Source organism: Furipterus horrens, unplaced genomic scaffold (assembly GCF_987537825.1).
Source record: "Furipterus horrens unplaced genomic scaffold, mFurHor1.1.pri manual_scaffold_3, whole genome shotgun sequence".
NCBI lineage: Eukaryota > Metazoa > Chordata > Mammalia > Chiroptera > Furipteridae > Furipterus > Furipterus horrens.
In genome coordinates, this window is record NW_028327173.1 from 139,054,830 (window position 1) to 139,195,916 (window position 141,087).

Genomic DNA, 141,087 nt, shown 5'->3' on the forward strand with positions numbered 1-141,087 from the left:
GTTTGTAGTGTGAAGGAATTTGGATGCAGGGTCTGGGATCCAGTTACTCCTTTCCAGGAGTTGTTTACATCTGTGATAAGTTAGAAAGGTTTATTTTATTAAGTGTAGTGGTTAAATACCACTTTCCGAAGAATGCAGGCTCTTACCTAAGACTATGTAGGTGTGGTATGTGTTTGTGTGTACAATAGAGTGTGTTTTGGGAGATGTGAAGGGGAAAGATTATGAGGAATTGGAGGCAGGGGATGGAGCAGGTTTAGAGCCCACTCCTGCATTCACAAACAGTTCTCACCATATTTCATCAATTTCAGGTTCTTTGGGGCTTATCAAGTTCCCATTTATAGATGAAATTCTGGCTTGTTGTTGTTGTTGTTTAAGTATATTTTATTATTTATGTTGTTACAGTGGTCCCAATTATTTTTCCCTTTGTTCCCCTCTGGCCAAACCCCCCTGCCCTCCAGCAATCCCAGCCCCCTTAGTTCATGTCCATGGGTCGTGAATATAAGTTCTTTGGCTTCACCCTTTCCTATGTTATTCTTAACTTCCCCTGTGTATTTTGTACCAACCAATTATGCTTCTTAATCCCTGCACCATTTTCCCATTTCTCCCCCTCCCCCCTCCCAGCTGATAACTCTCCAAATGATCCCCATACCTATGATTCTGTTTCTATTCTGGTTTGCTTAGTAAGATTTTGTTTTTATTTTTTAGATTCAGTTGTTGATAGTTGTGAGTTTCTTGTCATTTTAGTGTTCATAGTTTTGATCTTATTAAGTCCCTGTGATATTTCATATAATAATGGCTTGGTGATGATCAACTCCTTTAGCTTTACCTTATCTGAGAAGCACTTTATCTGCCCTTCCATTCTAAGTGATAGCTTTGCTGAGTAGAGTAGTCTTGGTTGTAAGTCCTTGCTTTTCATCACATTAAATACTTCTTGCCAGTTCCTTCTTGCCTGCAAAGTATCTTTTGAAAAATAAGCCTATAGTCTTATAGACACCTCTCTGTAGGGAACTCTCTGCTTTTCTCTTGCTGCTTTTAAGATTCTCTCTTTACCTTTCACCTTTGGCATTTTAATGATGATGTGTCTTGGTGTGGTTTTCTTTGGGTCTAGCTTGTTTGGAACTCTGTGCTTCCTGGACTTGTATGTCTATTTCCTTTGCCAAATTTGGCAAGTTTTCCTTCATTATTTTTTCACATAAGCTTTCACATTCTTCCTCTTCCTCTTCTCCTTCTGGCACCCTCATAATTCAGATGTTGGCACGTTTAAAGTTGTCCCAGAGGTTCCTAAGCCTCTCATTGTTTTCAATTTTTGTTTCCTCATTCTGTACTGGTTGATTATTTTTTTCTTTCTTATGTTCCAAATCATTGATTTGAGCCACGGTTTCTGTCCCTTCATCAATGGTTTTGTGTGGATTTTTCTTCATTTCATTTAGCATAGCCTTCACTTCTTCCCTTATGCGTTTGCCATACTCGAGCATATCTGTCGAGCCTGTGAGCATCTTTATCAACAGTGTTTTGAACTCTACATATGTTAGGTTGGCTATCTCCTCATCTCTTAGTTCTCCAACTGGGACCTTGATCCATTCTCCCTTTTGGGTCATACTTCTCTGTCTCCTCATCTTGATAGACTCCTTTGTTTGTTTTCCTCTGTGCCTTAGGTAGAGCTGTCGCACCTGTTACATTGTAAGGGGCGGAGCCTTAAGTATTTGGTATTTGTCAGTACAGGGAGACCTGTTTGACCACAGTGTGGCACTGTATGTGGGGGAGGGGTCTGAGAGGGAATAATACTGCTTGCTCAGCACTCACCCCTTTTCCATGCACCTCTCCTGCTTCTGTATGGGACTGGCACTTCTCTAGCTGTTGCCCTGGCTGTCGTTCCCAGAGTGGGTGGCTCTGTGGATGTTCCAGGACCATGGGGGCCCTGTAAATAAGTGGACTCTGCTGACAGACCAGCAGTTTCTTCCTCCACCCCAACCCCCACTGGTTTGTGCAGTCAGAAGCAACGAGGCTTGATTTTCCCTGGCTCTGGGACCATGAGCTGCGTAGCCTGGTCTGGTGCTGGGAGCACTCCCCAGATGTCCTTCCCGACTTCTTAAAACATGTGACTGTGCTTTCCTCTGGGCTGCCACTACTGCTGCCGCTACCACACCGTGTCCTCTCCACCCCGGCTCCGCTCCCTTCTACCTGTCTGGATGAGTATTTCTTCCTTATATCTTTGCTTGTTGGACTTCCATGCAGCCCAGTTTTCTGGAACTTCTCATTGTCTCTAGTTTTGAGATAGTTGTATTTCTTCTTAGTTGTGGAGGGAGATGCAGCATGTGTGTCTAGGCCTTCATCTTGGTTGGAAGTGAAATTCTGGCTTATTGAAGTTAAATAACTTGCTGTAAACTACACAGTAGGTGGAGAAACCAGAATTTGAACCCAAACAGTCTTACTCCAGAGCCTTCACTCTCAACCACTAAGTTAGTGTTTCATCTTAGCTGTCCAAGTCCATAAAAGAAACACTTTGAACACTGCTTCCACCACCTAGTCATCATGTTTAAAAGTGTTAACTTTATTTTTGCAATAGCCCAGTCCTGAAAAAGTTTCTAAAAGTGATAGATATATCCCCATGGATCAGAGAATAGAAGCTATTTTTTCTTTAGACTTGTTCTGGAGTGTTATAGTTAAAATAATCCCCAAGACATTTTCAATACGGTTCTTAAAGGGAAGGAGTGTTGTCCTAACATGAGAGTAAGTGGGAGAACCACTTCTGTCTGTAATGTTTATTGTCTAACTGATGTACACAAAGAGATACAACTACCATTGTACATAGTGTTGGGACTCTAGGATGCTCCCTATTTGTCCATTTGGCTAGTAGCAGTAACTTGGGGTCTGCTTCAGTCCATGCCTCAAGGTAAGGGAGAATTAATGAAGGGCCAAAAAGGAATTTTAGGGACAGGAAGGGACAGACTTGAGAGAACATCTTGTTACCTGTGGCTTCCAAGGAAACTGGGGGTCACACCTTAGTTATCTTAGGATAAGAAATCTATGTGGTATGTATACTTGGCTTCTATTTTTTTTGGTGTTTAATTTCTCCTTGGTTTTATTTTATTGGTAATATTCCTTTAAAAATTTACAAGTTTTTTTCTCTGAACCAGCTGTCGCCAAAATCCACAGCACCAATGTCTTGCCTGTACTAGAAGATTAGTTTCCACACTAGTCCAAATGTTCCACTCTCACCTCCTGATAAGCCATCCCTTGCCAGAGTGATCTTCCAAAAACTTCAATCAGATCACATCAACCCTTTCCAATGGCTTCTCATTTGCATTACAACTCCTTTTCTGCCTATTTCTCCAGCCTCATTTCTTATCCTGAGTGGGAAACTACTTGTGACCCTCCAGCCATTTGCTTATTCCTAATTTGGGGCCTTTTGCTCACTTTTCCCTTCTGCCTAGAGGCCACTTGTCACAATTCTAGTGGCTGGCTCTCATCCTTCAGCCCTAACTAGAGTGTTGTGTTCTCCAATGTCTTTTCTGACCACCTGGTCTAGTGTTGCCATTGTACCTCCCAATAATGTTATTTTGTTTTTTCTGCACAGCATTTATCTCTATTTGATTATGTATTTATTTGCTTATTTCCTGTCACTCATAAGTAGTCAAACTTAATCATTACATATTTTTAAGTAAGCCCTATGAACTTGGGGACCTTGTCTATTTTTTCTCTGCTCTACCTAGATAGTGTCTGACTTGGTCCCAAGAGATATCACCCCTCCAGGTAAAGACTGTAAGAGAAGAGAAAGCCCCACAGACCAAGAATGATGGTGGGAACAAGTGAGAAGTAAAAGCTGGGAGGAAATGGGGAAGCTGAGGCTTGGGGTCTGCTGCTTGGCTTTCTTTCTTCAGTCTTCACAAGTGCTTTTTCATCTGTTGGTTGATATGTGCAAGTGGGAGATGTGCAGGACAGAATTAAAAGCAAATGTGAAGCTGCCTCTGGGTTGGATGTAGATTCACTGGGCTGGGAGACTCTGGACGAAGCATAGTTTGGAGAGGGAGTTCTGGAAAGGCTCCACATTCACTTACAGACTTTATTGATGGAACCCAATGAAAAGATAGTTTTATGTTCTGTTTTCTTCATGTAGCCCTGCCCATACATATTTTCATGTGTCAGTATAATTTTTATGTATTTGTCTTCAGTTAAAGCGATAACTTGATGCTTTCGTTAAAGCATCAAATAGTTTCCCTAACATGTTTGTCACTCTCAATTTTGAGGAATTGTATTATTTCTTTTTTTAAATTTTATTTTTCAATTACAGTTTAAATATTATTTTGTATTTGTTTCAGATGTACAGCATAGTGGTTAGACAATCATATACTTTACAAAATGGTCCCCCTGATATTTCAAGTACCAAACTGGCACCATACATAGTTATTACAATGTTATTGACTGTATTCCCTATTTATACTTTACATTCCTGGGATTATTTTGTGACTACCATTTTTTACTTCTTAATCCTTTCACCTTTTTCACCCTGCCCCCGACTCCCCTCCCCTCTGGCAACAATCAGTCTATTTTCTCTGTATCTATGAGCCTGTTTAGAATTTGTGCTATTTCTAAATTTTATCTCATACACAAAGAAAAATTTAAGCAGATTTGCATAAATTTACTCCTCCTCACTTTGAGTTACTTCCATTTAGCATAGTTTAGCAAGTGGAATTATTGGATCAAACGGTAGGAGCCATTTTATAGGTCTTGCTATTACCTAATGAGGCAATACAGGGTGGGGCAAAAGTAAGTTTACAATTGTGAGTACATGAAGCAGTTTATTCTCATTTTATTATTTATTAGTTATAGTATTATTTTCCATAAAACAACTGTAAACCTACTTTTGCCCAATCCTGTATTTGGAGACATAAGTTATGAAACTCCTAAAATGTTTAAAAGGCTGAATGTGAAGAGGAATTGGATTTGTTCTGAATGGGTCAAAATGATAGGGCATTCTGAACTGCTGCAGTGACAGAGATGCAGGTTAAGTTCTGTAGAGGGGAATTTTTAATATTTAGAGCTACCTGAAAATGACACAGGCTGTCTTCTAGGTAGTGGATTCCCCCTCTCTGAATATTCTTAAGCATAATGAGGGAGTTTTAAAGGAAATTATTTTACAAACTTTCCAGATTTGTGATCTGTGTATCCTCCCAGACCCATTCCTTTGCTCTGAAAACAAATTTTGTTAACCATTTATGAAGACCTAACATGTGCCAGGTATATCTAGTGGCAGCCCACACTCTCACTGGCAGGCTCCTAGCAGCCTCCAGGGGCAGACAGTCTGGGAATATGACAGCATGAAGCCAGTGAAGCCAATCCCCCGATCTTTAGAACTACGAAGCAGATGGGTACAGATTTATCCTCATTTCTTTGACATCCCCTTTCCTGAACTCACTGTCTACTTAGAGGTCTATGCCTGTGTGCCACGCATCCTTGTCACAGAGCTTTCAATATGCTGTGCTATGCCTGCAAATGCTCCCAGTCAAACCCAGCACCTAAGTGACTGAGTCTAAATAATTATGACATTATTTTGTTTTTTTTATTTCTGCCAAAACTTATTTGTACTTCAAATGAGGAGCATTGGTCCCCAAAGAATCTGTAATTGGTGGAATATAATTCCACTAACATAACTTGACCTCCTCAGTATGAACATATGTGTTTACAAACACACACACACACACACACACACACACACACACAAGCAGCCTGATTTTATTGAAGGAACCAGTTGCTTGACAATCTGTTGTTTTTAGTTGTTTCTTTTCTTTCTTTCTTTCTTTCTTTCTTTCTTTTTTTTTTTTTAAGGCTACCTTATTTGGTGAAATGTAGTCTCAAAACTCCAAGTTCGGCCAGGGAAGAAAAGTCCTTATTGAGGATGGAGATTCAACCATAGTCTCTGAGTTTTACTTTTTCTTGGAGTATATTTTGCTGAATTCCTCTGCCACCACTACACTGGCCTCAGAGAAGTACACTTTCCCTTTCTCAGTTCTTCCAGAATCCAGTGGGAGATTCTCCTTAAGTTGCCAGAATGACCCACCTGAAGGCAGGACACTGCAGAGGAAGGGGGGCACTGAGGAGAGATTCAGTTCTGGGTTTAATTCTGGTACTGCCATTGCCAGCTATATGCCTTGATCTGGCCTATTGCTTCATCAGTGGCCACCCTCCCTCCTAAAAGCTCAGTAAAAGCAATGAACATGAGAACACCAAGAAATAAAATCACAGTGGACTGGTTGTGCAATGGCAATGTGAGATTTTTAATATGTACCTTTTGTGTCCAGAAAAAAATATTCAGAGGGCTACGTTGGCTTTTTAATATTTATGTTCCATGTATTAAAAATGAAAATTAGAAGCCCAGTTCTTTTGTAAATTAAAAATTAAATTAATTTTTTTTTGTTGATTTGAAAGACAAAGAGAAAATCAAGCTGTTGTTCCACCTATCCATGCATTCACTGATTGATTCTTGTATGTGCCCTGACTGGGGATCACACCTGCAACCTCGGTGTATCAGGATGATGCTCCAAGAAACTGAGCTACCCAGCGAGGGCCTAAGCTTTTATATTTAACTTACAAACAAATACATTTTAATCTCTTTAAAAGGTGGTATTTGATGACTATTTAGTACCATTTGTAAGTGTAGTTAATAAGATTCCTTTAAACAAATTTAAAACATATTTTATAAATTTAACTTATTTCATGCCCTTAAAAAGTCATTTGGTCATCTGACCTAACCAACAAAACATTCCTGAATACCTAAGAAACTTGTACAAATCTAACAATTTATAAATATGGTGGTTCAATTCCATTTCTTAAAAAAAAATTTTTTTTAAAGAGTTTGTTTATTTACTTTTAGAGATAAAGGAAGGGAGGTAGAGAGAGAGAGGGAGAGAAACACCAAAGTGTGAGAGATAGATAATTCCATCAGTTGCCTCTCACAAACCCCCAACTTAGGTGCAACCCAGGCATGTGTCCTGACTGGGAATGGACCCGGCAACCTTTTGGTTTGCAGGCTGGTGCTCAATCCACTGAGTCTCACCAGCCAGGGCTGGTTTAATTATTAGGTTTTCTTAAATGTTCCAAAACTGCTTTTAAAGGAAAGTTCTATTTCAAATCACATGTCTAAACCAATTTCACATTTTGAATTAGAATGACAAGGCCAATTTGTAATTATAACAGACTAAATTAAACAATGCAAAAACCTAAAATAACAAATATGCACAAATTACTTAGTACAAACATGTTGATGCTATGTTTGATTCTCTTAAATATTCTATTCTGATTTAAATTTTTCTGGATATTAAAATGAACTTACCCACTAGGAAATAATTGTGTCATCCTAAATGGCTGCGAAGTCCCTTCCCAAGTGACTTTTTAGAAACAGGTCTTCATTGGCTCAGAGAGTGCAACCAGCAGAGATTTGTCCCAAGGCTTTCAGAAAGCTCTTCTCAAGCCCCCAAGTGCTCCACTGAGCTCTGTTTTATGGACACTGTCATTACTCTCAGAATGAGCCAATTTCACAGCCCAAGGTCCCTAGATTCAAATTACACTCCATCTAATTCTTCAACCTACACACGGAAGTCAGAAACTCCTACCCAGGTTGCTACACCACTTTTTTAGATATAATTAATCTATTTAAGGATTCATTCTATTCTGAATTCTTTCCACACTCTTTTCAGCCTCTGGAGCAACAACTCCTACAGATGACTGGATTTCTTCTGGTTGCCTAACTCTGGTCAAAGACCTGATATTATACCAGAAACATGTAACAGGAAGATTAACATGTAACAGAATGGGCTGTGGGTTAGGATAAATGAAACTCTGGGGAAGGTGGGAGAAAAATGGTATGGAACTCACTTGATTCATTATACTCTTCTATTGTTTGATATGTTTCAGGTGTATGTATTTTTACCTGCCTCCAAAGCTAGACAGTGAATTCTTTTTTAAAAAAGTATATTTTTTTGATTATGTTATTACAGTAGTCCCAATTTTTTTCTCCTTTGCTCCCCTCCACCCAGTGCCCCCTTTCCCTCCAGCAATCCCAGCCCCCTTAGTTCATGTCCATGGGTCATGCATATAAGTTCTTTGGCTTCACCCTTTCCTATATTATTCTTAACTTCCCTCTGTCTATTTTGTACCAACCAATTATGCTTTTTAATCCCTGCACCATTACCCCATTTCTTCCCCTTCCCCCTCCCAGCTGATAATCCTCCAAATGATCTCCATACCTATGATTCTGTTTCTATCCTGGTTTGCTTAGTTGGATTTTGTTTTTATTTTTAGATTCAGTTGTTGATAGTTGTGAGTTTCTTGTTATTTTAATGTTCATAGTTTTGATCTTCTTTTTCTTAAAGAAGTTCCTTTAACATTTCATATAATAATGTCGAGGTGATGATGAACTCCTTTAGATTTACCTTATCTGAGAAGCACTTTATCTGACCTTCCATTCTAAATGATAGCTTTGCTGAGTAGAGTAGTCTTGGTTGTAAGTCCTTGCTTTTCATCACATTGAATACTTCTTGCCAGTTCCTTCTTGCCTGCAAAATATCTTTCGCGAAATCAGCTGGTAGTCTTATAGGCACCCCTTTGTAGGGAACTGTCTGCTTTTCTCTTGCTGCTTTTAAGATTCTCTCTTTACCTTTCACCCTTGGCATTTTAATGATGATGTGTCTTGGTGTGGTTTTCTTTGGGTCTAGCTTGTTTGGAACTCTCTGTGCTTCCTGGACTTGTATGTCTATTTCCTTTGCCAAATTTGAGGAGTTATCCTTCATTATTTTTTCACATAAGCTTTTACTTTCTTGCTCTTCCTCTACTCCTTCTGGCACCCTCATAATTTGGATGTTGACATGTTTAAAGTTGTCCCAGAGGTTCCTAAGCCTCTTCTCATTTTTTTTTTTCAGTTCTTGTTTCCTTGTTCTATACTGGTTGACTGTTTTTTTCTTCCTTATGTTCCAAATCATTGATTTGAACCCTGGTTTCCTTCCCTTCACCATTGGTTTTGTGTGGATTTTTCTTTGTTTCATTTAGCATAGCTTTCACTTCTTCCCTTATTTGTTGCCATACTTAAGCATATCTGTCAAACCTGTGAGCATCTTTATCACCAGTGTTTTGAACTCTGCACCTGTTAGGTTGGCTATCTCCTCATCATTTAGTTCTCCCACTGGAAAGTTGATCCATTTCCTCTTTTGGGTCATACTTCTTTGTCTTCTCATCTTGACAGGCTCCTTTGTTTGTTTTCCTCTGTTCCTTAGGTAGAGCTATCGAACCTGTTACATTGTAAGGGTTGGAACCTTAGGTATTTGTCAGTACAGGGAGACCTGTTTGACCATAGTGTGGCACTGTATGTGGAGTAGGGGTCTGAGAGGGAACAATACTGCTTGCTCAGCACTCACCGCTTTTCCAGGCACTTCTCCCGCTTCCGTATAGAACTGGTGCCTCTCTAGCTGTTGCCCTGGCCATCGTTCCCAAGTGGGTGGGTCTGTGGACATTCTAGGACCATGGGGGCCCTGTAAGTAAGTGGACTCTACTGAAAGACTGGCAGTTTCTTCCTCCATCCCAACCCCTACTGGTTTGCACAGTCAGAAGCAATGAGGCTTTATTTTCCGTGGTACTGGAACCATGGGCTCTGTGGTCTGGTCTGAGGCTGGGACCACTCCCGGAAGGTGTCCCTTCCTACTTTTTAAAACGTTTGACTGCACTTTCCATGGGCCTGCCCCTGCTGCCACTGCTGCCACTGCTGCCATCGCCACACCACATCCTTTCTGCTCTGGCTCTGCCCCTCCTATCTGTCTGAATGAGTATTTTTTTCTTTATATTTTTGTTTGTTGGACTTCCATGCAGCTTGATTTTCTGGAACTTCTGGTTGTCTCTAGTTTTGAGGTAGTTGTATTCCTTCTTAGTTGTGGAGGGAGACACAGCTTGTTTTTCTAGGCCTCCTTCTTGGCCGGAAGTCTAGACAGTGAATTCCTGATTGCAGCAATTTAGGTGTATTTTCCTGGCTCCAAATCACAGCTCCCTCCAAATCCATACATGTATTGGGCACATATTAGGAACCCAATGATATGAGGAAAAAAGAAAACTTAAGAACTTTTGTGCTCTCTCTCTCCCTTTATAAAGATTTTATTTATTTTCAGAGAGGGGAAGGGAGGGAGAAAGAGAGAGAGAGAAACATCAGTGTGTGAGAGATACATCAATCAGTTGCCTCTTGCACACCCTCAGCTGGGTGTCTGGCCTGCAACCTGGGCATGTGCCCTGACCAAGAATTGAACCACTGACCTTTCAGTTTGCAGGCCACCACTCAATTCACTGAGTCACCCCAGCCAGTACTGTGCTTTCTTAAGGCAGTACTTAAATGGAGAATTACAGGAGAAGCAAACAAAAAAACAAACAAAATGAATTGACACATATGGTGTTAGATTTGGACCTTGAATGATGGGATATGATGTTTCCATTAACCAAGACTGAGAAGCTTCAGGAGCAGGGGCTAATTTGGAAGCCAGGCACATCTGAGCTCAGTTCTGAGTGTTTTTCTTAAGATGCCTGCAGGACACTGAGGAGACACCAGTGGGTGGATGAAGATATGTGCCTGGAACTTGGGAGATTGGGGCTGGAGATATGCTTTTGGGGGCAGGCAAGTGGTGGTTGAGGCCATGGAAGTGTACCAAGTCACTCAAGAGAGGGCGGTGTGAGCTAAGAATAGGACCCTGAGAGACACCATCATTTAAGGTGCAGACAGAGGAAGTGGAGCCTGCCCACGACACCCTTGTTTGTCTCTCACTTCCAGTCTCTTCCTTGGTCAGAAGCACAGAGGTGGGTAAGCTAGTGATACTGGTGAGCAGAGTGTGGTGCTCCTGGATGCTGTGGGGAGCTATATTTGGGGTGGATAGTCTAGATGTGGTGGGTAGCAGGAGCTCTCTCTGCCTTAGATCTCTTTCTAGATGGCAGGGAGAGGGGTTGGGAATCAGAATTTTTGGATCCTGTGCTTTCTCTGCCACATCACATTTCGTCAATCATCCTTTCCTTATTCTGAGTCCTAGTCCATGTAGGAAAATCTTTCTAAATATGGGAATGGAGGTTTGTGGAGGAGGCAGAGTCAGTAGAGGAAAGGAGAGGGGCTGCCTCACTATGTGCGTGCGTGTCTGCATGTTGTATACACACTTGCACATGTGTAACTACATATTTCCATGTATGTATGTGTGTATGTCTCATGTTGGTATTTATGTGTGCGTATTATATGTGTATGTTTTTCTCTGTGTGAGTATATATCAAGATAAGTATAGATATTAAGAGGAAGCATTGAGAAACTGCTAATTTTACAGTGATTTTATGTTAATTGAATCTAATAATATAAAATTTGACCTTGGATTTTCTATATCTGTATGTTTTATTTTATTTTATTTTATTTTATGGAATTATTGACAGATTGCCTATAAAACTTCTCCTTCACCACAGTTAGTTAGAGAAGCACTAATTAGCACCAGATCAAAATTCTTGGAAGGACTTAATTCTGAAATTCCCAAGGGAGAGAAATTCCCCTGAGAAGTCTGCGGTTCTTGCTCTGATCATATCAATGCGGCATGAGGTCAGGTCTTGAGGACAAACAAGGGGGTCAGGCCTCAGATCAGACTGACATCCCAGGGCTTAGTCTACTCTTCTTCTCCTTCCTTCCCTTCATGTGAGATGGGACCACCAGGCAGTTCTCAAGGGGGTGGACAGCAGTGTCCAGGCTGCTCCTTCAAGTCTGAGCCTGCACAGGGCACTGCCCTCTCTCCAATCTGCCAGACAAGTGAAGCTGATGTCTCACAGAGAAAAGAGGGGGTCCAAACCTCCATACTTTTCCCCAGACAGTAACACACCCTCAATAAGGGAGAGCAGTCTTTTATTGAAGCAAAATCAGACACATAATAGATGCAGAGTCTTGTGCCCTCCTTCCTTAGATAATCTCCCTGCTGGGCTCCTTCTGAACTGTTTAACCACAGCCCTTCTAAGTTTGTATTTGTCATTCTATATTATTCTTTTTTAAGATAGTCTCCAACATTATATATGCCATGGACCCTACAAAACCTGGGTCCACCCTGCTGACTGAGATCCTTAGGACTTAAAGGGCCACATGGTGTCACACACTCAGAAAGCAGTGTAAGCAACAGTGAAGGACTAAAGAGAACCACCTCCCTTCCCTCATAGTTTCAGGCACCCATAAAACTCTCTCCGGAATTAAGAGTATGTGCAGTTGGGTGTGTGGGAGAGAAGTGGTATTTTGCAAGGAGGCTGAGGATTAGTAAAGAACTCAAGGGAGGAAATGGCAGCAGCAGTGTCAGGAGTCAGCAGAGGTTGGGGTGAGGGAAACACCTGGTCTTAGATAACATTATTCAAAGGCATATCCTATTATCTGTGCCATCCTTCTGTTGTGGAGGGTCACAGCCACGATAAAGAATGCTCCTCTTTGTACCTGTAATCTTGGTACCTCCCCAAGAGGAGCTCACACATGGTCAGGGACACAGCTTCTGGCTCCAGTGGCAGCTTTCATGTCTATTCTTGCAGGCTGTGGTGGGGGTCTGGCAAGTGGCAGTCACACTGGAGAAGGATTCATGCAGGAAGGTGTTGAGGTCTTTGCAGTGTTTTGTGTGCTTATTGATGTTGCCCGTCGCCCTTTTCATCCCTGGGGGGCTGGACTGCACATGCTGAGCCTCAAACCACTGAGCTGAGGTCATGTGTTTGGGCTTGGCGCTGACTGGGACCTCAGCCACCCACAGCCTCCATAGCAGGAGCAGCAGCAGAGAGTAGAATCCTGCTCTGACTGGTGCCATCTCTCCTGAGTGGGACAACGGCAGAGAGAAAGAGTTAAGTGGGTGAGTAGGTCACCATGGATTATGGGGGTTCTGCTTGCCCTTCTAAGAATTTCATAGTCTCAGTCAACTGCTGCAGGGCTCCCGCAGCCTCAAATATTTAAGAACATCATTAGCCTTTTATTATTCAATTTCAGCAGATCATGTGCCTTTTTATGCTCTCAATAAATATTTACATTGTTTATCCATCAAAAGATTTTAATGAGGTGAGTATGATTACTTTTTTAGTGTATGTACAAACTGAGACTCAGAAAAGTTCATGAACTTGCCCATCATTACACAGCTAGAGTGTATCAAATATAGGATTTTAATCAATGCCTCTTGGCTCCCAAAGCCCCTATTCTTTCTCAGTGTTCTTGTTTGAAACTCTGAGAAATCAGATCACAAAAGGAAACTAATCTTGGGGGGAAAAAATAGGCCACGGGTCCCTGCCTCTACTCTCCCAGCCCAGCTCAGGCGTTCCTGAAAGAGTCAATATTAAGATTTTAGAGTCAGGTTAATTCCTGTCTGTCCTCAGTGAAGCTGGATAAACAGTCACTCCCAGCAAGGGAATCACTGCTCCAGCCAGCAAAGCAGCATGGAGAACTGGGCTCTTTCCATGGCTAACGTTTTGCCCTATTGGAGAAAGTTGTGGAATGGTAGAGGGTCAGAGCTGGAAGAGTCCTTAGAGATCATCCCAATCAACTCCGTATTTTACAGATGAAGGAGCAGGAGGTCCTGAAAGAGGATGTGCCCTTCCCAGGGCCACCAGATGAGTGGCAGAGCTGGGGCCAGGAGCTTCCTGACTTTCAATCCATCCCTTTGGTCTAGTGCCAGGCTGAAAGGGGAAGGACAGAATTTTTCCATGGAAGCAGAGCATAGGGAGTGTTTCTCTGTTTGTCGTTTTAAGTAGTGTGTGAACATTGCCTTCAATAATTCTCTTTTAATCCTTCTGATAACATTTAAGAGAAAGTCTCTCACTAAAGCAAAAAGTACATTCTTTGTTTCTCCCTGCTTTCCAATGGAGATAAGAGGCCTCAGGCCGTTTTCAACTGAAAGCAATTCTGAATAGAATTTTTAAACATCAAATGACATTTATTATATTTATTTTTGCTTCTTTTTATTAAATGGCATCCATATTCCTTGAACTATGGTGTTGCACAGTTTCATTTTCAAAGTATTATTTGAACTAAATGAGAGCATACATATTGAGTACAATTATGTTTGTATATTACTGGCAGTAAGTGGGTATTGCAACAATTGTCAAGGGAGGAAGCAAATAACTTAAGTTGGGGAATTTGATTTGGCTATAGCCTCTCAGGTCTGTGTTGATGTGTTAGGCCCAACCCAGCATCTCCATCTCTGGGATTTGTGCGACTTCACTGTCTTTGAGATAAAATGCTCCTCAAAGTGGCAAAAATCACTTAAACTTATAAGATCTACATTGCCAGATGGGAATCTTCTGAGAAGTTTGTCCCTCTGCCTCCACGGTGGAGCCTGGGTCACCAGCAGAGCTCATGCTTTCCATGGTGGGGATGACTTCATGCACTTCTCCCACAAAGTTAATAGTTGATTCTTGAACTCAGGAGACCATTATCCAGCAAGCAGCTGACTTGGGTCCCAGGGAGCAAAAATATATATTTATCCAGGGAGTCATTTCTCTTTTGCAGGCCCTCAACAGGGCCTCTCCCATTGGGATGGAAGAACTACCAAGTGATTATTCATTAACAGTGGAGACCCAAGCTTTGGAGTGAGAGTGTAGGAAGGGCAGCAGGAGCCAAGACTGGCAGAAACATTGGGTGTCCACCAAGATGATTGACCACAAACTTGACAAGGTCTGAATCCAAATAAGTTGTGAACATGCTTTTCCTCAAGTGAGTGCTGATACTGCAGCTGACCAGACCCACTCAAGGAGGCCTGGGGAAAGGGTTGCTTTGATTGTATATTTCATCCTAGTTATTCAACACAAGTCTTCCCAACTGCTACAGCCTCAGTGATGCTTTATACATGAAGGAATGCAGGATCAATGCCTAAGGTCTGGGAAGTTTTTCCAAGTCTATAGTATTTGAGGCAGGGGAAAAACTCTTGGATCCAATACTGGAAAAAGCAACGGAAAAACCAAATTTAACATATTTACTTACCAGCTATCACAGTAACATAAAGAAGATTTATTTATATATTGTGGAACGCTGCACAAATTTGCATAGCGTCCTTGCACAGGGGCTGTGCTAATCTTCTCTGTAGCATTCCAAGTTTAGTGTATGTGCTGCTGAAGTAGCACGATTTTATTTATTTGGAAATTTGGCACACATAAGAAGTTTATTACATTGTAGAACAATCTTAGGTTAGATTTTCTTATTTTACAGGAATTTTCAAGTACCACGATGGCAGAAGGAACAGTGTCAATCATAAATTCCTGTAGTCAAATCATTTCAGAAGACTTATTAAAGTAATTTCAGATACATTTCTGTAAGAATGATATTGAATGAGGAATATATATTTTATCTATTCAATGCGGTGTGATGAAATGTTAAAATGCCTAGTATGGTGTTATTAAACATGGCCCTAGACATAATATACACCATACTACTTAAGGGTCATGTCAACACAGAGCTCTACAACAGCAACAGAAGGAAAGCAATAGTACTAAGCACCATTTCTGAACATGTAATATGTGCTTGGCACTGTGTTAGTTAAGAGCTAACATTAAAAAAGTGCTTGTTGTATGCCAAGGCATTGTGCTTTATATATAATTTTATATGCAGAATAATATTGTGTTCTATGTTATTGTCCCCATTTTACAGAAGAGGAATAGGAGGCTTAGAGAGGTTAAAGTCACAGATTTAGTAAGTGGCAGGGCCAGGACTGAAAATGAGGTAGGTACTTCCAGCCAAGATGGAGGCCTAGACAGACAAGCTGCATCTCCCTTCACAACTAAGAAGGAATACAACTACCTCAAAACTAGAGACAACCAGAAGTTCCAGAAAATCAAGCTGCATGGAAGTCCAACAAACAAAGATATAAAGAAGAAATACTCATCCAGCTAGGTAGGAGGGGCAGAGCCAGGGCAGAAAGAATGCAGTGTGGTGGTGGCAGCAGCAGCGGCAGTGGCAGGCTGGCAAAAAGTGCAGTCACACATTTTAAAAAGTCAGGAGGGACACCTGGGGAGTGGTCCCAGCACCAGACCAGACCATGCAGCTCACAGTTCCAGCACTGGGGAAAATAAAGCCTTATTGCTTCTGACTGTGCAAACCAGGGGAGTTGGGGAGGAGGAAGAAATTGCTGCTCTCTCAGTAGAGTTTGCTTGTTTAAAGGACCTCCATGGTCCTAGAACATCCACAGAGCCACCCACTCTGGGAACAACGGTCAGTGCAACAGCTAGAGAGGCACCAGTCCCACATGGGGAAGCAGGAGAAGTGCATGGAAAAGGGGCGAGTGCTGAGCAAGCAGCATTGATCCCTCTCAGACCCCTCCCCCACATACAACACCACAATGTGGTGCAACGGGTCACTTGTACTGACAAACACCTAAGGCTCCGCCCCTTACAATGTAACAGGTGTGACAGCTCTATCTAAGACACAGAGGCAAATAAACACAGGAGCCTGTCCAGGGGAGGAGACAAAGAAGTATAGCCCAAAAGAGGGAATGGATCAAGGTTACAGTAGGAGAACTAAGCGATGAAGAGATAGCCAACCTAACAGATGTAGAGTTCAAAACACTGGTGATAAAGATGCTCACAGGTTTGACAGATATGCTTAAGTATGGCAACAAATAAGGGAAGAAGTGAAGGCTATGCTAAATGAAACAAAGAAAAACCCACATAAAACCAATGGTGAAGGGAAGGAAACCAGGGTTCAAATCAATGATTTGGAACATAAGGAAGAAAAAAACAGTCAACCAGTACAGAATGAGGAAACAAGAATTGAAAAAAATGAGGAGAGGCTTAGAAACCTCTGGGACAACTTTAAACGTGCCAACATCCGAATTATGAGGGTGCCAGAAGGAGAAGAGGAAGAGGAAGAATGTGAAAGCTTATGTGAAAAAATAATGAAGGAAGACTTGCCAAATTTGGCAAAGGAAATAGACATACAAGTCCAGGAAGCACAGAGTTCCAAACAAGCTAGAACCAAAGAAAACCACACCAAGACACATCATCATTAAAATGCCAAGGGTGAAAGGTAAAGAGAGAATCTTAAAAGCAGCAAGAGAAAAGCAGACAGTTCCCTACAAAGGGTTGCCTATAAGACTATCAGCTGATTTCACAAAAGAAACTTTGCAGACAAGAAGGGACTGGCAAGCAGCATTCAATGTGATGAAAAGCAAGGACCTACAACCAAGACTACTCTACTCAGCAAAGCTATTATTTAGAATGGAAGGGCAGATAAAGCGCTTCCCAGATAAGGTAAATCTAAAGGAGTTCATCATCACCTAGCCATTGTTATATGAAATGTTAAAGGGACTTCTTTAAGAAAAAGAAGACCAAAACTATGGACATTAAAATGACAAGAAACTCACAACTATCAGCAATTGAATCTAAAAAATAAAAACAAAATCCAACTAAGCAAACCAGGATAGAAACAGAATCATAGGTATGGAGATCGTTTGGAGGATTACCATCTGGGAGGGGGAAGGGGGAGAAATTGGGAAATGGTGCAGGGATTAAAAAGCATAATTGGTTGGTACAAAATAGACAGGGGGAAGTTAATGATATAGGAAAGAGTGAAGCCAAAGAACTTATATGCATGACCCATGGACATGAACTAAGAGGGGATGGGATTGCTGGAGGGAAGGGGGGTACTGGGTGGAGGGTAACAAAGGAGGAAAAATATTGGGACTACTGTAACAACATAATCAATAAAATATACTTTAAAAAAAAGAAAGAAAACAAGGTAAGACTGGTTCCAAAGTTATGTTGTCTATCTCTGCCACACTGCTTTCCTCTTTATTGACAGCTACCTTATGGGCTGGGAGTCAGTCACTTTGTCACCAAATTCTATTCGAATTGACCAGTCTTCTTCCTTTTGTCTCCTGGAGATGTTTTGCTCCCTTCAACTTTACTTCTGCTTTTTTTCTCTGCCCTGCGAGCCATCCCTCAAATATGTATTATCTATCCTTCAGAGTTCAGCTGTATTGTATCATCTTGATGTATGTAAAAGCCTTCCTGTACAACTTGACCTCAGGCTAGTCCCTCTGGAACATAACTTCCTCCAGCATTAATTCCTGGTGCCACTCATTTGGCTACCTTGTTTTGTTATCTCACTCTTGCATGAGTATCCACTCTTCCCAACCAGATGGCAACTGATGGTTCAGGAATCTGGCCCATTTGTGTTTCTCTGTCTCCTTAGTGCCAGCTCGCTGATAGCGCACAGGGACACTCAGTGACGGCATCATCAACACAGAGAGTTTCAGTGTAATAATTTCTAAAATGTCTCCTGATTCTAATTCTTTATGAAACAAGAAGAAACATCGAAGTGCTAGTAGCCAGACAGGAAAGTAAGGTGGCTCAAAAGGAGGGCAGCAGATTATAAGCAATGATCACTAAAGATTTATTTTTTTAGGAGGGGTGGGTGAGTGTGCCACAGGAGTCTGTCTAGGTTGCTGGGCTGAAGGACAGAAGCACCATGAGGTAGTCTTTGAACTACAAGTTCCCCCCCCAGGATGGCTGTCAGACTTTACCTTGCATACAGCCTCCTGGTAGTGAGAGGGGAACTGTTCAGGAAACAGGGGGTCCTCAGGAGCTGGGCTGGTGCAGGAGGGGCCAGGCCACTACAAATAACCAGGAGTGGCTAGGGGGAAATGAGGTGTACATTTTTTAAACCTCAGCTTGGATCCTGCATGAGGTTGCCGGGCACAGGTTTCTGGTCCCTCAGTGGAGGGACCGAGGCTGTGCAGGAGAGCAGGTTCAGCTGTGACTGATAAGCTTAAAGCTATGCTGCTCTGATAAATTACTTGCAATGGAGTGTGAGAAACTGTTGCTTCTACTGTTTTACGTGGACGCCAAGGATGAGCCAAGCTGGGACGTGGAAGCCTTGAAGTTTCACCCAGAGAATAGCAGAATGAAGGTATAACATTGACTTCAGGATGCGGGTGGCTGATGAGTATTCTGTTTCTCTGGGCACAGCATGGAATATTTTCAGCTAATTGTCTGCCAAACAGCTCATACCTCCATGAAATGGACCGTGTGGGGCCAGGACAGGTGACTGGAAGGAGCACTCCTGACAATGGATTATGCTGACATCCCTGCATTTGACCAGCTTTGGCTGTGAAACGTGACGGAAATCCTAATTAAAAAATGAGACCAAGTTTGTGAATATGTAGCTCTCCAGTTACTTTGTGAGTATATAGAGCAATATCCCTGGGAGAGAGAGGAGAGGGAAAAGAAGAGAATAATGCAAACAGAACGAAGGCTAGGAAGCTTAGAGGCAAGCTCAGGCTGGCAAAGCCTGGGGGTAAAAAGGATGAGAGGACTGCCACACAGCGTCCTGCTCCTGAGTAGCTCTGGAGAACAATAGGGCTACCTTGCCCTAGCTTCTCTGAACATCCTCCTTGGTCTGTTTGTTGGGATCTGGGGTCTTGGCAACGCGTCAACAACAAGGTCAGGGGAGCTGGTTGGTCTCAGATCAGGAGCCTTGTCAGGAGGTTCCACAGGGAATCTCTCCAAGAGCAATTCTCCTCCAAGAGGGGTCCCTGGCTCTGAGATATCCATGGCTATGAGATACTCTGGATCCTAAACTCTGAGGCTCAGAGCTCTATCACATGGAATTCAGTTGCCACACTCCTCGGAAGCCTCACTCTGTTCCCAGGTTTATTTTTTTTTACTGTGTAGCTCTCTGGAGCCTTCTCAGGGAGCCCAAGACCACTGTGATCTGGCCTCAGTGGGTGATCTGTCTCCCCTTATTGCTGACTGTAGGATCATCCTCAAGGAGAGGATACAGTCTTTATCCCAGCCAGAAGCGAGGCATGTGGCTCTCCTCACATGGGTTTTGTGGCCTTTAACTCACTACAAGCCTGCGTGCAGCATTCGGACCTCCCAGGGATGACAATGACAACCATAATAAAAGCAGTCATAGCTCTATTTACTACGGTTCTATGTTTCAGTCACTGTTCCATGTGCTCTATGTCTATTTTCTCTCTCTTTTCTAAGTATTGTTGCAAGGTAAGTACTTAATCAAGTACTTTTAAATTTATTTATTTATTATTTTTTAGAGAGGGGAGAAGGAAGGGAGAAGGGGAGGGAGAGAAATATTGATGTGTGAGAGACACATTGATCGGTTGCCTTGCCTCTTCTTGCCTCTCCCACACCCTCAACCAGGGACCTGGCCTACAACCCAAGAGTATCCCCTGACTGGAAATTGAATGGGCAACCTTTTGGTTTGCAGGCTGGTACTCAAACCCCTGAGCCACACAAGCCAGGGCACTCACTCTCTATTTTACTTTATTTTATTTTATTCTATTTATTTAATTTTATTTTAATTATTTTTAAAGTACATGGAGGACCTTCCTACTGCCTTGGCCCCATGATTACCATATTTTTCCTCCCCTGATTCTTGAAGAGAAATACTGATCAGAGACACAGAAAAAGTTATGAAAAACCTCATCGCTCTGGTCAGGTTGCTCAGTTGGTTTGAGCATTGTCTTGTACACCAAGAGGTTGCAGGTTTGATCCCTGTTCAGAGCACATACCCTGGGTTGCGGGTTTGATCCCTGGTGGGGACGTGTAAGGGAGGCAACTGATGGATGTTTTTCTCTCACATTAATGTTTCTCTCTCTCTCTCTCCCTTCCTCTCTCTCTAAAAATCAGCAAACATATCTTCAGGTGAGAATTTTTTTTTTTTAAGTAGAATTAAAAAAGAAAAGAAAAATCTCATTAAGGCCAGTGTACTTCTGCCCTAGGCTGAATGTAGATGTGTATCCAGAGTACATGAAGCCAAACGTTAATCTCTCTTAATTTTAGTAAAACTATTTTCTGGGGAGAGGAAGTAAAGCATTATTTTTACATAAAATAAGGCTGTATGATGAAGTATTCTGAAATATTCAAATTGCTTTTTTTTTTTCCAATTTAAAATGTTTTTGTTTTTTTGTCTGACCTTGAGCTGTACTTTATCTGCTCTTAGCTGAAAGCTTCTTTTGGCATGGAAACTAAGGAAGAGTTTGGTCTTCTTTGTTTAAATTTTTGTTCTGTCATGGAAGTCAGGCCTACTCCACTCAACATTTGACACTACAGTAATAAATATAAATGATAACACCTCTCAAACTTTTCCTACATGCCAGCCACTGTGCTGAGTGCTTTATATATAGTCACATTTAATCTACATAATATTCCTATGAAGTACGTTACCTTTATATAGATGAGGAAATTCCCATTTCCCTAAGTCAAGAGGACTTTCCATCATAGTATTTCCATTATGGGTAAACATCTTCCCTTGCCTCCCCTCTTGTGAACTGTGGACCTCCTATGAAACCTTGTTAGCAATATTTTCTCATGCACCTGTGGCTTCATGGATTCTCCCAAGCTTACTAGATTTGGAGTCCTGCACAGGTACACATCCCGGTAAGAGCTGTAACTGCTCTTTCTACCTCTCCATAGTGAAATGGGGGCAGGAGCAGGACTTTAAGAGTGAAGATCTGAAGTCTTTGAAGCTCTTTTGGAAGCTCAGTTGTGCAGGCACATAGGAGGAATGTGATGAAATGGGCCAAGGCTCTTTTAAAGAAAAGGCTTCCTGCATGTTGGTGCTGCTGGTATGTTTCTGTGGCCATAACTCTAGGTTTGTCCCCTTGAGCCATAGACACCATGAAGAGGGCCAAATGAATCAGCATGACTCAGGTGGCCCTCTTCATAGTGTCTATGGTTCATTTACTTCAGAGTGGGAGACTTTGGGGGAACCAGTGTCAAGGAGAAAAGTCTCCTGCCTAATCTACCTCAGTCTCAGTCCTAGGAAAGCTAAATCATTGTGTGTCAGGCAGTTAGACAAACATGAGCAGAGCAAGGAAGATGGGCCATGCGCAGAAGGTCTCCAGGGCAAAAAGCACTGGATACCTAGCAATGGGCAAAACTGGAAAAACAAGGGCTTCACCCCCAGAATGACCTTTCCTCCCCTAGAATATCACATGCGGTTTAGATCCCTTGACTTTTCATATCGCTGTTCATGCAGTTTGGACCCTCCCCTGGCATGTTGCTAGTCATGTGGGTTAGACCCCTGCACAGGGGGAACAAACAAGGGGGCCAGAGAATAGCCCTTAAGCATGAAGCCCCCAGGACAATAAGATTCTGACCTGCATCAAATACATTTAGATTTTAGTTGAGTTTCAACTCCTGGTCCAGAAAAGCAGTAAAACCAGATAAAGAATGTCACAGATGACATCGGGACTAGCTCTGTTGACTAATGACCCCCTGCTCTGGCATCAACCGATCAGTAGAGACCACGGCCCTGAGGGGGGCACACCAGAAAAGCTGATGAATATTCTATTGGGGTCCTTCCTTAAGACCTTCAGATAAATACCCTCAAGCCGGAGGACCCAGTGTGGCTCTGTCTAGAGAGCAGGCCCACCTTTTCCAACACCATCCCCCACCCCACCCTCAGGCACATTTTTCTTTGCCTCTCTCTTTCTCCTAAGCTCCAAGGGCCCTTCTTTTGCCTCTCTAACTCGTTTCCTGCTCCCATTTCTTCTACCACTCACTTCTTCTACCTCTGTGACTTTCTTTCTAAATAAACTTCCTCTTATAGTTTGTGTCTTGGATCTGAATTCTTTCCTAGCCAGAACTCAAATACTGAGGTTGCTGAACCAAGGTTCCATATGACTTCGCTGGTCTAATACCTGGTGCTGTTCTTGCCAACAAGTCTAGCTCCAGTTCTTAGTTAAGAAAAAAAAAAAAAAGATTTTATTTTATTTTTTAGAGAGAGGAAAAGAGAGGGAGGGAGAAAGAGTGGGAGAGAAACATTATTGTGCGAGAGATTTGGATCCATTGCCTCTTGCTCACCCTCAACTGGGGGACCTGGCTGGCAACCCAGGCATGTGTCCTGACTGGAACCTAGTCAGCGACCTCCCGGTTTGCAGGTCGGCACTTAATCCACTGGGCCACACCAGCCAGGGGTAACTTTTATTTTTTAACTGGATTTCATTTCTGTTCCTTAGGGCCAGGTTGAAATAATGCTTTAAAGCTTGCTGAACAAGGTTGGGAAATACTTCCCTAGATACCCTCTTCCCCTCTTTAAGCTCCCACCTCCAGCAACAGAAATGTCTCACAACTCATCAGTCTCCTCTTCCTATTTTTTCGTTTTCAGGTAGTAATGCATCAGGTTCAGCCAGTGCTAGTGTTTGGCTCAAACCTATTATTTATTTTGGACCTCAGCGTTGACCTTTGGAAGGCTGAGTAGCCAAATGCCTATTTCAACATTATTCCTGGCATTTCTAAACTTGGCTGTGATCAACATCATGAGAAAGAATGAGTGACTGTCAAATCTAATCAGATAAAACATCGGAAATGAGAAAAAGGCAAGTGATTTCAATTTATTATTAATATCTGAACAGTTACTGTCAAATAGTGGTGAGCATTCTAGATGAAACTTGGAGTAAAATTTTCCTTATAAACTTGTAAAAATGTTGAAATTCTATCACTCAGTGGAAGTATAAATGCATATTATTTTAAGAAAAATGCTGTAATAAGCTAATGGTTATGAAAGCTTATATTGGACACAAAATAATTGCTAATTTCACTTAGTTAAAATATGAGGAAAATTTAAAAAACAGGAGAATTAGTTGACAATATAAATACTAGGAAAGAGTGTATTGACTAGATAAGTTTAGGAAGAATCTTACATGCTTTTCGAGCCAAAAATAATTGTAACAATTTAATAAATAATACAAGTACTATTTAATTTAACAAATAGTACAAAGCAGAATAATAAAAGTTAGATCATAACATAATTCTGTCTATAATTTTATTATATTATAATCTTTGTAGATTTGATTGCTATATTAGCACTTATGTTAAATAAAATAATCCTTAAGAACTATACTTTTTAGGAGGATTTTTTTTTATTGAGGTATAATTTACATACAGTGAGCACAGATCTTAATGAATTTTCATAATGTAAACATATCTAGCCCATGTAAGAACATGTCCAGCTTACCTCTTACTCTTTCCCAAGGTGCTTTTTATCTTTGTCACCACAGATTACTTTTTAATTATGTTTAATTTTTAGTTACTTAATACTGTTTGGGTCAAGAGCCTTCCAAGAGAAAGTCCCTTTTGGGCTTTGGCTGATGTGGCTCAGTGAGTTGAATGCCAAGCCTGTGAACTGAAAGGTAGCCAGTTTGATTCCTGGTCAGGGCATGTGGGATTGTGAGCCGGGTCCCTGGTTGGGAATTGGTGTTTCTCTCCCTCTCTTTCTCCTTCCCTTCACTTCTCTCTAAAAAATAAATAAATCGTTAAAAATTTTATACAAGTTCTATTTGGAAATTCTTCTCATTTTCAGAGGATGCATTAAAGGCATAATTTTAACAAATTCAAAATTTTGTAAGGAGAATGTCTTCAAAGCCATGATATCATCAATAAAGAATATATGGAGAGTTGTGAAAAAAGAAGAAAGTGAAGAAAAGAATAGCTACTCCCAACTATGTTGTACCTTAGTTGAAAATCTATTTAGAATGTTAAATGTATAGGGTATTGACCACAGGATATATAGATTTTACACTCAGCCATTGGGCCTCAATGTATATTTTACGTACTTCTTCTTTCAAGCCTCTGTGATCTATTTAGTGCATCTCTACTTTCAAGACTTATCAAGTTATTGGCCCCACACTCTGCTTGAATAATTTAATGCTCTTTTCTTTTCTCCTTTCTTTTGATCATCCTTTCCCTACCTTCTCTCCTTATCATCTCAATCCACCCAGCCCACCTAACAGGATTCTGCCTGCAAACTGGTGCTCTAGCTGACTCATAAACATCGTAGCAGCAGAAGAAAGCCCTCAGGGAAAACTGAGTGCAGTATTTGTCTTGGTCTGCGTGCTTTCCAAAGGGAGATATGACTGGACAGGGATATTTCTATTATTACTACCACAGTTACTACTATTTATTATTGTTGAATACCTAGCAGTGCCTGAGGCTGACTAAGGCTTCATAAATGCCATTTCTAAGTCTCCAGGAATCCTGTTGGATAGGTAGTATGGTTCCCAATTTGCTATGTGGCAACACAGCTGCAGAAAGGTTCAGTAGCTGGCTCGAGGTAACAGCCATGAACCTCTGAGCCCAAATTTACACCCAATTCTATCTGGCTCCAAAGCTTCCTCTAACTCTGGAAAGAAGTAAAGGAGCACTAGAATTGTTAGGAGGGATAGGTAGAGAGTAGATTCCCCAGCTGGGTGTTGAAGGAGGGCAGGTAAGGGCATATGTGGGCAGGTACAGGCAGTTATGGGCAGTTATGGTCATGGTGCCATTTGTCTGGGATTGAGATAAAGGGAGAGAGAAGGGGCTGTTATGTAATGGTCAGAGATGCAGGCAATATGGGAGAGGCTATCAGGACCAGGTAACATAAAGTCATAGCTTCTCCAGCTCTGCTCACTAGGGAAGGAGAAATGGTGGCATTTTCACATCTCAACCCCAACTGCCCGGGCTGACTGCCAGAGTAGAGAGCAGGGAAGCACGGGGGCAGGAGAGATGATTATCAGGAGGAAGGAAGCTCTGGCAGATCCCGCCAGCCTGTTTGTGACAAGCAGGCTCTGGGCCACCCACGGAAGTCCCTTGGGGTCAAGGGAAATGTGACCTGAAGCAGAGGGCTGAAGCTGGGATACTGCCTTTGCCATATGCCTTTAGGCTGAGGGGATCTTGCCGGAGAGAGGCCTGGGGCCCAGGTTGGAAAAGCAGTGAGCTGCTGGAGAAGGGAGAGGATAGTTAGAGAGGCAGAGAGAGAAAGAATGAAATTAAGATCCCCGGAGCACCTCATAAACAGTCTCTTGGCTAGAGAAGTAGTGACCTTTATTGCAGTCAACCCAGAGTAACTGGCTCTTCAGAACTCTCAGGGTACATTTCTTCATAGGTGAACTCTTATCTAGTTCTCCTCTTGTCCCTGCAGAGGTCTCTCTCTCTCTCTCTTTAGCAAATATTTCTTTTTCTTTTAAAGATTTTATTTACTTCTTTTTAGAGAAGGGGGAAGGGAGGGAGAAAGAGAGGGAGAGAAACATCAAAGTGTGGTTGCCTCTGGTGGCCCCCCAACTGGGGACCTGGCCCACAACCCAGGCATATGCCCTGACTGGGAATCAAACTGACAACCCTTTGGTTCACAGGTCGGCACTCAATCCACTGAGCCACTCCAGCCAGGTCTCCACCCCACTCCCAACACCCACCCCCACCCCCACCCCCACCCGCCAATGGTAAAGTAGGAAGTGCACTGTATGTAGAGGGAGGAGACTTAGGTTCAAGTCCAGGTGCTGCTACTAACCAGTTTCACAGCTCTTTAATTAATTAAGGTGCCTGAAATCTCAATTTCCTCATCCCTAAAGAAGGCAAGTCATCCAGTCTATCTCACAAGGGTCTTGTGTGGCTATACCATGAAAAGCACAGAGACCACCTCACTGCTACGTCAGAGCTGGGCAAGATTTCTAGCTCTGTCCCTGAACCCCACATACTCCTCTTACATCGATTTCCTCCCATTGTCATGCTGCCTGATAACATGGGGCAGGGGAAAGATGAACAAGGCACAGATCAGGGAACCCCCACCTATGAGCTTGCTCATCTCCTCTTGGGTATAAGTTTCTGGAAAAGCAGCAACAAAAAGATAAAAGATCATTTCTTCTGGAGCTTAGCCCACCAAGGTATCAACCTCAGCTGCCCCCTCAGCTTCTCAGAAAAGCCTGAGCTAGAAAGGGCTCCAAGAAATGAAGGGAAGAGAGCCTTCTGGGCATCGAAGGAGCATGCAGAGGTCTGGAGAGGAAATGAAAGCCCAGCTCAAGAGTGAGGAAGGCTCAAAACCTAAAGGACTTTGTCCAAGTGCACAGGAACCAGGTGGAATTTTCCAGAGTCCCCTTTCTGGGGAGGGTCACAGGCTATAATGTAAGAAGCATGCAGTTTCTTTTCTTTGTATCTGCAGTCTGGGTACTTCCCTGAGGTGAGCTCACACGTGGTCAGGGACACAGGTCCTTTGCTCTGGTGGCAATTTTTATGGCCGTTCTTGCAGGCTGTGGTGGGGGTCTGGCAGGTGGCAGTCACACTGGAGAAGGATTCATGCAGGAAGGTGTTGAGGCCTTTGCAGTGTTTTGTGTACTTGTTGATGTTGTCCATCGCCCTTTTGCATTCCTGGGGACTGGGCTGCACGTGCTGAGTCTCAAACCACTGAGCTGAGGTCATGTGTTTGGGCTTGGCGCTGACTGGGACCTCAGCCACCCACAGCCCCAGCAGCAGGAGCAGCAGCAGAGGGCAGAATGCTGCTCTGGCTGGTGCCATCTCTCTCGGCTGAACAGTCAGAATGGAGGCCTGGGGTCACTGGGGACAGAGAGCAGGTGGTACGTAGTTGAGAAACGAGGCTCCCTATCTTTGCCCTTTCTACCTAATCAACATCTCCCTCCTCTTTCTCACCCTGGGTCTCATCCCTCCCTCTCCTCTTGTGCCACACCTACCACCGGTGACCCCAGCACCTAGCCCTACATCCCCATTTCCCACACCTTGTATCCCTATCTTCCTTCATTCTGCCCCTCTTGCCTCCCCCAGTTTGTTCTATCTCCTCTCTCTCAAGTCCCATCCTGCTTGTGTCTCTATGTCCCTACCCCTTTCACCGCATCTCATCCCCTCCGTGATCCCATCCCCATCTCCTCACAAAATGGGGATCCATTTTGTGCCCCGCCATCACTTTTCTCTTTCCCCTCAGTGTGTCCCCATCCCCTCCACACCGAGTCCCTCGTTTGTCCATCTTATCGCTCACTCGTGTGCACTCTCACCTTGTCAGAACCCATCCCTTCTCTGTTCAGTCACCTCACCCATGTCCCATTGCCGGCCTCACCTCTTCACTGGGTCCTCGCGCTGCCGCTCCCGCTTAGAGGACTGAGGATGCACCTCCCACTGCTGAGCCTCAGCTCTCTGAGGGCCTCTTCTCATCGCCTGACTCCTTAAGAGCTGGCCTGGGCTCTGTTGCTTCTGTTTGGGGGCGGTCCGGGGAGCATTTCCGAATCAGGAAATGAATCAGGTGCATGCCTTTCCACTTATATGTGCCAAATAAGTGGATACCTATGGAGTTAATGTACCTGCCTAAACTTGTTTGGCAATGAGGAGGCTTGAGTCCTCACACTCAAAGACTAGATTTGGCCCCTGGCCATGTGATTTTAATGACTCTAATAAAGCACCTGACCCAGGTGTCAAACCAAAATGAATTTCAGGGAGAGTTGTCATTTAGCTCCTCCTATATATGTTCATAATTCTGGGAACAACCAATCACTGTGGTGATAAGAATTGCTTTTTTCTCTGTCCTGAGATTCAGATAGAATAGCCTTGAAAGTTGCTTTGTAGGGTTTCCTGTCATCAGCATTTGCTGCTTATGTTTTGGAGGAGATGAAGAAGACAGGGAAGTGGGTGAATCCTCACAGCAGGAGGCCCAGCACCACCGCAGCTCAGCCAGGCCATCACAACTTACTCCTCTGGGCCCCCCACTCCCTGGTGTGAGCAAGGCCACCTGGCTTTCCTGAAGAAGGCACCCAACACCTCTCACCCTTCCCTCTTCCTCTCCCTACTTAATTAAAATTTGTAAACTTAAACATGGTCTAAATTGAAAATGCTTTTGGTGGTGGTGCCTTAGCCTTCCTGTACCTTTTATGTCCTGTTCCAGGTGGCAGTGACATCAGTGTGGAAAACTTGGGTCACTGCTGTCTGGGGGCTCTGGGGAGCGTGGCATAAAGCACTCAGAAGAACCAGGATGCTGAGGCAGAGAAGCATCTCTCTGTGCGATTTGGAAGGCCCAGAAAACTGAGAGGAATGGCATTTTTGTTTTCAGGATTCACTTGTAAGTAGTAGGTGATCTCAGAATACCAAGTTCAGGTTCATTCATGTGGGCAACACATTTTTATTCAGACCCTATTACATACAAAGGTGCTTGGAATAGATTAGTGAACCAAAGAGACAAAAATCCTTACCTTTGTGGAACTTACATTCCATTGGGGGAAAGACAGTAAAAATATATATTGTCCTTGGCTCAAAGTGATAATTGCTAAGGAAAAAAGTAGAACAGGGTGGAAGTTGGTAGGCAGTGATTTTTAAATAGGGTCATTGAAATAGGTGACTCTAGGGCGTGAGCTTCTGCTTGCCTGGGGGAAAATGCTCCAAGTAAAGAGACCAGCACAGCAAAGGCCCTAATGTTTTAGGCATACGGATATGCCTGGGGGAACAGTTGGGTCCAGTGTGACCAGAGCAGGCGTATAGAGGGGTCAGAGAGGAACCAGAGGCCAGACCCTGGCAAGCTTCAGAGACTGTCAGGATTGAGACTTCTGCTCTGTGCACAGAGAGGAGCCCTAGAGTGTTTGTTCTAAGCAGAGGAGGAAAAGGCCTATTTGTTGAAAGATACCCTGGCTGTTGTGTGGACTGGAACCATAGAGAGGCCAGGTAAACCACCTTGATCACAAAGTTTGTGTTCTGGTCCAGAAGTTAGGATTTGGGTGTTTGTTTAGGGACCCGGGGGGATCATTCTAGCGGTGGAGAGCGCAGCTGTGGGTCAGGATGATCTTCCGAGGAAGACATGGTGTTAGAGATGAGAAGCACCACTAGATGGCAACAGAGAACCAGGAGCAAGTCCACACAAGCTTCTGGCCCCTCTGGTTCACCCTCAGTGAGGCCTTAGCTCTGGATGCAGCCTTAGCTGCTTTGTTAAGGTGCCTGAATCTCTGCAGTTTGAACTTTTGGATAGAGAATTATGCCTTTGCTGCTGTAGAAATGCAAATGTGCGGAGGTAAAATTCATGGTTTAAAGTAGACTGTGGATAGAATGCAGATCAGCACAGGCCAGGCCAGCCCTGGACTGGAGGCTGGTGTTACAGGAGGGGGTGGGAGTGCAAATGGCTCATTTGAATTCCTCACCCAGACTCCTCACTTCTCATTATTATAGAGTGAGATGTTTCCAAACCACGACTTGCACTACCCCCTTCACTTGTGTTTCCCTGTCATTATAATTAACCCAGTTTGCTCTTCAGACTCCATTATGTGAAAGTAAAGTAAACACAGCCCTACTGTGTCAGATCAAAGGGAGAGAGAGTAAAAGTTTAGGTTTGCACAAGAAATTTGAGGAGCTGAACCTACCATCTGCATAATTCAAGCTAAAACCCTTACCTTATCTCAATTATTTGGCTAAGGCAGGTGATTTTATTTATTTGCCCAAACTATACAGTTTCTGAGATCGCTTCACTTTGCACTTGGTAAGATAATTTTGCCATTCTTCCTTCACTTCATGTATGGGGCAAGAGGCAAAGATGGAGGAAGGGGGAGGCAAGGTTAGGGAAAACAAAATAAGTCAGGCAACAGGCCAAGGGCTGATCAGTGAGTCTGGCAGAAGGGAGAAGAGAAAATTTAGAGAAGACAAATTTACAGAAGACAAAACAGTGGGAGAGAAGATGGGAGGAAAGAAAGCCCCTGACACAAGCAGCCTCTATCCAGGGATATGAGGTAGCTAGTTACCCCAACCTCCTTCTCATTTGATCGCCATAGTCACTGCTCTTGGCCCAACTTCTCCCCAGGCCGCAGTGGGGTGTGTGTGTGTGTGTGTGTTTAAAGTCACTGGGCAGGGTGCTGTGAAAACCCCAGCAGTGCCAGGTGGACCTCTGCCTGTCTTCCCCACAGGACAACAGCTGCTGCTTCCTCTAGCCTGTGCTGAGAGGGGCTGAGGGGGGCTGGGAGAGAGGAGGGCTGGGCCTGGATAGGTGCCCTCCCTTCAGAGCCCAGACTGTTTCTCTTCTGGAGTTCCACACAGCCCCTGGACACCAGTGGAAAGCCCATGAGAGTTTTCCTCCAAGCAGGAGCAGATCTGAGTTCTGCCATCCCAATTTTGTTGCTCCTAGGGTAAATAAAGGTAATGGGCTCATTTGCATAGATGGGGAAAGTGAAACAAACAGCAAGTTGGGGTCAGATGTGGAACTTGCTTTGGGTCTTTGAATTCTCATGACCTTTCCTGGAACAGCTGCGGGTCTGGAGGAGGCAGAACTGACAGAAGGTTGGAGTCCTTGGCTTCCAAACCAATGCATTTAGTCAAGCCAGGATGTAAGAGAGGGGAACCTGACCTGAGCTTGAGACCTCCGTTATGAGAGGCCATTGTCAGCTCCCCATTTATCTACAGAATAAAATATAAATTCCTTAGCCTGATATTCAAGGTCCGCTGCAATTTGGCAAACCTGTCTTTCCAACTTTATCTCTGACTTTTCTTCCACTGAGCGAGTACCTCAACCCTAGCCAGGCTGGTTTTCTCTTTTTTTTTTCAAATATACCTTCCATAATTCTCTTGACCTCCACTTAACTGTTCCTTGAGATCCACCCCCAAGGTTCCAAGATAACCTTTACCTCCAGAAGTTGCTCAGATTCTCCCAATTCAGAGAGATCTTTTTAAAGATCTTTCTAAATTCCCATATTTACTGTCTTTAAGATGTATAATTTTTTTGCCCTGAATCATTGGTTATTTCTTCATATGGATTTATTATTTTCCTTCGATTTAGACTGTCAATTCCCAGAAGACAAGGACCATCTGTTACTTTTTTTTAACCTCCCACAAGACACAGTATAATGCCTTGCAGATAAGTGACCTTAACTGAGTCAGCTTCTGGGTTGGAAGGTATTCACTCTGCCCCTGAATGATCCCAGGCCCAGATGGGATCACGACTGATCCATAATGTTTGTTAGCAGATTGAGGAGCTGACAATGCAGCTCTGAGACATCAACCCTGAGGCTGAGGTGCAGCTCTGACAAGACGTTGAGATGGCTGAAGCTATACTTTGGGTTCGAGACAGCCCGGGAACTGTCCATGATTCAGTATGCTGATTGAGTACTTTTAGTTGGACAGGCAAAAAGTGATATCACTGAGACTGAGGTGAACTCACTCTGGGAAAAGTCTTGGGGGTTCCCTTCAAACACAGGAAAACATCCCTGCACCTTCCACTCTAGCCAGTTGTTCTAGAAAAGCTTACCTTGGGGAGGTGGGGAGGGAGAGAATGTGTAGTTGACTACAGGCATAGGGTCACCTTTACAAAAAAAGAATAACATGAAATTGTTTCAATGGTGAACTATCAGTACTCCTTTTGTTGGTAGAAAAACCAATACCATTACAAGCAAAATCTAATTTCTTCTTTATTTTTATTTTTTTAGAGAGAGAGGAGTAAGGGAGAGAAACATTGGTATGTGAGAGAAACATCGACTGGTTGCCTCTCACAGGCCCCCAACTGGGGACCTGGCCCACAACCCGGGCATGTGCTGCAATCGGGAATTGAACTGGTGACCTTTCGGTTCACAGGCCGACATCCAATCTACTGAGCCACACCAGCCAGGGCAAACAAATATATTTCGAGGTCCTAGATATTTACCAACTCTTTTTAATATATAAGATATAAATAAGTCTGCACTTGTTAGGAAATCTGATTCTCTCACTGGACCAGGATTCTCAATCTTAGCACTATTTACATTTTAGTTTGGATGATTCTCTGTTATGGGCACTATCTTGTACAATGTTAGATGTTTAGCAGCATTCCTGGCCTCTACCCACTAGATGCCAGTAGCACCTCCAAGTTGTGACAACCAAAAATGTCTCCAGACATGACCAAATTGTCCCCCGTTGAGAACCACTGAATTAGACTTGTGACCTGGAGCCAGCTGTTGAACATCTCTAAACCTTAGTTTGTTCATCTCTAGGATAATTCTTGTGTATGTCAAGATCAGTGTAATGGTAACAACAATTCCACAAATCTCAGACTTAGGGGAGCAGATGAGACCATGACAAGGATGTCAGGATGGAAGAAGCGATCCTATGGATCAACACCTCTAGGATAGGATTTTAAAGACCAGACCATTAGAATGGCAGTTTGAAAACAAAAGTGCACACTCAGCACTTTTCCTGGCCCTGTGGCTCAGGCCTTTGTAACATATGCTCATACGTGTGTCTTTCGTTTTGAATTGTAAACTTCATTTGGATTGGATCTGTCTTATTTACCTTTATATTTCTCCCCAAATTTGTCATAGTGCTTTTCACATGATATTTTACAATTATTTAAAAATATTTTGGAGTAACCAACATGGGGCACAGCTAATAATAGAAGGTTTTGTGAAGATGAATTTTAAGTCAGGTGTTAGATGGAGCTCTAGATTGGGGGAGTGGGGAAGGGGGCAGGTTACTTGGTTCATCTGGGGAATGAAAGAGGCTTTGCAATTGTTCAGTGAATTGGGGAAAAAATGTGAGTTGGTGTGGAACCTAGGAGACCATCCCCAGTTACCCATTTAAATATTATTTAATGGTTAAAAGGCACTTTCATGCAGACAATCTCATTCTATTCTTATAGCCTCATGAAGTAAGAAAGGTATTGACCACATTTTATAGAAGAAGAAACAGAAACTCAGTAGATTATCTAATATCATGTCCTGAACTCTCTCCTCTACAGTGTGCTGTTTCATTTCTGTAATTGTGTGTGCAGGGGTGAGTGGTGGTGGGTGGGTGGTGAAGGAAGAAAGAGAAAGGCCAAGTTGCATCCTTGAGCAAATAGGGAAGGGATGGCATGCTTTGAGGTGGGGACCACACAGTATAGTAAGCTTCTTCAAAAGAAACAGTTGAGTCAGCCAGGCTTCGGTACCTCCGTGCATGAGCTCCCACTCAATGTTGGCTTATACACCAGCCTGAGGGACACAGATGGGCCACTTGCCTGAGTGGGCTTTACGCTCACTTGCTTGGCTGTACACACTTCCCTGGAGAGGTCTTCCAAGAAGAGGTTTCTTATACAGGATTTCTGGAACGTGTCTTCCTATGAACCAGCTCAGTGGAAGTGATGGGGCCAAGAGCGGGGACAGCATGAGCAAGGACATGGAGGTGGGTGGGGCCCCCACGGGGGAGGCAGGCAGGCAGGCATGGAGATGCAGTTGGAGACATGGCAAAGGCCCGGTCATGAGAAATCTTACATCCTATGAGGGGCAGAGTCTTACCAGCGTTCCAGTGTGTGTGGTTCCAGGAGAGGGGAGAGACCCAGCAGGGGAAGAAATAGGAATGGAAGAGACAGGTTTAGGAAAACTTTAGATAAGATTTCCAGGGCTACATGACTGATGGACTCATGGTCATTTTGAATATTCAACATGTGCCAGGCGCTGAGCCAAAAGCTCTTGATATACATCTCAATGAATCCTTAATAATACTGCTACAAGGTATAAAACATCACTCTCATTAACAGACAAAGAAATTGAACTTCACAGTGTTTTAATAAACTTAGATTAATGGTGCGCAGCCTGTGTGTAAACAGCAGAGCAGGATCAATTTCTGGTCTTTTTACTCAAAAGCCTCCCAACAGGTGAATTTAGGGAGAACAAGGGGCCTAGGATCAGTCTCATATTTCTTGTAGAGGTAACTGGGGAAGCCGAGACAGACAACAAGGAGGAGAAGTGATTGTGAAAAGGATGGGTTCAGTTTTGGATTCTCGTTTGTGCTGTCAGAAAGAGCAAGTTAGGGGGCTATGAATGAGAAACACCAGTAGGTCTCTGTACCTCCTGCTGAACTCCACAATGGCCTTGGAGCACTCAAGGTTCTGCAGTCCGACTCCCTACTCTCCTGAGAAAAAGCCCACAACCTGGGTCATGTTCTGCAGGGAGACCAGGTTGAGGAGCCTATGGAAGTCAAGGGCTGTAGCTGGCAGGCTCTTTGCTTCTGATGAAGAGGCAGGTGTCGGTGAAAAGGAGAGTTAGGAGCCCAGCTCTTTCCCAACATGACAAACAATAGCAGGAATCTGACCCGCTGGACTCATGTGGCCCACACACCCCCAGTCCAAGGTATGCTGTCTAATCCAACTTACTGACAAGTTTGAGGCTTCCGGGTCAGCAAGCAAAATTTTCCAGATGTGCTCTGACTCCCAAAGGGCCTGAGGTTATCGGTGAGGGTGTGGTGTGATTGTGTCATTGTAATTGTTGTGAGGTTGGTGATGGGGACTGTGGGGGTCAATAGAGATGTATTTAGTTCTCAGTGCATCATTCTGGTGGGAGGCTCTTGCACGTGCGTGGGCTCCTGTGTGTGGGATGGGACAGTGGCAGACGCCCTGTTCTCTAACGGTCAGGAATAAGGAACCCTTTGTTCCTCAGAAACATTAGACTACTTTTCTTCTCACCTTTCCATAGGAGTAAGAGCTTATGGACATCAAAGCAAGAACTTAGAGACTTCTGGCAAGGAGGTTGGAACTAAGTGTTCTTATGACACCAGACAGGAGGAAACCAGGTTGTAATGTCTCTTTCCTCCCACCCATCCAACCCCCTCAGCACAGGGCCTTCTCAGACTTAGGGGTCATTTCATCCTCCTAGACTGGTCTTCATCTAGAAACTGTTCCAGCCTCTTCTCACCTTTGGGCTGACCTTGGCCTCAGGCAAGAAGAAACCCTGCCTGCTGCCCTGCTCATCTTCCAGTTCCTTTCCTTCCTCCAGAGCAATCAGAGAATCATTGCTCAGCTGTTCTGTCTATTGCCTCTGCATCTTTTTACCAGAAGGGTTGACTGGGACCAGGGATAATCAAGAAGAGTTCCTCACCCAGGAACCAGTTGGATCTGTTATTCTGTAAGTGTCACAGCTCATGAACTGGGTGAGGTTGAGACTGTTAGGTGGGCCAAGGGAAGGAGGGAGTGGCTGAAGGTGGCTGACCAGCTGGGTGATGGTGGTGTCTTCTTTCTCTGGGGCATGGAGTCTAGGGCTGGATGATCTCTGAGGTATACTCTAGCTTTTAGGGTGTAGGGGAAGACACTCAGGGAAGGTTGGGGGAATGCTAGAGGTCCTTGGAAGGGGTAGACAGTCACTCTAGGCCCACCTCTGCCTTCAACCACCTTAACTCTACCAACAGGAAGAATGGCACCAGCTGTGGCCTGGCTCCTGTTCCTCCAGCTTGTTCTAGATCCAACTCTGGTCCTGGACATCAGTCTGCAGTTTGCCACCAAGATCTTCTATGACTTACACATTGACTATCCCAGGGTTAACTACCCAGCAGGTTTCCAGGGCTACTGTAATGGTTTGATGGCCTATGTGAGGGGCAAAGGGCAAAGCTCGCATTGCCCAAAGAGCCATTATATGATACATGCCCCCCAGCCAGAAATTCGGAAGATCTGCAAGCGCTGTGAGAACTTCTGTGAGAATTACAATGAATACTGTACACTCAGTCAAGACTCTTTCCCCCTCACAATCTGCGCTCTGGTCCCCAAACAGCCGCCAACCAGCTGCCGCTACAATAGCACCCTAACCAACAAAAGGCTCTACTTGCTCTGTTCCCAGAAGTATGATGCTGAACCAATAGGTATTATTGGCCTCTACTAGGGAAAGGAGGTCTTCACTGAGAACTACCCTCTACTGCCACCACAGTTCAGCCTGTCCTCATTTCCAAAACTCTGATCCCTTGGACAAAGCTTCCTCCCTGAATTTGAAGGTAGGCAGGGCTCCCTCCAAGAGACCAAGGAGGTAGGAAAAATGTCCAGAGCTTTAATCACCATGCTAAATCATAACTGTCTTCTCTGCTCTTTCCAGCTTGTTTACCTGCCCCCCTCTTCACCATCTTCCCTCTCCCACAGACAGTTTTACCCACCCAAGAAACCGACTGTATCCAGTTGGCAATGATTGTCCATCCACTGGGCCAGATACTGAATCCTGGATGAAGGCCCAGGGCCTCAGCTCACACCATGGCAACAGGCACCCAATTCAGTGTTTTGATTCCCCATCCCCAACGCCCTTCTCTTTTCAGTCTCCCCCATTTCCCTATGACTCCTTCTACTCACTCACCCACACAAAAGGTATCTCTAGCTATAGGGAGGGACCTTCCTGAGACCTTTAGGTTAATTTTAGCCTCACTTCCCCAGAAACCTCTCAGTTCCCTCTGTTCCTCTCTGTGAAATCATTTTCTTCACGTAATGTGTTCTTTCCTCCCTCCTGCTATCATGGAGCCCAGTGTCACTCCCCTACCCTCTCTCTCCAACCTCTTTACGCTGGTTCACTGAAATTTCAAGTCATTTTCTCTGATCTATCCTCTCAGACATTCCTGCACCCTCTTCCTTCCCAAAGCTCCTCCTGATGTTCCCCAAACTCTAGGATCTGCTGCTGACAGGATGGGTGAGGTGGGCCTGGCTGTAGTCACAGAACGTTTCAAGACTGCATCTGAGTTATATAAGATACAACCATTGGATGGAACTGGATGAAGAGTACATGGTACCTCTCTGTACTATTTTTGCATCTTCCTGTAAATCTATAATCATTAAAAAATAAAAAGATAAAACAACACATTTGACTCAGTTCTGATTTCATTTCTTTTTCCTTAGTGCACTAGAATGCCTAATCTCAAACTCCTGGAGACTACTCACCTCTGGCCATCTTCCTGGGCTACCCTTAGCTGTCTAGGATCTTGTTCCGCGTGAAGCATGATGGAAGTGCAGTGCAGTAAAACTCATGTCTGGCTGAGTGTTGCAAATGGATTCTCCCTTCCCCCAGCTCTAGAACAAACTTGTAATAAGAGTCAGACTAAGTAGATCCTTGGCCCACCTAGCTGGTTTCTATTTCTCCCCACAACAAAACCTGGATTGTCGCATGGCTGGCTGTGAAAAAAAAACAAAACAAAAAAACCCTGGATTGCAATCAACGAGGAAGGTGGAGGGACAGGGGTCTGGTTGGCCTTATCTGGGTCATTCTCTGTCAAATCAGAAATTGCTGTGTGTAGGTGTGCATATGTAGGGTGTGTGTATGTGGGGTGAATATCAGTAGTATGTATGAATGCAAATAGCAAATACTTTTACCTCCACACCTGGTTCATCACTTATCTCCAAATATATTCCTCAGTGCTGATCAGTTGAGGAGAATATAACTTCTGACTCAGGGGCATCAGGATGAGTAGGACAAAAGATTGAGAGCTGGAAACCCTGACTCCTTGGGCCTTCTCTTCTCTCTTCTCTCTCTACACCCATGGGCCCATTCACGCACGCCTTATCCTGGTTGAAGACAGAGCACCTTAGCTGCTGCACACACAGATGTTTATTGTTTCCTGAGCTCCCTGGTGTTAAAGATGCAGGGTTGAGGGCTGACAGGCTAAGATGAGGCTACCTTCTAGCTGTTATCCTTCTTATCATAGGTACCAGCACCCTTGTAGCCACTCACATAACCTGAGTTGTCGGTCATCTCTTCCCGTCCTGCGATGCCTTTGCCCTTGCCACTCTCATCAAAGCGCTCCTTGTGGGTGCCAGTGTACTTGCTGGTGTCTGTCAGCCGGCTCACCCCACCCACAGTTGTTGCTTTCTGCAAGCCAGAGCCAGAGGATGATGCGTTTGATCCCTCTTCCTGCCCCCCACCCCCAGAGTTTTACCCCTTTTCTAAAGTTGACCTTTGATTCTTGCTCTACCTGTGGCATGGTACTGCTTTCTCAGAGCCCAGATGTGGCTGTGGGCAGGAACTGTGGCAAGAGCCATTAAGCAGTGAGGGAAGAGGAGTCTGGGGTATGGGAGTGAGTGGACTGTGTGTGGATTTTCCTGCTTCCAGAGGAGTTATTTTGATGAGGCTATGGTCAGAGGACTTTAAGTGCAGACCCAATATGCAAGGTTCCTTCTACTGGGTAGGTTCTATTTGAAACCTAGAGTAGAAAGAGCTTTTTGTAGAGAGGGGACAAATAGGGAACAGAGGGTGGGTGAGAGACAGAAGGTCAGAGATCAGACCTTATATAAATAAGAACAGGAAGAAGAGTGGGTATCACGTACCAAGTCTTCTGTACTCTGTGTCTACCAGGCCCTAGTTGCCGGGCTCAGATACAGGACACTTGAGAATGAGTCTAAATTTTGCTATGGAAATAGCTGTGGACCTTGGGCAAGTCACTTCCCTTCTCTGGGCCACAATTTCCTCACCTCTGAAATGACTAGGTGGTCTCTGAAGTCTGTTCCAATACCAATAGTGCCCCAGAGGCTTTCTGCCATCTCCCTACAGTATCTCTGTTGGCAGGCACTAGGGTCGGCAGAGGGTGGGAGAGGAGAAGGAGCAGCAGAGATTTAGGAAAGTAGGATCGAGTGTTAGGGATGAAGAATAGCACTCACAGTAACACCAGTGGTAGCTGGGTCCTTGCCTTCCATGAATTTATAAACATTTTCCAGGGCTTCATCTGGGTTCTTTGTCTTGAACCGCTTCTGGCCCAGTTCCTTCATTGCTTCCTGGAACTGCTGAAATGTGATGGTTCGGGCATTCTTGGCCCTAGTCAGTTGGACAGAAATCCAGGAACTCCAAAACACAAACTCATCACCTACCAAGGGCCAACCTTCCCCTTACTCAGAATTAGCCACTGAATGTCTTGAGGACAGAGAATAAATAGACAGTGCCAGCTACCCAGTAGGTACTCAGTAGACCCATTACAAATGTCCTATCACATAAACCCTCGCATGTCTCAATATCTTGTTTGTTCTATTCATGACCCTGACTCCCATCCTTGGCTCCTTACTTGACTTTGCTGAACACGATGTCCACATCAGTGGAGGTGACCGTCTTCCCATCCATGATGCCACAGTCTTTGCACAGCTTGGAGAAGTTCTTGTTGTTCATTTCAATGCCACTGCTTGATGATTCTCCGAAGACAGCAAACCTCTGGAATGTATTTTCTGCTTCTGATGCCATGATAAACTGGAGGTGGGGGAGGACTGTAAGGGGGAGACTGAGAGGGTGAGGGAGGAACGGAAGGGAGGACTGAGGAGTAAAAAGGATGGGGGTTAAGATAAAAATCTGAATCAGTAACAGGAACAAATCCCCTCCTCCCTGTTCCTCTTTGCCCTCTTTCCACCTACTGTTCCTAGCATGAGGGAAACTACTGTAGACCCTACATTTTGAGCAATCAACAGCACCACCCATGTCGCCACCACCATTTGTACCTAAGAGTGCCCAGATGGTGTCTGACCCTTCACAGCCTTTGTATGTGGCAATGGGGAGACAGACAGAGGAAGAGAGGGAAGCTTCTATGACCTCAGTAGTTTTTATATGACATCACCTCCAGCCCCAGTCATAGCCTAATTTTGGGGGGAGGGGTCTTGGTGTTTCCCTGCCTTGCATGTTGCATTGAACAAGTTGCCAACTCTTTGATCTCTCCAGGTGATCAAACTTTACTCATCATTTGAGCCCAGCTTGACCCAGTTCTCTGGGTCCTGGTCAAATTGCCTTATGCTCTGACCCTTATCCAAGGCTGAAGAGAGATCAGGGAAGGGGTTAAAAAAAACAAGTTGGCGTAAGTCCAACATTGCTCTTCTTTTTAGTCTCCAAGCCCAGGCCAACACAGAAAATCTCATTAGCTTTAACAGACTAACTTCAATAGGAACTTGAAATGGTGTCCTTGTCGGGCTCAACATGGAAATGGTCTTGGAGTGTAATAGATCTGGGTGGGCCAGGATGAAATATGTCAGGGTGAGGGTGAGTCTCAGACTCTGAAAACCTTTCAGGTAAGTTTCCTTGCAGGTCAAGAATGTTCCTCAGGGGTTCCTCTTTGGTCTTCTCTCTAGCTAGAAACCATATAGATGGATGAACTTCAGGGATCCTAAAAAAGAGCAATTAGTTTGGTGAGTTCTTTCCCCTTCCCATCGAATGAGTCGACAGTTCTTATAGGTGTTTTTTCTTTGTCTTACGTATCTATTCTTTTCCATTCCTATTACTCCCACACTCCTTGAAGTCCTTGTCATTTCATATCTAGTTGATTACCCTGGCTTCTTTTAAATTTTATTTTAAAATTGATTTTAGAGAAAGGAAGGTAAAGAGAGAGAGAGAGAGAAACATTGATTTGTTTTCCCACTTATGTATTTTATTCATTGGTTGATTCTTGTATGTGCCCTGACTGGGGATAGAACTTGAAACCGTGGGGTATTGGGAGGACGCTTTGACCAGCTGAGCTACACGGCCATACTTTGGCTTCTAAATGATCACTTTCCTAAGTTGAATACTTTACCCCTACCCATCCCATAATCTATCTCTATTATCCAACCCTCATCAGATTAATTTTCACAAAACTATTTTTTTTATCCATTACTCCTGCTCAAGAACATTCCATGGATCTACAGTTCCAAACTTTTTTGCCTGTCATTCAAGGATATTCACATGGTCCCAATCTACCTTACCAAACATTATGCACCTCTCATCATCATTATTCTTTGTCTGAGGCCATTATGGCCTAATAACTATATGCTTGAGGGGCTATCTCATAGTGGAAAGAGCATAGCTTTGGAGTGGAATGAACTTGGGGTGGGGGTTGAGTCTTAGATATATCATTTACTAGCTAGTTGACCTTGGGCAAGTCATTAGACATCTCTGAGCTTCAGTTTCCTCATCTGTACAGTAAGGACAAACAATACTTACGGTGTATAGGGGGATAATATACGGGAAGTTTATTGCACAAAGTAGCGATTATTCCATTCTTCAAAACAACTTGTGTATTTCTGCCCTCAAACGTTCCCCTATGCTCTCTCCTCCTGGACTGAATGCCCCTCTCTCCTACCCAAATACTCAATGGCTGCACTCATCATAGGGCACTTCACCCTAGGAACAAAACCCTTTTCCTCCTCAGTATTATACAAAGACAGTATTTCCTAGCCTGCTGAGCTACAGCCTCCTGGGGTGAATTATTGCAAAGGCCCTGGCATCTGTATGCACATAGATTTACTGTCAACTGGGTAAATAACATGCATTGCACATGTAGGTATTATGATATACATGGATGTTGTGATTATCAGAATACTGTACAGACTTACTTGAAAGTCTTGTTGAATTCATGGTTTGTCTCCATCAGAGGATACTATACCCATTGTGTGGGAATGGAAATCTCTGCTCTCCCACTTGAGAAGGGTGGGAAACTACTGCCATTAGACTATGTTTAAACAATTAATCTTATATTTTTATTTTATTTTATTTTTAAAAATATTTGTTTATTTATTTTTAGAGAGAGGAGAAAGGAGGGAGAAAGAGAGGGAAACATCAACGTGTAGTTGTCTCTCACATGCCCCTAACCGGGGACTCAGCCTCGCAACCCAGGCATGTGCCCTGACTGGGAATCAAACTGGCAACCCTTTGGGTCACGGGCTAGTGCTCAATCCACTGAACCACACCAGCCAAAGCATAATCTTATATTTTTTAAAAAGCTTTTTCTATCTTTATACTTTCTCTCAATTATTCCATCATAAGCTTCTAGAGAGGGTATGGCTAGACTTCACACTTCTTTGAATTCCATCTACACAGTGACTTACACATAGCATGTACTTTTAAACTGTCACTTAGTTGAAGTTTAGTTTGAAGCTGCTTTTGGCCCAAGAGAAGGAAGTTGTAGAGTTATCCTTGTTGGGCCATTTACACCAGGGCTGGGCTGGGTCCTGCCCTGACAGAGAGGAACCCTATCTTACAGCGGAAGCAGCATAATTTCTGTCTTCAGCAGGCTGAGACCCCTAGGCCTAGGAAGTAAACAGATCCCAGTGGAAATTTCCCACCTCCTGCGCCACCCTCCATGCCCCTGCTAGGCCCCTTATCAGGTTCCCCCTGAGTCATCCCAACCCAGAGACGAATTTAGATGCTGGAACCTCTAGGTCCTTCCCTCCCCCACTCCAAGTAAGACTACTTTAGACACCTAAGGGAAGGCAGCAAGCATAAGTTCTCACTCTTGACTTTCTTGCTCCCCCAGTTGCAGGAGCGCTGGTGAGATCTCTCTCCTGTCCTGTGCATCTTTGTGTATGATCCTAATTCCAGCAGGTTTTCCTAGTCCAGGAGAGTGTTAAACTGGCATCCAGAGAGGAGAGGGGCTAGGCGAGGAGCCAGGGTGCCCAGCTTCTGTGCCAGTTTCTGGGGACACAGTTCTGTAGTGAGTGGAGGAAAGGAATAGAGGGAAACTTGGGTGCTTCAACTAGTGAATGTAGGGGGTCCTTTAGATTTTGGGTTGTTGAAAGCTGAGTTTTATTCTGACCAGTCCTTCTTCTCTGGGTCACCTCCTCCCTCTTGGCCCCTCTTTTTTTCCCAATAAACCCTGCCAAGTGGGGATGAAAGGGGCATTGATGTTCCTTGGATGGGAGGGGGGTTGTGGGTGTTGAGGGGTGGTTGTGGGGGGGTGGTTCCCAGGCAAGAGGGGGTAGAGCAATTTGGGGGTCTTGGGGCAGCAGTCTATGCTGGTGTTGCAGTTGGCAGCTTCAGTTCCATTGGCTATTGTTCCCAACTGGCCTGGTGCCCAGCCCCCAAAATGGCAACTCAGGAACCAGGCTGAAGGAGAGGATGGGGTGGGGACCCTGGGAGGAGGGGAGCTAACAGAGGGCAGGTGGGAAGAAATTGAATCAGGTTTCCTTTTTCCTAAGACAACTTCTAATTCCCTTAGTTACACAGCTAACTATGTCCTACCCGGCGGCCTTCCTCTTGGGAGCACAGGGAGGGTGCCTCTCGGTGTCGGGAGGGCTGGGGAAGTGAGGAGTCTAGGACAGCGAACCCACCCAAGCCCTGAGAGAGAAGCAGCAGTCCCTGAGAAACCGTCGCCTGGGCTTTGTGATTCAGCCAGACCCAGCTGGTCTCACCCTTCTCCTCCGGGCCGGACTAGGAGGGGTTAGCACCGAAGCCACAGGGTCTCTTGGGTTCTAGCCCGGGACACTGCGTCCTCCCCAAGCCCCCGCTCCACCCCCGCAGAGTTAACTCCGCCCCCCCACGCCTGTTTACCCAAGACTCAGAGCCCCTGGGGGTCCCTGGCCCCTCCTCCACCCCCCTCTTAGGGCCTTGACCCGGGAGTCCCCGTTGGGCCATCCTCTTCGCCCCCCTCCTGCGATCTCCCTCTATTTATAGAGGCCCCCCGCATTCCCTACCCCCCCTCCCAGCCTTGTTTTCCAACTTCTCAGGGAGCAGCCCAACAGAGGCATCGGGACACAGCAGAGAGAGAGAGGAGGTACCAGGACCCTGGGCGCTCCGGAGTTGGAACTCCAGCGCCCTCGACGCCCCCCGCCCTCAGTCAGTGCTGGCACACCGGCCCCTCCCAATGGGCGAGACCCCACGCCGCTTCAGCGGTGGTCCCCGCCCCCTCCTGAACCAAGCTCATTTTCAGGGAGGGCAGAGTCGAAATCTTGGGGTGTCAGCACCCTGGGTTCATCTCCCCTACCCGTCTCCACCACTGAGTCTGGGGGCGATAGACGGAGACACAGTGCGCTAGGCAAATCCAGGTCACGGGTGAGGACGGGGGTGGGGGTCCGCCGCACGACTCAGGGTAGCGAAGCACCGAAGCACGCACAGTTTGCTTTCCTTAGACTTTCCCTTTGGCCCCCAAACAGCCCTTCCCCAGCAGCGATTAGCTCGGGGCGGGGTAAGGGGGGCGTGTTTACTGGGGGTCTGGGGCGGATCTGCTGGGAGTCGTCGGCCCGTAGGCGGGCTGGGGCGGGCCGGGGGCGGGTCTGTGGGGAGCCGGAGCCCAGGCGGGCTGGAGAGTCAAAGGCAAGTGAAGGTGGAAGCGGCCGCAGAGGCAGCAGGTAGGGGGAGGGGGAGGCGAGGGGCCGGAGGGCCTGGCTGGGGCCTGCGGCGCGGGTGGGAGGCTTGATCTCCATCCCTGGGAACCAGCCGATTGCGGGAAGGGGCCCTCGGGAAGGGGGTGCTGAGCTGCTGTGCACAAAGGCGGAGGCTCGGCGAGCGGCCGGGCGTGTTTGGGACGTGCGCGAGGTTGTGTCCGGGATCCAGGGCGCTCTGCGCCCGCCTCGAGGACCCGCAGCGTAGAGACTCGGAGGGACAGGTCCCGGGTGCCGGCCCAGTCGATCCCATCCCTCCTATTCATCCTTCCAGCTGGCGCTCGGCCCTTTTGGGTCGTCCGTCGGGGGAGTCTGGGAGGAGACTGAGGGACCACCCTCCTTGCCTTTCTCCACTCGTGGGAGCCACACCGAGGCTGGATGGAGGAGAGAAGCGAAGGCACGAGGCTTTTTAAGGTTTTTTTTTTTTTTAATGGCGGATGGAAACAGTCATCCTCTGCTACCCTCATATCACTCGAGAGCTGTCAAAAATCTTGGGAATCCTCTAGTCCCCACTTCTAGTTTGCAAATAGGAAATTGAGGCCAGTAGTGCTGATTGGGCCAAGGTCGTATCAGCAGCGGCAGAGCTGGGACTAGAATAAGGAGGTTCAGACACAAGCCGCGCTCCTTTCTCCACATCAGCACTTCCTTCTCTCCTCCCCCTAGCCTGGACTGATACCTGCTCTCTGTTTCGCCCCGCCGGCCCCTCCAGCCTGTATTGATTCAGGCTGAAACCTAGAGAAGACGTGTTCACTGGACTCAGGGGTACAGACTGGGGAGGGTTGGTGAACCAGGTAATCTAGTCTTGGCTGAGGTTTTATGTCCCTAAAGGACCTAGGGTCTGCCTGCCTCCCATGTCATTCACCTCATCGTCTTGTTTTCTCAGACCCCAGAGCCAGGAGCAGCGAGAACCCTGACCCCTAACCCCACTGCATCCAGCCAATAGGAGCCCGGTAAGTGACCCCACCCCCAGGCTGCAGGCTCTGTACCGTGCTGGTCTGCGGGAGTGCTTTGCTCCACACTCGCCCCACTAATATTGAATGTATGCTAACTGATATACAGTGGGGAGGGAGGAGAGCCTGGGGAGGAAGGGAGATATTGGGTCAGTTGGACACAGATGTCCCTTGTCTCCTTTTTCTTGTTTTTCCCCTCCCCCTCTTGGCCATGTTACTGAGTTCATTTTTAGCCCCTTTCCTTTTGAACTGCTGACATTGGGGCTTTAGTTGAAGGTCACAGTCAGTTGTGAACTCTTCCTACCTGTTCCTTAGTATCTTTGGAGTACACAGTCACCAAGCCACTAGTTTCACCCCCTACCTAACGGGGAGTGCCTGGCGGTCCCTAAATATAGCCTGGGAAACCTGAGCTGCATGGCTGCCTCACCCTGGGGTTTCCATCCAGGACAGGGGAGTTGGGTCTGGAGGTGTGGGTGTTGAGGGTTGGGACAGGAAAGGCTCTCTGTGTCCTGAAGTTGTCTTCAGCTCCAGGGGCCCCCTGCACCCTGCATTACCCTGTCCTGAGAGAGTAAGAAAGTATTGGAGGAGATGTGGGGGTGTGGAGGCAACCTCCCTAGTCTTAATGTTTCCTCACCCTGCCAGGCCACCATGGCGGAGCTGCAGGAGGTGCAGATCACGGAGGAGAAGCCGCTGCTGCCAGGACAGACACCTGAGGTGGCCAAGGTTATTAGAGACCCTCTGACTCCCAGGCCCAAATTCTAGACATCCGAGCATCCCCCTCATCTCCTGCCTTTCCAAATTCATAATCTCATTCTAATCCACACTCCTACTTTCTCCATTCCTCCCCAAATTTCTCTACTCATATACCACAGTTGGGAGTTCAAGCCTTAGTCATGTTACTATACTAATCTTAATCCTCTCCATGTCTCTTTTTGTCATCTCTTTCTGTCTTTCGTCTCTTTACCTACCTCTCTTTACCTGTGTCTGTCTCTCCATCTGTCTCTCCACTCTACGTGGCTGTGTGTTTCTGTGTGGATCTGTCTGCGTGTCTCTCCAGGAGGCTGAGTTAGCTGCCCGAATCCTTCTGGACCGGGGACAGGTAACAGCTTGGGGCAGTCCCAGGGTGGGAGAAGGGGCTCTTCTCTCCCTCAGAAAAGAGAGGCCCTCTTCCCTGGCTCTCCTCTCTGCTCCTTTTCCTTCTATTCCAGTCCTTGCCCATCCTCATCCCTCCCCTTCCCTTCCCTTCCCTTCTTCTCCCTTCTCAGAGTTCCTTGATGCTCTCCAAGCTCTCATTTTTTTCCACCCTCAAAATCATCTCCACTGTCATATTTACCTAAATTAAATTCTTTCTGATCCTACTTGTAATGCTTTGTTTCCTTCGCCTCTCTTTGCCCCTCCCCGATTGAGCTCCCCGACCTTTGCGGAGGTTCTTCTGCTGCCTCTTTGCCTCTCAGCCTAACTCATACCTCATGGTGACCTGTTTTCCTGCAGACTCATTCTGTGGAGACACCTTATGGCTCTGTCACTTTTACAGTCTATGGCACCCCCAAACCCAAACGCCCAGCGATACTCACCTACCATGATGTGGGACTCAACTGTAAGGACCTTCATTTCTCCTCCCACTCCTTACTGGGAAGAGGCAGTTGGCTGGGGGTGGTGGGGGGTGGTCCACCAGCATGTAAAGCCACTGTGTGAAGGGGAATGGTCCTCATGGGCAGGAAGGGAGCCATGTGGTATGTCCAGAAGTTCTCTCCTAGTCTGATTGTGGCATGAAAGAGGGTGGGTTTTGACTTGGGGACACTTTTCCCTGTCTTATTCTGTTGTTGGGGTGTTGGGGATTCTCTTTAGATAAATCTTGTTTCCAGCCACTGTTTCAATTCGGGGATATGCAGGAAATCATTCAGAACTTCGTGCGGGTTCATGTGGATGCCCCTGGGATGGAAGAAGGGGCTCCTGTGTTCCCTTTGGGGTGAGAATTAGCTCCCTCCCTCCTCATCAGCTTGTGAGGCACACAGCAGGTGTGGGGGAGATTGGACCAGGGGAGGAGGAAAGGGAGATCAGTGGTGGTTCTAGGAGAGGATGAGCAGGACATCCTGAGGTCAGGGCCATGGGGGCAGGTTGGCATTTTCCTTAACATTTCCCTCTTCCCCAGGTATCAGTACCCATCTCTGGACCAGCTTGCGGACATGATTCCTTGCATCCTGCAGTACTTAAAGTGAGAAGCCTGGGGATCCCTCCAAACCAGATTTCTCTTCCAAGTACAAGGGCCATTAGAACTCCTATATCCACCATTGTTCCTGGATGAGTTTTGGTTTCTGGCTGTGATCTATCCTTTCTCCCTGCTGTTCCCAATCTGATTGTTGAGTGGGAGAGGGGTGGGTTTGGGAAACTGACCTGAGTTGGCTGAGGAGCCCTAATGGATGGAGGAAAGAAAAAGGAAGGGACTATGTGAGGCCCTGCCTCAGGCTGAGGAGGGATCAGAAAGTTAGACAGGAAGAGGAGGGGGTGACATAATCCCTGAGGAACCAGATAGACCTGTCTCTGTTCCTCTGTTCCTCCCACTCCCCCTCCTCTGTACACACACCTGAGAACTGGGAGCCTTGTGCATAAGAGAGAGTTGGAGAAGGAGGAGAAAGCCAGGAAAAGCCTCCTTGGTATGCACTCCTGGGCTCTGTCCTTGGCTTGGCTCTTCCTGGACGCCAAAGCCCCCAACAGCTCTGGTTCTGGTTCACATCTTTTTCTCTCTTTAACCCCATTCTTACTGGTGTTCACTGAAGTTGTCTTTTTTTTTTTTTTTTACATCTTGCTTCAAGTTTCCTTTTTCTCAGTTCCTCTAGAGGAAAGTAGGAATGAAAACAGAACAAGTTGAACTAACTTCTGAAAATTGAGAATGTACAAAGAGCTGCCTAGGAAAAGTGTCTGTCTGGTTGGTGGATGGGTGTTTCTTTTCAAGACACTAGCCCTTCCAGAGGGAGTTGGGAAAAGACTTCAGGAACCTACACTGACTAACAGTGTCAGTTTTTTAGCTCCTTGGCAGGTCCCCTCTGTCCTTTGTGCCCATGGCTTTAGGAAGGAGGGTAAGGAGTTTGGTGAGCCAAAGTTTTGGACACCAAGTAGACATACATTTTTCTTTCACAGTTTCTCCACAATAATTGGAGTTGGTGTTGGAGCTGGAGCCTACATCTTGTCACGATATGCTGTAAGAATTAAAAACCCCAGATGAGCGAAAGGCAGCTCCAAGGCCCAAGGCCCGTGGCAGGCTGATTAAGAGTATTGTTTGCTAGTGTGTGTTTGGCAGGAGGACATGAGTCTGAGGGTGGGGGAGGGAGGTCCCATGGGAGCCTAAGAGTGGGTAGAACTTAGTGGGGAGGGGATAAGGCGATGGCCTGCCTCTGATTTCCCTTTGTCTGTTGTCTGTCAGCTTAACCACCAGGACACAGTTGAAGGTCTTGTCCTCATCAACATTGATCCCAATGCCAAGGGCTGGATGGACTGGGCAGCGCACAAGGTTTGAAGGGGTCTGTGTGCTGAGATCTAGGGTGGGGATTCCACCCTAGCATGGGTCCAGTTAGGCTCTACTAGTATAACTGATTGGCTTGTGAACTTCGAGGAGGGGGATATAGAGCAAGAAAGAAACTGTGTCACTTGCCTGGGTCTCTTCTCCCCACAGTGATCTAAGCTTTCTCACCTGCTCTTTCCTCATAGCTAACAGGCCTCACCTCATCCATTTCGGAGATGATACTCGGACACCTCTTCAGCCAGGTAAATGGCTGTGGAAGATGGAGGAAAAAGAGGGGACCAGGAGGGGTTTGAGTGCTTGGGGCAACTTCCTTAGCTGGGACAGGATCTGGGAAGGGAAGAAGGTTTGCCTTTCTGCATCTAGTAACTGTTGGCTTCTCTTCCAACCCTAATCTTTCTCCCTCTTTTTTCCTTCAGGAAGAGCTGTCTGGAAATTCGGAGTTGATACAAAAGTATAGAAATATCATTACACATGCACCCAACCTGGACAACATTGAACTGTACTGGAACAGCTACAACAAGTGAGTGGCAGCGTGTGTGTGTGTGTGTGTGTGTGTGTGTGTGTGTGTGCGTGAGTGCGCGCGCATGCGCGTGCATGCGATCTCGTGTGAAAATAATTTAGAAGCAGTGACTGGGGATGGGGGAAGCAGCAAGGAGAAGAAGGTCCAGAGTCTGCACGGTGTGCAAGGAGGGCAGGACTTGGTGTGCTACTGGGACAGTTGCAGCACGGATCCAGTGGGCAGAATCGTGAGGAGCTGTCTGTCCCCCTTCCTCCTGTTTACTTCCCTTGAAGTGCTGAATTCCCAGAAGTATGATGATCTGTCCTTGTGCCTTTCCTCCCCTTCACTACCCTCTGAACACAGACCTGGGGGCACAGTGGCTATAGGGTTTGTGCTTGAAGTCTGCCTACCACCTTCCCCTTTGGTTCCCACTTTTAATCACTAATATTTGACTATAGTTTTTGGGAGAAAGATAGCTTCCTTATGGGGGAGATAGCTTATTTCTATATGTATAGTATTCCTGCCTAAGATTCCTACTCTTTTAACCCTTCTCTAGCCGCCGAGACCTGAACTTTGAGCGTGGAGGTGATACCACCCTCAAGTAAGACTTTAAGAGATACAGCTTTGTCTTTCTCCCTGGATATTCCCTAGGTGCTTATATCCTTTAGAAGGAGAGTCTTTTGCCAGGGGATTTTCTTGTTACCTTCCACTCCATCCCATTTAGCAAATTGCCACCCTCTAGGTCTTCCATGTTTAAATCCTCTTGTTGGGGTCGGTGGGGTTCAGAAGTCTGTTTCCTCTTTGGAGCACGACATTCTTGAGCTGCTCTTCTGGGAAGAGGTGGGTGAGAGAGTGCCAGAGCCTCACCACCTCCTCCCTGACACTGTACCTCTAGGTGCCCTGTGATGCTGGTGGTAGGAGACCAAGCACCCTATGAAGATGCAGTGGTCAGTAGGGAATTGGGAGCTGGCTGAAAAAGGGTTGGAATCCTAGGGTGTTGGTTAGAAGGGTCTCTTGCCATGAGGCAAGCTTTGTTTGGGACACAGAGAGCAATTATGGAGCAGGTTCCTTTTAAAAAGGAAATGGATAGGGGCTGATAGAAAAGGAACTGGGGACTGGGTCCTTGGGGTCTGTGCAGAGGAGGGGCCACAGGGAGTGTGATGTCATTCATTCAGCTTTCTACTTGCTCCAGGTGGAATGTAATTCAAAGCTGGACCCCACTCAGACTTCCTTCCTCAAGGTTAGTAACCGTACTCCATGCCCAGCCAGACTCCTGGCCCCCTGTCCCGAGCCATAGATCCTGAATCCTAGATTCAGCTTCTAGGTCTCCAGAGTCCTACCTGGGAGCAAGTGGGGTAGATGAAATAAAAAACAGGCAAACAAACAAATAAAAAACCTTAAGGGCCTGGAGTGGGGAAGCAGGGAGGAGGTACCCTTTTCTACCTCCTGGCTGGCTCACTTTACTCATGAGTGTATCATTTTTCTGGGTGGCTCTCTTCTGAATAGATGGCCGACTCCGGAGGTCAGCCCCAGCTGACTCAGGTGAGTACCCTCTGCCGTCTGGGAATGGGATATTAGTGTCACTGAACTATACCTTTTGCTACACGTCCCATCTCCAACCTGCCACAGCATTGGGATCCTGCTCAGCTCATAACCTCACCTCACTGTCTCTCTCTCATCACTGTCTCCCTCTCCTCGTCTTACTTCCCCAGCCAGGCAAGCTGACCGAGGCCTTCAAGTACTTCTTGCAGGGCATGGGCTACAGTGAGTATGGGGGTCAGAGGCTGTCATGAGGACAAGGGATTGCTGCAAGGATGAGGGATGGCCACTGAGGGGAGGAGCCATTTTAGGTTAATTCCTGGATTTACCACCATCTGCCAAATCAAGCTCACAGACCCCCTGGCCCCATTTGTAACTCTAGCACTCCACTTGAGTTGCCAGCCTCTTTTCCCCACCTACTCTCTGACTGCCTGCTTATCCTTCTGTATCCGCAGTGGCCTCATCCTGCATGACTCGCCTGTCTCGGTCTCGCACAGCCTCCCTGACCAGTGCAGCATCTATTGATGGCAACCGATCCCGCTCGCGAACCCTGTCTCAGAGCAGCGAGTCTGGGACTCTCCCTTCAGGGCCCCCAGGGCACACCATGGAGGTCTCCTGTTGAATGGCCCACATTGCCCTGCTGTGGGACCCAGTCCTCCCCTCCCCCAGCACTAACCTGGGAGGTGCACAGAGCACTGGGCCAGAGTGAGCAAGTGAAGATGGGCAGATCATGTGGAAAGATGACCTTGATCTTTGATTGCTACCCTAACCTTGACCTCTAACCTGTGATTCCCTCAGCCTCTGGGAGAGCTGTCCTAATATCTCTTAGGGACCCAGAGCCCTAAATGATCCCCTCCCTCATTCTGGTGTTGAGGTGGAGAGGGCATGCGTCCCCTCTCCCTAATCTAGGTGTCCATAGCTGAAGGATAAGAGTTGTTGTAGTTGTCCATGGTGCCTATCCCAGAGTCTTCCTACTCACCCCAATGCAAGGGTAAGGGACTTGGTGCTGAGTCTCCATGCACCAAAGGGGATATGGCTTCTCATTAACCCTTCAGATTTCTGAAGGGTATGGGTCTAAATGAATGTGTCGGAGAGTCTTGCTGGTGGGTTGTGGTCCTCAGGATGTGACAGAAATATCCAGTGTGTGAATGGAAGTTGGAGTGGGAGGTGGTAGGCAATGAACAAGTTTGAGGGAACGACTGGAACTGGGGCAGTAGGAAGGGGCCTGGGCCATTGGCTGCACTAACCTTGGTAGCTGTCTAGACAGTGTGTGTCCAGAGTGGGAGGGGAGAGGGGGCCAAGCTGGGACAGGGCTGCTTGCGGCTTGGCCTGGGGGTGGGAAGGGCTACGTTGGGGCTCTGACCACAGTGTGTTATGGGTGGAGGGTACTCTCCTGTCTCCCAGGACTTCTGCTGTAACAATAAACGGTAGAGGAATCTGAGCACCAGTTTTATTCTTTGTCTCAGTGTGCCTGCATCATGCCCCTTTCCTACCTTGTCCCTGCCCAACTCTCACATTCTCCTCTCCAGGTACCATAAACCATAGGAGGGGCCTGTACAGCACAGACACTTCACAGAATGTGGCTGCATAGTCATGGCCCCTATTCAGTAGACTGGATTGTCCTTGGTAGTATCTTCATGTTTTGGGAGAGGAGCTACTTAGGATTTCAGGGATGTTACCAACATCTTAAAGAAGGAAGGACAGAAAGCTGACTGAAGTGTCCCAAGGGCATCTCGTGGCCGCCTTTTGGCAGGATCCTCTGTGGGGTCCCCTAGGTTCCATTTTAGGTGGTTCAATAAATCAGCGGACCACGCCTCATGCAGTTTCTAGAGGCCTTATTGGGTTACTCAGTTGATCCCAATTGAAGACTCCTTCAGGTGAGTCCCAGCAACCAGGATCTCCTCTCAGGAATCCCTCCTTCCATATGAATCCAAGAATGCGGGGAGTTAATTAGACTCTGTGGTTCTCTGAGAAGGTTCTCAACAAGTATAAACAATAATCATCAGGAGAACTTCAGACATTTTGTGACTGTTGCAGGCTGATTCTTGTGCTCTCGAGGCCATGAAGTAAAAACGAGAAGGCACTTTATGGTATTACTGGCCAGAGTACTGTGGATGGAATGCTACAAGGTCATTTGCTAGATTACTTTATAGAAACACAGGCAATCACACATTCCCCCCAGTGAAATTGAGCTGATGACCAACGCAGCTTAATGTCTAGGGCTGACATGCTGACGTGGATGTGGGGCATGGAACATGCTCTTGATTCTTGAGCATTTCATCACTCTCCAGGGACTGAGTCTATTTTGAATGCGTAGGCCAGGATCAGAAGGAGTGAGGGCATTGGGTGACCACACACAGGGCAGGGAGCAGGTGCTTAAATGCCACAGTAAAGAAGAGAAACTGCATAACTGGAATCATTGGCCTACCTAGCTCCTAGGTAAACACAACATGAAGAAAAGGCAAAGAACTCCGACCAGTATGAGCCTCAGCTGCTAACAGCTCCTGCTGGGCGTTATGGAAGGGAAGGCGGGTCTTAGCACATTAAACTGCAGATAACACTGCTGTGTTGGCAGGATAATCTTTGGAAGAGGGAGAAAAGCTCACTCCTGTGTACACATGTGAGTGGGTGTGTATTTACCTGCCATGGGGGCGGTGTGTGAAATGGGTGGTGACTGTGAATCTTTCTCTCTCCTATAGATGTCCCTGCAAAGAAACCCGAGTTAGGAAGAGGGAGAGATGCTCTTTGCTGGGAGCAAGGGAGAGGGGTTTGCTGTCCTTGACTGACCTCTCTAATTGTTGGTCCCCGACAGTCCAGGCGAGTCCATGGGGATGCAGTGCCCCCCTGTGGTTGGTATGGCTCTTCCTAACTCCCCAGTTCCCAGTTCCTTTCCTGAGTCTCCCATTGCTCTTGGTGAGTCTACGCAGTAGGTGCCCAGGGAGGTCCTGACAACTGCTGTGTATGGCTCCTCCCTATCATCAGGATCACAGCTCAGAGGCTCAGAGGAGAGGTTGGGATGACTTCACAGAAGCTGAACCACACTCTTAACTTTTGTCTCTGCTTCAGCCTTAGGACTCCTGTTTCTCTTCCTCTCATTCTCAAGGAATGTGTTTCCCTGACTTTAGGGATATTAGTCCGAGATAGGTAAGAACCTTCAATAGGAAGGAGAATTGTTACAGAACCCCTGGGCTGCTCCAATTGAAAACAAACCCACGGCTCTTTAGTTAGGGGCCCGATTGCCCGTCGCCAAAATTATAACTCTCAATACCAGAGTTTAGTGAAAAGAAAAAGAATTGTTTATTTAACAGTTATATAGATAAAACACCCATAAACACATATCCTTGCCTCCCCACTACCAAACGAGGCTAGCTTTAGAAAAGTCAGAGAAACACTTTCCCTACTTTCCAAACACAGTTCAGCTTTACCAGTAGCTGCCAATCATTCAATCCTGATTGGGGAGACCTCGTCTGTGTTATGGGGTCCACCAGCTTTTAATCCAGAACCTCGTGGATTCTTGGCCTCCTGGTAAACTGTATAGTTAGTCCTTTTGTAATCCACATGGTCAGCCTGTTCCTTTTCAAAGCAGCAAGGTATGTCCCTTCCTTAAAACTGCATCATCAGCCTTAGTCAAATCTGCACAGTTAGCCTCAGCCTCAGCCTCAGTCAAATCCGCACAGTCAGCCTCAGCCTTAGTCAGATTCGCAGTCAGCCTCAGCCCCAGTTAAATATACACAGTCAGCCTCAGCCTTAGTTGAATCCGCACGGTCAGCCTCAGTCTTAGTTGAATCCGCACAGTCAGCCTGGCTAAAATGTCTGCCGCTTATTTTTAAATCCCTGACTACGTCCTCTGATGCAGTGGGTACGGTAACTAGTTCTGACCATTCACAGAACCTCACACAGGCTCTGTGTGCTTTCTCCATACCACCCCCTGGTCCAAGACCCCTCCCATCTACCTGAGGCTTTGGATGCATTAAAGCCATTTTGCATAAGAAAGACACTAGCCACCAGCCTCGGGCATGTGGAGGCATTCTAAAAGCTGCTTCCTTCTCCCTATCCCCCAGCCACAAACTCTGGGGATTTTTGGACTCCCCTGATTCTGTAACAGAATGAAACTGAAGAATACAGTGATGAGAGCCTTGAGGTGTCAGCTTGAAAACTGTGGAACCCATGGAAAAGTTTGAAAGGGCAATCCTCCGAAGGTACACACACAGTGCAACTAGCAGGACGGGTGGATGTTAAGCTTTAGAGCACTCCTTGCAGAGACCCTGCAGGCTGGTTGTGTTCCTCAACCAAAGACCACAGCTCTTAGTGGACAGATCTCTAGTTTCTGTAACTGCTCCTTCTCGTCAGCCTAGGTACCAGCATGGCTGTTACTTAGCCCCAGGGTGTTGCACCATTGTTTGCTGCTCTGTCCTAACCCTGCCCACATCTCCCCTACCCCCCTGTATTAAACTTGCCTCAATTATCCAATGTGCTCTCTGCTTTCTCTGGAGACCCTAACATATGAGACAGGAGGTACAGGTAAGGTACAGGTGGGGAAGGTAAAGGTAAGAAGAGAATCTATACGTTGAGCTTTTCTTAGCATCACAGAAACATGGGTTTGAAGCCCAGTTAGTTATGTGATCAAGTTATTTAACTTTGGAGTGTATTTCCCTGGACTTACAGTGGGGATGACACCTCTCTGGCAGGGTTGGGAAGGGAAGGTAATACACGTGGAAGTGACAGCAGAGTGCCTGGCAAATGGCGATACTCAGTGTGGAAACTGTTGTTATGACAACATCCTGGGCCCTGTTTGAGTGTTTACATGTGAGTGAATTTAATAGTGAAGGGAAGCAGAATAGGATGGTGTTTCAGGGAAATTATTTTCTGCGTCAGACGTTTTTATTTAGTTTGCCTTTAGCTTGGCTTTTCACTGATCCTCGGCTATGGAAGCTGGGCTGGTGATGAGGTTTATAGATCCTGATTTGTGGGGAGGGGGGTGGGATGGACAGAAGACAGGAGTGAAATGAGATGAGAGACCTTGCCCATGTTAAGGCCACTTGGGCTTCAACACGGAAAGTATTTGAAGGGGCAAATGGGTGAGAGTGCCTGGGCTCGCAGGGCATGGCTTCCCCTCCCTGCCTCTCCTCCGAGCTGGAGACACTCCTCCCTCCCACGGGTCAGGGGCTGGGCCACAGTCATCCTGCTCCACCTCAATTCCAGGTACTCGGTTTTTGTATTTGTGCAGTTTTTAAGAGAAGCAACACGTTGTAGGGGTTACTCACGTGAAAGATAAATGGTCCAGCGAGGAGGGGCCAGAGGCATAGGGGCAGGAAGGGCAGGCAGAAGGAAAGCCATCACGTCATGGCAGAGCCAGGTAATCGCCCTTGGAATCTATCTGGCGCCTTTCTTCCTTTCCAGACACACTGCTGCTTAATCCCGCAGCACAAGGGAGCTGGAAGGAGACAGAGGCTCAAAGAGCAATCATGTCCCCAAGGCCACACAAGGCTCAGAGTGAAAAATAGAAACCAGATGGAAGTAGGCTCCTTGGAGCCTGATGGACAAGAGTCTGTTGGACACGTGGGTGGCTGATAATAGGTACTGGGAGTGGGGTGGGTGTGGTTAGTGTAAGAAACAATCTAGATCCTCATGCTTTCTGTTTTCAAACCTCCTCTCAATACATGTAGGAAAGGTGAGAGGGGTTGTTGGAATTTCAGCAATGCTCCCATGTCTGGGGGGCATGGCTGCAAACGACAAAATGGCTGGGGGGCCCCATTCCAGAAGAGGAGACTGCATCCAACACTCACCCTTCCTGCTCCCCACTCCACCGGCAGCTCTTATGTAACCGGAAGGAATGAAGTATAGCATGGTTGAAGGGGGAGGGGAAAACAGACACTTTATTACACATAGCAGCAAAAAATGGAACAAGAGTCAAATCTGCAGTGATGGTCTTCATACCAATTCTCCAGTGCATAAGCACTCAACTTAAACATCCTTTTCTGAGTCCTGGAGGGGCAATGGCATCTCATTAGGAAAATCTGGGATCCAGTCCATGGGAATGATGCCTAGTGAATGCCATTTAGTCTCAGTGAAGAAATGTTGGAGGGTCAAAGCCATCTGGGAGGAGTCTCCTGGTGGTAGGGACATCATTCTAGAAGGGTCCACAGAAAAGTCAGGAATCTCTCAGGCCCACAAGGCAATGAAGGCCATGAAGGCAAAACCAGCGGCTACACAGGCCCACTTGACCAGGGGTGCCTCAGGACCAGAGAGCTCCCGGGGCAGAATTTCTAGGAAGGTGACATACAAGAAGGTGCCAGCTGCCACCCCTTCTAACACAGCCTGGACTAAGCCTCGGCCCCCTTCAGCGTCTCCTCCAGCCACAGCCAGCCCTAGAGCTAGGCCCAGCGGGGACATGAGAGCAAATGACAGTATGGAGAACACGGCCCATCGCGACCCAGTGCCTGTCTGCACCAGCCGCAGTCCTACCCCAAACACTACAAGCCCCTTGTGAGCCAGGACAGCGAGGCAGAGCTGCAGGGTGGCTGCTACTGTTGTCTGCAGCCCCACAGCCAGGCCTTCAAACACCGAGTGGAAGGAGAGGGAGAGCAAGAGGACGAGAGCTCGGAAGGGACTCCGTGAGGGTGAGGGCAGAGGTCCATGACTGTGGTGTCCGAGGACATGAATCCCATCCATTTCCACCTCCTGCACCTTCGGTCCTCCGTCGGCTCCAGGACAGCACTGCAATGCGAGCGACTCCAAAAGGAAGACGGAGAAGAAGCCCAGGGAGATGACAAGCTCTCCGTAGGGATAGTCCGTCTGGGAACAGAGAGAGGGGCTGTGGGTCGGGAAAGGAAGGAAGACAGTGCGGTGCGTGGAGGTGCGATGGGAGCCCGGAGAGAATGGAAGTGTGGGGCTAGAACATTGCAAAGGGTGGGGGAAGGAAGTCCCGAGGAGATGTGGACAGGCAACAGGAACACCAGAGGGCTGAGGGACAGTGTCGGTAGGGTTGAAATATGGGAAAACAACGGGGAGCACATCTGGGGCCCAGGGAAAGAAGGAAAGAGCAAAGCAAGGGGTTTGCCTGGGGTTCCATAAACACAAGAGGATTGGGTTGGCTCCTCCCTTCCCTAAAGTGTCCGAGCCGAGGAGCAGAGGGATTCCTGGTACATATTCCACGTGTCCTCATCTCAAAGGGTCCGGGTATGGGGAGTCTGGTTCTCCTCACTCTCCAGGCTGGGGGTGAGAGGTACTTACATAAGCTGAACTGGCATCTCCAGAAGAATCTCCCTCACTCTCTGTCCCGTTCTAGGGAGAGAAAAGCAGCAATTAGTTGGGGATGGAGCAGCTCAGCTCCCTGTCCCTTCAGCTGCACTGCTTCCTTAAAGCGCAGTCTGACCTGCTGTCCTCATTCCACAGAGCATGGGAGCTGCCATCTTCCCCGTTGCCCACCCATGCCCTTGGCTCCATCCCGTTCCCCCTTTCTCCCCTTGGCTCTGCTCATCCTTCCGGCCTCTCAGCCCTGCTGCGCAGCTGCTCACCTGCATCGTGAACTTCTGGATCTCCGATTCAATTCCCTGCAGCGCTTCAGCAGTCATGTGCATGAACCCCGCTCCCAGGAAAACACCGGCAGAAATGCAGCCCAGGAGGCTGAGGACCCAGCGGTGACGACCTAATGAAAAGCAAGTGGCGATCCAGTCCGCAATGAATGACTAAATGAGATGGACAAAGGTGACTGAAGAGCAACAGGCAGCACCCCACATCCCAGCTGGGGGTGGCAAGAGAATCAGAGCAGGGTGTCAGGATAGGGTGACGGGGCTGAAGGCAGACGTAGGTTATGGGGCCAAAGATGTGGAAGGGCTGTACCTGTGGCTGCCTCAACCTGGAACCATTTGAAGCAGATGGGAATAAGGCCACAGACGAGGGTGAGAGCCAGCAGGGCAAACAGGCAGCCAATCTTTACTCCTAGAAGTGGCTCCATCCTTGGGGTACAGGATAAGCAGAGGCCTCGAATGCCAAACGGAGTTACAAGCTTTGGAGCAGGTGTGGTGCCTTAGGTGTCAAAGCTGCGGTGTCCACTCCCCAAGTTTCAGGAGGCTGTTGGATCCTCTGTCTTGTGCTGCCTCTGCTTGCGCAGCCTTGCAGTTGACTGGGGCCCTGCCCCAGCTTCCCGCCCGCCCCCTACGTGGAGGCCCCTCCCCTGGCTCACACCAAACCGGAAACTCCAGACTCCCTGCCAGGCACAGGCCTGTGTGTCTTCACTTCAGTTCCATGACTAATCCAAGGGCTGTGGACTGTCTTTGTTCATGCCTGGGGCTGGCCTAATCCAAAATGGGACAGCCTGTGGTAGCTGCTTCCCAGCTGTTTTGTGTTAGGGATAATTTGGCCCTGCTTCACTCAGGACATCTAAGCCTTCCATACCCTCTCCAAGCCAACCCAAGTCTTGTAGGTTGCTATGCTGATACCTGAACCATACCCTTTCAAAAGGGATTTGGGGCCTCCTGGGGGGTAAGAAGGAGGTGGGACGGAGGACTGGTGCTAAGGCCACTCTGGGAACCAGTACATGCGAGGACTTCCCTTCCCTGTAACCCCAGACAAATAGCTCCAGGCACTGAACTGTCAAGTGGGATGTTGGGATTTCTAATGTGACTACATTGATACTGTTACCATTTCTGATTGTGCCTGTTTTCTGGTGTATATTGTGGGAGAGGGACTGAGAGTTTTAATACAAAGCTGTTCTAGCTCTGAAATAGGAAGGCCTAGGGGAAAACAAACGACCGACCGAGCAGGAAGATTCAGTCCTGAAGGGATCAACTTTTGAGGCAAACTCTCTGGGAGCTGAGAACCCTGAGAGATGAAAGAAAAGGAAGGAGGGAGAAAAAACCAGAGGCTAAGCAGCCGCTATTCAGATGGCCTGTTAACAACCTTGAGACCTGTCGGGCCAGTTCTCAGAGGGCTGGGGGCAATTTTCCCCACTACCCCAGATTACTTCCCTGCGAAGTCCTGGCCTCTGGTAGAAGGAGCAGTATTCTTATAGGAGAGGGTGAGCTTGAGATTTGTGTGGGAAGAAAGGCATTGAAACTCTGAGGACTCGCTTCCCTACAGCTGTGACAACAGACCTCTATATCTTTTAAGGATAACAATACCCATTCTTATTCTTTGAAAATTTTTAATCGTATTAAAACATCAAACAAATGCAGACATAGAGGCGTACCAGCACTCCCATCCTGGATACCAGGTAGCTGTAGCCTGGGCAGGCATGATACAAGCAAACTCTTGTTACATATCCTTGTCACCTCTCAGGGGACGGAGGAAGCTCGGACGGTGTGGTCACAGGTAGAAGATCTCCCCAGGAGCTGACGCGGGCACAGCGATACAAATCCCTGTGAAACAGAGAGATCAATGCGGCTGATGGTTCCTGCCATCTCCCACTGATTTTGGTCACAGCCTCTGTACCTGCCATGCCGGCGGGCCGTGATCACAGCATGCTGCATATGCCCATCTGGACAGCACAGATGACAATGAACATGGCGTGGCCTTTTGAGGACAGGCTGAGTGATCCGGGGCCAGCGATTAGCCTGCTCGGGAGACCCCCGGGCAAGGATTACCATTGAGAACTTTTCCTCTTTTGGCTTCTTGTTCTAAGGTAAGGAGAGAGAGGCTGTTTTGGGGAGAAAGATTTGGAAAAAAAATATTTTGAACCCCATTCCTACAGCCCTTTTCATATTCTATGTCATGCACATCCAGGCCCTACAATCTCCAGGCTATTCTCTGAATTTTCCAACTCTTCCCACCTCTGGTTTGTTTTCATCCTGATTTCCCAAGCTATTTCCTCCCCACTGTAATATTCCCAGGGTACATACCCAGCTGAAGGGGATGGGATGGTAAGCCTGGGAAAAGCTACAGGCCAGGGGCTTAGAGGCTGTCAACTGGGGACAAGGAAGTTCATGGGGACACTGTAAACACACAAAAAACATGAGGTAAGACAAAAAAACCATAGATCATAAACGGAAACACTAAGAGTGGTAGGGTCAGGAAGGGCTAAGGATAAGGGAGCACAAGAGCAGGGGCAGGGAGAGCGGGGAATCCACTAAGGAATCAGCCAGGGGCACACAGCAGTGCAGGGTGGCTTAGCTTTGCCCTCTCACTCGTGCTGGACACAGCTGAGCTCAGATCTTTGCATGCTGGGAAGGCAGAAGCAATACTCACTGGGGCAAAGACAAAACCAGGTCTAGGGTCCAGAGGTGACTTCTCCTTTCCCTGAAATCAAAGGGGAAAAAAACAAGTTAAGTTGGACCTCAGGGGTCTATTCTTATAAGTCAGTCTCTGCACTCAGTCAATTGAGGACTCCTTTAACATTCAATTCTGGTAATTTTTAACTATGTTCTTTGAGTTGAGCTGGCTGCTTCTCTAATACTCCAAACAAAGAACTTCTCTTTGCAGCAGGAGAAAGGCAGGAACTTGGCACATAGGATGGTGCTCTCCTTGTCAGCAACCTCCACTCTCAAAAAATCCCACTCCATGACAATTAAATTCATGATTATACACTGGCTCATACAAGCACAAAGAGGTAAAGTTTTTGGCTCAGCCACGTCCTAGGTCAGGGGTCAGCAAACTATTTTCTTTTATAAAAGGCCCAGAGAGTAGCCAAAGTGGGTTTCTGTCCCAACTACTCAACTCTGCCATCTGTAGTGTGAAAGCAGCCACACAGAACAGACACTCAAATAAGCCTGGCCCTACAAACACAGGTGGCAGGCCAGAGCTGATCCACAGGCCCTGGTTTGCCAACCACAACCCTACATCATAATGACTTTATATGCCTACTTCCTGAGAATCACCCTTACCTTTGTATGACAGTCTCTTCAGTTTTCAAGAGAGCCACCAGTATACTGGTGACCAATAAGTTGGAGCTGAGGGGAGAGGATAAAGAACCTTACCTTAAGGACCAGGTCCCTGGCTTCCATGAGAAGGCAGTGCCCAGCTTTTGTTCCATTCTCCACCAGTACCTGTTCACAAAAGGAGAAATGAGCAGAAGCCCTGAATTACATGAAAACACAATTGTCAGTAGCTCTGTAAGAGCGTTCACAGATGGAATAGCAGTCCTAAAGGAAATGGCATTTTATATGAGATAGGGATGGTGACCCTAAAAGAGAGACAAAGGAATCCATGCAGGTGAAAAAGTGGATGAGAATGAAGACAAGCTCCAACGAAGAGAAGGAAAAGCACAAAAACTGTGAGCCTGCTTTAAAACTGGAAGGGAAAAAGGGATTTCAACTCACCAGAAAATCACTTGTCTTACGCCACAAGGTTTGGACCACCTCAGCGCGGTCAGCCTTGCTGGGCAGTTCACTTAGGGAAAAGGCTGATACCACCACATTGAACTGCACCTGAGGACCAAGACAAGGAACATGGCAGACCCGCTATCACCCACTTCCAAGAGCACAATAAAGTTCTACCTTCCTAAATTTCTTCTGCTGTCTTTTATCTTCTCAATGCTGCACTGCAAAGCTGTGGCCACAGTTTTCCATCTGCCAAATTTCCGCATTTAGCATACTCTACACATTGCCACTTGCCTTGGGTGATACAGGTAGAAACTGTCTGAAAAAGACACCTGGAACATATGGCTCCCCATATTCTGAACCACCTGGAAAGGAAAGCAGAGGTGTGCCAACTATGAATGCATAGCAGTGATTTTCAACTGGTGTGTTGCAAGAATTTTAAAAATATGCAATATCTGACTTTTTAGTCAGGGGCACTGACCTCTTTTCCCTTACATTGTCAAATAAAAAAATGACAACAGCCAACAAAACAATAGTCATCCAGTATGAATGAATCAAAATTATATCTATTTTTTGTCAGATCAGCAAAAAATATATTTTTTGGTATGCCACAGAACTTTAGTAATTAGCTTGTGTGTTCCATGAGATGAAAAAGGTTGAAAATGGCTGGTGTATAGGTATAAACTGAAGTGATATTCTGATAAGAAACATGGCCCTAAGAATAGAGCAAAATGTTAGGTGAGAATGGGATACACAGGGTACGAAACTATTAAAAAGCACAGGGAGAATATTGGGTAACCTGTCCTGTTAATCTTACCCAACCCATCCACAGTCCAACAAAAGCCTCCACCGCCCCCTGCTTGACCATAACAGTGAAAGGAGAACAGATTTATCTTTCACTTTTAGCTCTTTCCTTTACTCCCAAATAAAATACATTTTTTAGTATTCCTTGCTTTCTTAATCCCTTCAACTTTGGGAAAGTCCTTCCTTATACCTTGTCCTCACCTTTCAGTAGTTTTTCGGCCAAATCCAACATGGCAGCTGAACTGTCCACACACATATATTCACGTAGGCTCTGGCCCCAAATACTATGGGCAGCCCTAAGATGACAAAATATAAACCACCAGTTCTTATGACAAAAATCATTCCTACAAGAGATCCCTCTATCATGAAGCCCAGGCATGGGGAAAGTGTTATGTTAAAATGCTAGAAAAAATAACAATGTTATTTTATTTAATTTACAACTCCTTAAAAAAAAAAAAAACAAAACGGCAGACTCAAAAACACTGCTTGTAGGACAAAAAAGTTTTGATGACACATAACACTTATGCCCTACACTACATTATTTTCTTTTCTTTTTTCTTTCTAAACATGGGTCTCTTTTCATTTGGCATTTAAGTTCTGGCCCTAATCCATATACCTTCTCATGTCTTGCCTATTCGGAGGAAGAAACATTCCAATTCCCAACTTTCCTACTCTTCTTCTGGTTCCCCAGCCTCTTTATCCTGGAGTAGTGTGTGCATGGCTCTCTACAGCTAGAATGGATTGGGAGAGAGAGAAAGGTACTCACCAGGTGACAGAACCAACACCTGATCCAAAGTCCATCAAGGATTGCGGTTGAAATGCTGGAACTTGAGTCTGGATCTGAAGAATATATAGCACCGCACCGTAGGGTAAGTAGACATTTACTTAGGGCCTTGTTAAATATAAATTAGGAGACCAAGACAGAGGATATGAGATGTGACTTTATTTTGAGATGCAATATAAATCCTTTTATAACAGGAAGCTCCTAAAACAGTGATTCTAATCCTGTCCTGGGTCACAATAGCCCTTTGGAGGATAAAGAAAGCCTATTAAAAAATGCACATGAATTGTCCCAAGAATCCTACCCCAGAAGACTACTTTATGAATAAGGGAACTGAGGGCAAAAAGGTTCAGGTTGGAAGTTGTGGGACTTTCACCTCATGGAATGCCCTGGAGACTGCTGCAAAGCCACCATCCAGTCTTGCTGCCATGTACACCAGGCTCAGTCCCTCATTGTAGCTGCCAGAAAAATCAGAGAGTCATTTCCACTGGAAAATAACCTCTATCCCATAGTTACCTCTAGATTTTTAGGAAGTGAAATCTTTGGAAAGGGCTCTTCCGGGCCAACACTTTCACTTGGCAACACAGAAGAGACCTGAAAAGCCTTGCAAACCAGGTTGCTTTCTGAAGCACAAATTTGTGCAATTGTACTTGTCCAACTCTCCTTCCAAAGTCAAACTTTTCTTTCTTTTGCAGCTCCTCTAGTCCCTCTTACCTCAGTTCTTGCCAATGGTAGGTAGTTTTACGCAGGGCATGCAGCACTGCTCCAAAAAGTTTCTCGTCTGTCTGAGATGAGTCTGGGGTGAGAAGAAGGACTGGAAGTGAGGACCTAGGAAGAACAGGGCTCAAATCCAATATTTGAATATATTGCCTGCCCATTTCTCCCCAACTCCCACTTGGGAAAAGCCTCAAAGTTTAGAGAAAAACCAATCCTAGAGAAAAATTTCAGGTAAGAATAACAACCATCACCACTACTACCATCAGAGTGTAACAAATAGTATTTTGTCTAGAGAGACAAAATACAGCAGTTTATTTAACTGATCCATCCCATCCCAGAGAAGTGTAGTAATGATTTAAAGGATAGGACAAGAACAATATTTTGTGGATATCCTCACTTCTCCAAAGCTTAAGATTGTGATGTCTTCAGTGTTCTACAGGGAGGAATGGGACTTGTAAATCTTAAGTCTCATGACTGTGTTCAGCTCAGTATTATTTTATATACTGAGTGCCTATTATGAGCCAAGTACTGTGGGAAGTACAGGGAATATAAGATGAATACAAGGCAGGTCTGTAAGGTGAAGGAGCTCACAATCATGAAAATAACTTGATGAATTATACTTATTCCTTTATCCCTGAAGAAGGTTTCAACATTGGACAGGGAGCCATCCAGGGGCTTTATTTCACTTGAATAAAAACTTAGATGTTCTAATCCAGTGGAACTGGAGGAAAAAAACAAAGATCTAGATTTTGACAAGATACTAAAGCACTCGTTGACCTTCATCAAAGACCCAAGGGTAATCTCTGAAATACTCTATCTTCTCTTAGTAAGGCATTCTTGTGATAACTGCCCTGTCCAGAAAGTCAAATAAGAAACTGCAGTATCTACTTGAGAGACTAAATTTATTTCTTGCTCTTCATTTCTCACTGGCATTTCCATTTGACCTACTCTTTAATTATTCTTAAACCCTACCTGGGTTTTCCCGGAATTTTTTCTCAAGATGTGCAGCCCGTCTTTGCAACTCCTCTGGCTCTGTGGGTAAATGCCGGCTCCAGAGATAATTGGTCAATGCTTGCACCTGTTTCTCCACATTGGGCATTGAACTCTCTGAGGGCCAAAGATGAAAAACGGCATCAGTTTTATGCAGGCGCAGTCTCCGCTTCTTTTCGAGCTTCCTTTTCCCACCGTTACTCACCGAAAAGCAATAACTGTGCGTTGTCAGCCAGTGCTTGAGGCAGCCGCACACACCGCAGCTGCCGGATGCCCGGGTGCCGGCGATGGGGCCTCTTCCCCAGAAAATCGGACTCGTTATCCACCTGGGATACCCCAGGCACAAGGGCGGCGTGAGCCTGCAGACGGAGACAAAAAAAAAAAAAAAAAAAAAAAAAATGCTGCGTGCGGGACAGAAAGGCTGCAGGAAGGAGGTTGCTCAGAAAGGAGCTGCCGAGAGCGCTTCTGCTCCGAGTGGACCTGTTCGGGAGATCCAGCGTCTCTCCGAGGGCAGGGACAATGGGCACTCACCCGGGACTGGGGTGCAACTCGAACGCCCCGGCGCCATCTGCCTATTGTTAACAGATACCTCGAGCCTCTCACAGTCGCCATGGCTCCAGAGGCGAACCGGAAACGGAAATGCAAGTGTCTGTGACATTAAGTCTCACCCGCTGCAGAGAACATCGTGAGCAGAACATTGGCAGAGGCAGTAACAGCCAATGAGGAGAGCGAGTGCTTGATAGTAGCCAATAAACAAATCGATATGTAAATCACCTTGGAGGGTAAGCGTACGTGGGTGGGACTAGGACCTCAGTTCCTACGTAACCACCTGAAGCGAAGCGACCTTCTTCGGGACTGGTATCTGCGTTCAGAAATCTAGCGGGGAGGGCCCTTTCCTGGAGTATTTTCTGCATGTATTAACTGCTTCCGTTCCCTCGATTATTTCTCTGGAGAACTCTGAAGTCTTGGTCCCCCACTCCCACCCCGCCCGTATCACCGGGAAAACGGAGTAAAGGAAAGATGAGATAGAAGCCAGATTTAGGCGACTAAAAAGAACAAAAATGAATAGTTAATAAACGTAATGATTTTTACGTGTTAGTTTCTCTTCATATTAAACCAGCTCCCTTAGGTAAATAGCTGACATACAGAACTTCATGTGCCGGATACTGTGGCAAGTACTTTAAAACAATATTACTTCATTTAGTCCTCACAATCCTATGAGTGGATTCTGCTTTTAACCCCTTTTGCAGCTGAGGAAATTGAGTCTTCAGGTGATTAAATACCACACCCAAGATCACTTAGCTTGTTAGGTGACAACTACAATTAAATCTAGGCAGTCTATGCCTGAGCTTCACTTTTAAATATATGCCCTTCCACATTGTTGGTGTTTGGAATGCAAGTTAGTAAATTAAGAACAATATGCTAAATGTTCTGACGTGTTACATTAACATGTAGCATTAAAGTGAATTCACTGTGCTTTAACCTCTTGATTCCTACAGCAAACACAGTCAACTATGGTATATCTTAATCTGGTGACTGGATGGGTAAAAAGTATTGCCTTTGCTATGTGGACCCTGAGAAAGAAGATACATACTAAGAAGGGCTCCCAGTGGATAAACACAGGCTGCTCTTGGCTGGAGACAATGAGCCTGAAAGCTTGGCTACCTTGGACCCTGACCATCCTTGGAGGGTAGAGGGCATCAGAAACAACAAAGAATTTGAATGAGAACAAGTCCCCACCATGGTCATCACATGCACTTGAAACAGCTCATCAGAAAAGGCCACCACCACTGAGGATAAAATTTCAAACATACTTATCAGCTCTTAGTGTGTTATAGGGAAAATACCTGAAATACTCAGCAATAAGAGAAAGGTTAAATAGGTGATGTGTCATCTCTAGGATGGAAAACTATGCTGTCACTTCATTACATTCTGGGAGAAAGTTTATGGGAATAGGAAAACTTTCCCTTTATATTGTCAAGCAATATAACCAGAAAAAGGATTGGTAGGAAATTTGCAAATATGAAGAGGCTTTATATTTGGTTGCTGAGATTATTATTACTTTTTTTGGTGAGATTTCTGGTTTTCTAACATTTTCATGTTGAATATGTGTTACTTCTCTAAGAAGAAAAAAATGAAAAAGTTTTAAAAAATATCGACTCTTTAAATTAGACTTTCTGAGATCCGGAACCCACAGACCCCTCTCCTTGGTACAGCAGGGACCATACACTTGCCTGGAGTTTTGGATTCTTCCTCCAGGTAGGTGATATTGATAGAGGAATGTTTGGAACACTAGGGTCTGCTCAGAGAATTCTTGAATCATTTATATGGGGTCTACCTACTTTTCCTCAAGAACCCATTAAGAAAAATGTTTCATTCTCTGTATAACTAAAATTTTCTTTGTTGTCTTTCAGAAGGTATACCTTTCAGGTAACCTCTATTTTTGCTACAAGAATATTTTTCTCCAAGATAAACAGAATCATCATTGACTTCTCTCATATCTACTGCTATTCTTTCTCGTAAAGACAAAACTTGGTGTCGAAACAAACAGATGAGCTTAGTAGGAAGACAGATAAAAGTCCTAATTTTTAAGCTGTGGCAAAACATGAGGAAAAGGCAAAAAACTCCAATCAGCATTAGTCTCCACTGGCAGTAGCTGCTGCTGTGAATTAGGGAAGGGAAGGCGGGTCTTCTCAGCACATTCACCTGTATAGATAACACTGTTATGTTAGCAGGGTAATCTTTGAAAGAAGGAGAAAAGCTCATTCCTGTGTACATATGTGAGTGGGTGTGTATGTATCTGCCATGGGGATGGTGTGTGAAATGGGTGGTGACCATGTGTGTCTCTCCTAAGATGTCCCTGCATAAGAAACCCAAGATTTAGAAAGAGAGAGAGGTGCTCTCTGTTGGGAACAAGGGAGAGGGGTTTGCTGTCTGTGACTGACCTCTCTACTTGATGGTCAGTCTCGGTTTTCCAGGTAAGTCCATGGGGATGCAGTGGCCCCTGTGGTTGGCATGATTCTTCCTAACTTTTCCCAGTTCCCAGTTCTGTTCCCAAGTCACTCCTGGCTTCTAGTCACCATGCCCCCAGCTAACTCAGCTCTCCCTCCTGTCCTGTGGTTCTCAAGCCTGTTCTTATTCTACCCTTTCTTGTTTCAAACTCATTTAAAAATCACATTCATTTTCTGCTTTCTTAGAGCCCTCTCTGGCTCCTTGCTAGAGATTCATATCTTTTGAAAATAATCAAGACTTTTTATCTCCCTGATCCTGATGTTCTCTTTCTGGAACCATTCTCTAGCCTTATTTCAGCTCTTGATATAGTCTTGTTTGAACTAAAGATGAGTTCTGTTCTGGTTGGTAAGGATCTTGGGAAAGGGAAAGGCAATGGTTGTGGGAAGGAAAGAAAACACTGATGGTGGAAAGTACAGGTGGATAAGGGCTCCTGGGTTGGGAGGAGGCAAAGAAACATGACTCATTCTGCTTGAAATTTCCCAACCTCTGCTCATTTAGCTCAAATGCCGATTGCATCAGTGACCCAGAAATACATTAGAGTCCAGAGCTCTAATGTACTTCTCAAGTCTCCTTTCTATAGTCATACAAATGCTCTGTACCAGAAATAGCTCTCTAATATCCATATAACTGTGCCCCTTCCAACTCATCTTTCTGAAGTCCTGGCAAGTTGAAAGTACCAGAGAACTGGTGGTATGCTGGACGTTATCTTTTTGAAGGATGGAAGGCAGACAGATTGTCCTTCTAAAGGCATAGCTGAAATTTTATTTTTTTTCATTCATTTCATCAAAACCACTGTGTTGTTACAGCCTGTATTTTCACATAGTTTTTGTCCTTCTGATAGCAATAAATGTCAAGTTGACCAACCTTCCTTGAATCATTGTAGTTATCTGATTAAAAATTATTTTTTTATTTGTAGATATATTGCTGTTAAGGCCATAGCAACTGGTATTGTCAATACAATTCTTAAAATAATACTTACATTTGGAAATGAATTGTTTTACACATCATGTTCTAAAATTGTAATCAAGTTGCATATGTTAAATTAAAATGATCACAATAAATATTACATGTCATTTTAACTTTATCATATAAAGTGGTATAACTATGTTGCAATTTTACCACTTCTTAAAGTACTATCTAGATACATAGAGTAGTATAAAGAATTAGCATTAAGCTCCACACATGTCCCAACCTACGTATATACAAATTAAACAAGTTTAAGAAAAAAGAAATAGTTGCATGTTTTAAAATGTGCCTCAGGTGCCATGGACAACTTTGGGAATATTGTGCGAATTTGTGAGTACCTTCTGAACTGTGCATTGGAACACAAAAGGATAGATGAAAATAGATGCTTGACATCATGTACATCATAATATAAAAATGCATTGCAGTCATGCTGAGAAAGAATTAGATAAATTAGTCTTTTATCTATATATTTTTGCTGCCCAGATTCTTCTAATACTTGGAAGCAGTGTCTTTTTGCTCTCCTGGTCAAGGTACCATCTGCAAGCAGTCTTGTCACTTAGATGCAGTCACCTTTTTAGAATCTGGCCAAGAAATATGGAGACATGTTTCCCTTGAATAGAACCATGTCAGTCATGAAAGCTGAGGTGAAGATTATGGGTTGCACTAGATTCCAAGTGACAGAGGAACCACTGTATTCTTTAATACACTTATTATGTATATGTTTGTGTTAGTTCATGTGGGGTTTTCCTAAATGTGAGTCCCAGGGAAGGGGTCTCTCTTCCTGCACCTACGGGCAGTTCTGACTGTATCTTCAGCACTTTTAGACAAAGTCAGGGGGCCAGAGTAAGTTCCTGAAAAAAATATGATCACATTTATTTTGTGTGACTGTGATGAGTGCCTGAGAGAAATATGGCTCTCTGGATGCCATATAGTGGGTGAATTTTAAGTTCTTTAGAGTATAGATGGGGAAAAAGCTTTCAGTGCAGGAGAAGTTTAGAATTGTTGACCATGAAGAGACCAACATTTAGAAATGTCCTCCAAACAAAACGCAGATAAAATCTTAAGTTGCTTTTGTATGGACACAAGGAGGGTGGTTCCTACTTAAACCACGAAGGCTGGGTTCAGAGTTCAGATTCTAAGAACACTACTTATTCAGAGATCAAGGAATAAATAGCTCTGGCCTAAATGGGGATTGGCAGTACATGAACTTAGAAGTGTACTGGAGTAGGCTTTAAAGCCTGAATGGTGGGTGAGATTGTGTCAAGCCAAATTGTGTGGCGTGAGATAGTATCTCACTGGGGTAAAATAATATGTTTTTTAAAAAATATTTTATTTATGTACTTTTAGAGAGAGGGGAAGGGAGTGAGAAAGAGAGGGAGAGAAACATTGATTGGAACTTGCAACCCAAGCATGTGCTCTGAACTGGTGACTTCTCACTCCTGGGACAATGCCCAGTCAATTGAGCCACACCAGTCAGGACAGATAATATGCATTCTTTACATAATTGTCCATCAAAGAAAATAGGGAGGCCCATGCCAGGAAATATAGTGATAGAATAGGATTGCAGGCCATCTTTCACAGAGAAAAAGATTTTGTCATTCAAATTTATATCACAACAACTTAACCAACTGACTGCAAAACTGGCTAAGAAGTTCTCAGAGTGAACATGTCCTTGAGTTATGCTTTGTAAACACCACTTGACTCTTACTCCTGCTTTCCCTCTCATTTTAGAGGTTTAAGGGGAGACGTTCCAGAGCATAGACTTAGCAAACTTCAAGTTAAGAGAGAAAGTTTTTACAGATTTGCACTTTTCCAGAAATTTTAGGTATCTGCTGAAAACAATCTGGTATTTCTTATCTGTAGCTCCTACCAAAGAAAATAGCATATGTAATGTGGAGATCTTAACTGCCTTAGGCCTTGAAGCAAACTAAGGTTGTAAACTGCCTTCTGGGCTCTTTGCCAGAGCTAGCTGGACCTCATAAAGCATGACTGACCTTAATTGTTTTATGAGCCTTTATCCTTAGGACTAGAAAATTACTGGAAGCGCCCTAAACGCACAGAGTCTCTGGGAACTTAAGAAACAGGACATACCAGACCTCAGTGGACATACTGGACCCTCACCCAAAGATAATAATGAAACAAGTTGCAGCCCAACTGAAACATCCTGCTCTACAACTGCCCCATTACCTGATAAAAGCCCAAAGCCCTAACTCCTTGGGGATCGTACATTTCTCTGCACCTAGCCCTTTCTCTCCCTTGAGAAAGTAAAAATAAAAACTTTTACGCTCTTAACTTTCTTCTCATTGTGAATTCTTTCATAGCCTGCATCACTGACCACCCTCACATTGTGGTGGCTCATATGGGGACGTTCTCTATTTCTCCCTCTCCTCCAGCCTTCTGAGACTTGTGACTAGGGGAGCTGTGGGCAGCAGAAGCTAAACTTGGGATAACCCCCTAACCCTGTCTCTCTGAGGTTTGGAGAGAGGATTCTAATCCTTCTCTGTCTCTCCAGACTCCATGGACAGCCTTCTCCTCACCCATCTTCATGGCCAGTGATCGGTAAGTCTCTCTGAATCTCAGGATGAAAACATCCTATCAAAATTGATAGCTTAGGATCCAAGATGGCAGAGGAGTAGTGGAAGCTACATTAACCTCCCCTCAGGACCAATCTGGAATTGTCACAGAGCAGCTCCCCCCACCCCCAAATCCACAGAGCCTGCGGTTGGGGGATGGAAGAAGGGGGCAGCTCTCAAGATGTCTTTGCATATCTATAGCTGGTAGCTAGGTTCTTAGTTATGCAAATGACTTTGGTTTTTCCAAGATGCCAAGGAGATGGGAGGGGTTTTTTACCATGGAACCATGAGGAAAGAGCATACAGAGCCTGCACAGGGTTCTGTGAATGGTCATAACTTGTTACCCTGCCCACTGAGTCACAGGCTGCAGTCAGGATTTAAAAATAAGGTGGCAGTCATTTTGGAGAGAAGCACATGGTTTGCAGAGAGTAGAGAGTGATCCACGCAGTTTGCAAGGAGGTAGAAGGAGGAGAAGAGGACCATGCAGTTTGTGAGGAGGAAAGAAAGCAACATGCAGTTTTAGAAGAGGAGACCCATGTGGCTTTTAAAGGGCAGAGAGAGAACCATGTGTGATCCAGTGCAACATGGCATATGTTTTCCTGGACTGTTAATATGGAGGCTGATGACATCATACCCCAGATCCTGAAGGAGAGAGCTGACAGATAAAGGATGGGGAACTTCTGGGCATGTGTTTGGCTTCTAGCCTTTTGAGGACCAAGGGAAGTGCTGGGTCCTATGGGAGAACAGGGCTCTGAGCGGAGTGCTCACTGCCCTCCCCAGGTTGGAATATTGTAAATAAAGGTCTATTTTTCTCAACACTAGTTGTTGGGTTTTACACCAAGGCACCACATAAAAGAACCCCCTTTCACTCTGTAACAGAATTACAACTTAATTGTGGAGAAATCATCTGGAATAACCAACTGAACACTAGCTGGAGAGAAGCCTTATAACCACAGACAGAGAAAGGCTGCTTCATCACAATGTGACTGGTAGGAAGTGTGGAGATGTGGGAGGGTTGCCTGGGCTCCCACGGGTGGCAGCTGAAGGGACAGAGAAACATCTCAGCAGCAGGAGGTTCCCCCTAAGAAGGCTGGTGTCTAAATTCCCAGCCTACAGGAACAGAGTAGAAAGTAAAATAGCATCCAGGTGTGAAAAGCAAAAAGCCATGTTTTTTTGTTTTTTTTGTTTTTGTTTTTTTCTGACCTGAGAGAAACAGCTGGAGACAAAGAGCTCTTAAAAGGACCACATATCAAAATACATTGGCACCCACTTACCCTGGGTTCCAGCAGAGGGAGGGCAGAGTGGACTAGAGATGCTTAAGGAGAGCTTGTGGTGGTGGCTTTGAGGAGAGAACTCAAGGAGCAGCTGACTGGGTCCCAGTGCTGACTCTTTCCCTATACTGCAGGCAGACTACTCCCCTCCAAGTGGTGTCAGCCTGAGAGGAAGCAATAGACCTGCAGGAATTAATCTTCCCTGCCCTTGGTGCTTAAACCTGATGGCTGATCACAGATGGAACAGATTAACAACTAAAGGAGACAAAGACAGTAGATCTCTGGTAGTCTCTAATAGCCTGGCTAGGCCCAGACTGGGACATGATTTGATGCTACCAGGGGCAGATCCAGAAAGTAAAGAAAGTGTACCTCTACAACAGTATACAGGATGCGGTGGAAGGAGTGACTCAGTCAGCTAGCTGGAGGGAAAGAACTACCAAAGAGCAACACAGCAACAACCAAAACCAAAGTATGACCAGATAGCCCAAATAAACAGCATAAAGGGCATTCCAAGAGCACCAAGTTCAGGAGATCAAGGAAGCTGCACCATTGAATCAGACAGGTCTCTTACCAAAGAAGGTCACAACACAAAGACAGGAAGTCAAAGCAGATCAATCTAAGAAGCAGAAACAAACAAGAAGAGTCACCAAAATGGGGAGACAAAGAAACAACCCACCATCAAAAGGAAAGGAGGAATCCCCAGAAAGTGTTAAATGAAATAGAGGTAAGCAAACTATCAGACATGGAATTCAAAATAATGATTATAAGGAAGCTCAATGAGCTCAGCGAGCTCAAAGAAAACTACAAAGAACTCCAAGGGAACTATGAAGAACTCCAGGGAAGCTACAAGGAACTTACTGAGAATTACACCAACATTAAAAAGGACATAGAAACTATCAATAAGAGCCAGGAGGAAATGAAGAATACAATTTCTGGATTGAAGAACACAGTAGAAGCAATCAAAATCGGGTTAGATGAAGCAGAAGATTGAATCAGTGAGCTGGAGGACAACATAGAAAAAATTCCCAGACAGTGCAACAAAATAAAAAAAGACTGAAAAAGAATGAAAAGATTTTAAGAGAGCTGCAGGGCAATGTGAAATGTAATAATATCTGTATCATAGGAATATCAGAAGGAGAAGAAGAGGAGCAAGGGATAGAAAACCTATTTGAACAAGTAATGACAAAAAACTTCCTGAACTTGATGAGAGAAAAAGTGAGGCAAGTCCAAGAAGCACAAAGGATCCCAATGAAGATGAACCCAAACAGGCAAACTCCAAGACACATCATAATTAAAATGGCAAAACTCAAAGACAAAGAGAGAATCCTAAAAGCAGCAAGAGAGAAACAGCTAATAACATATAAGGGAGTTTTGAAAAGGCTATCAGATTTCTTAACGGAAACACTATAAGCCAAAAGGGAATGGCAAAAAATATTCCAAGCAATGAAAAACAAAGGCCTACAACCAAGACTACTCTACCCAACAAGGCTTTCATTCAAAATGGAAGGTGAAATAAGGAGTTTCCCAGACAAAAGAAAGCTAAAAGAGCACCTCTCAACCAAACCAGCATTGCAAGAAATTCTAAAGGGGTTGCTTTAAGAAGATGAAGAAACGGAGAAAGACAGAGAGAAACACAGATACAAAAGGGAAAAGTGACAATGAATAAGTACCTATCAATAATAACCTTAAAGGTAAATGGATTAAATGCACCAATCAAAAGACATAGGGTAGGACTTCCGGCCAAGATGGAGGCTTAGACGGACGTGCTAGGTCTCCCTCTACAACTAGAGAGGAATACAACTACTTCAAAACAAAGGATAACTAGAAATTCCAGAAAATAAAACTACACGGAAGCCGAACATATGAAGTTATAAACCAGCGGCGCCCTTTGGGCAGGTAAGGGGAGCGAAAGGGGGCGGTGCTGTTTACGGTCGCACCTGGGACAGCGGCGGGGAGAACAACCCCGGCTGCAGTCGAACCCCCAGCAGCTCGCGACCCCACCGCTGGGGAAAGCAGCCACCACATCGTCTTGAACAGTGAGGCCCAGGGGGGCGGGAGGACGGATCCCGGTCTCCTAGCGGAATAACTGTGTGAATCCATCTTGGACCCCCGCCCCCAAAGAAAGCGCCACAGGGCTGCGAAATAGGTCGCGGACAGGCACCGGTCGCTGGATTGTGACGACAAAGCACCATGGCACAACAAGAAAGGCTGCTGAACGGCGCCGGTCGCTGGGTCATTACGAGTACACAGGCACTGCCCCATACAGCCGGCCCAAGAAAACAAAATGCATCTGTCAAAATGAGGCAGACAACTATAGAAATCCCGGTGGCACAGCTCACCAGGCAACAGATGGAGAACCTGACAGATGAACAGATAAGAAACCTGTCAGATGATCAGTTCTGGGCCATTGTTATCAGGTGGCTTACAGAATTCACAAAAGATCTGGAAAAAGATGAGAAAGAAGCGAAAAACACTCATAACGAAAGGAACAAAACCACATACGAGACAGATGGTGAGGAAAAAAAATCCAGAGTTCATTTCAACAAACTGGAATATGGAGAAGGAACAAGCAGTCAACCAATGCAGTGAGAGGAAATGGGAAGCAACGATGAGAGGATCAGAAACCTCTGGGACAGCTATAAAAGGCCCAACATAAGAATCATTGGTTTGCCAGAGAGCGAGGAAGATGAACTAGAACTTGAAAAATTGAGTGAAAATATAATAAAGGAGAACTTCCCAGACTTGGTGAAGGAAATAGACTTACAGGTCCAGGAAACACAGAGAGTTCCAAAAAAACTGGACCCAGGGAGAACCACTCCAAGACACATTATAATCAAAATGTCAAAAATTAAAGATAAAGAGAGAATCTTAAAAGCAGCAAGAGAGAAGAAAAGAATTATGTACAAAGGGGTCCCAATTAGACTATCAGCTGACTTCTCAAGGGAGACCCTGCAGGCAAGAAGGGACTGGCAAGAAATATTCAAAGTAATGAAAATCCAAAACCTACAACCACGAATACTCTATCCAGCGAAATTGTCATTCAGAATAGAAGGACAGAGAAAGTGTTTCCAGGACAAAATTAAACTGAAAGAGTTCATTAGATCCAAACCACTGTTATATGAGATGTTAAAGGGACTGGTTTAAAAAACAGAAGCTAGGGAGATGAAACAAAGGCAAACTAAACAGGCAACGAGAGTGGAAAAGGAACTGTGGGTACGGGAAGCATATTGGGGGGAGGTCAACAGGGAGGGGGAGTGGGGAGAGGGAGGGAGATGATATAGGAATTGGGGATCATGCTAGGAGGGAATGGAATAGACGGAGAGAGGTTGGGAGGAACTGTATGCACAACTAATGGACATAATCTAAAAGGGGGGGACAACTGGAGGGAGGGGGGCCACCGGGTGGAGGGGAGCAGAGGGAAGGGAAATTGGCACAAATGTAATATTTTAATCAATAAAGCACATTAAATCTGAAAAAAAAAGAAAACAACAAAAGATCCACACAGACTGAAAGTGAAGGATGGAAAAAAAAGAAAATCAAGCTAATGGACATGAAAAATAAAACAAAGCTGGGGTAGTAATACTTATATCAGACAAAACAGATTTTACAAAAGAGCCCATAAAAAGAGACAAAGAAGGACATTTTATAATACTTAAGGGAACAATCCATCAAGAAGATGTAACTCTGGTAAACATATATGCACCCAACATAGGAGCACCCAAATATATAAGAAAAATTTGGAGGACTTTAAGAAGGATATCGACAGCAACACACTCATAGTAGGGGACTTTACCACCCTATTGTCAACAATGAACAGATCTTCCAAGCAAAGAAACACGAAGGATATTGAGGCACTGAACAACACTCTAGATCAAATGGACTTAATTGATATATACAGAATCTATCACCCCAAAGAAAAAAGTATACATTCTTTTCAAATGTATATGGAACATTTTCAAAGATAGACCACATGATAGAACACAAAACAAGCCTCAACAAATTCAAGAAAATTGAAATTATATCAAGTATCTTCTCAGATCATGATGGCTTGAAACTAGAAACCAACCTCAAGGGAAAAACTTAAAAATATTCAAATTCATGGAGACTGAATAACATGCTATTAAATAATAAGTGCGTTAACAATAACATCAAGGAAGATATCAAAAAGTTTCTGGAAACAAATGAAAATGAACATGCAACAGCCCCAAACCTATGAGACACGGTGAAGCCAGTCCTGAGACAGAAGTTCATAGCAATACAGGCCTACCTAAAAAGGATAAAAGAATCTCAAATAAACAACCTAACTCTACATCTACAAGAACTAGAGGAACAACAGAAAACAGAGCTCAGAGCAAGTACAAGGAAGGAAATAATCAAGATTAGAGCAGAATTAAATGACACTGAGACTAAAAGAACAATTCAAAGGATCAATAAAGGCAGAGCTGTTTTTTTAAAAAGATAAATGAAATAAGCAAGCCCTTAACCAGACTCTTCAAGAAAAAAGACAGAGGACCCAAATAAATAAAATCAGAAATGAGAGAGGAGAAATCACAACCGGTACCACAGAAATACAAAGGGTTGTAAGAAAATACTACGAACAACTATATGACAACACATTTGACAACCTGGGTGAAATGGACAAATTTCTGGAAACATATAATCTTCCAAACTGAATCAAGAAAAAGCAGAAAGCCTGAATAAACTGATAACAATTGGTGAAATTGAAGCAGTAGTCAGCCCCAGACTGGATCGCTTCACAGGAGAATTTTACAAAACATTAAGGGAAGAACTAACTCCTATCCTTCTCAGACTATTCCAAAAAAGTCCAAGAAGAGGAAAGACTCTCAAACTCTTTCTGTGAAGTCAGTATTACCCTAATTCCAAAACCAGGTCAAAACACAACAAAGAAAGAAAACTACAGGTCAATATCGCTGGTGAACATAGATGCTAAAATCCTCAACAAAATATTGACAAACTGAATCCAGCAATACATTAAAAAGATCATACACCACAATCAAGTGCGGTCATCCCAGGGATGCAAGGATGGTATAATATTTGCAAATCAATAAACATAATATACCATAGAAACAAAATGAAAGACAAAAACTACACCATCATATCTATAGATGCTGAAAAAGCATTTGATAACGGACAACACCCATTTATGATGAAAACACTCAGCAAAATGGGAATAGAGGGAGCATACCTCAACATAGTAAAGGCCATATATGAGAGCCCAGTAGCCAACATCATACTCAATGGGCAAAAACTGAAAGCTTTTCTCCTAAGATCAGGAACAAGACACGGATGTGCACTCTCTCCACTTCTATTCAACATAGTTTTGGAAGTTCTAACCACAGTAATCAGATAAGAAAAATAAATAAAAGGCATCCAAATTGGAAAAGAGGAAGTAAAACTGTCATTATTTACAGACAACATGATAGTGTAAATAGAAAACCCTATAGATTCCACTAGAAAACTACTTGACCTAATAAGTAAATTTGGCAAAATAGCGAGGTACAAAGTCAATATTCAGAAATCAAAGGCATTTCTGTACACTAACAATAAAATATCAGAGATAGAAAGTAGAAAAAAATCCCATTTACTATAGGAACAAGAAAAAAAGTACTCAGAAATAAACTTAACTGAGGAGGTAAAAGACCTGCACTTGGAAAAATACAGAATACTAAAGAAAGAAATTAAGGAAGATACAAATAAATGGAAGCATATATTGTGTTCATGAATGGGAAGACTTAACATCATTCAAATGTCCATACTATCCAAAGCAATTTATAGATTCAATGCAATCCCTATTAAAATGCCAATGACATATTTCACAGACCTAGAAGAAATACTTCAAAAATTTATATGGAACCAAAACCAACACCGAATAGCCTCCACAATCTTAAGAAAGAAGAACTAAGTAGGAGGAATCACAAATCCTGATATCAAACTATATTACAAGGCCACAGTAATCAAAACAGTCTGGTACTGGTAAAGAGATTAATGGAACCAAATAGAGAGCCCAGAAATAGACCCAGGTCTATTTGATCAACTAATATTTGACAAAGGGGGAAGGAACGTAAAATGGAGTGAAAAGAGCCTCTTCAACAAATGATGTTGGGAGAACTGAACAGGAGCGGCAAACAAACAAACGAAAAACTAGACCACCAACTTACACCACACATCACAATTAACTCAAGATGGATCAAAAACTTAAATGTAAGCTGTGACACCATAGAAGTCATAGAGGGAAACATAGGCAGAAAATCTCAGATATTCCAGGCAGCAATATTTTTGTTGATATATCTTCTTGGGCAAGGGAAATAAAGAAAACAATAAACAATGGGACTACATCAAACTAAAGAGTTTCTGCTCAGCAAAAGAAAACAGCAGCAAAATGAAAAGGGAACCAACCACATGGGCAAACATATTTGCCAATGATACCTTGGTCAAGGGTTTGATCTCCAAAATATATAAAGAACTTATATAACTCAACACCAAGAAGACAGACAACCAATTAAAAAATGGGCAAAGGACCTGAACAGACACTTCTCCATGGAGGACATACAGAGGGTCCATAGGCATATGAAAGAAAGCTCAACATCACTAGCCATCAGGGAGATCCAAATAAAAACCACAATGAGATACCACCTCACACCGGGCAGAATGACCATCATTAACACATCAACAAACAAAAAGTGCTGTCGAGGAGGTGGAGAAAAGGGAACCCTAGTGCAGTGTTGGTGGGAATGCAGACTGGTGCAGCCACTGTGAAAAACAGTATGGAATTTCCTCATAAAACTAGAAATGGAACTGCCTTTTGACCCAGCGATTGTGGGAGATTGGTATGTATGGTATAAAAGGCTGTAGCTGCTGAGTGGAGTCTGGACCTGAGATATGAACCCATAAGACTTAACCGGCTGGCAGAACGTGCCCCACATGCCATGCTGCCAGTCCCACACTCCAGGGGTATTTTAGAAGTAGAATGGGAATGCAATGTACTCTTTGAAGCTGATGAAGCCTGCTTGCTCTGTGTTGCTCCAAATACTTATCAGTAGAATGTGAAAACAAAATGTTTAAGTAAAAAGAGACATCTGGAGTTCTATGATGTGCCTTGGTACCTCACAGTCGTGCTACCTATCTCCCCATGCTGATTTATGTTTTCCTTTATTGTTACTCCCAACCATTTGGTGGAGGTCTGCATGCTTACCCCGTGCATTTCTGCACATAGCAAACTCAATGAGAACCCTGACTGAGAAAAGAATGATTGGTGATCTCCTATGAGAGACACTCACCCTTCTTTCTCCTTAGACAATATGTTTCTGAGTCAGTTCTTTCATCCATGCTGAGGCATCTGCGGGACAGGGAATCTCACAAGGGGCACACTGAACTGGGACTGGCGAGAAGGACTTGCTGTGAACCTCACAAGTGATTACACTGCTGGAATTACATCTGAAGAATCCTGAAACACCAATTCAAAAGAACCTGTGCACCCCTATGTTCATAGCAGCACTATTTACAATAGCCAAGTGCTGGAAACAGCCTAAGTGCCCATCTGTGGATGAGTGGATCAAAAAACTGTGGTATATTTACACAATGGAATACTATGTAGCAGAAAGAAAGAAGGAACTCCTGCCATTTGCAACAACATGGATGGAACTAGAGAGAATTATGCTTAGTGAAATAAGCCAGGCAAAGAAAGAAAAATACCATATGATATCACCTAATACAGGAAACTAAAGAACAACACAAACAAAGGAACTAAATAGAACAAAGAGCAGAATAGCAGTCAATAGGGGGGAGGGGAGAGGAAGAGAAGGGGGATAAGTAAGGGAAGGGTTTAGTCAAAGAACCCGTATAAATGACTCATGGACATGGACAACGGGGAGGGATATGATTGCGGGAGAGGGGGTGGGTTGGGTGGGGGAGAGAAATTAGGGGAAAAGGGGACAACTGTAATTGAAAAAACAAAAAAAAACAACTGTGGTACATTTACACAATGGAATACTATACTGCAGAAAGGAAGGAAATCATACCTTTTGTGACAACATGGATGGAACTGGAGAGTATTATGTTTAGTGAAATAAGCCAGGCAGCAAAAGACAAGTATCATATGATCTCACCCAATACAGGAACTTAATGAACAAAACAAACAAATGAGCAAAATTGAACCAGAGGCATGGAAACAAGGAGCAGACTGACAATGACCGGAGGGGAGCGGGGAGGGAGAGAAGAGAGGAAAGAAAGGGAAGGGTCTAGTCAAGGAACTAGTATAAATGACTCATGGACATGGACAACAAGGTGGGGATTGACTGTGGGAGAGTGGGTAGGTGAATGGGGCAGGGGAAAGCAATGGGGGAAAATGGGACCACTGTAATAGGACAACAATAAAAAAAAATGAAAAATAAAATATTGTCTTCCCAGGTGAAAAAAAAAAGTGATAACTTATCCCCTCATCTTGTTGTCATAAACCCCAATAGTGGATCTATCACTTTCTCAGGGACTTGGCTGGGAAAGATGCCTTCAACCATCTTCCTGCTGGTTTGGTCTGCACTTGGGGCGATGGACGCCTGGCTCTGAGACATATATTCATGGTTCAGTCTGCTCTTGAGGCCCCGGGGTGCCTGGCTATGAGGCAGATTCTCATGTTAAGTATGCCCTCAGGCTAAAGAATGCTCAGGTCTGGCCACAGATTCTAAGTCATTTGAGTTGGGGACACCTTTCTCAAACCTCCCCCACTTTTGTTTGTTCTGGTCCCTGAGATATCATTCCCTTTTCTTTTTTTAAAGTATGTTTTATTGATTATGCTATTACAGTTGCCCCAATATTTTTTCCCTTTTCCCTCTTTCATCTGGTGCCCCCTTCCCTCCAGCAATCCCCCCGCCCCCTTAGTTCATGTTCATGGGTCATGTGTATAAGTACTTTGGCTTCTCTATTTCCTTTACTATTTTTAACATCCCCCTGTCTGTTTTGTACCTACCAATTACTCTTCTTAATCCCTGTACCTTCTCCCTCCCTGCTGATGACCCTTCAAACGATTTCCATAGCTCTGATTCTGTTCCTGTTCTGATAGTTTAGTTTGTTTTTTTTAGATTCAGTTGTTGATAGTTGTGAGTTTGTTGTCATTTAACTGCTCATAGTTTTGATCTTCTTTTTCTTAAATAAGTCCCTTTAACATTTCATATAATAAGGGCTTGGTGATGATGAACTCCTTTAGCTTTACATCTTCATGGAAGCACTTTATCTGTTCTTCTGTTCTCAATGATAGCTTTGCTGGTAGAGTAATCTGGATTGTAGATCTCTGCTTTTCATCACTTTGAATACTTCTTGCCAGTCCCTTCTTGCCTGCAAAGTTTCTCTTGAGAAATCAGCTGACAGTCTTATGCAAACTCCTTTGTAGGTAACTCTCTGCTTTTGTCTTGCTGCTTTTAAGTTTCTCTCTTTATCTTTAAGCTTTCGCATTTTGATTATGATGTGTCTTGCTGTGGTCCTCATCAGGTCCAACTTGTTTGGGACGCTCTGTGCTTCCTGGACTTGTATGTCTATTTCCTTGCTAAATCAAGGAAGTTTTCTTTCATTAGTTTTTCAAATAAGTTTTCAATTTCTTGCTCTTCCTCTTCTCCTATCATCCCTATGATTTGGATGTTGGCATTTTTGAAGATGTCCCAGAGTCTTCTTATTCTCTCCTCATATTTTTGAATTCTTGTTTCTTTATTTTGTACTGGTTGACTCTTTATTTCTTCCTTATATTCCAATTAATTGATTTGAAGCCCAGCTTCCTTCCCTTCACCTTTGGTTTCCTGTGGATTTTTCTTTATTTCACTTAGTGTAGCCTTCATTTCTTCCCTTATGCATCTGCCATACTCAGTGAGTTCTCTGAGCATTTTTATCAACAGTGTTTTGAGCTCTTCTTTTGATAGGTTGGCTATCTCCATTTCACTTAGTTCTTTACTGGAGTTTTGATCTATTCTTTCATTTGGGCCATATATATTTGTCTCCTCAATTTCTCACCTCCCTGTGTTTGTTTCCAGGTATTATGTAGAGCTGCTTTGACTCCCTGTCTTGGCGCATCTGTTACATTGTAAGGGATGAAACCTTAGGTATTTGTGTGTGTGTGTGTGTGTGGGGGGGTAATCTGTTTTACCAGAGAAGAAGAAAAAAAGTGGCATTTTAAACCCAAGTCACTTTTCTGGCCCTTTTCCCCGACTCTTTAACACTCTCTCCATCTCTTCTTCCTACTTCTCCTCCTCAGACCTTTCCCTCCTGACCCCCCCCCCCCCCTTTAGATTGGGTTTCTCCTGGTCACACCCATTCCTGCATCTCTTTTAGGAATCCCCTAGTGCAACGCAGCTCCCTCTCTGTGAGGTTGTTGGATCGGAGGGCATTATTTTGGTCCAGGCTCCCTTTTCAATGTCAGACCTCTCCCAAATTGAGATCAGACTCAGCAGTGTTTTTGTTTTTTGCTTTTTTTTTTTTTTTGGCAAATCCAGCTAAATTTACAAAGGAGTTTGAATATCCCACCCTCTCACATGACATCTTAGTGCTTGTCTTGTGACTGCCAGTTTGTATTTCTTAATCCCTTCCCCTTACTCACTTAATCCCCCTTTACCTCTGGCAACTGTCACCCTCCCTCAGAGTAGCTTCTATATAACTGGTAGAGATAATTATCCAATGTCTGCTTTTAAATCAGAACCTGTTTTCTTCCAGGGAAATATTATGGGGCAACATATATTTTTACCAATAAAATCTACCCTGATTCACCTGGTAGGATGAGACTGTCTTGAAATCAATGATGCCCAAATATCTTTTTCCAGAATGTATTTAGAACTAAGTAAACCAGATACTAGACCAAAGGGGAAAATAATGATTTTAAAGGAATCTACCAAGAGAAAACTAACCTTGAGACTGACTGAATGTTTGTCAACCATCTTTTCTTCATTATTATCTTCCATGAGAGCCTCAGGGACAACTTAATAGGATACCCGTTGTATTCAGAATGGCCCAAAACATCCCAGAGATTTACAGGGAAGCCTGTAACTCTCAGCTAGTTACATATCTGTCTCTCTGTAGAATGTAAATCCATTCCCAGGGCATCTGGCTGATGCTCCTGTCATTGGTAAGGCCACTCCTAGGGCATGGGGTAAACACACCTATGGGCTTTCTCTCTCAAACATGCTTTTGTTTTCTCTCTCTGTGCCAGTGTGGCTCTCTCAAATGGGCTTTCTAGTGAGTCCCCTGTCTGAGTGGGTTAAATCCATTCCCAGAGCATCTGGCTGGTGCTCTCATCATTGACAAGGCCACCCTCAGGCACAGGGTAAATACATCCATCTCTTTTTATTTCTCTCTTGGTGTGGACTATAACTCCAGGACCTCCATCTGCAGCATATATCTTCTGTCAACAGGTTTCTGACCTTTCAGGGGATCAAAGTAGCCCCACCCCAGCTCTTTCCTGCTACTCAATTCCTTGGAGCTGAGACATTGTTTCTACCACTCATTAACAGTCCTTAAAGCTTTTAGTGAGAGTCTCAACAGATTTTCTTGCTTGAAATTTAGGACCCTACATCCCCTTTTCCAATCTTAAAAGCTGTCAGAAGCAAATGAGAGAAATACTGTGCTTCCTCTACAAAAATTATGTGTATGGTCTTTATGTGTTGAGTCTTCATGTGTATGGCTTGTATGTGATATGTGTTCATTTGTATATTATGTGGTATGTTTTCTGCCTCCAGATGGCATAACTAGGGTATATTTTATTGGCCTAAAGAAATTAAATACTGATATAAATTAAGCAGGATCCTGTGGGTTGGTTTTACATTTGATTAAGTTTTTAAAAGTTATTACCATATATATATTTGTTTTACAACAAGATTATGTTATAATCTTTTAGTTAAGCTTGTTTGACAATCTTCCCAAAGTTAAAAATTCAAAAGGCTTTTAAAGGAGAAATAACTTTGGGTTGTTTCAGTGGGCTCTGGAATACCTCAAGGATTTATTCTCTCTCCTTATAAAAGGAACGTTTTTGAACTAATTAGTCCTATTTAATATGCTCAAAATTACATGGGAAGCTTTGCCAAACAGAATAATAATAACTATGTCCTATTTGTATATATATTTTAGTCAAGATAGGTTTTCTAGAAATTTCCCCAGGGAAACTTGCAAAAATTCTAATCAAGTTCAAAGAGGAAGCTCTCAGAGGTAACAGGTGTCCTGTCAGTGACTCTGGACACACTAAGAGTGATGGTTCCCCGTGGGGACATCAAGAAGTGGTACTCGGGGTATTTGTAATTTACACCTTGGGAATTTATGAGTTATTTCCAATGCTCAATGCACACTTCTGATAAGTCCTATACAATGTTTTTATTTTATTTTATTTTAGTTTAGTTATTTATTTTTAGAGAGAGGGGAAGGGAAGGAGAAAGAGAGGGAGAGAAACATCAATTTGTGGTTGCCTCTTGTATGCCCGCCACCTGGGGACCTGGCCCACAACCCAGGTATGTGCCTTAATTGAACCTGTGACCCTTTGGTTCTCTGGCTTATGCTCAGTCCACTGAGCCACACCAGCCAGGGCCCTATACAATGTTTTAAAATCCCGTATACTGTTTGGTCTTTACATATTTTGAAATTGTGTGTTGAATATAAAAATATGGGCTTTATATTATTCTTTTATTTCAATCATAATAATTATTGCTTATCCAGAAATTGTTACCTTGAAATGTTGTATCTTACAAGGAAGCAAAGTTCGTTCTTAACTGAATGATCATCAAATCTATAACCATGTCATGTTAAATTTTTTCATTTATAAATAGTCATTGTTTTACTCTAATGCATTTGCAAATGTATGTTTGGAAAGTTTCAGAGAAAGAACTCTGACTTCCTTTAAATTACAGGAATATAAGCAGGTCATATCTTTGAAGTAAGTGAAGATTTATGGAACCCTAAGGAATAACTGAATTTGTGAAAATACAGGCAAATAATCAAGACTAACAAAAATTGATTCAAAATGTTGCTAATTTTAAATCTTTCTGTTTTCCAGATATAAGGTAACTTGTTTTTTCCTCTAGAGCAATTTGTAAAGCATGCCCTCATAAGCAATATTGAAGCATTTATATTTTTCTCCCTACCTAATCCCTCCAGAATTCAGCAACTCTTAATGAGTGAGTATTACTTTCATGGCAATATGCTTGTTTGCATAAATCCAATAAGAATCTATTCTGTTTACAACAGCACCAGTTTCCAAATGTAGTTTTATTAACCAAGTCTTTCTCTGGAATGTCATAATTGAAAGAGTCAGGTCAGGCCTGGACTCTGGATGTCACCAGAAAGCCTTAAGGAATTATGATTGACTTTTGAAGCCAATAAGAGCTTCCTGGAGAAATGGCCTGGTACCTTGTGTTGTCACATGGGTCATGGCAGTCTTTCTAGGTAAGGAATGAAGGTTGCTTTCTTGAAAGATGGCAAGGAAGGAACCTCAGGACATTTTGGGGACCTCAGAAACTTGAGGAATCCACACAAACTTCTAGGTATTTCAGGCAAAGCCAGACGGCAACTGTGTGGCTTGGCTTCTTTGCCCTGAGAGGCTGACTAAAGCTCAATCTGAAGGTTCCTTGGAAAATTCCAGCAAAGTGGATTTGAAAGAGCCTATATGATCCATTACTGTTCTTGTTGTGTTTATGCAAATAATTAGGCAATGAAACTGGACTTAATGCAGTCTCTTTGATAAAATGAGTATGATTTTTAAAGAAATTACATTTCAATGGAAATCACAATGTCTAATTGTTACCCACAAACTGAATTGAATCCTAATTTTTCTAGTTTTCTACCAAGCTAATGTTTCATATTTTCCTTTAATCCCTTGACTTGGAATTATTGAGAGCCACTGATGCAGTGTCAGTCCTGAGGTCACAGCAGAGGGTTTCAATATAATATTCATCAGCTTTCCAGGTGTGCTTTTTCAGGGTCATGATCTCTACTGAGTGATCAGTGCCAGGGCAGGGGGTCCTTAGTCATTGCAGGAGGTCCTGGCCATTGCCTACCTGGTTTTTCTGCTTTTCTGGGCCTGAAGCTGAAATACAATCGTGACCTAGATGTTATCTCTAGGGAAGTGACCTTCTAGATCTGGCTGTAAATTGCTCTGCCAGTTTGTTCATTTATCTGTATCAGTTTCCCTATTCCACTTGCCAAGGAATTCCCCTAGCTTTTTACTATCCTGCCTTGTATTCATAGCAGATGACATTGTAAATAGATGCAAAATTTTTGGAGGACAGTTTGCAATATATCAAGTGCCAAAAGGATGGTTGTGTCCTTTGATCAGTTGATCCTATTTTTTGTTATTCTATAAACATTTACAGAGTTCCTTTCATATGACAGATTGCATTCTAGGCAGAGACATCAGAGGCTGTCAAGAAGTGACAGTCATTTGGGGGAAAACATATCTATAATTAGAAAATAATAATACAAAAGTGAAAAGAAGGGAAAATGGGATGGGGGTGGGGTGCTAACTGCAGGTTCAGGGGGTATGTGTCAGGGGACAGGGAAGGCTTCTTCTAGGAGATGACACCAAAGTGAATCTGAGATGACACCAACATTCGATTTATCAAATTGAAATTGATAAATAATAAATTCCCTAGAAGGCCAAATAAGGGTGGATGTTCCAGGCGGAGCCAGAACAAGCCCTGGAGGTGACTGTCCATGGTTCACCATGGCTAGATAATAGGCCTGGAAGGGATTTCTGGTACTTACTCAACCATTCTCCAGGTTGCCTTTACAAAAAGATCCCACACATTTGATTTCTTTCCCTTGACTCTGGTTTTTACTTTCTGTCTAGAGGTACAAAGTCATCTCTTCCCTTCCCTGGGACAGACATTGATAAGTCATGTCACCTGGGCCACAAACACCCCTGTGGTAGCAACTGGCAAGCGGGGGCTGTGCTCACTGGGTTCCTTTACTGCCACGCAGGAATTCATGGCCCTGAGCCCCTAATAAGAAGTAGAGATGACTTCTTGAGTGGAAGAAACTGGCAGCTGGAGTCATAGGCACAGGATAGGCAGTACTTGCATGATCTCTTCTCTTTTCCATGACAGAGGGGAGCGTTAGGCCTTAGCATAGGGGGAAGTAATGAGGGCATACTTTTATTGTCTCCAGAGAGGAATGGATTTATTCCTGCTCACCAGCATTGTCAAGAATGAGGTGGGAGGATCTTTTAGAAGAGCCAGAGAAAATCAGCAGATATGACTGATAGCTTAGGAATTATAACCTACAGGAAAAGTTCAAAGAAAGGTCTTGGGAAAGGGAAAGTTTTGCAACACTAAGAAGTCACATATAGTTAGTTTTTACATTCCATCTTTTCCCAAAACAGGACAAGCTGAATGGGTCACATTGTATTGATCCCATTAGTCCCAAAGGCACTTGGGTCAGCAGCACACATGAGAAAGCAGTCTCTAGTGTTGAACCATGTAGGCCCTAGAGCAGGGAGATTCCGGAAAGCTCTACGAATAGGAGAAGCCCTGTCATCACCCTGCCATGTTGCAAAGGGCTGGATGAGAAGCCTAGTTTAGGAACTTTCCTTTCACCAGGGCAGCCCCATTCCACCCCGTAAAAATTTACTTGGCATGTGCTATGGACCCTGCATCATAAGTGAATATGTATCTTTTTATTAATACTTCAATTTTCCAGATGAGGAACAATGATTCCTTTTTATGGGCTTGTGGCAGATCAGAATGAGGTCAGACTCACAGGGGAAGCCTGAACCCAGGGGGAAGGGGATTTGGCAGGGCTGAGAGGTCAGACTAAAAAACAAAACAAACAAAAACAAACAAACAAAACAAAACAAAATCACAGAGACTGTGATGAGTTCCACGGGTGAGGCTAGTGAGGCACTTGGAGAGCTGTTCCAGAGTGTGGACTGTGGCAAAAAATCTTGAGACCTAAGCTCTAGCTCTCGCGGTGGAAAGAGAAGGGTACTAGGGGGTCAGGGTTTTTCTTCGTGGAAGCTGGGAGGGCCTGAGAGAGGCCATCTAAGCCGAACCCATTCTTTTCCTCAGATCTCAGCTCCTGCTCTTCCTCCCCACACCCTCACCAAGGGCCCCTCAGGCCCTGTTCCCTCACTTCCAGCCAACTTTCAGGAACCTCTTCCTCACTGGTAAATTATGAATACTATTTTCCCCAGACCCTTTGAGACACTGGCCTCAAGTTAGAGAACCCCAGGGCTACTTAGGGAGAGTAAAGCATAGGGAGAGCGGGGTGGAGGCTGGTGTAGGACTCATGTTTTCTATTTAGATTCTGTTCTTCTACAGCCACTGCTCTTCCAGATGAGCATAAGACCCCTTCCCCATATGACCAGCAGAAAAAAGAGGCTCAGGGCGTGGAGGCAGTTATTCAGGGAGCCCAAGCATCGGGGCTGCGTTCCATTTGCTTCTCTTCATCCTCCACGCCATGCATGGGTCTGATTTCTCCAAGGCCCCTGGGCTCCTGCTCTGCTGTCTCCCTACACATTGCCTGAATTCCTATTTGAGTGTTAGGACTGAAAGTCTCAACCTTCATCCCTGAAAGATAATGGGATAGTACTTTAGCTTCACCACATCCAGTTCCTCCCTGCAGCTGGGCACTATAATAATGTAACTTAGGAGGAGAGACACAACCCCTCCCCAGCAGCAGAATCCCCAACTCTAACTCTGAGGGATCCTCAGCCCAGGGCCTGGTAAAGGGGCCCTCATGCATGGAGCCAAGAATGTAAATGCGAGGATTCTCATTGGAGGAGTAGAGGTAGCTGTGGTGATTCTTCCTGGTACTGGGGAGAAGAGTGGGAAGGCAAGGGTGGGTAAGGGCCCAAGTGAGGTAGTTATAAATTAGGTAAAGTGAGTGCAAGAGGAAGAGGAGGCTGGTGATACTTTCTTAGTCTGTAGCAGGAAGCACGTTTCAAATCGTGGGGGACTTGATTTTTATGGATGATTTCCAGGGCTTCCCATCCTAGGCTGCTTCTCACTTAGCTGTTTGCCTTTGGGCAGGTCATGGAAACTTTCTTAGAATCAGGTATCTCTTTATAAAATGGGATCAAAAAAATACTTGCCTTAACTCACAAGGCTGTGGTGAGGATCAGATGAAAGAAGAAAGTTTTGTAATCCCTAAAGCACTTAACAAATGTAGGTTATGGCAATTACTGAGGATCAAAGATCCGGTCTCCGTACTAGGTCTTAGAAGAGGTGGACGACGGGCGAAGAGCCACTCTGTCTCCTCCACGTGTAACTGCCCTTCCTGCCTGAAGAGCACAGGGACCCTGCACGTCCTGAACTGACTTGCTTATTGTCCAGCTTTTCCTATTTTCCATTTCACCTGTGGAATACTTGTTAGGTGCGCAGAGTGTGGGATGGTAGCATATACTTCGGGAGGCCTCGATTCTCCCTGAGTTACGGAGCCAATTTGCTCACGCGCTGCTCTAGCAAAACACCCGGAGGCGTGGATCCCGATCTGGCCAGGCAGCGACTGGCGGTTCCACCCTCTTCTCCGGCAGAGGCGCCGCTGCCGCAGTGGACGGCAGAGGGCGCTAGGCTGCTTGCTCTCATGAACCGTCAGGGCACCAGATCTTTCCGTCTTGGTTCTACTTAGCAAGGCTGAGACGGGCTTTATCTTTTAAAAGTCTTTTTAAGCCCCTAAGAAAACAAACGAGAGATAGACATATAAGATTTAAATATCTCATAACAGATCGGCTCCCAACGCACAAGATTTTCACTTTTCTGTATTGAACTGGTCTCCCAAGCTGTCTCAATCTTCCTCTTGCCTAGGTACAGTCACTCTCTTTGTCAGTTTGTTCCAATCTTTTACTACTATAAACAAGCCGGAATGTATATCCTGGACCAAAGTAGCAACAATAAGCCGTGTGTATTTATCTGGTGACAAGCTCACCCCCATGCACCACCAGCGTTCCTAGAACCTGACGTCATAAAGCTCCTTCCTGCACATGTGGGGAGGGGGAAGCTGTAGGTTGGCAACATCAAATCTTCCAGGTAAGCATGTGTGTCACTGGCTCTGAGGAAGCCTGGGACAGTATTTTTCAGCATATAACATGACCGGTAGAATCTTTTCCTTGTAATATTCACAGTACCATCTCTGCACATAAAAGTCAGCATTATTGTTTTAAAGTTCTGGTCTTTTACTACTGGAGAGAGTAAAAGTAATACCTGTTTGAGTATGTGCGCTTGTGTGCATTAAAAAAAAAAAAATCCTCACCCAAGGCTATGCTTTGAGAGGAAGAAAGGTGAGTGGACACACACACACACACACACACACACACAGAGAGAGAGAGAGAGAGAGAGAAATAGGCATCGAGTGGGAGAGAAATATTGAATGGTTGCCTCCCATGCATGCCCTGACTGTGGACCAAACCTGCATTCTATGTATGTGCCAGCCTGTGAACCAAAAGGTCACTGGTTCGATTCCCAGTCAGGGCACATGCCTGGGTTGTGGGCCAGGCACCTGGTTGGGGGCATGAGAGAGGCAGCCAAATGATATCTCTCTCTCACATCAATCTTTCTCTCCCTCTTTCTCCCTCCCTTCCCCTCTCTCTGAAAATAAATAAATAAAATCTTTTAAAAAATTGGCAAAGGACTTGAACAGCTACTTCTCCATGGAGGACATACAAAGGGCTCATAGACATATGAAAGAACACTCAACATCACTAGGCATCAGAGAGATACAAATTAAAACCTCAATGAGATACCACCTTACAGAGGTCAGAATGGCCATCATTAACAAATCAACAAACAACATGTGCTGGTGAGGATGTGGAGAAAAGAGAGCCCTAGTGCACTGTTGGTGGGAATGCAGACTGGTGCAGCCACTCTGAAAACAATATGGTATTTCCTCAGAAAAACAAAAAATGGAACTGCCTTTTGATCCAGTGATCCCACTGCTGTGATTATACCCCAAGAATCCTAAAACACAATTCAAAAAAAACCTATGCACCCCAATGTTCATAGCAGAGTTATTTACAATAGCCAAGTGCTGGATACAGTCTAAGTGCTCATCAGTGGATGAATGAATCAAAAAACTATGGTATATTTACACAATGGAATACTATGCAGCAGAAAGAAAGAAGGAACTCCTACTCTTCACAACCACATGGATGGGATTGGAGAGTATTATGCTAAGTGAAATAAACCAGGCAGTGAAAGATGAATACCATATGATTTCACCTATAAGAAGAACCTAATGAAAAAAACAAACAAATGAGCAAAATAGAACCAGAGGCATGGGAAATAGGGAACAGACTGACAGTGACCAGAGGGGAGCAAGCAGGGAGGGGAATAAGGAGGGAAAGAAGGGGAAAGGTCTAGCCAAGGAACATGTATAAAGGATCTATGAATATGGATAACAAGGGGGGATTGACTGTGGGAGGGGGAGTGGGCAGGGTAAGGGAGAACAAAGTGGGGGTCAAGGCTGGGAATTGGGACAGATGTAATAGAACAACAATAAAAAGAATGTCAAACAAAGAAACAAAACAAACAAACAAACAAACCACCAGTCAACAGGTGAAAGGATGCTAGGGAAATCGCTGGACTGCAGCTTTTATCTGATTAACCTTTTTCCTGAATTTCAAACCCCTTACCTACACTTTCTTTTCTCCTTAAAAAAAAAAAAAAAGGCTGGCTTGGAATGAAATGTAAGATGGTCTTTTAGGGTACATAATCTTCCATCTTCTCAGATCACCAGCCATCTGAATAAAGCATCCATAAAAATTCAGTCCCTGTCTCTGCTTATTGATTCTGGTGGTGACAGGCAGCATGAAACAAGGACTTTTCCAGTTTCACAAGAAAGGATAACTAATTTAGTTAAGAAAATATAAAACATTTTAGAACAAATTGTAAGCTCTCATTTTCAAGCAACTGCTATGGGGTAAGCACTTTAGTTAAATTAATTCATTTAACTCTCACAACAACCCATGGATAGATAAACAAACAGAGGTCCACATAATTAACAAATAGTGGCAGAATCAGGAGTGTCCCTGTTAAAACCGGCGTGTTTCCATTTATTCTCTCTAAGAGGCAGCTGGGGTACACAATATGTTTATGGCAAATCTTTTCTTCTTGACACTGTTTCTTCCTCACTAAAATAGGAGCTATCATCCAGAGTAACCTATCTGTATTATCAGGTTTATTTTCTAGGTATAATGTTATTTCCATAATAAAATTTGCATTCCGGAAGGTGAGAGAGATAGATGGGGGTATCCATTCTGGTGGTTTTCATTTGTTACATCTCTTAGGACCCCTGTCATGATGACTACATGTGAAACACATGTTTTTAGAACATACTGAGTAAACTAGTTATGTTTACTATTAGCCATTTTAATCGATCACTTAGCTTTGTCATCTTGTTTTGTGGAATTCCTTTTGTTATTAAGCAATTTTTTTCATAGCTACCACATTGAAGCATTTTTATAGGTAATGAGGATGTAAAAATGAGTTAAGTACATTTTAGCCCTTCTGTGATGCTTGCAGTCTCAACAGGTAAAGACAGCTGTACTCAAGTGTTTATAATATGAGGCAAGACCCAGATATTGCAGTCATAGGGGTATATCTAACCCTGGCTGGTTTGGCTCAGTGGATTGAGCGTCGGCCTGCGAGCTAAGTGTCGCTGGTTCGATCTTCCAGTCAGGGCACATCAGAGAAGGAAAACTCTGACTCCAAAAAACCTCCACTGCCTTGCGGCATACCTCTTCAGGGGAAAGGCTAAGGGAGTAAACCCCGACAGAAAATCCGGAGCCGGAGTCCCGAAGGCGGTTTGATGTTGTAGTCAACACCGGCAACTCCTACGGCGCACCTGAAGCCAAGCTGTATTGACTCCGTCTTTCCCTTGGACCCTTCAGCTGCGAAGAGAGGGGGGGTCTGCTGCATGGGCAACAGCAGACCCTCCATATCACCCTGCCCAGGCTCTGTAGCTTCAGCTTCACTGGAGAGGACACTCCAGCATCATCGCAAGATGTCGATTCAACACGGGAGGAGACAGATACCCTGTCACTCCTGAGTCGGACTGCACAACCATTCTCGGCGGTGCAGATAGACTCTTAAGAAGCTACACCATCGTCTCTCGAGACGGACGGCTGCCGACTGCGACTGCGACTGAGGGGTATATCTGGCCCAAGGCCTGCTTTGATCTGCTTATTCAGTGCGTTTTTTAATATTTGTGGCTTGTTTTTAAAATAATTCTTGGAGTTGGTGATAACCTTTCCTAACAGGGATTTGCACATAGGAAATTTGGATTCCTGGCTTACCTTAAAATAGACAAAAATGTAGCTATATTGAGCCACCATTATGCAATGTAACTATCAGCTAGAGCTGAGTAGCAGCTGCCTCTTCTTAAGGGGGCAATAGCTCAGTAAGTTTTCACTGACTCCACTTCTCTCTCCTGACTCTCTGCCTGTTTACTCAGTGATGATACCTGTCTGACTCCTATAGACCTTTGTGTCATAACACAAGAGAGGTCTAGCCAATACTCTACCTAATCCTTGACCATCTTACTTCTTTAAATCGTGTTCAGAGCACATCCTTAAATACATTTTTTGATAATTTCTACTATAGGTTCCATCTTCCAATTTTAAACTGCCCTCCATTGCCTCCAAATTAAATCCAAGTAATCTGAAAGATAGGAAAGACCTTGGGCTGAGGACCTGTTTATTTGAAACAGGAATCAATAAAAATGCATACTAATAAAATTACACTGAATTTTCAGTATATTTTGTCTTTAGTATTAAAAAACTGGCAAATATGACTTCTGTTCTTCCATTAGTTTAATCACCACATCAGTATCACAGCAGCCACTGAATGATCAGCTAATTCCATTATGCTATTATTTGTAATCAAGGAACAGTGAAAGATATAATCCCAGCAAAACGTCTTCTGCATTGTGGCAAGAACAACTGTTGAGAACATTGGCCACAGGGTTGCTCAAAGTCATCCTAATGTCTAGTATTTGCAGTTTGTTCAGCCACAGGGCACCCTTGCAATGCCTGCCCTTAACCTGCTAATAAGGCACGTCAACTGCCAATATCTTCCTTCACATGGATTTCATAATGCAGTAGCTATCTATAGGAATGAAAACACACATTGCTTGTTGGTATCACATAAAGGACTGTTGTAATAACACATACAGGTTAATTTACTTGATGAATGGAGGGAGCTAAGTTACCCGAGCTCAAATGACAATCGGTGTACTGGTCTGTTCCTGGTCTCTTAGGTCTGCCTTATTCTTTATGGGGCCTCCTACATATATCCTCTGAAGGCCACTGAACAAAAGCAGATCTTGATCCCTTTGGTCAAGTTTCTGGAATGAAATAGGAAAGTATAAGAAAGGCTACAGTGATGCATTTGAGGTAAGATGCTCTGACCATATCACCATGTCATTGGTGCAGATATGGAAGGTGGAGAGAGCTCAGTGGTTGGACCTCATGAGGAGGGCTATTGCAGGGAGGCCTTGCAGAGATTTCCTAGGGATCTCTCTTGTCAGTTTTTCATCATTTAAGAGGGCATGGAAAGGAACTAACTTCACTGTGTTACAGAGCCTTCCTGTTTGTGCTAGTCATTTAAAAATTTTATTTTTTCTTTTTCATTGAATTTATTGTTGTGATACTGGTTCACAAAATTATACAGGTTTCAGGTGCACAATTATACAACACATCATCTGTACTCTGTATTGTGTGTTCAGCACTCCAAGTCAAGTCTCCATTCATCATCATTTATACCCATTATAGCCTCCGCAACCTCCTGTCAGCCCCCAACCCCTGGAATGTGTTATTGTGGTCTCAAAATATTCTATGATCCTGACATATTGTGTATCGTAATTGCCTGTGAGCTTCCAGTCTTGTGACTGGAGTTCTGGAGGACACAAATTGTCTTTATACATAATTTGCATTTCCAGTGCTCAGAGGAGGGCCAGGCATATCATAAAACTTGGAATGTGTATTCTGAATAAATGAACAGTTAGTTGAATGTTGTTAGTGTCCCTTAAGAATAAAGAAAGACTTATGCAGTCAAATATGCATGACTAGGATGTGAGGATGTGAATAAAATACATTCTGAGCTATTCCTATTTAGTCATATAATGGCACAGGAAAAGTAATTTTACATAAATTTCTATCATATGTCTACACCAAATATTTTCAGTGACTTTGTGGCTTTGAAATTTCTAGAGGTATTTTTGGTAACTGTAATGATTGGGGAGGGACCAGTACTGGCATTTAATGGGTAGTGGCCAGCTGTGCTCAGTGTACAGCAACACTGTAAGAAAGTCCTGAAAAATGAAGAATTAGTGCGTGTCCTACAATGTGTGACTCTTCTTTTGTATGTGAGTAAAGAAATAGCTTATAATTATCTTAGCCTCTAACCAATTCCTTTATATTTTTCATAATTTTAAAACAAAAAAATTTGCTGGGAATGTAACTACCATGTATATTGAGGAAAACTTTACTTCTTTCTAGCTCTTTGATAGACTGGGTATGGACAGTGAGCTAAAGTTGCCAAATAAGGTTTTATCTTTTCACCAAGTCCTGCTTAGGTGGACTTGAGATGGGTCATTCATTGGTCTCTATTTCTCAGGGACCCTTGCTAAAACTGAGAACGAGGAATAAGCTTTTTAAAAATACAAAATTCAATTACAGTTGACATGCAGTACAGCATAATAGAATCAGCTTTTAACACACAACTTTATTCATGGAATCAGAGCAAAAAGAAATAAATGGTCACAGAATTCTTTCATTAACTCCATGAAAAATATGAAAAACTTTCCTAGTAAGCAATTAGAAACACTTCCACAATGATGAGACTATAGAGCCTACTTGGTTTAGCCTTCTTCTTCTTCTTTAAACAGAATTGGATATTTATGACCCAACATTTAGCCTTGTTTCTACTGTTCTTGGGTCTCTTATTCTACTCTGAAAGCATTTTTCCAGGTAGAAAATTTCAAGTTTAAGCTCAAGGTAAAGCTGTTTGTAAATATATGAAATGTGCACAAATGGTATTATGAGGTGATTGATGTTAGGGAGTACACAGAGACTAATGAATGATACAGTGCCAGTCTGAAGGCCAGCAGTCTTGAGACCTATGAAGAGCTTGTGTTTGAGTCAGAAGTCAGGGAAAAGCTAATATTCCAGTTTTAAGGCCATTAAGCAGGAGACTTTTCTTTTATTTGGGGGAAGGATCAGCATTTTCATTCTATTCAGGTCTTCAACTGATTGGATGAAGCCCACTAACATTAGGGAGAGCCATTTGCTTTACTTATTCTACTGATTTAAATATTAATGTCATCAAAAAATACCTTCACAGAAACATCCAGAATAATGTTTGCTAAAATATCTGAGCACCTCATGGTCCACTAAAGTTGACACATCAAAATCAACCATCACCTATACATACATATATGAATATATAATACAGTAATTTTATTTCAGGTAATCAGGATTTTAGGCATAATCATTTTTAAAAAATATTAAAAAAATTATTTTTAGAGAGAAGGGAAGGGAGGAAAAAAGACAGGGAGAGAAACATTGATGTGTGAGAGAAACATCAATCAGTTGCCTCTCGCATGCACCCCAACTGGGGACCTGGTTTGCAATCCAGACATGTGCCCTGGCTGAGACTCAACCAATGACCTTTCGGTTTGCAAGATGATGCCCAACTCACTGAGCCACAGCAGTCAGGGCTAGGCATCATCTTTTTAATAAAATTAAATTTACATAGTAAAAATATTTAAAAATGTGAATTGTGTTTACTGTAAACATTCCTCCACACACACACTCTCTCTCTCACACATACACATCTACTCCTTAATCAGGGATTCAGAGAACTACAGAGGGTTTACACTAGAAAGAATTTGTGAGGTGCTGGAACTGGATGTACAAGAGGAAGGAGGATATGACAAAGTGAGTTTCTCAGGTGAGTACTTTGAGGAGTGAGGAGAGATGGAGAAAAGGAGAGAATGTGACGTACTGAGAGTCTGGGGTCTGGGGAAACGAGACACAGAAACCTTACTTTGTCTCTTAATTCCCTCCTCCAGGACAGAAAACATGACTCAGATGTGGACTCTCTTCTTTCTCACTTCTCTTAGACAAGACCGTCTTTTTCTAGGCCAAGAGCTTTGCAAATCTCCCCAATCAACTTCCCAGGCTCCTCAGCTCCATTAGTAAGGATTATGGGCACTCCTTGCATGAAGTAAGGTTGCTCCACCCTGATAGGGTTGATTCTCCATGCTCAGCAGCAGTAGGCACAGTTGATCACCATCTCCCCTTTCATGAGACTTATCTGGGAATGATGCTTCTTGTGACAGAATAAGGATGAAAGGCATCCTGAGATCAGTCCTGATGCCCTAAAGGCAGATTGTCCTGTCAAGCTGCAAGTTGGTCTCCTGCCTCTTCCATGACCTCATAGTGCTTTTGTTCTCAGCCTTCTCTACTAGTTCCTCCACTTCTCTTGGTATCTGAATTTTGGAGAACTCCATGGGTCAGTAATTTGTCTGCTTTTCTTGGTGATCTTATACAGTCTCAAGACTCTAAATGCTATTGTTTCTCCAATTCCCATATTTACATCTTTAGCCCAGCTCTCTCTTCTAAACTTGAGAGTTGTGCAGCCAACTGTTCTCTTGACATCTTCACTGAATCTCTAGTAGGCACCTCAAACTTAATGTGTCCCAAATAGAAATAAGTATCTTCTCCCCTACTCATCCCCTAAAACTGCTCCTCCATTAAAATTCTCCACCTCAGTTGAAGGTAACATCATCCTTTTTGTTCTGAGGTTAACAATATTGGTGTTCTTGGTTCCTTTATTTTATTTTTATTTTTTTGGTCTGACTTTCAACTTGTCAGTAAAGTCAGTTGTTTTTACCTTCAAAACACATGCAGCATCCCCGTGTCTCTCATCGCCGCCACTGCTAACACCTAGTTTGAGAGAGCATTTCTTCCGACCAGGATTACTATACAAGTCTTTGACCTAGACTCCCTACTTCTCCCCTTGACCCCAAGTAATCCTTTCAAAATGTATTTCAGATCATGTGACTCTGCTTAGTGCCCTCTAGTGCCTCTTCATTTCACTGCGAGTAAAGCTAAATTTACAAAACTTTTCCTACACTTAAGTAATCTGTCCTCCCACATCCTTACCTTTTGTAACGAATCTCCTCTTATTTATTCTCTCTCCCACTCATGCTTCTCTAGTATCTGGCCTCTTTGCTGTTCCTGAAAGATACAGATGAATTTTTGCTTTAAGATATTTCCTCTTAGACCCTGAACATTGAGGGACCGAACTCAAGGGTTATTCTTCAGTACTGCGGGGACGGGTCATGGGCTTCTAGAGAGGGGTCTGGAGGGCCTCGACGCTTTCTACATAGAGAAAACTTAACTACTATCCTACTTTTAAGTCTTTGCTAAAATATCACCTTTATCAAGGAGGCTTATTTTAACTGTACTAAAAAATGCTTTCCATAGCTTCACCTCATCCCTCTTTCTGTTATGTTTTTCCCATAGAGCTTATCACCTTAATGATCTATATAATTTACATATTTGTTATGCCTATTGTCTTTTTTTTTAAATTTTCTGATGACTACCACATACCTCTAACAGTGCCGGTCACATAGATACTCAAGAAACGTTTGCTGATCAAATCTTCCCAAATCAAGGGCCCAATTATCACTATACAAGATCCTGAGATGTCAAGGCCACTGACTGATTTGGGCTCCAGGCCAGCCCTTAGCAGCTGCTTGTGCCACTGATGTCTCCATCTCGGTTTCCAGGGGTCCTACTGGGGGACTAGTATAGATATCCCCTTCCAATGTATGATGAGTGCTGGTCATCTAACCACTGTTTATCTGTGAGGAATTTCAGTTAATTCTTCTAATGCTACCTCTCCAGAATCTGCACCCCTCGCTGACCCCAGCTAGCTGCCCCTCTCTCAACTTCGGCCCTTGGAGACAAAGTAGAAAGGGAGTTGGCCACCCCGGGCGACCCTCCATGACCGCCATGTGTAAGTACTCTTTTCCGCCAGCAGAGGGCAGGAGCTGCTGCAAAATCCTGTGTTGGGCACAATGCGGGCTTCTGGCCAGTTTTCTCGGCTGGTTCCCCGCTCTCCTCCAAACTCCTGCTTTCTTTTTGGGTGGGAATGAAGGAGGAGGAAGGCCCAGAGAGTGGTGCGTGCGCGTGCGGTGCTGATGGCTTGGTGGGCAGCTACGTGGTAAAGCCGTGCTTCCACCCTGGGATGTTACTCTCTGGGCTCACGGTCCGATTGCTCACGAGCCTCTCTAATAAAACTCGGGGACGCTGACCCTGAGCAGCCAGTGTCCGGACCCATAGGGGTATTTTTCAGTTCCGCGGGGATGGGTCAAAGGCTCCTGGAGAAGCGTCTTAAGGGCTCCCGCTTCCTTCATAGGCACAACCCCCAGACTGGAACACAGTCCGAAAGGAGGCGCTGCGGATAGACGAGGAGGCGCGCGGATCGCCGGTGACCCCCTGGTTCTCCGCACCTTCGGGGGCTCAGGCAGGTTCCGCGGCCGCCGCCGCCGCCATCCTGGCCGGTAGGGGGCGCTGCGCGGGCCGACTAGGACCAGAACTTTACCTTCTGATTCTTAGAGACGGCCTCAAACTTTCAAAAGCCTTGTTTAATCACTGAGAAAAATCGCAGGAAAATAAACAAAAGTCTTTACATAAGGGGCGCCTATAGTGTACTACGAACTCGTATGACAAAGGAGAAAGGAGGATAGGACCAGGAAGGCAGCAATATCTGCAACTTTGTTTTTTTGCTGTATAGTGAGGGGTGGGGGTTTCGAGATCAACTCTATGCTACATCTCCATGAAATTTTAAATTTTATTTCATTACTTCATTGTTTGAACTTTCTATTACCAGGGACCCTTCCTCACTCCACTGAGAAAGGGCAACCTACAGTGAGGTGGTCTAACTTTTCCTTTATATGTATATATAGATGCACTGCACATGCAGATGGCAGAAAAAAATTCAAACATTGAGAGCAAGTCTAGTGAAAAGGATATCTCCCCCTGGCCCTTGTCTTTTAGGCCCTGACTTTCTTCCCTAGATGCAATAATTATTCAGCTTTTTCTATCCTTTTATAGTCTTTATATATCAATATATGTTATGCACATAAGGTTATTGACATGTATGTATGTTTATCTCCTCTTTTCCACCCATAAATAGTAACATTTTAGACACAGTGCTCTACACCATTACGTCTTTCACACGAACAATTTATTTGGACACATTCCATGCCAGTAACAAGAATACTTCGTTCTATTTAACGACTGCATAATATTCCATTGTAAGGATATTTTAATCAGCCCCATATTCAGGGTATTCTGTTTGTTTCCAAACTTTTACTAGTATAAACAAGCTGGAATTAATACACTGGAACAAAGCAGTGACATCAAGTCCCATGTATTTATCTATAGTGTATATGCCTTGGATAAGTCACTCCTACGACCTGATGTTCTAAAGCTTTTGCATGAGTGGAAGGTGAGGGCAGTTGTCTGTTGACAACAGAAAACTCTCCCAGATGCACCTGGTATCACGGTACCAGCTTGGGGAAAGTGAATATTTTTGGCACTACTTAGTTATTTTTTTCTTGTAACATGAACCTGGAAAGTCAGAATCAATTGGCTCAAGCTTTGGTCTTTTAATACTGGAGAGGGTTAAAATAATAATGATTTTTATATATGGTGAACAAGCTAAGATGCCAGGATGGACAACTAACTTATTTTTATATATTCACATTGAGCATATTCTAGGGCAAATTGAAAGTTTGTATAATAATTTATTTAAAGTGACTCATTTGACTCTCACAGCAGTCTGTAAGACTGGTGTGATTATCTGCATTTTACAGATTATACTGAGGCCCAGATAGTGCCACAGTAGCAGGCAGTAGCAGGACTTTCAGTTTTTCCCTCAAAGCTTGAGTGTTCTCCTTCATTGTGGGCTGCTTCTCAAAGGGAGGCAAGATGCACAGTAGGTTTGAAGGAAGTTCTGTCCATCTAGGTTGCCTCTGATTCTCTTCTCTAAGACGGGCATATTATCCAGGCTGAAATACCTGCTTTATCAGGGTTTCCCCCCTAGGTAATAATGTTGTTTCCTTAATAAAATGTATTTTTAGAATGTGAGAGATGAACTAATCTCCATTCTAATGGTTCTCTACCTTTTAGATCCACAAGGACCCTTGCCATTCTCCCTTAGTGTGGAAGCTGTTTATAAACACAAGTAATAAAATTATTTTTGCCATTTTAATAGATCATATACATGAATATATATATAATCATTCCATGATACTTCTGAGTATCTGAGTTAGGTGGTTTTATCACAGTACAGACACTTGATGTTTGTTAGCTTCCCTTATTTATCCTTAATATGTGAGTTCCTTTTGGGGTGGTTGCAATATTATGTAGTATACTACTTGTTCTCTGGTAAAGCAGTTGTCAAAGTGTGGTCCAAGGACCCTGATGGTCCCCACAACCCTTTTGGATGTCTATGAGGTCCTGATCTATACAACTATATATCTATGAGAGTCTGCATTTTCATTATATAATTCAACAAGATAATATTATAGAATAAATTGACTGGAAAACAGATATGACAGTCCAGCTATCTATTTTAAGCCAAGCTTTAAGAAATGTTTTAAAATGTAAAACAATGTCATTTTTCATATTAATTTTTGTTTTGAAAATTTGGATTATTTTACATAAAATAGGATTTCAATGTCTATATAAATGGGCCCACTATTGTTATTTTAAAATGAATTAATGAGAAACATGCCTTACCTCTTCATACAACCACATCAAAATTACAACTAAAATATAGAACAATCATCACTCAGAACTGTCAGAAATTGAGTTGAATGGAAGTCTGACAACAACAGAATTAAAGAAACCACATCCATCCAGACTGGTAGGAAGGGCGCAGATGCAAACGGGCTGGTCTCTCACCCACTCATGGTAGATAAGAATTCAGGAGGGATATCTCAGTAGCAAGGAGTCCCAGCTTCACACCAGGTCCCCCAGCCCAGGGTTCCAGTGACAGGAACATAAGCTCTCACACCTTCTGGCTGCAAACACCAGTGGGGATTGAGTTGGTGGAAGAAACTTCTGGAGCCCCAGGCAGTTCCTCCTAAAGAAACCACACATGGATACACTTATGCAGACTCACTCCCTCTGAGCTCAAGTATCAGGGTACCAGCTGAAAGGCACCAGTGGCATACAGGGAGAAACTAAAGTGTCTGGCATCAAGGTGAGCAGAGGCCATTATCGATTTTCTAAACCCTCCCCCAACAGAGCCAGCAAGCTGGTCCCATATCTGAGATTCTATCAACCTGGCTAACACTGTTTGACCCACCTTGGAGATCGCCAGAGACTCTGACCCACCCAACTTATGGACCCACCCAAGTTGCTTTTCTATGCAAAAAGCTGGTCTTGGCTCATGCTTCACAACTTCCTGAATCCTATCAAACAAGCAATAGCTGGCCTAGGTGAGCCCCAGGCCTGGCACTAGCAGCAGCTAGCCTAGATTCACAGCTTGGCTTTTCCTGGGAATCTCCAAGCCCAGCACAAGTAGCATCCATCTCATATTGCTTTATAACTTGGGCAGGGTGGCCCTGGGCACAATACAGGTGGTGTATGACCTTGGCCTACACCACGCGGGAAATCCCAGAGCCTGCGCTCTCAGTGAACAGCACAGACTCTGTCAGAGCACCACCACCCTGAGCCTGCACAGCTTATCCTCCACAGAGAACAGAGATTGGTGGTCAGTGGTCACAGCCAGTCCTTACAGCTGACTGGCCTGGGTAAATCCCTCCCATTGATCTACCAACAAGCAACCGAGGCTCAAATACAAGAGGAGAGTGTACTCATCCCACATGGAGGGCACACCTCGAGTACCCAGCTTGGGTAATAGGGTAGGCTGTATCACTGGACCTAACAGGACACCTACTACATTAGGCCACACTCCCAAGACACAATGTCAAAGCCGCACTACCTAATACATAGCAAGAAACAGGCTATGTAAAATGAGGAGTCAAAGAAACATGGCCCAAATGAAAGAACAGACCAAACTCCAGAAAAAAAGTTAAATGAAATGGAGATAAGTGATCTATCAGATGCAGAGTTCAAAACACTGGTTATAGGATGCTCAGGGAACTTAGTGAGGACCCCAGCAGCATAAAAAAGATCCAGTCAGGAAGGAGGGATACAATAATTGAAATAAAAAAAATTTATAAGAAAAGAACAGTAGAATGGGTGAAGCCAAGAATCAAATCAATAATTTGGAAATAAGGAAGAAAAAAACAACCAATCAGAACAAGAAGAAAAAAGAATTTAAAAAAATTAAGGATAGTATAAGCAGCCTCTGGGACAATTTCAATAGGTCCAATATTTGCATCATAAGGGTGCCAGAAGGAGAAGAGAAAGAGCAAAAAATTGGAAATCCCTTTGAAAAAATGAGAGAAAACTTCCCTAATTTGGTGAAGGAAATAGACATGCAAGTCCAGGAAGCACAGAGTCCCAAACAAGACGAATGCAAAGAGGCCCACTCCAAGACACATCATAATTAAATGTCAAAGGTTAAAGATAAAGAGAATATCTTAGAAGCAGCAAAAGAAAAGAAGTTACTTACCTACAGGGGGGTTCCCATAGAGGGGACTGGCAAGAAATATTCAAAATTCATGAAAAACAGGGACCTACAGCCAAGATGCTCTACCCAGCAAAGCTATCATTTAGAATCAGAGGGCAGATAGAGCTTTCCAGACAAGAAAAACTAAAGGAATTCATAATCACCAAACCATTGTTATATGAAATGTTAAAGGGTCTTATTTAAGAAAAAAGAATATCAAAATGATGAACAAAAAAATGGCAAAAAAATGCATATCTATCAACAATTGAATCTAAAAAGCAAACCAAGCAAACAAGAGGAACAGAGACAGAGTCATGGATATGGAGAGCATTTTGTTGGTTATCAGATGGGAGAAGAGCATGGGGAAATGGGTGAAGAGGTGAGGGAATTAACAAGTACCAATACATAGTTATAGAATAGCCATAGGGATGTAAAGTACAGTATAGGAAAGGGAGAAGCCAAAGAACTTATATGCATGACCCATGGACATGAACAATGGTGGGGGCATTGCCTGAGAGAGTGAAGGGTACTGGGTGGAGGGAGACAAAGGGGAAAAAATCAGGACAGCTGTAATAGCATAAACAAAAAAATATAATTAAAAAATTAAAAAGTAAAATTAATTAATGAGCAAATATTAAAAGCTTTCTCAGTGTTAACTTTATAATATGATAAATATAAATAGATATAACCACCAAGAGTCTTTGGAATCCTCACTAATTTTTAAGAGTGTAAAGGAAAGTCAAGAGCAAAAAAGTCTGACTCCTGCTGCTGTAGAATATTAGGCAGAAGCTTGTAGTGTGTGGAGGAGGTGAGGTAGTCACTCTCTAAGCTGCTACGTTGTGAGAGGGATTATATGGATAAGAAGACATTGTTGATAGCATCTGGTAGCTGAGTGTGGCTCCTTCCTGACAACGAGGAAGAGAACAGGCCCTCAAGCATACAGTTGCAAGGAAATGAATTCTGCCAGCAATATAAATAAACTTGCAAATAGATTCCTTAACTGAGCTTCTAGATGAGCGTATAGCCAGGCCAACACTTGACTACAGCCTTTTGAGACCCTGAGTAGAGGACCCATCTAAGCTCTGCCTGAATTCCTGGCCCACAAAAACTATGAGATAATTATTGTATGGATTTTTAAAGTTGATTAGTTTGTGATAACTTATTATGCAAAAAGTTAATACAATCTATATCTCTGTTCATTCAAAAAATTTATTGAGCATCTGCTCAGTGCTGGGTGTGTTCTAGGCACATGTGACATAACAATGAGGCTGAAGCATTTTACCCACATGCAGGGTCTCAGCCAAAACTTTTAACCATTTCTTCCTTCATGTAAAGGGGAAAATGTCTCGATGACTGGTAGGTCAGTTGTGTGCACTCAGTGCTGATTAAGTCAGGTTAACACAGGCCTATCCTAGGATATAAGTGCTTGATTAGAAGTCTTTGCAGCTGGAATTGTCTTGGGCCCCAAAGCAAATGGTACCCTCCACTTCCTCTCAACTTGGAATGGCCTGAATGACAAGACAAAACCAATTTCCATCATAGGCTTCTGAAGTCAGGGTCAGGTAAAGGCAGGTCCCGAATGCCAGGGTGGGGACAGGGTATGTCAAAACCACCTGAAGCAAGATTTGGAAGTGTTGAATTCTGAGCTCCACATCCAGACATTCTGTGTCAGTATATCTGGAGTGGAGCTCAAGAATCCATAGTGTGAAAATCTCCCCAGGTGATTGTAATAGAAACTATTTTGGCATAGAAGGTTTTTCATATGTGGCATTCCACAAGTATATTGGCAGAAAGAGTTACTCATGGGTTTGTTTATAATGTTTGATCATATTATTGTAAAAGAAAGTTGACTATTGGCCCTAAGAAACTGTTCTGAAATATTCCAATGAGAGTGACCTGAGTGTGGGGCTCTATGTATCACCACTCACTTGTGGCTTTTTTTTTAAAGATAAATAATGTTTGCCCTTTTGCCTTTCTACTAGACTAGAGGCAGTTTAAAGAAAGAAGAAAAGGCGTTCCAGTTCCAGGAATATCTGATAAATTTGCACCGATCTCTCCAGGTTTTGCACAGGTCCACTAACGCAGATGGTTTCACCAGCTCTTATTACTAGGTTTTCCTGAAATAACACCTTCGACTTTTGAGCTGGTTTTTATCTCACCCAAATGCTAAGTTAGTTCTGAGGGTCAGACCAAAAGAGCCTCCCCACTGTAAATACATTTAAACTTTACTGTGGAGTCTTTTTATTTTATTTTATTTATTTATTTTTTTTTCTCTGATCTCTTTGTTTTCTCTTTTATTTTTTGGTTTTTCAGTTACAGTTGTCCCATTTTTCCCCCATTGCTCCCCCCACCCAGCCCACCCCTTCTCCCACAATCATATCCCTCCCCGTTGTCTATGTCCATGAGTCATTTATACACGTTCCTTGACTAAACCCTTCCCTTCCTTATCCCCCTTCTCTCCCTCCCCCCTCCCCCCTATTGACTGCTGTTCTGCTCCTTGTCCTATTTAGTTTGTTTGTTTATGTTATTCTTTAGTTTCCTGTATTAGGTGATATCATAAGGTATTTTTCTTTCTTTGCCTGGCTTATTTCACTAAGCATAATTCTCTCTAGTTCCATCCATGTTGTTGCAAATGGCAGGAGTTCCTTCTTTCTTTCTGCTACATAGTATTCCATTGTGTAAATGTACCACAGTTTTTTTTAAGTATATTTTATTGATTATATTGTTACAATAGTTCCAGTTTTCTCCCCTTTGCTCCCCTCAGCCCAGCACCCTCCCTCCCCCAACAACCCCCTCCCCCAAGTCCATGCCCATGGGTCATACATACAAGCTCTCCTGCCTCACCCTTTCATATATTCTTCTTCTTTTTTTAAAAAATAATTAATTAACTAACTAATTAATTATTTTAACAATAAAAAATAACAATCCCTCCCTCTCAGACTTAAGACCCTTTATAATCTTATAAAGGACAATGGGCGAAGGTCTCAAGCTTCTCTAGCTGCTTCAAGCTGGACATGGTCGTCGTCCTACCTACCCTTGGGTCCAGAAATCCCTAATAAGAGTGGGGGTGTGGAGTGTACCACAGTTTTTTGTTCCAGTCATCTACAGATGGGCACTTAGGCTGTTTCCAGCACTTAGCTATTAATACACTATGCATATGCAATTATTTAGTTTTAATTAGTCATGCTTTTTCTGTCAAATTCATGGAACTTATAAGAAAAAGTCAACTTAAATAATTAAACAATTTACAAATATGTTCTCAGAATTCCACACATACATACCTCTGCAATAATATAGACATCTACACACAGAAAATTACTCCTCCCTTCCAGACTCAAAGAATTTCAAAGTATCTGGGCTGGAAGATCATTTAATACAAGCTCATTATCTGTGGAGGAAGAATAGCATGTTGGGATGATCTTCCAAAATTCCATAGCCAGGTAGTGGAAAATCTGGACTGAATCTTACCACTCCCTGTCCTGAGAATTCTATTCCTTTAGTTGAGGTCATGTCATAGCTCAATATCACAGTCATAAATATATACATACACTGTGTTTTGTGAAATAATGTCATAAAATGATTCATTGTAGACAAATTGTCCAAGGAAATCACTATTTCTGATGTGCATTCACTATGGCTCATCATCCAACTACTTGTGTAGGATCTTTCTACAATGTCTGTGCTTCAAGATAAGAGAGGGAGATAAGAGACTCAGGAGCTTTAAGAAATTATGTAAACATGAGAATAGAGAACAAACCTGCACTGTTTAAGATACATGTACTAGTCAATCCATCTCTTCCTTTTAGCTAGAAAAGGGGATCAAGTTATATGCCAAGGAATGAAAGAAAGTTTATGGTAGAGTTGAGAAGCATTTATGGAGAACAAGGGGGTCAGACAGGAGAATAGTCACTAAGGGACAATGTAGAGCTTCTTTCTTTAAGGAAATTTGACTGGCTCTTTTTTCCTCCTTTGATTTCCACTATTCTTTAGAGAATGTTGAGACTATTAATCTGTTAGGACTTTTCATAACCAATAATGATTCAATTCTTCTTAGTCAAATGCAATAGGTATAGACAGAAAATTAATATATTTTAGGAATGTATATGTTGTTATAAGGATTGAATGAGGGTCAGGATCTTTTAAAGGAATCCAAAAGAGATAGAATTTGGATCTGAACTTCATCACAAGCTATACCCCAGGGAAGGGGTGAGAAAACATTCATGTTTAGCACAGCACCAAATGAATCTCAGATGACGTCCGTCTACTATTTAAATGCTTCATTTGGTTATCAGTTAGAAACTCCTCCTTACCCAGGTCTCCTCAGTCCTGAAGGGCCTGAATGAATCTCATCACTTCTATTGTTAATGTTCATGGTTATTAATGCTTTAGTCCTACTAGACTAGACTTTTGTTTTTCCAATGTGCTAAACCTGTATCTGATTTAGGGGTTCTGTACATGCTCTTCTCTGTGCTGAGGTGATTCTCCTCCTGCTTACTGCATGACCAGCTGCTTCTCATCTTGCTCAGATATTGTTGCCTTCCACAGGTCTTGCTTGCCTACCCTGCTGTCACTTCCATGACACATCCAAACTGTTGCCATCGCATGGTTCTGTCTTTTTCCTGACACTTATCACTAGGAGAATTAACCTTATATGTTTAGTACTTAGCCCCAGGAGAATGTGGCACCATGAGAGAAGAAACCTGTCTTTGTTCATTTTGTATTATTAGTACTTGTAATAGTGCCTGGAACACAAAACATGCTCAATAGGTACATCCTGGGTAAATAAAGAAAAGACTGGGAGAAGGGATGAAGATACAAAGTGGAGAGAGCTTGGGACAGGTGGAAGACTGATCACCCCTCTTCTGAGGCATGGAAAATGCTAGTCTTAGATCCTGGACTGGGAGAAGTCATGGACTGGTGATGGAAGTGACCATGTTCTTCACAAAATAGTGATTCCATCTTTGCTGTGTTCAATCCCCTCCTTCTGCTGTTCTGTGTCTATATAAAGAATAAACACAATTACACCATGAATTATTTTATCTAAAGTCAATGAATTCTGTTGAGTATGGCAATTTTCCAAACCCAGGGTCCCTGTGCAATAGCTTCACACAACAACACACCTGGAGGTGCAAACCCACCAATGACTTCTCTGGGAAAATGTACAAATGCAGCTGCTGTTTGCAGTACTAATAAGAGGAAGATGCAAGCCATAGTGGTGTAGTACTTGCAATGGAAACACTTTTTCTGAGGGCCTTGAAAAGGGAGGTCAGGACTCCCAGTGCCAAGAACAGAAGTGCAGATTTGATAATGAGCCACAACTGCTCTATCCAAAGTCAGACACTCGAAAAAGATAGTCACGGCTCACTGTCACCCAAACAATTACCTGAATGCTGCTGCTGACCATGATTTGTAAGGTGCTTTTGCTTTCTATTCCTAATTTATTCCTGAGTGCAGCTTTGAGAAGGAAGCAGGTAGGGGATCTCAATAGCCAGCTCTTCTCTCTCGGGGGCTCCACAGTACCCTAATGCTGGATCCTGGGCCCCTTCCTGACCTGAGTGTGAAGAAGCCACTGATTCCTCCTTGGGGACAGCAGAGGAGGCCAGAATGGGCAAGAGTGGCCTCATAACTGATGAGACATCTCAATGTTAGGCTTCCTCCCTGCCCTTCACCACCACGGGACCAGCTGGCCCCTTTTCCAGGACATAGAAATTGCCAGGAAAGACTTGCCCCTCTTCCCTAGGCAGTCCTGGAACCTGCCTGTGTACTACCTGATTGAGTGATCTCATTCCACATTTGATGCCCTCCCTGGATCCACCCCTAGAATAACCACTAATACCTGTAGAATTGATATACTCATTTACAGAAAAAATATCTCTGAGCTTAAAGTTTCCTTTTTTTCTCTTTTGGTCTCATCAAATATGGCTTTTTTTTTTTTTTACAACAAAAGTTTATATCTATTATAGAAAACTTATTACTCATTAGTCAGACCAGAATCAGACATTTGCTTCCCACTTACTCAATGGGGCCATTTACCTTTTGGGGTGTAAATACACATATCAATTGAAGCTTCAGGTTTTCAACGAGGCAGAAAGAGAGAAAACTCTGAGTCACTTTATTTTACAAAAGTCCTGTTATCCTCATGTCTCTCTATCTCCCTCATATTTCCTATTAGTGGAAGAAAAAAAATTATCTGGACCAGATGTGTCTACATGACAGACAGCAGAACAGGCACAAACAGACACATGGAGACTTGCAGGTGATTCTGCAAAGAAGTTTATTGTAGGTGCACAGAAGCTTCAGCTCAGCAGAGTTTAAAGTGGGTTGTGGGCTGGTGATGGGGACTGATGCTGATACCCAGGGTGGATGGTGGCATGGGACCATGGCTGTGACTGCAGAGCTGGTGCAGGAGTTTGACACAAAGTGCTGAGCCAAAGCTCAGTAGAGTCCGTCAAAGTGAACCGGCACATTTGTTTGGTCACAGGCAATGCTGTAGTTCTTCAGTACGAAAAATTGCTGGTATTGGCACTGCAAGTAAGTTGTACCGCTTCTTGTGAGGTTGCAGTAGGTAAGATTCACTGCAGTTAGGCTTCTGTGACAATTATTGCCATGCCCAAAACAGCTTATATTTGGGGTAGAACAAAGATTAGTTACATCAGCTAATGTAGTTGTGTTGAGAAAAGTATTTTCATTTTTGCATATCCTTCGACGAGGATTATAGCGGTTAATCGCCTGCATTGCGATGGTGCATTGACTGTTAGTCATATTAATGTGCTGAATTTCAAACCACTGAGCCCAGGTTATACCAGGAGGTGGGGCATGGACCACAACCATCATTCCCAAGAGCCCCAGCAACAGAAGGAGACAAAGCCGGGAATCCTGCAGTGTTGGAGCCATGTTTCCTGTAAAAAGAGAAGAATATCCTGCATCCCTGCCCTGTAGTGACAACCCTCTCATCGCTCATCCTACAGGGCTCCTGCTGTAACTGAGGTTCTATGTCCTTCCTCTTCAGCTCCCCTAAATCTGTCATGTGTCCTGGGTACTAACCTAACCTCAATCCTTCCCCAGTTTTTGTCCCATCGCTGGCCCTCCTGTCCCATGTCAGGGGGCTCATTGTCTTACCCAGTCTCTGTGCTGTAGCTGCTCTCGGAACAGATCCAGCTGGTCGTCCTTGGGTTCAGGGGCAGCTGGTGTCCCCTGTCCTGTGGGCTGGAGATATAGAGCAGCCCCTGAGGGTGGGGCCAGCAGAAACAGGAGTCTGTGTCTAGGACATGAAGAAACTCAAAGATTGGCACACAGACCAGTTGTGCAACGAACCTCTTGTTTTATCGTTTTGCCGATCAACACATATCCAAGGACAGCCGGCTGCTGCTTCCTGGGTTCAGCTCTAATTGCAGGTGTCCCATGCAGGCAGAGCTCTGCCAGTGGGTCTGGTGTCTGTTAACAGAACTCCACACTGGCTGCAGAACGGTCTTCGATTTTATAACCGAACTTGGGGCAGACACCAAGGGACTGAAGTACAGAAAGACAAGCCTAGCTCCCAGAACAAATACAGCTGAGAGGGCTGTCTGCACAGGACAATCTGAGGCCCCCTCACTCGAGTGATCACCCTGGTTCCCTCTCAGCCAAACATTCTCTGTCTCTTCACCTCCCTGTGCTACCAGCTTGAGCTCTGAGTTTCTTGCTGTTTAAAATCCTGAAGGTACAGGGTAGCTTCTTACGTATCCTTGACATTTGTTTTTCTCTGCTCCCTTTGTAATGGATTCACTTTCACTTAACACTGGCTTGATTTTTGTCCACTTTCTGTGAAGTAGTGTAACTTGAAAACACCCAGGGAACAGTCATTGTGGAGAATCTGCCACAGAATAACCAGGTGATGTCATTTAAAGACAGTTGTGCAGAGAAGGGACAGATATCCCAGTGGGGCAGGTCTTATACTAAGAGATATTGAATTTCTGGTCCAACTTTGGGTTAGAAAACTGAAATAGACTCTTTATGGTATCACATAACTACATCTTTTTTTTATTTTATTTTATATTTTTACTACCTTTCTGTATTCTTGTTGTTTGGAAATTTAATTATTTTATTCTTGATGTCCTTATGACAACATTGACACTTGCTGACCTGGTCAGGACCCAGGGCAGAGCTCATAGCACTCTGCCTTAAATCCTCTTCCCACTGAAATTCATTAATATCTTTTAATCACGAAGCAAGTTTTTTTTAGTAAGTTTTTTTCTGAAAATCATTTTTATTGGTGACAAGGATGTATAAATGCATTAGGTGTAGTGTCACTGCCACATGTTGCTGACAGCAATTTGGGTAGAAATACCTGTACTTAAGTGTCTATATTATGAGGTAAAGCACATATTCCGTGATCACCTGAGGTGTATATGGTCAAATACTTGTTCTGATAATCATATAAGGGGGGGGACTAAGAGGAACCCCTTGTAGTACAGCCTTCCCCTGCTAGGTGAGTGTTCTAAGAACCCATCTGTGTCAGTGTACCAGCTGTGACGTGACTTCAGTGAATTTTTTGGAAGACTCTTTCAACGTGATTGCCCATTTCATGATGGGTGAATTACGAGTGCACCTGCCCACCCTGCGCTGAGCACTCAGCACCTTTGACCAAAAATGGCAGGACCTCCATGCCCCACCCTCTCTCTTCACTCCATCTTGCCCCCAAGTGGCTTTTTCTTGTTTCCTCGGATGAAAAATATCTTCAAAGGGAAGCATTTTCTGATATGGAAGGAGTGAAACAATAAACAGCAGAAGCACTAAAAGGTGTCAAAATCCATGAGTTCAAAACTGTTTTGAGCAGTGACATAAACATCTTGATAGATGTATTGCATCAAATGGAGAGTCAAGGTGACTGAAGTAAAAATGTAAAATATGTAAAAATAAATACACTATTTTTTAATAAATAAATTCTGTGTTATTTGGGTCCCCCTTGTATATAGTGTTACTTATAATATTGGCTTGGATGTTAAATTTTAAAATTGAGAGAGTTCACATAAAAATTTGTGTTTCTGTCTTATTTTTAAAAATGAGGAGATGTTGATCGGTTCACTGAGTTTCTATTATCACAAGGAATCCATCAGAGCTGAGGTAGCTACTTCCCCTGTGGAAGGGGGCAATTGTTCAGGGCTCTCCACTGACCCTACTCCTCCCTGCTGAGTCACATGGTGTCTGTTCACTCAGCAATGGAACCTGCCTGGCTTCTGTAGACAATTGCTTATGACCTATCTGCCTTGTCACAAGCGTCCTGAGAAGCAACTCACATAATTCCCTGCCCAGTTTGCAACCATGCTTTCCTTTTAATAACTGTATTCAGAGCGCACCTTCTCAGATTTCTGAATGTTTCCTTTATACATTCTCAACTGCCCTTTTCTGCTCCCAGGACTAGTACAAATGATCTGATTTGATATTTAAGATCTTTTGCAGGGACTTCTTTATATAAAGCAAGATAAATATAAGCTGAGTTAATTTAAGTACACTGTAGCTTTGGTGTAATTTTATCTTTTATAGACCAAAGCAACTATACATGGGCTCTTTTATTTCCTTTTTAAATAACACAGCCTCCCTTGCAGACTAACTTAGCGCACACTTCTCGACCTGATCCACATTTCCACCAAGAGGAACAGCCAGTATTATTAAGTAACTTGTTAAAATATAGGAACATTTTAAGATATTGTCCCAGGAAAAGACTTCTGAATTTGTGGTAAAAACCAGTGTTCACTACATTGGCCGCAGCATTTGTCAATGTCTTTTTAAGAAAGGGTCCACATACAAAAATGTGATGTTCATTGCCTGTGATTTCTTCAGCTTGGGGTACTCTTGCAATGTCCTTAACCTGCTGATAGAGAGATGTTAACTGTCAATACCTTCTTGCACATGGCTTTTTAATGCAGGAACTGTGTAGGGGAACAGCAATGCACACTGCTAGCTGGTACCTCTTGAAAGAGTTTCCTAATAACATGGTTTAGGTTAATTGAATTGCAGCAAATGGAATGAGATTTAACTAAGTCTAACATAAAAACAAACAAACAAACAAAAAGCATTTGGTGTGCTGGGCTTTCCCTAATATTTTGGAGTCAGCAAAGTGACCCCAGCCTTTATTTCTTTTTCAATTCTAAGTGATAGCCTTGCTGAATAAAGTAGTCTTGGTTGTAGGTCCTTGCTTTTCATGAGTTTGAATATTTCATGCCAGTCCCCTCTGGCCTGAAATGTTTCTGTTCAGAAATCAGCTGATAGTCTTATGGGAGATGCCTTGTAGGTAATTATCAACTTTTCTCTTGTTGCTTTTAAGATTTTCTTCTTGTCTTTAACTTTTGCCATTTTGATTATGATGTGTCTTAGTGTGGGCCTTTTTGGGTTCATCTTGTTTGGGACTCTCTGTGCTTCCTGGCCTTGTGTGTCTTTGTCCTTCACCAGGTTAGGAAAGTTTTTGGTCATTATTTCTTCAAATAGATTCTCAATTCCTTGCTTCCTGTCTTCTCCTTCTGGTACCCCTATGATGTGGATGCCATTATGCTTCATGATGTTCCAAAATTTTCTTAAATTATCCTCATTTTTTAAAATTATTTTTTCTTCTTGTGTCTCAAATTGGGTGTGTTTTTATTTTTTTACCTTGCTTTATAAATTGCTGATTCGATCCTCTGCTTCATCCATTCTACTTTTAATTCTTTCCAGTGTATTCCTGATGTCTGATATGGCATTCTTCATTTTCAACTGGTTCTTTTTTATGGTTCCTTTGTCCTTTTCAAGGCATTGTAGTTTTCACAAAGCTTCTTGAGTATCCCTATAAGCATTACGTTGAACTCTATATCTTATAAATTGCTTGTATCCAGGCCTTCATTCAGTTCTTTTACTGGAGATTCCTCCTATTCTTTTATTTGGGACCTGTTTCTTTGTCTGCCAATCTTGGCTGACTTTCTGTATTTGTTCTATGCATTAGATAAATATGCTATGACTCCCAATCTTCATGGGGTGGTCTTATGTAGCCAGTGACCCAGTGTTGCAGTCTCCTTGATCTCCTGCGCCAGGTGCTCTGGGAAAGTCTCTTGTGTGGGTTATGTGGGCTCTCCTGTTGCAATTGAGTCTTGATTGCTGTTGGCCACTTTTGTGTGGTATCGACCCTCAGGCTCACTGACTGTGAGTCTCAAACCCAACCACAGGGTGTGTGCTTCGTGCAAATATTGAAAAAAAAAAACCAACCCCAACACTTAAACAAATAAAATGATGTAAATAAAAATATAAAAAAATAATATGAAACAAAAATAAGAAAATAAAATTGAAAAAAATGAATAAAAAATGGAAAATGAAAAAGGAGAAAATAAATAAAAAAGACAGAGCAAAAAATAATGAAATAAAAAACCAAAATTTGCCTAGCAGTATTTAGTGCTTGTTGTGATCTCCCTTTGGATATGCTGCTTGTGAAGTTTATTGGTTCTTGCTCCTATGTTGTCTAAAGCTGGAGATTTGACATGTTGCTCTAGGTCTTTTAGAAGGGACTCTATCCACTTCAATATCAGACACTGCCTGTGCCTGGCACTTGGCAACCTGCACGAAGCTACAATTGATCCACAGTTTGTGGCTGCCTCTGCTGGGACTATCTGTTTACAGGAAAGATCAAGTTGTGCTCTAACTCCAGCTTTTACCAGCACTGGCCTGGGGATGGGCCAGTGCTGGTAAAGATCTGCCTCTGCCTGCTTTCACCCACTGGTTGCCTGTTAGCTCAGTCACTGATAGATCTTCTGGCAATGGTGTTAGTGGATCTTGTGTGTGTGTCGGGGTATCATTTAGATTTTCAGAAAGATGGTGTCTGTGATTCCCCACCCCAGAGCTTCAACTGAGACTCTGAATTTTGCCCTAATTTTGGCAGGATGGAGCTCTTAGCAGTTAGGTGGGTGGAGCTTCTGGAGCCCGGAGGTTAGGTCTGCCGGAAGTGGGTTGGGGGTGGTGGTGTCTCTATTGTATCTCTTGTGAGGGGAAAGTGCCAGTCAGGTTCACAGGAAAGTGGGGGGAATGACCCCATGCCTAAGCCAGTTCTGCCCACCCTGAGTCTGTCCAGACTTCTACACCCTGGCCTATGCCTCTGACTCCTCAACTGGGGCTAAGATCCACTGTGTGCAGTGAGAGGGATTTCAGAGGGTCGGGTAATAGCTTTCCTTCAGGCTGATGTTGCTGGGAGAAGATTGCTCTCCCCAGGTAAAATGGCTACTGTGGAAACCAGGAATGACTCCACATTGGCCTTTTTTAGGCTGTCCCCCCATATCTCTTCCCAGAGCCACAAACCCTAGACTTTCCTCAGGCTACTCCCCCTGCTGGAGCCCAGGGTAAGAGGCTGCAAATTTTGTGCATTGATCCTTTAAGAGGGTGCTTTTGTCTCCAGCAAACTTTGCCTGTTTTTTGGCGGACAGAAACCCCATCACTTTTCACAATTGGCTGTTTTGTGAATGCCTCTTCCCAGCTTTGGTGCTCTGGGCTGGGGAGTCTGGCCTGGATTTTAGGCCCCGCTGCTTTTAGGCAGCAGAGATACTCCTTCTGCACCTTAGCCACCACCTGTGGGAGTGGGGCATCTTTGCCCTCTCTACCACTCTCAACATGGCTTCTTTTGCACTTCCTTGGTTTAAGAGTCCCTTTCAGCTAGTGTATTGTTAGTTTTTTAGGGTGATGGTCCACCAGTTCAGTTGTATTTTCAATTTGGTCCTAGGAGGAGGCGTGTTCAAGATCTACCGACTCCACCACCATCTTCAAGGCTAGTCAGTCTATATTTCTTAATATAATATTATATGGTAGTATTTTTAATGGTATTGTTGTGGAAATCAGAGATGCTACTGGGAAGTACATGGCCTACAGCTTACATTTATTGAAAGAGTTTGATAAGAGAGAAATGAGAGACCCCTCCAGCTGGTGGCCAGGGGTAGAAAGATGGAATCAAGGATAACTTCCTGGAGGAGGGGCCATCAATGCCCATCTGAAAGATCAGGAAGGGCCTAGATGGAATAGGGCAAGTAAAGTACCCATGCAAACATGTAGGACTGGCCCCCTACCTCACTCCTCACTCCACACCCATGTTGTGGCTGCATCTTCTCCTTTCCTGTGACCTCAGGAACCCGAAGTAATAAATAAGATAGTGCTGCTGCAGGAGTCTGTTGAGAATTATTAAATAGAGCCTGAGGAGCATTTGGGACCTAGTTTTGGGCGATGGAATGGCTCTACAGGAACAAGAAATGAGGCTAGGCAGGAGTTAGGTGAGTACAGGGCTAGAATCTCCTTGCTGGCCAGTCTAGAGACCCTGAATTCATCCGTGGCTCCCTGATGAGCCCAAGACCTCATGTAGCAACTTGTTAAGCAGCTGACACTAGGATGGACACCTGTAGTTACATCCTGTCCTGCCAACTATAGCCTCAGTCCTAGTTGGTCAGCAAATCACTCAAGGTCAAGAACATCAGACATGAGTAACTGTCCAGGTGGACAGTGCAATCTCTTCATCACCAATGGGGACACAGCTGGACACTCAAGATCACTGGGCCAGCTCCTTCTGTTCTTGATGAAGAACATTGGAAGGTTTTTTCTGGTGTCCCCTGAAAGCCAAGATGGAGGAGATGACACCCCAACCTCCTCCACAACTCTTCCCCAAAGCCTATTTGTCTATTGGGAAGGGCAATGTTTATTTGTTACAAGTAAGACTTGGAATCCATATTTTGTCAAATTCTCAAGGGTGGAAACATGTCTTTATAAGTCAGCTTCCCTCTGGCTTACAGAGCACACTTTCTCTTCACATCAAAGACTGCATTTCCCCAGATGCAGCTGAAACACTAAAAATGAAACACTAAAGATGTCTCATTGGAGACCAGAGGACCATACCAGCTCAGGTGGAAAGCAGACCAACACAGGAGCAGAGCAGACCAGCACAGAGCATAGCAGACCAGCGCAGAACAGAGCAGAGCAGAGCCGACAAGTCCAGAGCAGGCCAGAGCAGATCAGTCCAGGGCAGAGCAGAGCCATGTAGCTGAAGAGAAGCCTGGCCTCAGGCTCCCTCACTCCATTCTGGGATACTTCATAATTGAGTTGTAATGCTATTGAGCTGTGCTGTTCTTAAAGCTGTGCTTTATCACAGCTGAGTTATTTGCACTGAAGAGTTTCCTTCTTCACAGTGTTTCAACCTGGGAATTTCTGTTGGTGTTGAATTGGTGCCAATGGCCATCAATTGATAGTCCATGGTGCCCCCTAGTAGGGCTCTGAAGTGAAGATCTGATGCCTGAAGCACAACACATCTTGTGCTTGCACAAGCCCCTTGTGTTCCAGTTGTCTTCCTAGAGGTTCTTGAGGGTTTTGGGAAAGTCTCCCCAGAACCAACATACCGCATTGCAGTTGAAATCTCAGAGACTTTATTCAGTTTAGGTAAGGGACCAGGAAGGCCCCTCCATATGATTTGGAGGTGATGCGTAGGTGGGATATCATTCTGTTGTGTTTGTCACCAGAAAGGGAGGGCTCTCCTCCATCACTTTTTTAACTCAAGAAGGTATCCTCCAGTTGTGTTTGGTTTCAGAGGAAGTGTCATCCAGGCTGGAACCAGGCCTTATCCAAAGGTTTGTGAAGACACACTAACAGGCACTCACAATGAAGCTTCCATAAAAATAAGTGCAAAATGGATAACCCATGCTCTAAAATTTTCACATGTTAATCAGCCACCATCTGTAACTTTCATTGATTACATATACCAATATTATGGCCTAGAGAATTGCAATTGGCTAGGCCTCTGTAAAAAACTCACAGTAGGTGGTCTCAAGATTTTTTGGCCAAAATGTGGTTCATTTGAAACGTCAGAACTTGTTTATTTGCATCCTCAATAGAGCATAGAAAATATTGTACCTCCCCCAAACAGTGGGAAGCTTTTTAAAAAAACTGATACCTTGAACACTTTGAGTAAAATCTAGAGACCACTATAGCCTCTCTTAGAAAAAATAATTAAAATTGGGTAAATGCCTTGATGAATTGAAGATAACCGGCACCTGCAAAATGAACAAAAGTAGAATCATTGGAAAGCTTTTCCTCTGACTTTTATCTTTGTTCAAAATATTATTTTATTGATTATGCTATTACAGTTGTCCCAATGTTTTTTCTTCATTTCTCCTCTCCTTTGGGCACCTTCCCTGCCTCAGGCAATCGCAACACCTTTGTTCTTGTCCATGGGTCATGTATATAAGTTCTCTGGCTACTCCATTTCCTATACTGTATCTTACATCCCCATGGCTACTCTGTAACTACCAATCTGTACTTCTTAATCCCCTCAACCCTTCACCCAGTCTCCCAAAGCCCTCTCCCATACAACAACCATCAAAACTCTCTCCATACCTACGATTCTGTCTCTATTCTTCTTCTTTGCTTAGTTTGTTTTTTAGACTCAGTTGTTGATAAATATGTATTTATTGCCATTTTATTTTTCATCGTTTTGATATTCTTCTTTTTCTTAAATAAGTTTCTTTAACATTTTATATAATAATGGTTTTGTGACGATGAAATCCTTTAGATTTTTCTTGTCTGGGAAGCTATCTGCCCTTCAATTCTAAATAATATCTTTGCTGGGTAGAGCAATCGTGGCTGTACTTCCCTACTTTTCCAGACTTTAAATATTTCTTGTCAATTCCTTCCTGCAAAGTTTCTTCTGTGATATCAGATGACAGTCTTATGGGAACTCCCCTGTAGGTAACTAACAGCTTTTCTCTTGCTGCTTTTAAGATTCTCTCTTTCTTTAACCTTTGGCATTTTAATTATGATTTGTCTTGGTGTGGACCTCCTTGATCCATCTTGTTTGGGACTCTCTGTGCTTCCTGGACTTGTGTGTCTATTTCCTTCACCAAATTAAGAATGTTTTCTTCATTATTTTTTCAATTAGTTTTCCAACTCCTTGCTCTTTTTCTTCTTCATCTAGCACTCCTATGATGTGAATGTTGGAATTCTTGAAGTTGTCCCAAAAGCTCTTTACACTATCCTCCTTTTTTGGATTCCTTTTTCTTCTTCTTGTTCTGATTGTTTGTTTTTTGCTTCCTTATGTTCCAAATCATTCATTTGATTCTCAGTTTCATCCACTCTACTGTTGAATCCCTGCAAATTGTTCTTCATTTCAATTAGTGTATCCTTTTTCTGATTGAATATTTTTTATGCTATTGGGGTACTCAATACGTTTCTTGAGCATTCTCATAACTAGTGTTTTGAACTCTGCATAGATAGATTGCTTATCTTCATTTCGTTTGGTTCTTTTTTCTGGATTTTAGATCTGTTCTTTCATTTGGGCTATGTTTCATTGTCTCCTCATTTTGGCAGCCTCCTTGTGTTTGTTTCTATGTATTAGGTAGAGTTACTTTGACATTGTGTCTTGGTAGTGTGGCCTAATGTAGTAGGTGCCCTGTAGAGTCCAGTGGCACAGCCTCCCCTACCACCAAAGCTGGGTACTTGAGGTGTGCCCTCCATGTGGGCTGAGTACACTCTCCTCTTGTAGTTGAGCCTTGGTTGTTGTTGGCAGATCAATGGGAGAGATTTACTCAGGCCAGTCAGCTATAAGGACTGGCTGTGACCACTGACCACCAACCTTTGTTCTTTGTGGAGGATAAGCTGTGCAGGCTCAGGATGGTGGTGCTCTGACAGAGTCTGTGCTGTTCCCTGAGAGCGCAGGCTCTGGGATTTTCTGAGTGGTGCAGATCAAGGTCATACACTTCCTTCGCTGTGCCCAGGGCCACCCAGACTAGACTATAAAGCAATCTGAGGTGGCTGCTACTTATGCTGGGTTTGGAGGTTACCAGGTGAAGCCAAGCTGTGAACCTAGACTGGCTGCTGCTAGTGCTGGGCCTGGGTCCACTTAACAAGAAGTATGGGGGCTGGGGGTTCACTGAGGCCAGCTCTTGTTTTTTTTGAGAAGATTTAGGAAGATGTGAAGCATGAACCAAGGCATGCCATTTATATGAAAGAGCCACAGTTTACAGCTTGGTGGGCCTGTAAGTTAGGTGGGATGGAACCTTAGGAAATCACCAGGGCAGAGCAAACAGTGTAAACCAGGTTGATGAAGCCTCTGATATGGAACCTGCCTGCTGGCTCTGTAGCTCTGTGGAGGAAGGGTTCAGAAAAGGAACAATGGCTCACTGTACTGTTTGGGATAAAGCTGTCCCCCAGCTTTCACCCTGATGCCAGACAGTTCAGTTTCCCTCTGTATGCCACTGGTGCCTTTCAAGTGTCTGCCCCAGTGCTGGAACTCAGAGGGAGTGGGTCTGAGTAAGTCTGTGTGTGGGTCCTTTAGGAAGAACTGCTTGGAAATCCAGAAATTTCTTCTGCTGACTCAATCTCTGCTGATTTCTACAGCCTTAAGTTATGGGGACTAATCTTCTTGGCACTGGGACCCTGGTCTGGGAGGCCTGGTGTGGGGCTGGGACCCCTCACTCCCTAGATATCCCTCCCGTATTTTTATCCACCACATGTAGGTGTGGGACCAGCCTGTTTCACATCTCTGTGTATTTGTTCTTCCTACAGTCTGGATGGATGAAATTTCTTTAAATCTGTAGTAGTCAGACATCCATTCCACTCAATTTCTTTTCCTTTTGAGTGATGGTTGTTCTATAGTATCATTGTAATTTTGATGTGGTTGTGCAGGGAGGCAAGCCCTGTTTACCTATGCCTCCATCATGACTGGAAATCCTGACCCTTGCTCTTGGTTACTAAAACAACCCCAAAGATCCCTCACTTACCAGTACCCTCTTATGCATCACAACTCCCTACCCTCTACACTTCCTTATATCATTTTTTTGTCTCCAGATGGCCAGCAGCCATTTGATGCTCTGACTTCACATTTGAAGTTATTTTCACCCCAATCTCCTAGGAAAATCTGCCTCTTTTGATACTGAGGCCTTTGGGCCACTTTCTTCTACTTTCTGAGCTTTCCAACTTTATTGTGCACACATGCTTTCTACTTGATGTTTGTGGTTGTTGACAAGCCCATGTTAAGGAAAAACTAAAAAGAGAGAGACTCTCAAACCTATCAGAGACAATAGAATGTATTCTTTGATTTGTTAGGGAGCATATTTGGATCCATAATTTCTCTTTTGACTTTTGTATAATTGTGCTCTCTGAGTGTTTGTGTGTGTCTTTATATGATTGTTATAGATATAGTATATTTCTATTGCTGAATAGTATTACCCGAATTGATTTGTAAATAATAATTTAGATTTTAAAAGTGCTGTATTCAATTAACTTAAAACAAATGAGCACTTATATAAATTGGAGACATAACAGAAACTAATGCAGTTGTTTTAAATTCATCTTTTGAAAGTAAAAACTAGCCTAAGGATGTTGGTTCTATTTGGCACATGTTTTTGTCCACTTCTCTCTAACTAGTACAACAGGTGAGAAACCCAGGTAAATAGTTTGGAGACTTTAGTGTGTCAGTTTCCAAGTCTATAGGGCACAACAAAGTCCTCTGATTGAGACCCAAGCACTTGTGACAAATCCTGATTTGGATGTTATAGTGGCTGGAAACAACTGTTTATAGAGAATAAGATATGTATTTGGTAAAAGAAAGTATGAGGAATGAAAATACCTTTCTATTGAACAAAAAGAAAGAAATTTCGTCCTAAAGTAGATTATTTTTATAGAATACAAAACGTCTATAAAAATTGGAAGAAGTTTGTGTATGTTGCAGAAGGTTCATGGAAAAGGAATCTTGAAAAGAAATGTTGTATGTGGTCAAACCAACTAAAATTGCAACATATTTCTTTAAGTTAATTTTAAAAGCATGGCAAGCAGTGTTAGCCAGGTTGATGGAGTCTCTGATATGGCACCTGCTTGACAGCTCTGTGGCTCTGTTGGGGGAGGGCTCAGAAGAGGGAAAATGACCTTTCTGTTCAGGAGAAAGCTGTCCCCCAGCTCTCACTTTCATGTCAGACCCTTCTGTTCCTCCCTGTATGCCACTGGTGCCTTTCAAGCTGCTACCCCACTGCAGGGCTCAGAGGGAGTGACTCTGAATAAGTCAGTCCCTTTGTGGTTCTTTAAGAGAAACTGTTTGGGACTCCAGAATTTTCTTTTGCTGACTGAATCTCCTCAGGTTTTTGCAGCCAGAAGCTATGGGAACTTATTATCTTGCCACTGGAACCCTGAGATAGGCGGTTCTGGTGTGGAGCTGGGACTCCTTGCTCCAGAGATGGCTCTCCTGAATTTTTATCCACGACGTGTGGATGTGCGACCAACCTGTTCCATGCCTCCACCCCTCCTACCAGTCAGGATGGATGTGGTTTCTTCAATTCCATAGTTGTAAGACTTTCATTCAACAAGATTTCTGATGGTTCTGAGTGATGGTTGTTCTATAATTTAGTTGTGATTTTGGTGTCATTGTGTGAAGGGGTGAGCTGTGTTTACCTATGCTTGTGCCTGTCCAGTAACAGAATGAAGACCCCTTGCATCTCACATATTTTATGAATATATTTTATTAAGAAGAGAATATTATGCCCTGGCTGGAGTGGGTCAGTTGGTTGGAGAGTTGTTGCATAACCAAAAGATTGTAGGTTTGATTCTTGGTCAGGGCACAAACCTAGGTTGCAAGTTCCACCCAGGTTCTGGTGTGCATGGGAGGCAACCAATCGATGCTTCTCTCTTAAATCTATGTTTCTCTCTCCCTTCCTCTCTCTCTAAAAGTAATGAAAAAAAAATGTCCTCAGGTGAAGATAAAAATGGAAAATAAAAGAGTGTTATACATTAACAGCTGTAATCATGATAATGCAGGTAGGTGAACCTGAATGATAGCCTCCATCTTAGAGATGAGAAATCACAGACAACTGGAATGATTAGGACTTACCTTCAACCTACAATGCATCCTGCTGCCCTCTATGATACATCCCAAAATGAGGCGCAACACACAGTATCCTCATGTCTGAAATGGGGTTAATAATGCCTGCCTTACAGACTATTGTATGGGCCACAGAAAGTCATTTAAATAAAGTGATTTCCTCTTTGAGGTTGCTTAGAAGTTGCTGCAGGTTTCCACACCCTCTACAACAGTGACAGAGTGAAGAACACAGATCCTTGTCCCTACCAGTGTCCACATATAAAAACAGGTGTTATGTTTACCTTTTTTATAAAAAATTGGAACGGATTCAATATTGCTGACATCTATGCAGAGCAATGTTAGCAGATTGTCATCATATAAGAAAAAATAGAATGTTCTTCCACTACAGGTGGCAGGAATGTAGAGGCATGGAGCAAGTGCAAGATATTGCTACATTTCATCAAAAGACAGCAGAAGGTCTGGAGTTACTGCAGCCATCTTACAAATAGTCTGCATGAAATGGAGTCAAAATGGAGGCAAGGGGTGAAAAATACAGAGAACCCAAGTTTGTTTTCATCATCTGAGATTTGGTAAGTTTCTCATAAAGCCATAATCATCACTTATTGCTTGAGGCAGCCTTAATTATGCATGCAGGCTATCAGGATTCCTTGACCTAAAGTTCTCTTTATTTCCCTCTTTGTCAGAGGACTTGGCTTGACTAAAACACATGATTCATTTTTGTGCAATTGCACTTTTAATCAAATATTTATGTCCCAACTTAAAGCACTACCATTGAATGTGGGAACACTGAGATTTCATTATTTTTCTGCATGTGAGCATAAAGAATTTAAAGAAGTAATGTCTTAGACTTCTGGCCAAGATGGAGGCCTAGAGAGACACACTGTGTCTCCCTCCACAACTAAAAAGGAATACAACTACCTCAAAACTAGAGACAACCAGAAGTTCCAGAAAATCGAGTTGCATGGAAGTCCAACAAACAAAGATATAAAGAAGAAATATTCATCCAGACAGGTAGAAGGGGCGGAGCCAGGGCTGAGAGGACACGGTGTGGTGGCAGCAGCTGTGGTGGCAGCAGCAGGCCAGTGGAAAGCGCAGACACCCATTAAAAAAAGTTGGGAGGGACACCTGGTGAGCTGCTCGCAGCAGCTCATGGTCCCAGCACCTGGGAAAATAAAGGCTCATTGCTTCTGAATGTGTAAACCATAGGGGGCTGGGGCACAGAATGAAACTGCCAGTGTCTCAGCAGAGTCCACTTGTTTAAGGGGCCCCCACAGTCCTAGAATGTCTGCAGACACACCCATGCTGGGAATGACAGCCAGGGCAGCAGCTAGAGAGCTGCCAGTCCCATACAGAAGTAGGAGAAGTGCATGGAAAAGAGGCAAGTGTTGAGCAAGTGGCACTGTGCCCTCTCCGACCCCTCCCCCACATACAGCACCACAACGTGGTGAAACAAGTCACCCTGTACTGATGAATACCTAAGACTCCACCCCCTTACAATGTAGGAGGAGCAACAGCTCTACCTAAGACACAGAGGCAAACAAACACAGGAGCTTGTGAAAATGAGGAGACAGAGAAGTATGGCCCAAAAGGGGGAATAGATCAAGGTTCCAGTGGGAGAACTAAGCGATGAGGAGACAGCCAACCTAACAGACATAGAGTTCAAAACACTGGTGACAAAGATGTTCACAGGCTTGGCAGATATACTTAAGTATGGCAGATGCATAAGGGAAGAAGTGAAGGTAATGCTAAAGGAAACGAAGGAAAATTCACACAAAACCAATGGTGAAGGGAAGGACACCGGGGTTCAAATCAATGACTTGGAACACAAGGAAGAAATGAACAGTCAACCAGTATAGAATGAGGAAACAAAAATTGGAAAAAATGAGGAGAGGCTTAGGAACCTCTGGGACAACTTTAAACATGCCAACATCCAAACCATAGGGGTGCCAGAAGGAGAAGAGGAAGAGCAAGAAATTGAAAGCTTATGTGAAAAAATAATAAAGGAAATCTCCCCAAATTTGGTGAAGGAAATAGACATACAAGTCCAAGAAGCACAGAGAGTCCCAAACAAGCTAGACCCAAAAGAACCACAACAAGACACATAATCATTAAAATGCCAAAGTTTCAAGATCCAGAGAGAATCTTAAAAGCAGCAAGTGAAAAGTAGAGAGTTACCTACAAAAGGGTGCCTGTAATACTACTAGTTGATTTCTCAAAAGAAAGTCTGCAGGCCAGAAGGGGCTGGCAAGAAGTATTCAAGGTGATAAAAAGCAAGGACTTACAACTAAGATTACTCTATCCAGCAAAGCTATCATTGAGAATGGAAGGGCAGATAAAGTGCTTCCCAGACAAGGTAAAGCTAAAGGAGTTCATCATCACCAAGCTATTATTATATGAAATGTAAAAGAGACTTACTTAAGAATAAGGTCAAAATTATGAACATTAAAATGACAACAAACTCACAACTATCAACAACTGAATCTAAGAACTAAAAACAAAATCCAACTAAGCAAACAGAATAGGAATAGAATCATAGGTATGTGGATAATTTGGAGGGTTATCGGCTGGGAGAGGGAAGGGGGAAGAATGGGGAAATGGTGCAGGGATTAAGAAGCATAATTGGTTGGTACAAAATAGACAGGGGGAAATTAAGAATAATATGGGAAAGGGTGAAGCCTAAGAACGTATATGCATGACCCACGGACATGAACTAAGTAGGGTGGGATTGCTGGAGGGAAGGGGGGTACTGGGCAGAGGGGAGCAAAAAAATAATTGGGACTACTGTAATAACATAATCAATAAAATATACTTAAAAAAATAAAGAAGTAATGTCTTAAGTCTTCCAGTTTATGTTTTTGACCTTACAATATTTTCCAAATTCTTCCATGCAAATGGTCTACTTTTATCATACTCTAGCCCACTTTCTGGTGGGCACAGTCCTGACTTGGATACCTGGCCCAACTAACTTCTCATCTCTATGTGACTTCCTCTGATTTCTCACTGGTCTCAACGGTTGCCCAGGAGGAAGGAAGGGAGTGTACACTGAGTCTCACAGACAGAGCAGACACAGTCAATTTGGGTAGACATTGAATAGCTACTACAACCCCAATGCAGGATGAGTCACTGTGAATTTGAAGATGAAGGCAGGATGACTCCTACTGTGACAGAACAACAATGACAAAATCCCAGACAGGTCATGTTTGAAGTTATTATTCCTATGTTATATATGCTGCCATCTGAGGCAAAATTTTAATGTCTTCCCCTCTCCTATTCTCGGATCACAGACACGGTGTCAAATGTGTCTGGATGGTTAATGATGATACAACTCTTGAGATCCAACTATTACCTTGTACAAACTTTCTACCACACACATGTCATTAAATACAGTGCAAGCTCATATTTAGGATTGTAGTTAATGGGCTATTGCCTGATTGAGGCAGTCTGTCCCCAACGCCCTGGCTTGGTGGAAACTCCCTGGCCAGCAGAGGTTTCAGGATCGCAAATGAGACGGAACAAAACTACCCAGACACTGTCTTTTTTCTGGGAGCAGGAGAGGTGGCAAATCTCTCTAGCAGAGAAGAACACCGAATGTACCCTCTTAGTCCCTTTTATTGAGGAGGGTATTCAGGAGCTACAAGGTCAGGATTCATAAATCATCAACTAGCTTCAGACGTTTGGGTTACAGTTGACAACTACTGATTACAGATAACAATGTAAGAAACACAGTGACCATTCTGAGTCAGGGTCTGTTAAACATCCTGACTTCATACGGACACCAGGGGCAAGGCCTCATACATTTTTGCTACACATTGTTTAAAGTTAACTAAAAGATAAGAAAAACAGAGAAAGCTTCAAAGCATAATATGCATTCTTTAAATCCATTTCCCATGGGAATGTTCTGAGTGACCTTCGAGTCATGCCTACCTCTGGTCGTCCCAGTGTTCCAGTCAAGTCTTACAAGGCTCTCAGGAGCCTGGCTCGTGGCTTGGGCTACAATTCTCGAAACCACATAGAATGGTCTCCTATACATGATCTTATCTATATAAATGGAAGTTTTCAAGAAAAATGTCAATGGGATAAATTCCAAATCACCCACCAGCTGCCTGTGGAAACACAGTGGTTCATTCTATTTTTCAGTTTCTGAACTCTGAAATGATTGTTTTGGATTAAATATCCTTTCAGCTCAGACACTTTGCAATGCTATGAATCTGGACTAAGGAATGTCTCCTTCCTGTCTGTGTATATGTATGTGTGTTTTTCTTCAGCTTTCAGTGCTGTATTTAGCCTAGTAGACAAACAGGAGGGCAAAGTTCCTCAAATCTTAAAAGAAATTATGGAAATCTTTTATATACAGTACACAGTCCAGAGCACAGAAAATTTAGTTTTGTCTCATTGGGTTATTTAAAGTCAATTCCTAAACCAAAAGCCAGTCATCTATATTAATAACTTACATGTTTATATATTAGACACTAAGTCACTCTTCCTCCAACATGTTAGTAGTGAATATCATTGTAAAATTCATCAATAATTTAATATTTTCCATCAAGTCACTTGGGAAGCTTTCACACAATGAATTCTTGGGCTCCACCCAGATATACTGTCGTAGAATGTCTCCAGAAGAGCTCAGGATTCATCCTTTTCACATCCTTCCTCAAGTCATTCTGATACAGTCTGTTCACAGTCTAGAATTTGGGACCTACTTTGAGCTGAGCCTAACTGTAGAAGTCATGTTGAACATAAAAACTGTGCTAGTGTTGGGGCTCCAAAGCATAGGAAGCAGGGATACAATATGCTTTGGCAACTAACACAATGCCAGCTTACACACCTTTGATCCAGCATCTATCTATGCCCTGATATTAGGCTTCTGTTTACATAATTAACTGACACCCATGTGTACACGACTGAATATGAAGGGCTAGGCTGAGGCCCACTATGTTAAATGAAATCACTCAGACTCATTGCTGTATCCATAGAGCCTACAACAGTGGCTGACACTGAGCAGATGCTTTATAAACTGTGCTGGATGAATGATTGAAGGGACATTCAACTCCTCAGATAGATAAAGAGTTGAGGGAAGAGGTTTGATCAATAAAAAACATTGCTGTTAAACTGTGCCATTAGATGACATGAAGATGTAACTGAGAATCCATGGAGGAAAAGGAGTGTCAAACAAGCATCAGCATATGATGAGAATGAAACTGTTGGAATAGAAAGAGGAGAGAACACTAAAGGAGTTCAGTGCATGTGGTCCATTTCACAGGTCATGTAACTGGTTCTGAGGTCTGCCCTTGACCCAGAGATATTTGCTATGAAAGGTAAAAAAAAGGGCAGAGTCTTTTTCTGCTAGACTTACCTCTGGGAGAGTATAAGTTTTTGACTTTGTATGGTCACTTTCCAAATATAGGAGAGACATCTGCTTGAAGAGTAAACCAAGACAGAGGAAAGAGGGAAATGGAGAAAGATCAACAGGGTAGAGTTTTCATCATCTGAGTTCTGATAAGCTGCTCATTAGGCCATAACAATCCTTTATTGCCTAGGACAGTTTAACTGTACCTTAAGGTCCTTAGTCCATCAGACAGACCAAGAGAGGACATTATAAGAGGTACTCAAAAGCAACAAAATATTACAGTGAAATTAAGATTAGAAAATCATGTTTAATTTATTCATTTCCAAAGTACTAGCATTTTAAAGAAGAGCAGTCAACCTAGGTCTCCTTGATTAAATAACTTGTGAGCAAACTTAAATGGCTAAGGAATTTGCTGAACATATGTGGACTGAAGTGGGGCCAAGGAGGTCATCAGGCAGGAATGTACTGGTGTTTCAGGAAACAGTCAAGGCCAGGGAACTAGAAAAATGAGAGTAGAGGGAGAGTAGTAAGGGTTTAGTTTGGAAAGTCAATACTATAGGAGGATAGATCATATAAGGGCATAAAAACTTTTTATAACTTTAGCCTTTATTCAGAGGGAAAAGAAGACATTCTAAAGGGTTTGAGCAGAGTTACATGATACCAGTTATGTTTTAAAGAGATTATTCTGGCTGCCATACATGGTGAGGGGGGAAGCAGGCAGCACAGTGACAGTCCTTCATAGTAATCAGTGGGAGGTGATGGTGTTTCACAGTAGTTGATAGTAGTTGACCAGCAAGAGGTGGTCAGATTTGGGCTATGTGTAGAAGCTAGAAACAACAGACTTTCCCGGTCAATTATGTGGAGCAGTTAGAGAAAACAAGGAGTAAAAGATTACTTAAACAGGCCCCTATCCTGATGGGACTTACTATCTAGCACTTTAATAGATTCAAAAATCTCTGGGGAGCTTCTTAAAGTGCAGGTGTCAATTTAGTATACCAAGAGTTTGCATTTTAACAGCCTCCAGGAGGATACTGTTGATGCTGCTTTGAGAACCACACTCTGTATGCAAGGATGTAGGGATCAGCTTAAAAATAGTTTTTAAGGTGGATCCAAATGGCAGTGGGGTAGGTGGACATTTCACTCACCCCCTCCCTTGACCAAAACAAAATTACAATGAAGTTATAGAACAATAAACTTGAATAACCACTTGAAGACTATCTAAACAGAATATAAGCAAGGATTTATAGAAGAAGCCACATCGAGACTGATAGGAAGGGTGGAGATGAGAAAAGGGCTGGCCTTGCTCCCATGTGCCTTGGTTGAGAATCCAGATGTATATCTCAGCTGCAAGGCTCCCCCTCCTCAGAGGAGTGAGGGATCTCAGCCCCACACTGAGCACTCTAGTTGGGAGCACTAGAGCTGGGGAGAGCAGCACAAATGTCATCTGGCTGTAAAAATCAGCAAGGATTTAGTCTGCTACGTACAGACAGGAGCCTTCTAGAAACCCAGGCACCCTCTTCAAGAGCCAGGGCACCAAATCTTGTTTATGGCCATTCATTCCAGACTCCACAGAAAGAGGGTGGCTCTGAGTGAACTGGAGTCAAACAGGGAGAGATTCAGTTGTGTGGCCTTAGGTAAAGGGCTAGAGGGAAGCCACCATTGTCCCTGCACTGAGCCTTTTTCCCACACTAACCACAGACATGATCTTTTCTGGGTGGAACACTCTCATGATAGGGTGTCAGCCTGGGGGAGTGCACTAGCCCCACCTTCCTGACTTTTGGTGGCTCCACCTTGCTGAGCTCAGGCTCTGTGAGGTCAGCTGGCTGCAGCCTACCTGGACTTGTGCTACAGACATTCTTGGAGGGCTCTTGAGAAATTACGGGTGGACTCAGAAACTGACAGGGGAGAGACTGAGTTGCGTAGCTTTGGGACAAAAGCCACTCACTCACTGAACCCCAAGTACCTGACAAAAGCCAGCCCCCCACAGGAGATCCACTAACCCCACCCTCTTAATGATCTGTGGTCCTGCTGAGCTGGCACTTCACAAAATGATTAGTTGTCTTTGGCCAGCCTGAGCCCATGGTGCAGACTTACTTGGAGGGCTCTTGAGTAGGTCCAGGTAAACTCAAGGGGTGTCGAAGACTGGAATGGGGAGCGGCTAAGTTGTGTGGTTCTAGGATTAGGACACTTTTTCCTCTCACACCTCATCAACTTCATTGTTCCAAAGCAGAGCCTTTACCTTCATGTGACCAAATCTTGGTCTTTTTTGGCCTGATGAACTTTGCTGGCCTGACCTTGATGACTCCCTGAGACCCCATTCCACCACAAATGTCTAGAAGACCCCGCTGGTGGTGGCTGGCTTTGGTTACCTTGAGAATTTTCTGAATGTCTTCAGACCCAGCACTGGCTCCAAGTTTGACTCTGTATCAATATTGTGAACACCACTTGTCCCTACATGGTGACCCCTGAGAACCTACCTCACGCAACTTGCATACCACTAGAGGATTTTTCAGTAGCTTAGCCTAACAGGCATTCAACTAGTAGGGGTAGATCTCAGAGTGCCTTGGGCCTTCTCTTGGCCTGCCCCTGGGCTTGGTGCTGGTGGAAGTTAGCACTGGTACACCATTGGCCCCTCTAATAAACAACCAGGCCCAGCAGAGGCAGCCACAAAATGCGGATCACTTTGTTGCTTGAAACAGGTACCTCAGGGCCAGTCAGAGGCAGCTCCTGACATTGACCTGTACTGGAGTATCTTCTAAGAGGGTCCAAACACAGCCAGTGGTGTGCTTCAGACCATATCAGAGCACTATAATTAGTTCAACCCGTGACAGGCACATTAGAAAAAAAGTCTCAGCAAGCACAAGACAATGCTGAGGCAAACTCTGGCATCAATCTTTGCTCAGTAGCTTGTACACAGTGGTCAGGGACAATCCTCATACTCAGCCAGTTTGAGGGTCAACCCCAGCCACAGACAGACCTACAGCAATCAAAACTCAACAACAACAGAAAGGATCATGTAACATGTGTAGAGGATGTTCCTAGAGCACTTAGCTCAGGTGATCAGGGAGACTGGGCCACTGAGCCCCATAAGACACCTACTCATAAGAGCACCATACCAGACTGGGAGACGTAGCAGATCTACACAATACACAGAAACATCCAAAATGGTGAGAAAAAGATATATTTCCCTACTGAAAGAACAAAAGGGCCTCAGAAAAAGAACTAAGTAAAATGGGGGAAAGCAACTTACCAGATACAAAGTTCAAAAAATGGTAAAAAGGATGATTTACAAACTTAGGAGAAAAATGGATGGATTCAGTGAGAACTTGAAAGAGATAGTAAATATAAAAAAGCACACAGAGATCATAAAAAAGAATCAGTCAGAAATGAAGAATATAATATCTAAAATGAAATATATACTAGAAGTAATCAAGAACAGGGTATATGAAGCTGAGGATCAAATGAATGCTTTGAAAGACAGGGTATGGGCAACTGCTCCTCGTGGTTTAGGGAATCGTAGACCCGGCCTGAGCATGACAAGCCACCAGCGTCCTGGCCGTGCTTGTCTCTAAGTCTCAACATAAGGCTGCAAGCAGAAATTAACTGTCAACCACTCAGAGGGTTGCCATGGGAATTAGATCAAAGAGTGCTTATTAAGCTCATTGTGCTTTAAAACTTGTTCTGCTTTCCTTATCAGTAATGTAGTGTAAGCTATCTTTAGCAGGGAGTATATGGAACCCTGCACCTGGTCTGAATGTTTTATAGACCTTGGCTCTAATCAGTCAGTGTGACTCCCAAAATAGTGTATGTTATCTGTTACTGTCAAATGCCTGAATACAATAGACGATTTATGAATTTTAACCTTGTATATCTCATATGTATTCTCCTCAATAAAAGACAGGAGGGATGAAGGTTTGGCTGCTGGTCTCCACTAGAGAGGCAGTCACCTTCCTTCCCCCAGACATAACAAAGTGTCTTGGGTAAAAGTTTATTCCACCATGGTCATGAAGCCTCTGCTGGACAGAGCAACTTCCAACTGAGCCTAGGGTGTGTGTGGCACCTCCACCATAACAAGGCATCAGAAAACAATCAGAGCAGCAAGAGAACAATAATTTTTAAATGAGGATAATTTAAGGGATGTCGAGGATGACATCAAGCACAACATCTATATTATAGGTATAACAGGCGTAAAAAAGAGTGAGCAAGAAATAAAAAAATCAGTGAAAAAAATATTAATGAAAAACTTTCCTAACTTGGTGAATGAAAAAAACACACAAGTCCCACAAGCACAGAGAGTGCTTAACAAGTTGAACCCCAAAGATCCACACTTAGACACATCATAATTAAAATGGAAAAGGTTAAAAAAAAAAAGAGAATCTTAAAAGCATCAAGAGAAAGGCCATTAGTTTCTCACAACAGAGTTCCTGTAAGACTGTCAGCTGATTTCTTAACAGGCACATTTCAGGTCAGAATGGAGTGGCACAAAATATTCAAAGCGATGAAAACTAAAGGCTTATAACCAAGACTACTCTACCCACCAAAGCTATTACTTAAAATTGAAGGAAAAATTAAGAGATATCCAAGGAGTTTGTCACCACCAAAGCAGTATTACAAGAAATGTTAAAAGGACTTCTTTTAGAAGAAAGAAAAAAAAAAGAAGGAACATAGTTATAGAGAATAAAATGAAAATATATATGAACTTATCAATAATCACTTTAAATATAAATGGGTTTATTGCCTCAAACAAAAGACTTAGGATAGTTGAATGAATAAGAAAACAAGACCCATATATAAGCTGTTTACAAGAGACCCACCTCAGAGCAAAAGACACAGAGACTGAGAATAAAAGGTTGGAAAAAGATGTGTTACACAAATGGAAATGAAATAAATGCTGAGGAAGCAATACAGGTTTAAAACTAAGGTTTACTAAGAGACAAAAAGACACACTCATCGTCATCATCATCATCGGCAGCCGTCCGTCTCGAGAGACGATGGCGTAGCTTCTTGAGAGTCTGTCTGCACCGCCGAGAATGGCTGTGCAGTCCGACTCGGGAGTGACAATCCCTGCCGCACTTGTTACAAGTGAAGGCAGATGGCTGTTGTTGCTGCTGTTGACGCTGCTTCCGCCTCAATCTTTTCTGGACCGCCTCCTCATTGCGCGCAGCCTCTGCACGTGACGTACCTTGCCTGACCGCGAGCCTCCAGGCTAGGCGGTCGTCTGCTTGAACTTCCCAAGTGTTGAGCTTGATGGAGCATTGTGTCATGTCCTTTTTGCAGATGTCTTTGAACCGCAGTTTTGGGCGCCCTGTCATCCTCTGGCCTTCTGCTAGCTCGCCGTAGAGGAGATCTTTGGGAATACGGCCTGCACCCATTCTTTTGACATGGCCGAGCCACCTGAGGCGTCTCTCGCTAAGAACTGCATGCAAACTGCTCATGTTGGCTCGCTTCAGCACCTCGGTGTTGGGGACCTTATCCTGCCAGGCGACATGCAGGACGCATCGCAGGCACCTCATGTGGAAGCTGTTGAGTTTCCTTTCGTGCCTTGCGTAGGTGGTCCACGTCTCGCTGCCATAGAGGAGAGTGCTGAGTACGCAGGCTTGGTAGATGCGCAGTCTGGTTTTCTCAGTGAGGCTGGATTTGTTCCACACTCGCCGGTTCAGTTTGGCCATAACTGTGGCTGCCCTAGCGATTCTCCGGTTGACCTCCAAGTCAACTGACAGAGAGCTCGAGATGGTGGACCCGAGGTAAGTGAAGTCGTTGACAACCTCCAGGGTGTATCCGTCGATGGTGATGCATGGGGGAGTCCCCGTGCCTTGAGCCATAACGTTCGTCTTCGTCAGGCTGATGGCTAGTTCGAACTCCTTGCATGCGTGGGAAAGGCAAGTGACTAGCTGCTGGAGTCCCTCTTCGGAGTGTGATGTCAAGGCTGCGTCGTCGGCGAAGAGCATCTCGCGGATGAGCACCTCTTTGACTTTGGTCTTGGCTCGTAGATGGGCCAGGTTGTAGAGCTTGCCATCGGATCTGGTGTGAATGAAGACACCCTCGCTGCAGTCCTTAAAGGCGTATTGGAGGAGCATGGAGAAGAAGATTCCGAACAGCGTAGGTGCAAGGACGCAGCCCTGCTTTACTCCGCTGCTGACTGGGAAGGCCTCAGAGGTTGCGCCGTTGTAGGACACTGTGCTGTGCATGTTGTTGTGAAAGGACATGACCACAGCAAGCAGATGTGGTGGACAGCCAATCTTCCGTAGCAAGCTGAAAAGTCCGCTTCGACTGACCAGATCAAACGCCTTCGTGAGGTCGATAAAGGCGAGGTAGAGTGGTTTATGCTGCTCGTGACACTTCTCCTGCAGCTGGCGTAGGGAGAAGATCATGTCCACTGTTGATCGGCCAGCTCTGAAGCCACACTGGGACTCTGGGTAGACGCGGGAAGCAAGGGTCTGCAGGCGGGCAAGAGCGACCCGGGCGAATACTTTGCCGACGACGCTGAGGAGAGAGATGCCCCGGTAGTTGTTGCAGTCGCTGCAGTCTCCTTTGTTCTTGTACATGGTGATAATGTTGGCGTCTCTCATATCCTGGGGGATGTAACCCTCCTTCCAGCAGAGACAGAGTAGATGGTGGAGCGGCTGTAGCAGGACTGGTTTCCCGCTCTTTAGGATTTCTGGAGGGATTCCGTCGCTTCCTGGTGCTTTCCCGCAAGCGAGGCGGTCGATGGCTTTGCCGAGCTCTGCCGCAGTAGGTGGGGTGTCTAGCTCCTCCATGACTGGTAGGTCTGGGATGGCGTTAAGAGCAGTGTCTGTTACGGTGTTCCTCGTTGCGTACAGCTCGAGGTAGTGCTCGGTCCACCGCCGCATTTGCTGTTCCTGGTCAGTGATGACCTCACCTGTCTTGGACTTAAGGGGGATGATCTTGGAGGGGATTGGGCCTGTTGCCTTCTTGATACCCTCATACATTCCTCGTGCGTTGCCTATATCGGCGGCTTCCTGGATGCTTCTGCACAGGTTTAGCCAATAGGTGTTGGCACAGTGGCGGGCGGTCTTCTGGACTTTGTTCCTGGCAGCCCGTAGAGCTTGAAGTGTACTGGGAGTGGGCGTGGCCTTGTAAGCCAGTAGGGCCTTCCTCTTAGCCTCGATCACGGGTTCCATTTCTTCCCAGTGAGCCTCGTACCAGTCAGCGTTCTTCCGCTCTTTCTTCCCGTAAGCAATAATGGCGGAGTTGTATATGGCGTCGCGGAGACGTGGCCAATTGGATTCGATAATGTCATCTGCCGCCATTCCCTCGCCGAGTGCATCTTCCATCCTGTTGATGAATTGCTGGGTCTTAACTGGGTTGCTGGCACAACTGGTGTTGATACATGGGCGACCCTTCATCTTGGAGTGGTGCAACCTCTTCGGCATTATGCGCACCTTGCTTACCGCGAGGGCATGGTCTGTGTCGCAGTCTGCACTGTGGTAGCTGCGGGTGAGGAGGGTGCTGCCAATATCCGTTCTTCTGGTGATGACGAGGTCAAGCTGGTGCCAGTGGCGGGAGCGGGGGTGCCTCCATGACACCTGGTGGATCTCTTTGCACTTGAAGAATGTGTTTGTCACGCACAGGCCATGGTGACACAAAAGCTCAAGCAGTCGCTGACCATTCTCATTGATCTTTCCTCTCCCAAAGTTTCCGAGGCAGGTGGGCCAGGCCATGTGGTCGGCTCCTACTTTTGCGTTGAAGTCTCCAAGGAGATAAAGAGCATTACTTCTGGGGATCTTGGATAACGCTTCATCCAGTGCATGGTAGAACTGTTCTTTCTCTTCAGTGGTGGCGCAGAGGGTTGGGGCATACGCGCTAAGAATGCTGACTGGGCCGAAAGTTGTTGACAATCGGAGGGTAAGTAATCTCTCTGTGCCTCCTGTGGGTGGCTCTATGGAGTTAACAAGCGTGTTCTTCACAGCGAACCCAACACCGTGCTGTCTTGGTTGGTCCGGAGACTTCCCTTGCCAGTAGAAGGTGTAGTTGGTTTCTCTGATAGTTCCGTTGTCGGCCAACCGGGTCTCCTGTAGAGCCGCAATGTCGATGTTTAGTCGTGCCAGTTCCCTGTCGATGACGGCGGTTTTCCTGGCACCATTGATCCACGGAAGGTCTGCAGTAAGTCCGGGACACATGGTCCTGATGTTCCAGCTAGCGAGGCGAAGAGCTGGAGGCTTCTTTCTTGTTGTTTGCTTGGAATTGCCTGGTGCGAGTGTTTTGTGGCCCACTTTTCAAGAGACGCCTCTCTGATCCCCACGCACCCAGTGGGGCAGGCGAGCCATGGCGAGACGGCACCTAATTGGCTGGGGGCTGCCCAGCTTGAGGCGGGCGGTAGCTGTCCAGTGAGGTGCGATGACCTCTCCCACCGTCAGAGGAGACCCCTGGCGCTCGTTTCCTTCGCCAATCGGATGAGCTTATAACCAGTAACTGTCTCCTCCCGTGTTGAGTCGACATCTTGCGATGACGCTGGAGTGTCCTCTCCAGTGAAGCTACAAAGCCTGGGCAGGGTGATATGGAGGGTCTGCTGTTGCCCATGCAGCAGACCCCCCCCCCCTCTTCGCAGCTGAAGGATCCAAGGGGAAAGACAGAGTCAATACAGCTTGGCTTCAGGTGTGCCGCAGGAGTTGCCGGTGTTGACTACAACGTCAAACCGCCTTAGGGACTCCGGCTCCGGATTTTCTGTTGGGGTTTACTCCCTTAGCCTTTCCCCTGAGGAGGTATGCCGCAAGGCAGCGGAGGTTTGGAGTCAGAGTTTCCCTTCTCCTTAGCCTTTCCCCTGAAGAGGTATGCCGCAAGGCAGCGGAGGTTTTTTGGAGTCAGAGTTTTCCTTCTCTGGTGTGCCCTGACTGGAAGATCAAACCAGCGACACTTAGCTCGCAGGCTGACGCTCAATCCACTGAGCCAAACCAGCCAGGGGGAAAAAAAGACACACTACATAATGGTAAAGGGATCAATTCAACAACATCTATGCACCCAATATAGAAGCACTTAAATACAGTATGTAAAGCAGATCTTTTTTTTTTTTTTATTGCATGAAGAAGAGAAACAGAGCTCTGTCCTCTTTTTAAAAAAAAATTAATTAACTAATTTGTTTGTTTGTTTTTAGAGATTGGGGAAAGGAGAAAGAGAGGGAAAGAAACATTACTGTGTGATTGCCTCTCACTCGTGCCCCCAACTGGGGACCCGACGTGAAACCTAGTCATGTGCCCTGACTGGGAATCGAACCAGCAACACTTGGTTTGCAGGCCGACATTCAATCCACTGAGCCACAGCAGCCAGGGTGTAAAGAAGATCTTGATGGACATAAAGTGAGAGATTGACAGTGATACAGACACAGTAGATGATTTTAACACCACATTGACATCAATGGGTAGAGCTTAGAGACAGAAAAATCAACTAGAAAACAGCAGTCTAAACTGCCACACTGAACCAGATGGCTTTAATTGATATTTTTAGAGAATTTCATTCCGAAGCAGCAATACGTAGATTTTTATTTTCAGTACGCATGGACCACTTTGGCCACAAAACAAGTCCCAATAAATTTAAGAAGACTGAAATCATATCAATCATCTTCTCCAAATACAATGGTATGATACTTAAAATCAATCAAGAGAAAATACTGAAAAGCACACAAAATCATCAAGGCTGAATAACATGTTACTAGACAATAAATGAAGTAATAATGAGAGCAAGATAGAAATAAAAAGATACTTTGAGACAAATAAAAATGAAAACACAACAACCCAAAATCACTATGGGACACAGAAAAAGCAGTCTTAAGAGGAAAATTCAAAGCATTATTGGTCTACCTCAAGAAATAAGAAAAATCTCAAATAATCAATCTAACTTTACCCTTAAAAGAACTAAAAAGAGAACAAACTACAAAGTGTGCAGAAAAAGGAAATAATAAAGTCAGAGTGGAAATAAATACTCTAAAAACTCAATATAAAAAAATCAAAAAAACAAAGTGCTTATTCTTTGGAAAGATAAACAAGACTGATAAACCTTTAACCAGGGTGATCAAGAAAATGAGAAAGGGGACTCAAATAAATGAAATCAGAAAAGAAAGAGAAGTAACAGTTGACACCACTGAAATACAATGGAGTATAAGAAAATATTATGAACAACAGTATGCCAAAAAATTGGGTAATCTGGAAGCAATGAATAAAATTCTAGAAATACACAATCTTCCAAAACTGAATCAAGAAGAAACAGAAAATCTGAACAGATCAATTACATCTAATGAAATAGAAGCAGTAATCAGAAAACTTCCATTAAACACAAGTCCTGGATGAAATGGCTTCACAGGTAAATTTTACTAAACATTCAAAGAAAAATTATCACTCATTCTCAAACTATTCCCAAAAATTTAAGATGAGGGAAGACTCCCAAGTTCAATTTATAAGGCCAGCATTATCCTGATTCAAAACCCAGATAAACACACTACAAAGATAGAAAATTATAAGTCAATATCCTGACGGTCATAGGTGCAAAAATTCTCAACCAAATATTAGCAAACCAAATTTGGTAATACATTAAAAAGATCACACCCTATGATAAAGTAACATTTATTCCTAAAGCAAGGTTGGTACAAATCAGTTAAGTGACACACCACATAAACAAAATGAAAGATAAATCTATTAATAGATGCAGAAAAAGCATTTGACAAAATCCAGCATCCATTTTTTATGAAAACTCTCAGCAAAGATGGAATAGAGGGAACATACCGTAGCATAAAAGAGGCTATATATGACAAACCCACAGCTAACATCATACTCGAACAGGAAATACTAAAAGCTATTCTTTCAAATCATGAACAAGAAAAAGATGTCTACTCTCACCATGTTCATTCAACACAGCACTGGAAGACCTCACCACAGCAA

At 44.0% G+C, this 141,087-nt stretch overlaps 9 protein-coding genes and 1 non-coding gene across 15 annotated transcripts; 3 read left to right on the forward strand and 7 right to left on the reverse strand.

Moving 5' to 3' along the window:
• Positions 1-12,503: 12,503 nt before the first annotated feature.
• On the reverse strand, positions 12,504-12,821 carry LOC150016135 (ribonuclease 7-like). The gene has a single exon (XM_090268327.1). The coding sequence runs from the start codon at positions 12,819-12,821 to the stop codon at positions 12,504-12,506; it is 318 nt and encodes a 105-aa protein (XP_090124453.1).
• Positions 12,822-15,014: 2,193 nt separating this feature from the next.
• LOC150016136 (U6 spliceosomal RNA) lies at positions 15,015-15,120 on the reverse strand. Its single transcript, XR_016510183.1, has one exon. It is a non-coding gene; the product is annotated as a U6 spliceosomal RNA (small nuclear RNA).
• An 11,133-nt stretch (positions 15,121-26,253) lies between these two features.
• Positions 26,254-27,944, reverse strand: LOC150016137 (ribonuclease 7-like). The gene is made up of 2 exons (XM_090271899.1): positions 27,833-27,944; positions 26,254-27,318 (listed from the first exon to the last, which is right to left on the reverse strand). The coding sequence occupies exon 2, from the start codon at positions 27,277-27,279 to the stop codon at positions 26,809-26,811; it is 471 nt and encodes a 156-aa protein (XP_090128025.1). The 5' UTR covers positions 27,280-27,318; positions 27,833-27,944; the 3' UTR covers positions 26,254-26,808.
• A 7,571-nt stretch (positions 27,945-35,515) lies between these two features.
• Positions 35,516-37,269, forward strand: RNASE13 (ribonuclease A family member 13 (inactive)). Its single transcript, XM_090271900.1, has 2 exons — positions 35,516-35,582; positions 35,863-37,269. Exon 2 carries the CDS (start codon positions 35,868-35,870, stop codon positions 36,327-36,329), a length of 462 nt encoding a protein of 153 aa, XP_090128026.1. The 5' UTR covers positions 35,516-35,582; positions 35,863-35,867; the 3' UTR covers positions 36,330-37,269.
• Positions 37,270-38,099: 830 nt separating this feature from the next.
• Positions 38,100-39,644, reverse strand: TPPP2 (tubulin polymerization promoting protein family member 2). Its single transcript, XM_090271902.1, has 3 exons — positions 39,472-39,644; positions 39,074-39,227; positions 38,100-38,288 (listed from the first exon to the last, which is right to left on the reverse strand). Exons 1-3 carry the CDS (start codon positions 39,642-39,644, stop codon positions 38,100-38,102), a joined length of 516 nt encoding a protein of 171 aa, XP_090128028.1.
• A 4,771-nt stretch (positions 39,645-44,415) lies between these two features.
• Positions 44,416-52,329, forward strand: NDRG2 (NDRG family member 2). Of its 6 annotated transcripts, none has more exons than XM_090270344.1 (17): positions 44,416-44,485; positions 45,402-45,468; positions 46,111-46,191; positions 46,526-46,567; positions 46,960-47,065; positions 47,317-47,437; positions 47,621-47,683; positions 48,607-48,667; positions 48,890-48,976; positions 49,174-49,230; positions 49,405-49,508; positions 50,044-50,088; positions 50,383-50,434; positions 50,680-50,727; positions 50,994-51,029; positions 51,200-51,251; positions 51,482-52,329. In XM_090270344.1, exons 3-17 carry the CDS (start codon positions 46,117-46,119, stop codon positions 51,646-51,648), a joined length of 1,116 nt encoding a protein of 371 aa, XP_090126470.1. In that variant the 5' UTR covers positions 44,416-44,485; positions 45,402-45,468; positions 46,111-46,116; the 3' UTR covers positions 51,649-52,329. The 6 variants fall into 6 exon arrangements, with proteins under 6 accessions (XP_090126470.1, XP_090126469.1, XP_090126468.1 ...); XM_090270343.1 differs by lacking the exon at positions 44,416-44,485 and adding an exon at positions 44,793-44,915; XM_090270342.1 differs by lacking the exon at positions 44,416-44,485 and adding an exon at positions 45,159-45,309.
• A 4,546-nt stretch (positions 52,330-56,875) lies between these two features.
• Positions 56,876-59,404, reverse strand: SLC39A2 (solute carrier family 39 member 2). The gene is made up of 4 exons (XM_090270348.1): positions 58,869-59,404; positions 58,544-58,674; positions 58,260-58,310; positions 56,876-57,821 (listed from the first exon to the last, which is right to left on the reverse strand). The coding sequence occupies exons 1-4, from the start codon at positions 58,981-58,983 to the stop codon at positions 57,189-57,191; spliced, it is 930 nt and encodes a 309-aa protein (XP_090126474.1). The 5' UTR covers positions 58,984-59,404; the 3' UTR covers positions 56,876-57,188.
• A 747-nt stretch (positions 59,405-60,151) lies between these two features.
• METTL17 (methyltransferase like 17) lies at positions 60,152-66,222 on the reverse strand. The gene is made up of 14 exons (XM_090270349.1): positions 66,105-66,222; positions 65,779-65,932; positions 65,556-65,690; positions 64,581-64,662; positions 64,243-64,324; positions 63,852-63,925; positions 63,287-63,381; positions 62,576-62,646; positions 62,282-62,389; positions 61,940-62,008; positions 61,212-61,262; positions 60,866-60,958; positions 60,459-60,643; positions 60,152-60,385 (listed from the first exon to the last, which is right to left on the reverse strand). The coding sequence occupies exons 1-14, from the start codon at positions 66,183-66,185 to the stop codon at positions 60,295-60,297; spliced, it is 1,371 nt and encodes a 456-aa protein (XP_090126475.1). The 5' UTR covers positions 66,186-66,222; the 3' UTR covers positions 60,152-60,294.
• A 34,276-nt stretch (positions 66,223-100,498) lies between these two features.
• LOC150016143 (uncharacterized) lies at positions 100,499-101,030 on the forward strand. The gene is made up of 2 exons (XM_090268328.1): positions 100,499-100,595; positions 100,791-101,030. Exons 1-2 carry the CDS (start codon positions 100,524-100,526, stop codon positions 101,028-101,030), a joined length of 312 nt encoding a protein of 103 aa, XP_090124454.1. The 5' UTR covers positions 100,499-100,523.
• Positions 101,031-111,284: 10,254 nt separating this feature from the next.
• Positions 111,285-112,219, reverse strand: LOC150016144 (non-secretory ribonuclease-like). The gene is made up of 2 exons (XM_090271903.1): positions 112,143-112,219; positions 111,285-111,922 (listed from the first exon to the last, which is right to left on the reverse strand). Exon 2 carries the CDS (start codon positions 111,915-111,917, stop codon positions 111,459-111,461), a length of 459 nt encoding a protein of 152 aa, XP_090128029.1. The 5' UTR covers positions 111,918-111,922; positions 112,143-112,219; the 3' UTR covers positions 111,285-111,458.
• Between the last annotated feature and the right edge of the window lie 28,868 nt (positions 112,220-141,087).

Excerpts from the sequence above, each read along its gene's own strand:
- LOC150016135 (XM_090268327.1), bottom strand. The coding sequence starts at position 12,821 with ATGGCACCAGTCAGAGCAGGATTCTACTCTCTGCTGCTGCTCCTGCTA.
- LOC150016137 (XM_090271899.1), bottom strand. The coding sequence starts at position 27,279 with ATGGCACCAGCCAGAGCAGCATTCTGCCCTCTGCTGCTGCTCCTGCTG.
- RNASE13 (XM_090271900.1), top strand. The coding sequence starts at position 35,868 with ATGGCACCAGCTGTGGCCTGGCTCCTGTTCCTCCAGCTTGTTCTAGAT.
- TPPP2 (XM_090271902.1), bottom strand. The coding sequence starts at position 39,644 with ATGGCATCAGAAGCAGAAAATACATTCCAGAGGTTTGCTGTCTTCGGA. Across the intron at positions 39,228-39,471 it reads ATCGTGTTCAGCAAAGTCAA|GGCCAAGAATGCCCGAACCA; the intron begins GTAAGGAGCCAA and ends CCAACTGACTAG. Across the intron at positions 38,289-39,073 it reads CAGCTACCACTGGTGTTACT|AAAGCAACAACTGTGGGTGG; the intron begins GTGAGTGCTATT and ends TCTGGCTTGCAG.
- NDRG2 (XM_090270344.1), top strand. The coding sequence starts at position 46,117 with ATGGCGGAGCTGCAGGAGGTGCAGATCACGGAGGAGAAGCCGCTGCTG. Across the intron at positions 48,977-49,173 it reads TGGACTGGGCAGCGCACAAG|CTAACAGGCCTCACCTCATC; the intron begins GTTTGAAGGGGT and ends CTTTCCTCATAG. Across the intron at positions 50,089-50,382 it reads GGAGGTGATACCACCCTCAA|GTGCCCTGTGATGCTGGTGG; the intron begins GTAAGACTTTAA and ends CTGTACCTCTAG.
- SLC39A2 (XM_090270348.1), bottom strand. The coding sequence starts at position 58,983 with ATGGAGCCACTTCTAGGAGTAAAGATTGGCTGCCTGTTTGCCCTGCTG. Across the intron at positions 58,311-58,543 it reads TCCAGAAGTTCACGATGCAG|AACGGGACAGAGAGTGAGGG; the intron begins GTGAGCAGCTGC and ends TTCTCTCCCTAG. Across the intron at positions 57,822-58,259 it reads GAGATGCCAGTTCAGCTTAT|ACGGACTATCCCTACGGAGA; the intron begins GTAAGTACCTCT and ends CTCTGTTCCCAG.
- METTL17 (XM_090270349.1), bottom strand. The coding sequence starts at position 66,185 with ATGGCGACTGTGAGAGGCTCGAGGTATCTGTTAACAATAGGCAGATGG. Across the intron at positions 64,663-65,555 it reads AAAATTCCGGGAAAACCCAG|ACTCATCTCAGACAGACGAG; the intron begins GTAGGGTTTAAG and ends TTCTCACCCCAG. Across the intron at positions 60,959-61,211 it reads CTGGTTTTGTCTTTGCCCCA|TGTCCCCATGAACTTCCTTG; the intron begins GTGAGTATTGCT and ends GTGTGTTTACAG.
- LOC150016143 (XM_090268328.1), top strand. The coding sequence starts at position 100,524 with ATGAAGGAGGAGGAAGGCCCAGAGAGTGGTGCGTGCGCGTGCGGTGCT. Across the intron at positions 100,596-100,790 it reads GCTTGGTGGGCAGCTACGTG|GCACAACCCCCAGACTGGAA; the intron begins GTAAAGCCGTGC and ends CTTCCTTCATAG.
- LOC150016144 (XM_090271903.1), bottom strand. The coding sequence starts at position 111,917 with ATGGCTCCAACACTGCAGGATTCCCGGCTTTGTCTCCTTCTGTTGCTG.